The 101,472-nt window shown below is 41.6% G+C and overlaps 1 protein-coding gene and 1 long non-coding RNA gene across 2 annotated transcripts; both read left to right on the top strand.

Moving 5' to 3' along the window:
• The first annotated feature begins 22,976 nt into the window (after nt 1-22,976).
• LOC134800761 (rho guanine nucleotide exchange factor 18) lies at nt 22,977-93,523 on the top strand. The gene is made up of 34 exons (XM_063773309.1): nt 22,977-23,375; nt 24,269-24,330; nt 43,467-43,561; nt 45,068-45,188; nt 47,325-47,441; nt 47,982-48,090; nt 49,180-49,279; nt 50,078-50,232; nt 51,515-51,658; nt 52,230-52,296; nt 53,250-53,355; nt 53,972-54,045; nt 54,123-54,208; nt 57,865-57,921; nt 58,260-58,400; nt 60,350-60,446; nt 60,925-61,138; nt 61,875-61,993; nt 62,510-62,644; nt 62,851-63,005; nt 63,109-63,241; nt 63,561-63,718; nt 64,132-64,247; nt 72,163-72,276; nt 73,065-73,174; nt 73,814-73,976; nt 75,809-75,998; nt 76,518-76,681; nt 82,487-82,594; nt 83,276-83,368; nt 89,131-89,237; nt 89,851-89,949; nt 92,593-92,684; nt 93,376-93,523. Exons 2-34 carry the CDS (start codon nt 24,288-24,290, stop codon nt 93,521-93,523), a joined length of 3,930 nt encoding a protein of 1,309 aa, XP_063629379.1. The 5' UTR covers nt 22,977-23,375; nt 24,269-24,287.
• A 1,030-nt stretch (nt 93,524-94,553) lies between these two features.
• Nucleotides 94,554-96,245, top strand: LOC134802932 (uncharacterized). Its single transcript, XR_010145908.1, has 2 exons — nt 94,554-94,649; nt 94,809-96,245. It is a non-coding gene; the product is annotated as an uncharacterized LOC134802932 (long non-coding RNA).
• The last annotated feature ends 5,227 nt before the right edge of the window (nt 96,246-101,472 follow it).

The raw sequence follows: 101,472 nt of genomic DNA on the forward strand, positions 1-101,472 counted from the left end.
CGATAAAAGCTTGTACCAAAAATTAAATTTTTGGCAAAAACTTATTTAGAATCTTCCTTTTCACGCTACACTTTGCTTGTAAACTGTAATTATATAACACATTTAAATGTTTTCAGGTGCAAGCAGTGGGTCAAATTAATTGGGAACGAAGACCTGGTATATCTTCCCATAGAAAAGTTACATGAATTAAAATTTGAATGCGCAGACCATTTCGAAAAAAAATTTTTTAATAAAAAAAACAATCGACTTAAAAAGACTGCCATACCTTCAAAAAATTTAAAAGCTGACCCACTTCCTGATGAATTGCTGCTTAATTTTCCTTGTCATGTTTATTCGAAAAGGAACATTCCCACGAATCTTGAATCTCTGGCGATTGGTGACAATGAAGTTTATTCACTACCCCAAGTAGAAGCCATCGCTGGGCCTAGTAACTCGGGTAAGTTTTAAACCTTTATTTGACAGTTATAAGTAAGTAAGTAAGTAAATATTCTTTATTGCACCAATAATTATACATTTTACATACATGTAAAACTACAAAGAAATTTTAACGGAAAAATAGAACCCGGTAACAACAGGCGGTCTTATCGCTAAAAAGCGATCTCTTCCAGACAACCTTTGGGTAGCAAGAAATATAGAACTCAAACAAAAGTCAACAGGTAGTGCACGGAGCGAAATATGGAGACTATTAAACACAAACACACATATTACATACTACTTATATTAGTATTACAACAAAACCTAATACACAAATAAATATACAATATACATAATATATATTTATACTTACATATATACAATATATAAAATGGCAACTTAAGGCAGAGATAAAAAGTATACTAACTCTACCTACCTCTTTTAGATGAGATAGTAATTTTATTTATATTTTTACACTAATGTTTACAGAATCATTCATGCCTGGACAGCAGCTGCCATCTCAAGCCATGCCATTAAGAATGCTTGAAACTATTCCAATCGCTGATGAAACTCAGCTGAATTTTTCCAATAATGCTTATTCAAACATTGTTGATAAAAGGAATGACAATGAAGTTTCACTGCCTCAAGTAGAAGCTGTCGCTGGGCCTAGTAACTCAGGTAATTTTTAAACCTTTATTTGACAGTTATAACTTATACCTCTTTTGGATGAGTAAAGGATTTTTATTATATTTTTACACTTTTAATATTTGCAGACTCATTCATGCCTGGACAGCAGCTGCCATCTCAAGCCATGCCATTAAAAAAGCTTGAAGCTATTCCAATCACTGATGAAACTCAGCTGAATTTTTCCAATAATGCTTATTCAAACATTGTTGATAAAAGGAATGACAATGAAATTTCACTACCTCAAGTAGAAGCTATCGCTGGGCCTAGTAACTCGGGTAAGTTTTAGCTTGTATTTGACAGCTAAATCTCTTGAAACGTTTTCCATTAACATATATCTAAGGACGGGCCTTAGGGCACTATGAATGATGCTAGTGCTAGTTCAGCGGTGTGCCTCACGAATTATAGCCAATAGTGCAGTCTAACGCAACTAGTTGCAACCAATCGCGCGCGCTTGATGCGAACTCATCAACCAATCGCAGTTGGTTGATTGTTGACTGCACGATTGGCTCGCATTCGTGTCCGTGACACAGCTGTACTAGTAGCACATTCTTATTGCCCGTATTAAGGCCTATCCTACGTTTTCAGTAGAGTCTGGCTACTGAAATATTACACAAAGTTTTGGCGGGAAATTCATGTTGGTCTTCGTAAACTAAAAGAATAAGCGCACGTGGAAGAAGTTTAAATGTTTGAATAAATAAACAGCTTTTGTTCGCGTGCGTGATGCCGTCACGGTTTCTGGTATATCATATGATAGTAGAGATTTTGAAACGTGTGTAGCGTGTGTACAAGGTAAGGCAACTAGGGTCCCCTTTCCTAAGAAATCTCTCAACAGGGCTAAAGAGGTCCTGGGTTTAGTCGCTACCATCTCCCTCATTCAGCGGTGCGAGGTATTTCTTGCTTTTTATAGATGACTATTCTAGAAAGACGTTTGTGTACTTTATAACTAAAAAAGGTGAAGTATTTGATAGGTTCAAAGAGTTTAAAGCTTTAGTGGAGAACCAGACAGGTAAAAAGATAAAATCGCTACGTAGCGACAACGGAGGAGAATTCACAAGTTCTGCTTTTCAGGCGTATCTCAAGAGCAATGGCATCGTGCATCAAACCACTGTTCTTGGCTCCGCTGCTCAGAACGGGGTCGCTGAACGCGCGAACAGGACCGTGATGCAGGCTGCAAGATGCATGCTGCAAGATGCGGGCCTGAGCAACGAATTCTGGGCGGAGGCCGTTAACACGCGTCAAAAACCGCTGTCCTACGAAAGCTGTACTGGGGAGCACTCCTGAAGAAAAGTGGAGTGGGAAAAAGGTATCTCTAAGTCATTTACGTATCTTTGGTTCTGTGGCTTATGCGATGACTTTGAAGCGTTCAAAATTAGATCCGAAAGGCAAAAAGTACATTTTTGTTGGGTATTGTCAGCATACAAAGGGTTATAGACTCTTATAATAGTGACAGAAATATAATAATATGATATATTTTTAGAACCGGCTCCGAATGCCCTTTCATTTAATATCACACACGATTGGTTTCTGAACAATTTTTTTTTTCCATACAAAAAAAGATGACGTCATAACTCTTCTACTTTTTTTTTTCTTTTGGTGCTACGGGTCAAATTGATTCAAATGGTCTAAAGATAAATCGTACCGATTTTTATACCTTTAACACCATTTGCAGCTAATTCCCGAATTTCAGGCTGTACCGCTAACACTAGTAGTGAGTGGTAAATCATAAATCATTTATTTTTCGTAATAAATATTTTTAAATAAATATTTAATATATTTAAATAAATAAATATTATAGGACAATTTTACACAGATCGGCCTAGTCCCACAGTAAGCTCAATAAGGCTTGTGTTGTGGGTACTAGACGACGATATATATAATATACACATATATACAAATACTTATATACATAGAATACATCCATAACTCAGGAACAAATATTTGTGATGAATACACAAATAAATGCCCTTACCAGGATTCGAACCCGGGACCTCCTGCTTCGAAGGCAGGGTCACTACCGACTAGGCTAGGAGGCCGTTAAACTTATCATTGTTACTTTTGTATGTAAATAAACTTGTTTTACATACAAAAGTAACAATGATAAGGTTAGACATAGGTACATAATTACATATTATTTACCATGAAATGGGCTCGCCTCAGCATAATGCCGACCCGAGAGTCGGCGCTGGTCTTCCGGCGAGTCCATTTTTGTGGGCCACGATCACAGCTGTGGTACGTCTGATGATGCCAATTTGACATAAAATTCTCAGAGTACGAGCGATCGAACGAGTACGGTCACAATACATGATTCGTCTAGCTCAGGTGAATGTGATGATCCGGCCGATGCAACTTATATTCCAGAGGAGGAGAGTATGGATACTTCGGACAGTTCAACGGGTTCTCCACATTTTGGATTCCTAGCGGGCACGTCCGATCCAGATGCTCCACGGACTATACAAGAAGCACTGAGTGGTCCAGATGCTGACAATTGGAGGGAAGCAATGTCTTGTGAGTACAACTCATTATAAAAAAAAAATCATTTTATTTTTCTTCTCATTTTTTTTATACTTTTCGCGGAGGTACACCTACAAAAAAAATATGCATGAGTAGCCACTAATACCCACTACATACACATATAAAAATATTTGCATAAATCTTCGTCCGTCATGTCAAAAAAAACCTCCGCGAAAAGTATAAAAAAAACGAGAAGTAAAATAAAATGTTTTTTTTTTTTATAATGAAGTATAAGGACATGATGCAGGTTAAACATATCCATTTTGTAGTCTATTTTATTGTTGTCAAATATAATTTTGTTTGGTTTATCTAACTTGAACAGTTTCCAAAATATGACACTTTCAATGATACGCTGATTATTTTACATTATCCTGAATAACTCGAAAACAAAAGAAGATCGAGGACTGATATTAAGCATAGAGTGTTCTTAGGACCTGCCAGTACACCACCTGAAAGAATGACCAAATCCGTCGTTGGGGGCACTTCTTGTTCGCTTAGGCCCACTTGCACCATTCCACTAACCCGGGGTTAAGCGTTTAAACCGTTAACCTAGTGTCAAATTGTACGGGTAACCATGGCAACTCCAGGTTTAACCGGTTAACTTCAGGTTAGTGGAATGGTGCAAGTGGGCCTTAGCCTGCTAGACCACCGGTTCTTAACCTTTTTCCATCCACGGACCCCTAGGAAATGAAGCACAAATCCAAGGACCCTCGAATAAAAAAAAAACAGCATTACATTTCAGACCGGTGAGAATAGGTGAGACTGCGGCGGACCCCCGTACATATACTCGCGGACCCCCAGGGGTCCGCGGACCACAGGTTAAGAAACACTGTGCTAGACCCTTTGAAGCTTGTGGGTATGGTATGCTAGAAGTATCTTAGAATTATGATGATCGGTGAGCGAGCGAGTGAGTGAGTGAGTGTGTCAGTGTCGAAATTAAGGAACTTTAACGTACAATAATTCTTAAACTACAAGTTCAAATTGAATGTTTTTGAGATTACATGTACTTAAAGCATGTTAAGCCCTATATATGTCACTGAAAATTTAGGGTTCTAGCTTTAGCCAGCACAATATTACAGGACGTCGAAAATGGCCTAAATCGCCCAGATGGAAGAGTGTAAAGTGTTCGCCTACTCCCATGGAAACAAGACTTAAGTTACCTAGGGGCAATCAAAGAGATCATACCTATGATAATAGAGGTCTTGTAGGTTCTCTTATGTATATTGCTATCTGTACCCGACCAGACATCGCATACGCAGTTAGCTACTTGAGTCAATTTAATGAATCATTTACTTACAGAGACCAGCCAAAAAAAAAAGCAGCCAAAAGAGTCTTGCGCTACTTGAAAGGTACCTTGGATCTCCGTTTGACTTTTAAGAAAAGCAAGTAGCAGCTGGGTATCACCGGATATGCGGATGCAGACTGGGGCAATGACGACGTGGACCGCCGGTCGTACACGGGCTACGTCTTTAAAATAGGTGAGTCAGTAGTTACTTGGGAAAGTCGCAAGCAAAAAACAGTTAGCCTTAGCTCTACCGAAGCCGAATACTACTCTTTGTCAAATTCTTGTAAAGAGGGTTTGTTTATTAGTACATTTCTGAAAGAAATTATAAATAAAGAAATTGTACCGACAATTTTCAATGACAATCAGTCAGCGCTAAAATTGTGCAGAAGCTCTTTACATCATGCTAGGACCAAACATATCGATATACGGCATCATTTTATTAGAGAACTTGTAAATAGTAATAAGATTACTATTGAGTATCTGAATACTAATGATATGTTGGCAGATATACTGACAAAAGCGTTGTGTAAAGTTAAACACAGTAAGTTTGTGAGACAACTCACATTACTGTCATAGGTAAATGCATATAACTATGTATTATATGTAATAATTGTGTTCTTAATGTAATTACCATCAGGGTTTTGTTGGTTTAGTCAAACATGATAGTGATTACATGAAATTAAAAGACTCGTTTATTTTATAAACATTTATTGAATTACTATTCATAATGTGGATAACTGAACTTTGTTGATACGGTGTAGCGAAAGTTCAGTGCATATGTTTTTGTTAATTTACTTAATGTTATAATGAAGTGTAGGTCACTACTTTATTTTGTGTTTGTGTGTTTAAACAAGAGTGCTTTGGTTTAAGGGCCAGTGTTGGAAAGTGTCTTCGTAAACTAAAAGAATCTTGTTTTATAGGTAACTGCATAAACGCACGTGGAACAAGTCACAGAGTAAATAATAGTAAGGTTGAATTATCGAGAAGATGGAATTGCATTTGTAGTGGTTGTATGCTGATAGTACAAGAAAATAGAAAATTCAAATATAGAATGCCTGTAAACAAACAATACTACTACATATGCAATTCCACGCTCTCGATGATACGACTATACTAGGTACAGAAGACTCACTCTCTAACAAAACGCGTCTGTTACGATCAGCACAGATATGGCCGCTAGGTGGCGACAGCGCCACGCGCGGCTTATGGCTTTTCCCAAAATTGGGGCGGAACGGATGTACTTTTAGCTACCTGTAGCAAAGCGACGAAATCGCGGAGTGAGCCACGTCTGAACAAGTTTAAATGTTTGAATAAATATACAGCTTTTGTTCGCGTACGTGATGCCGTCACATTCATTTCGACCTTTCTGCTGAACAGCCTAAATTTGTAATCAGTGCCTATTTCCTCGACAATATACATCTTCATATGGACTTATCATAGTTTCCTTTACGCCCAGATTTAACAATTCAAAAGATCTTGGGCTGGTCACACTTTGTGTAGTAAGAATTAGTTTTGATACTAGAAAATATTTTTGATTTTCTGTGCACACATAAGGTACCTAAGGAAATAAATTAAATATACGTTGACGAGCACTCAAAGTCAGCGCACATAATTTCTACCACTATGTAAAGTACAGTCAACGACAAACACACATGTTTACGATCCAATGTTTTGATTTTATTGATATTTTCCAGAACTTCTAGTTTATCTGTTTCTTTACACACTTATCCTGTTTATGAGATTATGGTATTAATAAATTCACATACTTTAATCAAAGTTATAGGCAAATGTTAGAACTAGCACTTAAAGTATCAAAATATCTAGAGCACCAACCTACTAAATTTTTTACGCTTGTAAACATTGCAGTTTTTCGTTATACAACGCTTCACGTCGACTTCGCACATCATCGTAATTGTTTACGAGCTTAAATAGTAGTTTGCGGACCTCACTCGGTATAGTAATTATTAATATTATTTAAAATAAACCCCTTATAAACCGCAAACAATTTGAATGAATGACATAAATTGACAACTGACTTAGAGCTTTTTTTAAAATCATAGACAATTGGTGATACAACAAAGAAATATCTGTCAACAATATTTGGCTGGCAAGACTCTATTTAGATTATAATTATATGCTTTGAATATTTACAGAATCATATATGCTCGAGCAACAGCTGTCAGGTCAAAGATTAAGTCACAAAGAAATATCCCAATCACGTAAAAGGAACCGGTCACACAGTTCAGGTAAATAGAGTTAATAATGTTAATATACTTGGTCAAGCGAATCTTGTCAGTAGAAAAAGGCGGGAAACACAAATTTTCTATGGGCCGATAACCCTTCGTGCCTACATTTTTAAATTAACCGCCCTTTTCTACTGACAAGATTTGCTTGACCATCTATATATGATGCACCAGTCAGTCCAGTCACCTGCAATAATTTACGGGATGAATATAATAGGTCCTACTCAGCAACATTTAATATGGGACCAACCCCGAAATAGCGAAATATAATTGACGCTCCCATACAAAATATCAACAAAATGTTAAATTGGTATTTTCGTGTAAGCAATACATGTAGACAGCAAGACCTGCCGTAGTCGAGTAAAAATATTAAAATAATATAGGTAGACCCTTATTGGCCCAGGGCCTGGCACTAGAAATATTAGAAAAATGTAAAGTTACATACCAGTACAGTGAGCTGCGAAAATGCATGGAGAAATTATGAATGAATTCATTGATTAAGTCGCCATACACTTTTACGGATACAGTACTTCTTAATAATTATCAACATTGTACAATACATTATGGCCCTTTAAACTTTCGACATAAGTATGCACGTGTTGTGCCAATTACTGCACTATTATTTTTTTAATTTATATATTTACAGACCCACCCCCACCTGCATCAAGACAGTCGCATTTACTGGGTCATGATTATTGTAAAAAAAACAAGAGCAGCTTCCAATCACCTAAAACCTAAAAGAAAAAAGATATCTGCTTCAGGTAAACTCTGCTTGTGTTTCTGTTTTCTTTTGCGTTGTTTCCTTTTATTGAGGTGTGTAATAGTATTTGTATTGTATTGTCAAGTTTGAGTCCTGATGATGAGATCCATCAGGAATCGAATGGACTCCTTAATAATTGTATAAGTAGTAGCAAGTGTAATTGGTATAAAAACTGTAACCGTTCTTGTGATATTAATAATAAATAATAAATAAATAGGTATTGTGACTTTAGTATCACTTCAATAAATCAAGCATATATATATATGTTTAAAAAAACCGGCCAAGTGCGAGTCGGACTCGCATTTCTAGGGTTCCGTACATAAGTCCGACTCACGCTTGACTGCACATTTCTAATAGGTTTTCCTGCCATCTATAGGTAAAGAACTATTATGTATTTTTTTCAAAATTTTAGACCCAGTAGTTTCGGAGATAAAGGGGAGGGGAATGGTCAGTTTTTGGCTATTTTCGTAAATAACTTCGAACCTATGTATTTTAAAATTATTAAAAAAACATGTCCCTCTTTGGGTCACTAATTTACATATGTGTATCAAATTTCAACTTAATTGGTCCAGTAGTTTCCGAGAAAATAGGTTGTGACAGACGGACAGACAGACAGACGCACGAGTGATCCTATAAGGGTTCCGTTTTTTCCTTTTGAGGTACGGAACCCTAAAAACGTGGCATTTGATGAAGTGGAACTGCTGATGATGATCAGATTGAAATTCTTCAACGACGCCTAGTTCACGTTAGGTTTTTACTTTTTAGCAAACATCTTAGAGATGGTAACTCCTTATTACCAAATGTAATTAAATATTTTATTCATATTTACAGAGCCATCTACATCGAGACAGTCACATTTACTAGACCATGATTATTCTAAAAAAAAGAAGAGCATCCTCCAATCACCTAAAAGAAAAAAGTTATCTGCTAAAGGTAAACAGCACTGTGTATTTACATAAAGATTTCAAAATTAGAAGGATCCTTCCGTTGTTTTTCAGGGTTCCGCACCCAAAGGGTAAAAACGGAACCCTATTACTAAGACTCCTCTGTCCGTCTGGCACCAGACTATATCTCATGAACCGTGATAGCTAGACAGTTGAAATTTTCACAGATGATGTATTTCTGTTGCCGCTATAACAACAAATACTAATAAAAAATAAGTAATAAAACTAAAACCCGACTACTACTGCAAATCGTATGAAACAATATAGAATTCTTATCTAAAAATATAATACAGGAAATATAGTCCCCAATCCGCATTGGGCTAGCGTGGGGACTATAGCCCAAGCCCTCTCGATGAGAGGAGGCCTGTGCCCAGCATTGGGACGCTTATAGGCTGAAATTATTATTATTATATTATTATAATTTTTTAAATTAAAAAATACAACGTAATATAATTTACTATTTTCTTTATACATATATTTACAGAGATTCAAAGGATCGCCGTGGTCGTATGCCACGCGATTATAAACTTTAAGGTAACGTGGCATACGACCACGGCTATCCTCTGAATCTCTGTAAATTTATAAAAAAAATAGTAAATTATATTACATTATATTTTTTAATTTAAAAAATGATAACATTAATAATATTTCCTGTATGATATTCTCAGATGCAAATTATATCTTGTTTCATACTTTTTAGAGCGCGATTTGCAGTAGTAGTCGGCTAGTCGGGTTTTAGTTTTTGAATTAATTTTGGGGTCATGATTTCGTACTAATGACTATTTGAAGCCACTTTATATTACTTTTGCGAAGGCATCGTCAATACAGAAATGCACGCAGAGCGCCGCATATATCGGGCTACGCCCGACTCCTTTGGATTTGGAACGCGTACACCGCGCCACGTACGTTGGGCTACGCCCGACGCTTTTAGTATATGACGCTCATAGTACATAATATATATTAACGTTCGTGACTTTATAACCTCTAGAGGGCGCCGTGTTCAAATTGTTGTGACGTCATATAGCCTATAACCAGCGGACGACAGACGATTCGAATGACATATCGACATATCGTTTGTCAAATTATAATGAGTACTTTAGAAGTTATGAGGGAACAGATGAACATACATACATACGAGTACATACCCACATACATACCGGTCAAAATCATAACCCTCCTTTTGCGTTGCCGTAGTCGGGTAAAAAGTACAGAACCCTTGGTGGGCGAGTCCGACTCGCACTTGTCTATGTTTGTTACTCCATACGGTAAAGTGCGAGTCGGACGCGCGCACGACAGGTTCCGTACCATTACGGTAAAATAAGTGCGAGTCGGACTCGCGTTCCAAGGGTTCCGTATATTACACAATTTTTAACAATTTAATCAGTGCCGGATTAAGATATTTTGATGCCCTAAGCATTTCTAGGTGCCCCCTCTCCCTAGGGTCATCAAGATTACATTGATTTTTTGGTAAATTGAGAGAAGTTCATTGCCGCATTACAGCTGAGAATGGAATTCAGTCACATCATTTTATCACGAAAATTGACAGTGCCGCAGCAGTAATGTTGCAACAGAGTACCTAATGCTGTTGCAGTCGCCACCCGAATGTCACCTTTATCATAGCGTAGAAAGTAATAGAAACGCGAGCAAAGCGAGCGCGGAAATTTTTCGATATAAAAACGCAATATGATAGACAGTTGTACATTTTTACTTTTAGTATGGAAATCAGTCACATCATTTTATCACGGAAGTTGACAGTACTGCAGCAGTAACGTTGCAACAGAGTAATGTTGCTGCAGTCGCCACCCGAATGTCACCTTTATCATAATTATATCCTTATAAAGTAATTGAAAACGCGAGCGAAGCGAGCGCGAAAATTTTTCGATATAAAAACGCAATTTTAATTTTAGTCCCAACCAGGCGCGAATCCAGGATTTCATACAGAGAAGGGATGGGACAGTTTTCTATCAGCCTAGCTTCACATAGGGCTCGATATTTAAGGGTCTCAGCGAGGTTGTTTTCATGCATAAAATATGCAAGAAAGCAGAGAGCTTGGAATTGAATTGGCGAAGTGTGAGAAAGGCAGTAGGCCCAGCTGCGAAAGAGGAAAGCTTGGATTTGGATCCACGCCCAAGTGTAATTAAGGCAGAAGATCAACTTTGCCGTAAGGCAGAAGGCCTCGCATAAGACCTAACGCCGAACCGCAAAAGAGTGGGTTGAAATCGAATCTATGCATGTAATCACGACTCTTCTACTGCTACCGATTGTTTCCCAAAGAATTACGCGCCATTATTTTTGCAAATTAGCTTTTGGACAGCTAAAAAAATCGTGTGGTAAAAACGATGTGTCTGTCCCTAATTTTAAAATTTGTTCACCTTTTTCAACCTGGCATTTTGGTGCCCTCCCTGAACGTGGTGCCGTAAGCACGTGCTTGTTTTGCTTATTGGTTACAAAGTCTTTATTAATTCAACCATTAAAGTCGACGAGTACAAAAAACTTTAAGCTAGCTCTCAATTTAACATTTTTTTAAAACATTATTTTTAATTTGATCTTACAATTACTCGTAAGTAGGTAAGACCGTTAAATATTTAAAATGATTATCTTATCAGAAAATTATCACCAATTAATCTAAGAAAACTACTACTCTAAGTAATCCGGCACTGTTAACAATGTATTTTTTATGTGAAACGTGAGTGAAATCTCTTTAAAAAATCCGTAGGGGTCGGATTAAAAACTGTAATTAAGTCCGACTCACGCTTGACTGTACATTTCTAATAGGTTTTCCTGTCATCTATAGGTATAGACCTATTTTATGTATTTTTTTCAAAATTTTAGACCTAGTAGTTTCGGAGATAAGGGGGGGGGAATGGTCATTTTTTGCCTATTTTCTTGAATAACTTCTAAACTGTTGATTCGAAAATTATAAAAAAAAAATATTTGAAATCCTTACAATAAGCTCTTTCATTTGATATGTAACATGATATAGTTTGAAAAATTTTTTTTTTCATATTTTCATTTACCCCCCAAAAGTGGCCCCCATGTTTAAAATTCATTTGTTTACGTTACATGTCCGTATTCGGGTCACAAACTTACATATGTGTACCAAATTTCAACTTGATTGGTCCAGTAGTTCCGGAGAAAATCGGCTGTGACAGACGGACAGACAGACAGACAGACAGACAGACAGACAGACAGACAGACAGACGCACGAGTGATCCTATAAGGGTTCCGTTTTTTCCTTTTGAGGTACGGAACCCTAAAAATCACATTTGTTGTATGGGAGCGACACTTATATATTTATTTTATTCTGATTTTAGTACTTGTTGTTATAGCTTCAACAGAAATACACTGTGAAAACTTCAACTGTCTAGCTATCATGAGATACAGCCTCAACAGCGATTTTCTTTAACTTTTTATCTGCAAATAATTGGGCTATTTGTTGAAATTGAACTGCTCATGAAAACTAGAATGAATGAAACTCCTCTAAGGCAAAATATTTTTGAAAGTCTTGATGCACTATGGTTGAAAATAATTTAAATGGCATTTAAAATTATTGATTTCAATTTATATTTTATCAGAAATAAAGAAGTATTGTGGTATTATTATATTATGGAAAGGAACTATATGATCTTTATGTTTATGTTTTTCGTTGAAATAACTCGGTTAAATAAGGTATAAATTTTATTTTACAGATTTACAAGTGTCACCTCGAAAAAGAAAATTATTAAAAAAAAAATGATTTCTACAAGCAGAAAATATCAACATTGCGTGAAGGAAATGTAATGCCCCGCATAAAATCATTAGCTCTGAAGACCTTAATAACTGCGTATTTACGCAATAACCGTAGAAATGCGCGAGGAAAAAGATGGACCCCAATAGAAAAAGCATTGGCAATAGCGATTTACAAGAAATCTCCCAGGACATATCGTCATTTGTTACAACTGGTGGCCTTGCCCAGCATTAGGACATTACAAAGTCAACTTCAAAACATGGAATTAGAGCCGGGCATCAGCCCGACTATAATGAATCATTTAAAAAAGAAGGCGACAGCAATAACTGAAAAAGATAGGCTGGTCGCTTTACTTTTTGACGAGATTGCTTTGAAAAAGCGTCCGATTTTAAACACCAGATCAGATAAAGTTGAAGGATTTACGGATTTAGGAGAAACTCGATACAGAAGTGGCAGATCACGCCTGTTTTCATGGTACAAGGCTAACATAAAAAACTGAAGCAACCGATAGCCTACTATTTTGTTAAGGGGACGATATCAGTGCAAAACCTTGCTGGTATTATTAAAGACATAATAAAGGCACTTGTTGATATTGGTTACACGGTGGTTACCACAGTATGTGACCAAGGACCCACTAATATTGGCAGTTTGAATTTACTCAAAAGGTGGTGTGGCATCCCAACTACTACCAATTATTTCATATTGGATGATAAGAGAGTTTATATAATGTTTGATATTCCGCATTTACTGAAATCGGTAAGAAACAATTTTCATAATGGAGGAGAAATTGTAATAAACGGGAAAAAAGGAAAGTGGTCTCACCTGCGAGAAGTGGCGGAAAAAAATAAAAGTACCTTATATTTCAAAAAACTAACAGCCACGTGAATCCTACATTTCGGTCGAAAATGAAAGTAAAACTAGCTGCTTACGTGCTCAGTAATACCGTCGCTACTATTTTAAAACAGATGGCTGAGAAGCACGGTGATGATGATGTTGAGAAAGCTCAGGAAATCTCGGATACTGCCCATATCATAGAAGATCTTGATAGGCTTTTTGATTGCACAAATGGTCCCTCGTCCAGAAAAGACATTATCAAGGGCCGACGAGAGAATGTTTCCAAGAAAACTAACCAGGTCGAATTGTGGAGACATTATAAACAAGTCATGAGTACTATGTATTTCCTAAAGACTGATAGTTTTTTAAGACTGAAGAACATCCGATGCGTACAGGGATACATTACCTCCTTATCATCATTGGAAGACATTTGGAAGTATATTGAATCAAAAGGATTCAAGTACTTAAATCTTCGGCAGCTAAACCAAGATAGCTTAGAAAATCTTTTCGGAATGATTAGGCAACATTGTCCCACAAGTCGAAACCCAACGTGCCATCATTTCACAGCCGCCTTATTGACAAATTAAATCTTTGCGTATTAGTAGATTACATTTACCTCATATTTTGAAGCTGAAATCAAACCGATTCATGAGAGACATATTACTGAGAAAGCTGTCATGGTGATGCTGACGAAATGTGATAATATGCTATGGATATGTAATGATCACAAAGCTCGGGTTATTCCCACTAGTTACCACCAAGTTTTTACCAGTGGTAACTACTGGGAATTTTTTTCCCACCTTTTCCACTGGTAACTACTGGGAATAAAAAATCCCAGTAGTTACCACCAACTCGGGTTAGTGGTAACTACTGGGAATTTTTATTCCCAGTAGTTACCACCAAAACTTTGTTAGTGTTAAATACTATTAAAAACAGTAGATATGAATAGTATAAATAGAGTTATTTTGAATTACCTAATAAAATCACTTGAAAAATCATCTAAATGGATTATTAAATTTATCCTTAAGTACATATATCATAGTTTTTGTACTAGTACCGGTTAAACTGTTTCAATATTTTTGGTCACTTTTAAGGGAGTTTACTAAAACACTAATCGACTTATAATTATTTATTAAATTACTCTATATATTTATACTACACTATTTATAGTGTTTTTATTAGTATTTAACGCTAACAAAATTTTGGTGGTAACTACTGGGAATTTTTATTCCCAGTAGTTACCAGTGGTAAAAGGTGGGAAAAAAATTCCCAGTAGTTACCACTGGTAACAACTTGGTGGTAACTAGTGGGAATAACCCCAAAGCTCGTCTTCTCCGTGTACTGTTAGTTCGTCAGTCATCTTTTAATCCGAAACGAATGCCATATAGAGCAAATCTAGCTTTCTTTAAATCTGAAGAACCAACTGCTGACATTCAAAAGGTCACAGCAACAAGGTACATCAAAATAATAAAACAATAAAAACAGCTTGTCATGGATAAAGCCAATCACTTAGAGTTAGTCCATAAGTTCTGTCAAAAAGGTTTTTACTGATAAAAAGGTTATAGGTAGGTACCTACAGATTCCTTATTATTCGTACATATACGTATAATTGAAAAATTTATTAAAGGTGAATTCATTCCTATATATTTTTTCTACTCGTCGACTGTAATTCTTTAATTAAGGTTTCGTATACCAAACTGCAATTGGGTACTTTTAATGTACGGGTTCCCAACTCAACTATAATATTCATTTCGAAAAAAAAACATACCTCAAATTCATTATTTATTATGTGTTCCGTATTCTACGTCAGAGGTCTTCATTGAGAGAGTAACGCCTCCGGTGTCCGATAGATGCCGCTAGCGTCTATGTAGTCGCTCCGCCCCACGCCGTGACGTAGTTCCGCTTCCCCTCCCTGCGAACCGTCGTTGCTCGCTTTCCGCGACTCGCCGCCATGACATTGTTTCGTCGACCGTCTTGTCCGATGGTCCGCAAATTTTTTTGCGTACATTTTTGCAGCATGGTGCTTTAAAATTTCCGAACCAAAGCTTGTTCCATTAAATAGTAAGATATAGCAGAGATCGCTATTATTAGTCTTTTGGCGATCTCGCGATCGAAAGTGTTTTTCGATTCTACCCACTTTTTATTTTTATTTTTATGGCTAAATGAATTTTTACATACCATGCTGCTAAAATCGTTACCGTTAACAAGCCTGGGAGTACCTCGTGTTGTTAGTTGCGCATTGTAAATGCCTACTTTGACAGGCACGGTTCTCAGGCGGGTCGCGCATTTTCGAGATCGAAGTAGGAAGTGCGTCAGTAGTTTTTTATCAACAAGTGGTAACGTAAGTCGCTCCGCGTTCGGAGAGGAAACGTGCGGTCATCGTGCCTGCGGCGGCGGGTGCGGCGCCCGGGGCGGCGCGGAGGCGGACAGCCTGCGCGCGCTGCTGTTGGGTGCCGCGCTTCAATAGGACTGATAAGGAGGTTTGGATTGTCTCGAACCATCCGGTGAGCCAGTTTAATGATATTCTAGTTTTATTTGGCGTTCAGAAGCGACGCGGGGAAGCCCATGTCACGCCCCGCGCCGGCGCCGCCGACTTTCTTCTGCTGTCGTCCGAGGTGACTCCGAGACGCCGCGACGCTGCGGGACGGGGCCCGAGGTGTCGCGGTGCGGGCGCTTCCAGTCCGAGACTCCGAGAGAACACGCCCGCTCCTGTTGCTGCGGTCCGGCGCGGGTGGATTACACCTCTCGATCCCGTCCTGGCGCAAAGGTGAAGGCGGACCGCTCCTGCGTCCCGACTGCTCGAAGTGGAAGGAAGGTAAGTTACGTGGAAGCAGTGGAAACATTACAGTACAGCGGCGGTGCCGTTCGCCCGTCGGTTGCCGTCCGTCATAGCGTCGCTGGTGACCTACGCGCCGGTGGAGGCCACTACGATGACGCCGCCGAGGGCAACAGTGTCGCCGTGATGATGCGTACAACTACGAGCCAGCCGCCACGCGCATACTTCACCCCCCCCCCGAGCCAGCGGAGGACGCTACGATGGCGCTGCCCGCCCCACGCATCGGCGCCTCCCGTGCAGGTAACGTCCGTCATGTGCACCGGCGCCTATCGAGCTGGCCGCCACGATGGCGCCTCTCGCCTCACGTACCAGCGCCTCCCGAGCCGGCGGCGGCGGTCGCCACGATGGCGCCGCCCTCCTCACGGCTTTCGAGCTATTAGCTGCTACTATGGCGCCACCTGAACCTAGCGGAGACCGCCTCACGTACCGGTGCCTCCCGAGCTGGCCGCTACGATGGCGCCTCTCGCCTCACGCACCGGCGCCTCCCGAGCCGGCGGTGACGACCACCACGTTGGCGCCGCCCGCCACGATGGAGCCGCCCGCCTAACGCACCGGCGCCTCTCGAGCTGGCCGCCACTATGGCGCCTCTCGCCTCACACAAAAGCGCCTCCCGAGCCTGGCGGCGGCCGCCTCACGCACTGGTGCTTCCCGAGCTGGCCGCCACGATGGCGCCTCTCGCCTCACGCACCGGCGCCTTCCTAGCCGGCGGCGGCGGCCGCCACGGTGGTACCACCCGCCTCACGCGACAGCGCCTCTCGAGCGGGCCGCCATGATGGGTCCTCGCCTCACGCACCAGCGTCTCCTGAGCCAGTGGCGGCCGCCATGATAGCGCCGCCCGCCTCGCGCACCGGTGCCTCCCGAGCCGGCCGCCACGATGGCGCCTCTCGTCTTACGAACCGGCACCTCTCGAGCCGGCCACCACGAGGCGCCTCTCACCTAACGCACCGGCGCCTCCCGAGCGGCGGCGGTTGCCATGATGGCGCCGACAATCACGCCGATGCTGCCCACCGATGCTGCAACTACGACGATGTCGTCCCTTGCAATGGAGCCCATGTTCTGTTCGCAAGAATACCACCGCGAACTTACCCGTCGCCGATGCTGCCTACCAAGCTGACGCTGGCGCCACGGTATCAGTTTTGTCCTGTCCACATGATCCCATTGAGGTACGCAGGCGCCTATAGTTATGGTGCCACAGCACGAACAGACCGCTAAACTCTTGGTTTCGGTTAAGGATGGCGACGGCAGACAAGGTCGTTAGGAGCCTCGTCCTAGCGTGACTCGACTGCCCGGAGTTGAAAGCGGTAAGACATGTCGGTACCCAGAGGAAAATGCGTCGCGTCCCTGGGCTTCATAAAGGTGCTGGTCGACGAGGAGCCGTGCCGCTTCGGGGGTCCTACGACGTCTCGAGGCCAGCGAGCGATCCAACCGGAGAGCAGCTTTGCGACACGATCCTGTGCGACCGCTCACAACCGAGGTTGAAGGCATCGAAAAGGTCTGCAGTCCTCACATAATTATCTCTCTGCTGCCCGCGCTCTCCAGCTTAAGTTCCGTCTTACAAAGACGAACTCGTTCGCCAAGCCCCTAATAAACAAAATGGGACAAATAAACCCGCTGCGCCGGAACAAGCTTGAGTTTCCGGTGCTAAGAGAAAGGGGCCAGGAGGACTCCAGTAGTTTGCATCTGTCTGTCTTCGACTTTATCGAAACAGTTTTGTTACGCAAAGCGCCAAAATCGATTTTAGACTTGATTTCATCAGTTCGATTTCCTTAAAAGCATGCAGTACCATACCCCTATACTAGCTCAATATAGGCGTTTCTTCGGATAAAGCGAATTAGACCATCACGCTCCTAGACATCACGTGGGACACGCGGCACAGCACCCCGATTGAAAGTATTCTTTTTCGTGACATACAGGCCTGCCTTGCTGCCGAGTTTCTAGCAGGAATGAGACTCAATGCCTCCTGCTTAATAGTCGAAAATTCGCAAACTTTCGTTCATGGAGGAAGGTGACACCAGCAACACTTCTGACAGCTGCCGAAAACCTCGTGCCACTTCCCTCCTCATCTTATGCCTGCAGTCCGTTACAATCTCCAATAATGGTAGACAATGTATGAGGTAAGGCCCTTTCAGTGGAGAGTAATCGTTAACGGGCCGCATCTGCAGCGCTGACGACAGTAGTGTACTACAAACATACAACCGGACCGCTACAGTATACATAAAACGACGGCGACACTACATCCCCTCCGTCACCACGGCTGTCGCAAAAACTGCTGATGCCAGCAGATCGTCTACAAGTCGCGCTGGTTTCTTGCTACTTACCAGGTCGGTACAACTCCCGAGGGCGACGGTTTATCAAGAAGTCACTGCGCGCCAGAGGCGCAGCTGCGCCCAGAAGCCGCCGAGACTATCTTCGCCTGATAGGCGCCCTGTTAGCCAGCCTCCGCTTTCGAGAGCCCTCTCACTGTGCCACGGTATTTCTTAACAGACTCTTTGAACTGCTACCACGACGCGTTTGGCAGCTGCCGGTGATACGACTTGGCATGGATGTCTCCACCTCCCAGCCTAGTCTGTTTACTGTGACGGCGTGATGAGGAGAGAGCCTTCACGCAGCTGTGGTAAGCTTGCAATTTACTGGCGGTCCTAGTGAATACAACGTCAGACCGCCCTTCCTAACGAGTCAACGACCTTAAGAATCGAGGCGTAGCTCCTGTCAGATAGGACGCTCCAACACCGGGCTGGCGGGATCAGGAGTGAGTGCCTACTGGCGTGACTGGCGCATGCATACAACATGCCAAGGGCTAACGCTACGTAGCAAACGAGACGCAACTGTTAGTGTCTCACTAATATGGAAGAGTGATAAAGAGACAGAAAGAAACTCAAGTGATCGTCCGGGGGATACTCCCGGTACTGAGTTTGTATGGCGAGAACCGGGTATTCCCGGTTCCGGTACTGTGTTTATATAGAAAACCAGTACCGGGAGCACTCCTTAGATCGTCCCCTTGTTTAGGCCGCCTGTACGCCCACAATGTAGAAATGCGTGGTCTTCATGGTGCATCAAAATTAAGATATATTGCCAGGTACCTCTAATATCAAGTGAAGTAACGAGCTATCTCAGACATGTATTTCTATTGTCCATGTTAGCTTTCAGAACGACACTTGTTCATAAGCCTATCGGACACTATGCCTTCTTCCAAGGCTATTAATAGCGAGACCAGCGCCTCCCAAACCACCAACTTGGGACGCGAGAAATCTAATAAAAATTATTTGCCCTAACTTGAATAGCCCTACAACGTACCTATATAGAAGAGCTGCCGCACTTTTACTGTTAGCATCAGGCTGCAGGGTCAATGACCTTACTCTACTACTTTGTAGCCCGGGCAATTGCATAAATAACTTTCGCGCTATTATTTTGTGTTCGAAATTCGGCTCTAAACCAGATAACGTGTCTTACCGACTGGACTCTTAGAAGCTCCGGCATAAAGTATACTCGTAGACCCAGTAAGTAGGTAGTCTGGGTACGTCAATTTGTGAGAATTACACAAAATGTTAGGGGACGCTGCGCCTATTTCTTCCAGCCACAGTCTCATCCAAGCCGGCCTCACCTACAATTGCTTTCGATCCACGATGTACTTAATCACTAAATTGGCTGGAAAACTATCCAATTAGCTTAAGTTATATATATGTAAGCAACATGACTTTTTCTTTAGACGATTCTATCGCCGAGATTCTGCGGATCGGATGCGATTTCGAGTGAGAAATCTCTCAAACCAGTTTAACGTTAGATTGGAACCTGGGATTACAATTTAAATTCTCATTTTCCTGTAATGTATCATTATAATGAGTCACTGTGATTTCATGGGTTGCAATAAGGCGTATATATTTATTCTTTCTCTGAATTCTATGACAGTAGGTGTAGCCCTAACGCTTGCGCGCCCGCTGACTCGCCACCAGGAGATAATAAACAGGTCTCAATGAAGACCTCTGACGTAGAATACGGAACACATAATATAAAAATTTTACCTTCCAATAAAATTGTTATTATGTTTCCTTCTACGTCAGAGGTCTGAGTAATGCCTTCCTGGCAGGCTACTAGGCTACTTTTATGCCGACAATACTTCTCCTCAACAATGTCATGGCGGCGAGTCGCGGAAAGCGAGCAACGACGGTTCGCAGGGAGGGGAAGCGGAACTACGTCACGGCGTGGGGCGGAGCGACTACATAGACGCTAGCGGCATCTATCGGACACCGGAGGCGTTACTCTCTCAATGAAGACCTCTGACGTAGAAGGAAACATAATAACAATTTTATTGGAAGGTAAAATTTTTATATTTTAGGTTGTATAGTAGAAACAATTTAAGTTAGAAACGCGCATGATACACCATTAATATAGCAACATCCATAGACTACGAAAACCGCTTAGCGTTTCTTGTTAGTTTCCATAGGTTACGGTGGCAAAATCGAGAACAAAAACTGTCTAAAAATTGAATTTAACAAGGAGCAAGTACCAGGGCCTCATGAGTTACAAGAAGGTGTCGTTGGCCAACCCGCCGAGACGCGTACGTGTATGAAGGTATCGCAGCTGCTCGGAGGGTAACTTAGCTGTATACTTTTGGTTTGTTTAACTATATGATTCTACTAGTTTAAAGTGTTATTTTTGTTGAATCGTAGGAGTGCTCCGAGGAATTGTTCGGATTAATCCCTGCCGCTTCTTTTCGCCATCGCCCTACGCGACAACATTACCATCTTCATCACTTGGATGGTTGGCAGTCCTCAACTGTGCGTTTCTCCAGAAACTTCCTGCCTCGCACAGCCAAACTGTGGAATGAACTGTCGCCAGCGGTATTTCCGGACCGACACGACCTACAAACCTTCAAGAAAAGAGCGTACTCCCATCTTAAAGGCCGGCAACGCGCTTGCAACCCTTCTGGTGTTGCGGGTGTCCATGGGCGGCGGTAATCGCTTACCATCAGGTGATCCGTCTGCTCGTTTGCCTCCTATTTCATAAAAAAAATATATATATAATAGTGATACGAGTATAATCAATCTTTACAATCTCGTACCTCGCTTAGACAATTCTCTATTATATCACGATTGTATTGTACTATTAACGTAATTTTCTTTCGCAGTTTTGGAGCGCGCTGGTGGCCTAGTGGTAAAAGCGTGCGACTTTCAATCCAGACGTCGCGGGTTCAAACCCCAGCTCGTTCCAATGAGCTTTTAGGAACTTATGTACGAAATATCATTTGATATTTACCAGTCGCGGTGAAGGAAAACATCGTGAGGACACCGGACTATTTCCCATAAGGCCTAGTTTCCCCTCTGGGTTGGAAGGTCAGATGGCAGTTGCTTTCGTAAAAACTAGTGCCTACGCCAATTCTTGGACCCAAGGCTCCTATGAGCCGTGGCAATGTGCTGGGATAATGCGAGGAAGATGAATTCGCTTCCGCAGGTTTGCATAATTCGCACAAATTTCGTTTTATGATTATGACAGAGCGTTAGCGAAGGTCTCCAGTCAGATTTTCCGGATGTTCTCCTCTGCAGGTCGTATTTTTAATCGATTTTCGTGAAATTTTGTGAGCCGGTTTGGTAATTAAGTAGATTTTTTTTTCGTTACTAAGAACTAAGAAAATTATAGGTACTTAACCCTCCCTACCTTTGGTTACTAGAACTAGCGTAAGACAAAGACAGTATGATTCTCTCTGTCTATGTTTGAAATTTGACAGTCCCGTGCCAAATTATTAAAATAGGACATTCTATATCCAGTAGACTAGTTTATTAATTACCCGTTTACCCGTTGACTACTCGGAGGGATTTATTTTCAAAGTTTTTATTGTACATAAGAATCATTTTTTAATAATTATACGCAATAAAATTCGATTACATATTTTTATTTCATAATTCAAATTCAAAATGGCATATTTACAACGCGTTCGTACATTGAATCCTGAACGAAACAGGATTTTAAAATAGAATCTTGAGCGTAGTAAGGGATTCAAGTGTTTATGCCCAAGATGGAAATAATGTTGCTACCTATGGCACATACAACTTTTAACATCACCAATGAGGAAATTATTATATTCTAAAATATTATTTAACCTTAAAAAACATGCTCCTGCTTCTAGCAGGGAAGAATAGTGCCACTTTGATCCCTCCTAGCGAGAAAAACAAGCCCTTTTCACATCAACTATTCGAAAAAAGGGGTTTTTCTTCTCTGCTAGGAGGGATCAAAGAAACACTTTAGTTCTATAGGACGTTTATTTTTCTGCATATATTTTTAGCTTAAATCATACTTTCGAATTCATCGCTTCGTTCAGAATTCTATGTACGCCCTCGCCGTAAATAATATGTCATTTTGCTCCATCCTCCAAAATATTTCTGGTCCACATTTAAGTCCAACCATGTACCTATTAGTCCACTCAAAGAACACTTTAAATAACGTACGACTTAAATGTGGACTCGATCCTAACCTGAGTACGAAATTTGTTGACGAGGAGCCTATGTTTCAACCATACCCATTTTATCGATATCGATAAAATACGCAAGCGTGTAGGATACTACACTATGTAAGTCTGTTATGTTGGTACTATTGTTCTTTGACAGTTCTTTGTCGTACATGTTGGTAATGATTGGATAACCAAACATACACACAGACTAATCAAATCGCTAGTATGGAAGTCCCGTCTCTTAAAACGTAGTGATTATATTCTCTTTGATGTCACACGGGAAAGGTCATAGCCAAAATTTGTCGGCGTTGCCGTCGTCCTACCTGTCAAAGGTAGAAAAGTAGTCGACGGAAGTTTTAAAGTTATTTTACTACATTTCAACAAAGTTGTTTAGAATCTGTATTGTACTAAAGTGTTATTGAAGAATTGATATGTATATAATCCCAATCGGACTAATACTAGGCGCTTGTGCAAAAGGTGGTCTAAGTTGAATAACTGTTTCTGTTGTGTAGGTGGCTGTCCCGATGATGTGAAAGTGTATTTTCGCATAAAATTTAGATCCCATTGTTTAAATATTTCCTGGTAATTGTTGGGAAAAACATACGAGAGGCTTGTTGTGTAAGAATACAGTCGTTTTGCAATGTGAATGTTGTCGCGGAGTCGCAGTAGACATACCGTGGAAGTAAATTTTGGTGAGTTTTTGAATTGGTATATCGTGTGTTATTTTGTCTAACCCTTAGTCTAACCTATTAGTTTTTTTAGTTCTCCGTCTTCTTCAGCTTATATAAAATTGAAATTAGGTGTAAAACCTTAACAAAACACTTATTTGTATATATTTTTCAATGCTGTTTGTTATTAAACATAGGTACTCCTAAATTATTTAGATGTATACAGAGCTGAAAACAGTTTCATTAATTCCCATTGTTAGACACTTAAGAACGTCAAAAAATCTATTTGCTTGATAAACTATTCCGTGTCATGCAAGAAAAATTGTGTCATAGTTGATATCCTATAATGAATTAATATCATAATGGTGTTGCAATCAAATTGATCTAGATATTGACTAATAGTTACATAACAAATATAATGCAGCAATAAAGCAGTCAATTATATGCAATATGAAAGATGTTGTAAATTGAAAATATGTAGTAGAAATATAATATACTTAAAACTTTCAGTGCCAAGAATCCGATAGTCGGGTTCATTTTGTATTAGAAATAGGGGCTCTTGGCACTGAAAGTTTTAAGATAAAAAGACAAAGGCCTTCAGTGGCTGCGGCTTGATTTGAACCAGCATCTTTTAAGCTTCTACATTTTATATTTATAGTAGAATATCTGGTTTTTTGTTTTGTAGATAATAAATAAGTAATTAAAAGATAAATGTATCATTATATTATATCATAAAAAATTCACATATTATGTCATAAATAAAACAAATGTATGGTCATTGCGCTAGTTTCCGTCCAGCTCTAGTTTTCGTCCACTTCACAGAGTAGCAACTAATATATTTTATTTTTAATTTGCTACACACAGGCACACTTTTGTTTGTACTTATTTGTAGTTAGGAATTTTCTTTTTTATTACAGTTGCGAACAATCGGCAGCAATGGATGTGCCATCACAGGAGACTGTGGGGCTCTTGTCTTCAGGTAAATTTTATTCTATTTTAACTGTACTTACCGCAATAACAACTGGCAACTGAGGTCATAATGCCATCTCTTTCACTCTTGCTTGGTCTTAACAAGGGTAAAGGAGATAGCATTATGATATTAGCAGTTGCCAGTTTGTATTGTGGTAAATGGGTGTGTAATGATCCGTATAACAATTTTTGATATATTTTCAAAAGATATAACAACTTTGGATATAATTTCATGGTGTATAATCACTTAAGCGGTATAATGAACTTTTGATATAACAACAAAATAACTATTTTCATGGGGTATAATGCTTAATCGATATAAAAGCTATTCGATATAATGTTTACTGGATATAATGAATATTTGTTATAAGTATTTATGGTATAATGTATTCTAATGTATAAAAATAACGAAGCGAAACGTGTCGAGGATTTCCATTACTTAGTCCTAAAAAAAGTAAAGTAATAAATAAAGTCGGTTCTGGCGCTGTAGGGTCGCAGTTCTACCTAACACTCCTCCTCGCTTCGCTCGTCGTCATACCTAACTGAAACCTGCCTTAAGTTCGAATACGTAGGTTGTTATAATAGTAGTAAATATTACAAATTATACCAGTACTACATTATGCCAGCTGAGTGTTATATCGAACATAATTATATCACATATACATTATACGCTGTTAATGTTAGATTAGAAGTTGTTATATTACAAGTTCATTATACTTGACGATAGTTAAACTCTCTAAGAATATACCATGTATTGTTATAGCAAAAGTGCATTATGTCCCTCAATTGTTATATCGACTAAAAATATATCAAAAGTTGTTATATGGACCGTTACCCGCGGTAAATATAGGTAGGTTCCTCTTGCTTAGTTATCCTATTGAGGAGGAGGTATTGACCTATCCTCATTGATGAAGGATATGATTCTCCTGACATTATAACACAGACCACCTCAACTACGAGACTGAGCAGTTGAGCACATACGTCAATTGCAGTCACCACAAATAAGCGCTCCCGTACAAATTTAGTATGGGAGCGGGACCGCTTATTTCAGGTTTGCCCACAATTACGGTCAGTGCTCGAGCATTTTAATATATTTCCAAAAAGAAAGCTTTTGGGGTGTACCTGCGCTGCGCTATTAAAATATAAAATGGTAGAATAGAATACAAATCAGTTGTGCTGCTCTTATCTTAGCATTTTTTAAATTTTATTTTTTATTTTTAATGTCAAAATACATTTATTTACATAAAAGATATAAAGCAGTTTATATAATAGAAGGGTGTGTGAATTTGTTTAGAATGAAAATGCGAACGTGTATTTGACAACATTTATTATTTTAAATAAATCTAAAACAGGTACAAATTAGCACACAATTCTAGTAAACCATGACCGACCATTTATTAGAATCTTAACTCCATTGTATATTCCCAAAGCATTTGTAAGACCATATGGCAATGATACAGTTACTTGCCTAATAGATTCTACAGTTGTGCCGCGGTCGGTAACGAACCTTCTGGCTACGACAGAAGGTTCCAATTGGATTGTACAATGTTTTGAGATAATGCACGCTTAGGCATAGTATTGATAAATGAGGTATTTCGAGAATGTTAGCCTTGTGTCTTTTACTAGGCATAGAACAATATGGCTGGTATTTCTATTTAGATATTAGGTATTTATTCTCACACAATCTTACGGATTATCATTGCCGATTTTTGTATATAGTATCTTTCACACACAGATTATTTAATTACACAAACAAATGTAAAGACATGTAGGTCTTTCCGTGACCACAGCTGGTGCAACTTAGCTGAAACGTCGGAATTTAAGGTAAAAAAAATGAAATTATATCGCTGTAGACCCGTTTGTGTAATTATTAAATATGGGTACAAAACTAGGGAGTTTAAAGTGTTATATTACACAGATTTTTCCATGATTTCTCAATCTGGGCTATACACCATTCAAAATACCTTTTCCGTGAAAATCACCGCACAATCACCTCACCAACAAAGTATTAGGGCTATAAAGGCACATGGGTTTAAGTTTAGTGGTAGCCTCGTAGGACTATACATACCTACATACATACGAGGTACAGTTTGTAAAACAGTCGTTTGCCCTTAAGAGGACAAAGGCTTGACGTCATCGATTCTAGCTCGCGCCGGAAGCCTCGGGTCCGGAAATATCGAGTTACAATGCTGTGCGGGACCCGCCAGGTACCTCTACCTACCGAGTACCGATATGGAGCTTAATATATCTACCGGTGATAATATTTTCTCAAACATGCTCGGAAATGCCCGTATTTCGTTAGTAAATCGAAGGGGAAGTGCCCGATATTTATCCTTTCTATAAAGTAAAAGGGATGTAGGTAACTCTTAGGCATTTTCTGACGAGATAGTTGCCAGAGCGAAGCTTAAGCCCCTATAAGCTCAAGCCCTTGTCGAAGCTGAAGCTCAAGGCAGTAGCCTTCTCAGAAAATGCCTCTTTCCATCCCTCGGCAACAATGTACTATTTCATCACACTTGCTCATAATAGTTATTTGCGATACAAGTGCGGAAAGTAGGAAAAATCGACGACGCACTAGTGCGGAAAAGTAGCACCATATGTACGGTAAAGGCTAAATTAACACCTACATGATCGAATTTGCCACTTTATAGACCCCGTGCATGAACTATAGGGGGCAGCATAGGATCCGTCAGATTTTTGGCGCGAGGCGTAAATGTGTCGTTTATGCTTCCGATGTAGCCCACAAGATGGCAGAACCTACTATGCACAAGGAAACGTACCGACGAGAACGGTAGATGGTAGCACTTGCTTTGGCAATGTACATTAATATGTGCACATATGTTTCCGATTCAGGCCACAAGATGGCAGACTCTCCAACGCGCACGGTCCCTATTTATTTTTCTTATCTTTCGGGTCTTATGTCTATCTTATAAATTCATAATAATGCATTAACTTGAGAGTAGGGATCGTCCAGAAATCTTGTGATCATATTTGGCCTATTTTTGACCCCCCCTCCCCCTTGGTGATATTTGGTGATTTTAACGCAACTGAAAAACCACCCTAGTTCGTGTCGGACAACGCTTAATGTAGGGTTTCTTACATTAATTACGAAAAAACTGAATACGGTTCAACCAATGATGTTTATGATATTTTTGTTTTTTTGTGTCTTACGTAATAGGTAATGGAATGGCGCCTTGTCAGCATTTTGAGGAGGCATATTTCGTTTATATTCATCACATTACGTGATGCAATATGACATAGTGCAAACATAGTTAAGATCAAGGTAAAATGGATTATGCATGCTTTACATACGATGACTCAATGTTTATGTTTGCTGATTATGTTGTTATCAGACGCTACAGACAGTACGGATGAAATAATGACATGACCGGTTCTTTACGTAAAATTGATTATAGCATCTTAAGGCCCACCGTCCTACCTACCACACCCAATTCAATTAAAAAATAATTGCATTTCTTTTGTGTCATTCGGTTTCTAAACAAAAAAATTCAACCACATTTCGTAAAAAATAGAATCAATAGTGCAATTTCAAATTCAACGGTCAAAGGTCTCTTGTATGATGGTCAAATGATGGTGCTTAGGAGGATAGTCTAAGGGCCACTTGCACTATCCCACTAACCCGGGTTTTAGCGGTTAAACCGTTAACCCAGTGTTAAATGGCGCTATTTACAGATGAAGTCTATAGTCATTTGAATAATAAAAAGTACATAGGGGTGCTTTTTATTGATTTTAAAAAAGCCTCCGATACCCTGGACCACGAACAACTACTGCAGGCGATGGACGAGTGTGGGGTTCGTGGTCCGGTGTTGGAATGGTTCCGTACATATTTGTCTAAACGAACCCTGCGCGTCTCCGTGGACGGTGTCAGCGGTGACGAGGCAGAGGTGCGGACCGGGGTGCCGACCGGCTCGGTGTATGGCCCACTCGGGTACATAATGCATGTAAACAGCGTAACTAATGTTGTACGGAACTGTTCCACATACATGTATGCGGATGACACTTGCTTACTGTATGCCGATAAAAACCTTAACAACGTACAGACTTATATACAGCAGGACTTCGAAAATATACTTAAATGGTCTCACGATAACGGTATAATATTGAACACCGAAAAAACCAAATTTCTACTCATACAATCACCATATATAAAGCCAAGTCAGGAGCCTATTAAAATTATTGGTCATACGTACGATTGCTTACATATTGAGAAGCGTGACTGTAAATGTAAATTAATAGAAGTAGTTGATAAATTTAAATACCTAGGCCTAATTATAGATAAACACATTAATTGGAAAATACACATAGATATAGTATGTAATAGACTAAGATCTATACTGTGTAAAATTATTAGTTTAAAAAATATAGGTAATAATAAAATATTACGAATGTTATACCATGCACTGGCTGACGCTGTAATTGGATACGGCTTGATAGCTTATGGACGCACCTTTAAAACTTATTTGGACAAAATCTTAAACTTACAACTACGGTTATTAAAAAATATAATAGAGAAAAAACTAAAGCTAACTGTAGTAACGATTATACGGTCTTATTTAAGAAATTGAACATCCTGCCAGTGCATGATAAAGTTAAGTACTTAATAGCAACCGATCAATTTAATAATCCCGAATTTAAAACTCCGCGAGTATATACCCGAGCGCCAAGAGGGTTAAAGCGTCTTAAATACGTGGAGTCTACTGCTAGCAACTACTATGGTAAAAGAACGCGCAGCCATATCACACCGCGAATATTTAACAGTTTATCAATTATTGAAGACGAATGTGGTAGTAAAAATATATTTAAATCAAAAATTAAGAAGTTGCTAATAGGTACAATGCATGACTAAATAAATAGGATAGGTAAATATTATATAAAGACAGCTTATACTGTGTTCATATATTATCATTATGTATTAACCTTAGTAATGTAAGTTCGATTAAGGTACTAACGTTGAAAATGAGTGCATCATGTCGCCGTTAAACGTAAGTTTGGCGAACCTAATATAAGTTTAAAATGTACCACACTTTTCTGAAAAAAAAAAGAATAAAAAAAAAAATACTGGTAACCATGGTAACTTCATGTTTAACCGGTTAACCCCGGGTTAGTGACTGGTGCAAGAGGCCCTATGTGTGATAGAGGAGATGTAATCATGGTAACCAATTGCACAAAAAAATCACTTCACTCAGGTGATAAGAGATCTTACTAGTTCATCTTGTATCGTCGGTAACTGGAGTTGCCAGATGTCTTGAATTTTCCTAACATGGAGATATTTTGGCAATGTGGTAGAAAGGTGGCCGGAGTGGGACAGTGCCAGGTAGTTGTGGAATTGTCATCATCCTCTCACGTGCCTATGTATATATAGGTCACATTCCTAGGACAGGCAGCTCAATGCGGTTTGAGACTTGCAAAAATATGTCTAGGTGCAAGTAGACTTTTCCCCTAAGGCTTCTTCATGCCAGGAAGTTCGTTTCAGACTCAAAAAAAATTTACAGGACTTTTCAAGTTCCAGTATCAACGCGTAGTACGCTTACATGTAATGTAATGGACTTATAATGGTTCGTATGAGACGAGAGTAAAGTTAGCGATGGAAATATAACCATTCTAATCGCTTACAGAGAATGTGTTGATTAGGTACATTGGTGATCCTGGCTCTACCATCTGCAACATACGAGTTTCTCAGTTTGATCGTATGTTTAATTGATTATCTCACACGGAGAAAATACTGTTATGCAAACTCCTTCGATACTGCACTTACGAAAGACGATAAATTAACACATTCGACACCGCGTACCCGACTCTCGGGCACTCGTAAACTTTACTCAGATGCCGGCATACCCGCTAGTCGGGCAAGAGCTATAAACCTACACGCGACGCCGAAGTGCTCGACAGGCGGGCAAGCATTGCATCTTCACTACCTCAGGGCTGCCACTGCCACTAACAGAAAAAATTGTAAGTCTTCTGATTATTATGTGGTCGAAAAGTTGGTACAGTTGATTATTATATTTTATTACTTCACTTTGTATTTTTATTTACTTTACCTAATGCGATTACAAAATAAAAATTCTTATTAGTTGGTTACGTGAAATTGCATACACGGGTATGTATCAATAGGAGTTAGAATTAGGAGAAGAACAAAACGGGGAGCCTAAACAGATGAGACAGCAGATTTAATTTTATCCACGTACTTATACGAAAGTTACTTGGCACAGCCCTGAGCGTCCGCCGCTTGCCCGACTAGCGGGTTCGCGGCGTGCGGCATTGAGTTGCACGTCGTTGCCCGACTAGCGAGTACTGTCGGTTTCTGGGGTATTGTTTGAAATTTTGCCTGGTTGCGAAAGTGTTAAAACACCCTTTAGATGTGTGTAAAAAAAATAATGTAAGGGTCTCCCCAGATATATCGACGCGCATTCGGCAAAAGCCGATAGGAAAAAGCTTTATGTCCGCGCAATAAGAGCGAAGAAGTCGTCGTTTTGCTCGGCTCGCATCGGCCGGCGCCTGCCAATGCGCCGACGGCTTTTTCGCTCTTATTGCGCGGACATAAAGCTTTTTCCTATCGGCTTTTGCCGAATGCGCGTCGATATATCTGGGGAGACCCTAAGGAAAAAATGATGCGGTTATAGCCTGGCAATTATCACAAACGATTGCTGTACGATTTTTGGCCAAAAATCGTACGAAAAACTCGTGTCATGTCTGCTTACGTGCGCTTACGATGTCTAATCCTCTCCTATAGCTGCTACGGATCTCAAGGCTCAGATACACTATAGTGCCCGAGAATTCGCGCCTAGGCTAGGTAAGTTACCACAATACAGGGCCTGGAAGGCTTCCCGCGGATCGATCGGGCGCCTGCGCGCCGCTCGCGCCCCGTACAAGGCAAGGCTCGCAGCCCTGTCAAAATAATACTCGATTTTACCCTAATTTTCACCACACACGACACTCGCTGGCCGAAAAAAATATACTCCTCACAAATGAAGACATTTTAAATAGAATCAAATAAAAATTCAAACCGTGACGCATGTTTATTTTTACGTAAATTTATCGATTGTGTTTTTTTAAAGTGTTTTTTCTCGATGTGCGTGTTTCGTGCCGGTTTTGACGAAAATTGTGTGGTTGAAAATGTAGCGAGTTGAAGTCAAGGAGGTGAGTGCTACCGCTAGTACTTGTGGCTGCTTACTTGTTGCGCTAGCTTGTTACGTAATGCATTTTATTTCGGACCGCTGGGCTCGGGTTCTGGACCCTAGCCTAGGTATAGTAAATTATTGTTCCTCTAACTCATTTTATTAAAAAAAATTACAATAAATGTAGATGACCTAAAAATACACAGATAGACTGTGCACAGTGCGATCGGACATTTAAAACTAAGTTCGGTTTTGCGAGCCATATACGTGCTCATAAGAGGAATTTGTGAAGGTCGCCGTTGTCGGACACGACATGGAGGACTATATATATTTTATGCTATCAAAAAAATAATTAAATAATCAGTGCCTTACGGTGTTTGAGACAACTACTAAATATATAAAAATACCCTATATACTTGTTTCAATACTTTAATAGTTTTTCGGAACTTAAATATGTCCGATATATTATTTGATATTTACCAGTCGCTTTTCGGTGATGAAAAACATCGTGAGCATACCAACAGAAAACCAAGTTAGGGGCTGTCCATAAATTACGTCATCGATTTTTGACCCAACTCCCCTAAAATCATCCAAAAATCATGCTTCGAATGACCCCGTTTCCTCCTACGTCATGCTACCATCATCCGATGTCCAGACCCCCTCCCCTCTAATTTGAAATGACGTAATTTATGAATAGCCCCTAAGGAGCTATAGACACGTTTATGATCTATACTATACCGTAATGTCGATTATATTTCCATCGTCTTAAGGGCCTTAAGTTAAGGCCCACCCGGCCCACGGTCCTCCCTGTAGTACTAATTAATTACTTCAATGATTATACAACCATTTTCAATTGGAAGGACGTTGCATTTTTCGTTCGATTTTGTTACAAAAGAAAATACACCTACATATTTCCTAAAATTTTAATTTCTAATTCAATTATCGATATTTATATTCTGAAATGAAACTAGTGTTAAATAAGAGTTTGTAACATCAAGTGAAGTGTTGCGACTATGTTAATAGTTTTGCGCACTATTTAGGTCATGTCGCTATTCAACGTTTTGCTTTGAGACCGCTAAAGAGGTCTTTAAAAGGAAAGGTCTATTCAGTAAAGTTCTCGTTCTCAAACAGAGCTTCCGATATTTTTGTACCGTCTGCAATCGTACCGTAAAACGGGGTGAGTAGGTTTAGCGGGGAGAGGTGGGTTATGAATGGGGAGAGAAGGTTTGAGAGGGGGGTGAGAAGGGATTTTAAGGCTACTGCTACAAAAATAATGTATTCCAATTTAAAATGGAGCTATAGTAATACGCATAATCAAAAAAATCGATCCAACAATCTTCCAAAATCACCTTTGTATGAAAACCCCTCTCACCCCAAATACGAGGCACTACGGGGTGAGGTGGGTTTTCCTCTTTATCGTCAAAATATGAAATGGAACTACCCAAATTAAAATAAAAACTAAAATACAAACGTCCGGAACACTTATTATATACACCATTCAGTTTTCATATGTAAAAATAAATTGTTATCGAGGTTTGAATTTCAGTTTTGACCCTACTCACCCCATTTTACGGTATTAGTTTACCAACCCTGCATATATTTTGCATGTAGGTTGGTAAGCTAACAGTTTTGATGACTGTACATGCTGTTTTGTACATATGTATACTGAATCCCATTTTACGATATTTTTGCAAAAAAACTCAAAACTCTTTGATTTCTTGCATGGCTGCGGTAGGTAGATAGCATTTTTTAGCATCTATATTTTATTGAATACACCAAATTCCGGTTCCGAAAGATGGAAATATGTTTTACCCAAAAACAATTTTCAGCACACATGCTATCACTTGGGGTGAAACATTATATTTTGAGGAAGTATGTAGTTATTTTTAGGATACTAATTTTACCAAGTAGCGATGATAAAATTAGACTTTACTGTGCTGAAATTGGTTAGATAATCTATAGATACGTGACCTTGGGGAAAGACCAGAGATGCTTTAAATAAAAGTATTGTTCGATGTTGGTGCAATAAATAGCTGGGACCTGGGACGAATTACATACAAAGACTGTCAAAGACCAAGACAGGTTATGAATAGGTAGGTATGCCCTTTAGTATGTCTTACAGGCACAGGTTATATATGCATTTAGAAGATACCATTTTTTAGGGTTCCGTACCCAAAGGGTAAAAACGGTACCCTGTTACTAAGACTCCACTGTCCGTCTGTCTGTCACCAGGCTGTATCTCATGTTCCGTGATAGCTAGACAGTTGAAATATTCACAGATGATGTATTTCTGTTGCCGCTATAACAACAAATACTAAAAAGTACGGAACCCTCGGTGGGCGAGTCCGACTCGTACTTGGCCGGTTTTTCCATAGTAGTGACCATTTGTCTCTTAACGTGAGAAGCAGAAGTTGCTAAGCGGGCGAGGTGTTCAAAATTACCTTTGACACGCTCTTATTCTCTTAACGATAAAGTCGCGTCAAGATCATTTTTAAAGACCTCGCCCGCTTAGCAACTTCTTCTGCTGACTGTACAACTCATTAGTACCTATAAGTACATGGCTTTTACAGTGCGTCATTGTCATTATAATCGATCTAATCGCTAAACGATCTTGGCTGGTCTAATCAGTCAGTAACTATTCAACGTCTTAAACCATCATTAAACGAAGCGAATCAGCCTACGCGTCAAAAGTATCTACCATTCCCTAACAGCTTAAATGTATCAATACCTATGAAGAACAATTGGACTGTAACAGATACTTTTGAACGCGAAATGTAGAGATTTATATCTAGTTGGAAAAATACCAGTGGGTATATGATGGTCGTTCTTGTCTACGTGACAGCGTGATAAAACGGTGTCCGTCACTTTCTATCCCGCGGTGTTAAAAAGTGACAGTCATTTTATCACGTGGATAAAACCATCCATAATGGATGGCAGATACTTTTGGCGCGTTGTTTCATCCGGTACTAATGAGGCTGACTGTAACACAAAAGTAAAACAAAATCAGAAACAGATTTACAATCTTAATATAGTTATCAACAGCCGGTTTTAAGCGACAATGTGGTACCTTTTGATTGAGAACGTCACATTTATTCCTTTAAGTACTCCCTTAAAGGGGCGCCGGGTATATATTTTGTATAAGTACGTAGGTATCTAGAAGCGAGAACACGACCTACACATCCCTAGATCCGTCGAAATTCTCCCAGGTATTTGCGTTCAGGCTGTCATATATATAATATTACGTTCTTGTTACAAGGAACAGTCGAGCTGACAGGGGTTTCATACCCATGTTATACATACGATGTCGGAAATTTATGTCAATGCTCTCAAGGCGCAATAGGTGAGCTACCTGTATTCAATAGTTTTCGTTGAATTCTGCTTAGTTTCGACTTTTCGACACTACAGTGAAAAAACCCGTCAAGTCGGACTTTTGTCCTAAGATCCCTGTGTCGCCCAATTTATTTATATATTTTTTTAATAATAACAGCTGAGGCTTAGTACCAACGTTACTGTTTGTCATCCTTCGGGAATGGAGCCCTGACAAAAACATATGTATCACATAAATGTAATGGACTGGGGAAAAGTATATAGTATCACTACACCTTATAAAATAAAGTCCCCCGCTGCGTCTGTTTGTTTGTGTGTTTGCTCGCGATAAACTCAAAACTACTGAACGAATTTTCATGCGGTTTTCACCTATCAATAGAGTGATTACAATACTTACTAGGAGATTCCAAGCATAACTAATTGTGAAATAAATACAATTATAGTCTGGCAAATTCAATTAAAGTCAGTAAGAACCAGTAAAACTATAAGTAGTCCCACTCCCACAATATGATTCTCTCTGTCTATGTTTGAAGTGAGACAGTCAAGGCGCAAACTATACATTTAAATATTATACGCACGTTATAAGTATACCTATGCCTACCGGATATCCCATCCAGTACGCCACGTTGGTGGTTACTGAAGTAGATACCGATAAGCAACCCTCTGACGGAAGGGGATATTGGCAGGACGTCCCTATCGCATGCGGGATATTGCCAGCTATAGTCTTGTAAACCAACTTGTCAGTAGGGAAAGGCAACAAAGTTGAAAAATGTAGGATCGAAGGTTCAATCATCCGTACTATTTACCTACTTTATAATCTAGCATAAGGAGCATAACTTTCCAAGACGCCTAAAGGTATCGTTCGAATTCAGAGTACCGCAAATGCGCTATGCAGACTGCTGCAGCAATATTGCAGTGCGACATTAAGGTAAACGTACTGGTGCTCGACGCGGTCCCAGTACATGTCATCTTGAAACTTAAGTCATTGTCAATAGAGGTGACAGCAAGGTGTCATCTATTGGGCATTAGCATGTCGAGCACTAGTACGTTTACCTTACTACCGCTAATGTCATAATCGATGTTGCTGCCTGGAATTCACATTCACCTAAACATCATTCTTGACCCTTATCAAATCTGATCCGAAATATACAAACATACAATTTATGTATGTATATAAGTATGTGTATGTATCTATATGTATTTTTATTTTGTTTATTTTTATTTGCATGGTAATTTGTCTGTTTTCTATGTATTTAGTGATAGTGATAGGTTTCTTTCATTGCATTTGCAACAACTCTCTCTCTCTCTTCCTTCCTTGCTGTATTCGGCAATGGCGACTCCATCAACAATTCTTATCCCGATTATGAAATAAGAATAAGAATAAGAATAAGCCCTCAGACTACGGCAGCAATATTGCAGTGTGACATTACTACCGCAAATGTCATAATCGATGTTGCTGCCCGGAATTTTCACCTAAACATCATTCTTGACCCTTATCAAATCTGAACCGAAATATACAAACATATAATTTATGTATGTATACATATATAAGTATGTGCATATATAAGTATTTTTATTTTGTTTATTTTTATTTGCAAGGTAATTTGTCTGTTTTCTATGTATTTAGTGATAGGTTTCTTTCATTGCATTTGCAACACCTAGTGACATGTAAATTTATTAATTTCCCCTACCAAAGGTTGTCTGGAAGAGATCGCTTTTCAGCGATAAGATCGCCTGTTGTTTACCTCTGCTTGTATTTCTGTTTTCTTTTGTATTGTTTTCTTTTATTGAGGTGTGCAGTAAAGAGTATTTGTGTTGTATTATATCACTAATCACTATATCCTCTTTACACAAAAATTACCATAAAACCCCCATTCCCCTCACCTTGAGCGGACACGGACAATGTTCGAACATCCAAAATGCATAATGTAGGCCGGGCCGAGCGACCTACTTGCAGTGGGTCAAGGTTGCCCGGGATCAGTGCATTGGGACCCCTTCCGTGCTCCTGACGGCACAATACGTGTCAACTTGACGGTAAGGACGGTGGGAAAATAGGCTGTCTTAGATAAATGTTGATGTCTTATTTAGGCCAATTCGGTGAATATTTATCAACTAACTGTTGAAAAGAGAGAAAGGTGACCATTGACCATTAAATTATTAAAGACAGCCGTCGTCGGCGGATAATAACAAGATTAGAGATGGGCCGAACATGGACTTTACCAAATACGAATATTCGGCCGAACAGTTCATATCTTACGAACCGAATATTCGGCCGAATTATTTAGTGATGTATTAGGCATTTTAACCGAATAATTCGGCGTATACGAATATTGAAATTCTTGCCGAATACAGAATAATAACCGAATATTCGGTCCATTTCTTAACAAGATAAAAAATCTATTGGTACATCTACATACCTAGTTTCGCTGTCTACTTTGTCCCTAAATTGGTCAATTCCCCGATGGTGGGGCGGCATGAATATTTACATGCGGTCTTTACTTTGCTACATTTGGCATAATTAGGGCCGTGTTGTGCAGTTAATGGAACATTGGGGTTGGATGGATACACACGTTAGGACAGTCTACACTGTTAAAAATTATGTAATTTTACATGCAAAAAAATGACATCGTAAATTTTTACGAGAATTACGTAAAATGTCATATTTTTCCGTAAATTTCCCAGATTTTTCGGGAATTTTAAAGGATTATGTAATTTTTTTGCATGTAAAATTACATAATTTTTAACAGTGTAGGAATACGCTTACTTTTACCAGCTTATTAGTGGTATATTGTTGGTTACTAAATTGGTCAATTCCCCGATGGTTGGGCGGCATTAGTACATTATTGCAGAGGCTGGGAAACGGCAATTCGTCGGACGAAGTGAACCACCCTCAATATTATTATGCTATAGCTAAAACTCTAAGCTTTAAGTTAGGTTCTAAGTGGTTAGTTGAGTTTTCTAAAAACCCTGACACTCGCGAAGTCCCCCCGCAGTCGCAACGGAAAAACTTGACATGTCAAGGGTTTCCTGACGTATGGCAAGTTGGCAACCCTAGGTTAGGCGGACTCTATGCCTTCTTATGGCTCCTCTACACGATGGGCCAGCGCCGGCCACTCCAAGGGACGCATTTATGCGTTAGAGGGAGCAAGTGATATTGCTATCTCATTCTACCGCATTGCTGCGTCCCTTGGAGTGGCCGGCACTGACCCATCGTGTATTAGATGAGGCATTTCACAAATTAAACAAATTGAAATTTTAAGGAAAATATCCTCGTACGGCAAGAGAAGGGGATCTGGCACCTAAAAACGCGGTAAAAGCCACTTGTGGGATTAATGAGCCAATTAAATTCCGACCATGGTATAATAATATACTCCGCCTGGTACTCCATTCCCGTCTTTTCTAGGTCACCTAACTGACACGGGCCTACGTCATCATGCGACAGCGCTATATGATAATATGCGATAGCGCTATATATAGCGGCCATGTTGTTGTGACGTAGGCCCGTGTCACTCTGGGAATGGAAGACCATGTTTTATTAGACTATGATTCCGACAATAGCCTATTGTCCTCGCATTCGCACTTAACGGCTGTGAATTAGGAGTTGTGAGTGCATTTTGACACGTACTTTTGGGATATTGTGATAACTCGTTAACTGAGGCATTTTTTTAAAATTCCTCCTGTGAAAAGAAGCGGAGAGAGAGCGTTTCTATGTTATTTTTTATCGTCTCTTGGTTAGAAGTGGCAAGTGGCTGTCTGGACTTTTCAAATGTGAACACTGAACGTTTAGACGAAGAAAAACATGTCCACATTTAGAAGAGTCCAATAATTTGGATATACCTCTATTATTGTGAGTTAGAGAGGGATCATATTTAAATAGGTAATTTAGATATATATTTGACATATACCTACTTAATTACTTAATTATGTATATTTCCTACTTAATTTAACACATAGTACGATTACGCCTTAAATTGTTGATCCGTTTCAGATAATGACTTGAATTGTGACAACCCTAAATAGCCGTAAGGGATGGTGCCATACATTAGAAAGGGATAGCATGGTTCGTCCCTGAATAACTGTCAAACTTCGGTTTTGTAGGAAGTGTCCTTTCTGTACGGTAGTAGGTACTATTATTTTTTCTGTGCCTATATTGGCACAGAGTGGAGCACAAGTTGCACAAAGCTAAACGTTTAGTTGTATCAAGTTGACAAAGTTGCCAACTCTACCGGGGTTAGCTCAGATGACTGTTGCGATAATCCGCACACTGTTGCACGTTTGTTGTTTTCTATTGTTTGTTAATTTTCTTATCTTTATAAAGTGTTAATGTATCTTCTCTTTTGAATAGGTGAAAACTTGCAACGTAACGTATAACGGGTACCGTAAGAATGAAACATCTCGATTACAAAATAACTCTGATTCACTAAGGGTCACTTGCACCTTGCACCAAACCTTCTGTCACCCTTAAAGCGTTCGCTGAATTTTATTGTATGGAAAGTTTCATACTACACTGCTGATTAACGTTAATAAGTCCGTCAAAATGTGTCTGGTACAACTGGTCCTAACTCACACGTCAACGTACGAGTACGTTTGTCTGTCACATACAGTACAACAATTTGTTTTTATTTGTTCACGGATGAAATTTAACACGATGATTCCTGATGTTTTCGCGTTATTATAAATTAGCAAATAAATATATTAGGGAAAATTCAACCGCTTTGGGACTTGGGAGATTCGACCTTTAAAAAATCTGTCGAACTCATGATAAGTAGGAAGTAGGAGCCAAACATACCACAAGTAATGTTAAATCATGATCAGATTTTGAAGTTTGAATGTCTTTCTAGGGTATCGTCTTGGGTCGTCCCATTCGTTTTTCGTCAAGTTCTTAAATTAGTCCTAATTATTCTGCTTTCGTCACTCATTCTACATTGAAAGCCACCGACGATTGTGACGAATACCCTTTCTAGATCTACTAAGACGCCAGTAAACAAACCGTTAACAAAGTCCATCAAATCAAAACTAATAAATTCCTGTATTCCCACCAAAAGCGATTTTTTGCTATAAAATTACCACCATTAAAGCTAATATTACGTCATCATGTCGCGGCTTAGTAACCATAAACTAGTACATGCGCAAATAGTGATGTGCCATTCCCAAATTTCCCTTTCCCGGGTATCCCGATGGGAATATATCCGAAAATGTATTGTGTTGCATATGAAAAACGAAAATCACGTTTTTTTTTTTCATTTTAGGTAATTTTCCAGGGTTTTAATACTTATGACTTATGATGATGCCTGTAAAAAAAATATACGTGATGATTTAAACCAGAAATAACGAATAGCGAAATGCACGCAACTTCACGTATACTACCTATACAAAATATTACATATTTATAACAATGTTTAGTGTTGTTCCAAGGGTAATATATGTATAAGTAGAAAACCCGACAAAACCGTGCAAATATTTACACAAAATCGGATAGAGTAGAATCAAAATCACTCAGATAAACCCGTGAAATTAACGTCTCTACCAAATGAAATGAGGATTTGAAGAAATTAAAGCTCTGAGGAATAGGCTAATTAATATTCACAGAGGGATTAACATAACGTTAGAGTAGTACCTAACTAATTATTAATCAAGGCAACTTCCCAATGTTTCCGGAACCAACACATCACTAAAATGTTTATCGCACAAATGTTTATCGTAAACATTTTACGGCGCCTTAGTAAACGCGGGGTTACGACCAGATTAAGGGCTTTTTTAATGGAGGGTAGAGCAACAGGTCCCGGCCTTGATCTATTCCGTAGGTCTTATTTAAGGCCGGAAGGAGGGCTTTATTATGTTGGATTCCTTAATGTCTGCCGAGCAATGATTCTGCGTTGATCGCTTAATAAAAGGACCGAAAATAAAGACACCGTAGCTTTTTGTGTTTCCAAAGAGTAGAATGCTACTATTGTAGAGACAGACAGTATTTATTCCTCTATTATAACATTTGACTTTTTCATACATTGACGCTTTACTGCCTGCACGACCGCTGACCTATTTCACTTAAGAAATGTACGTTCCGTGTGAATAATCGCATTCTTCTTGAAGAAAACAATAACAAAACCGCTCAGAAACTAGATTAATCCTTACTTGCTTGTCGCCGATCGTCGGCATTAAAAGCAAAGTAGTTTACGACTATAAAATTTGCTAAAACATATCGTTTATAGAGCAAGAGAGCAGAAAATTCAAACAAACCAGTGTAATTTGTATTTTGTTAACGGCCTCCTAGCCTAGTCGGTACCGGGTTGTGTGTTTATCACGAATATTTGTTCCTGATTTATGGATGTTACCTATACATCTAAGTATATACAGGGTCATTTTAGGACCGTTAGCCATATTGTGCGAGGTTATTTGGTAGGTCATACTGAACAACTTTTTCTATGGGACCAATCCCGGAATCCCAAAAAAAAAATTTGGCCTTCCAATAGAAAACGTCGACATCCACTCGACCAAAATGTATGAAACGGCCAAAAAAATTTTTGTGATTTCGGAGTTGGTCCCATAGAAAAAGTATGGCCTACCCAAGTAACAATTTGTGGTACTATAGTGGTCAATAGAACGTTTCCTAAATACCACCTAAGGTCCTATAAAAGACCTAAGAAGGTTGTATAAAGCCGAAATGGCGCATCTTTAGTGCCATTCAGTGATATAGTAGACCTGTAGCAGTGTCAGCCGTGACGTTTTAGGTCTATAAAAGTGATGTAATGCATGACTCTTGTGCTAATTTGTTGTCAGAAACGCCATTATAGTGTTAATTTATACTATAGTAGCATTTGAGATTCCATTATAGTGCTTGTTTTATACTATAGTAGTATTTGAAATTCTATTATAGTGCTTTTTTATACTATTGTAGAATTCATAGTTCCTTTACTACTTGTTGTGTGTTTACTTCACAAAAACGGTACTAAGTAAAATGGTGATAAATAAAGACGTTATATTAATATGCGCCATTTAGATGTCGAATAATTCGGTCTTTAGTGCAAAAAGTATATGGGACGGAAGTTTTACCGTTAGAATAGTATTAGGTTAATGAGGAATTTTAAATGCCCCCTCGATTTATTTATGTTTTTAATAAAATAATTTAATAAAATATTATGATATTCACCATAGTTACTACTATACAGCCAAGAAGTAAATCCGACGCTTTTATAGGCTAACTATAGAACTTAGGACGAAATATTCACCGCCATCATGATTAAAATTAGGGTTCCAAAAGAATTTTGCTGTGACCCAGTTGCACCTACAAACTCTTTAGAAAGATATAGGATTTTTTTTTAATTTAGATGTAGTCATTACTGTTGTTTCCTTTTTCAATGAGATTGGTAAAAAAAATGTGCTAATAATGGATGTCGATAAATATCTAAACCGTCACGATTTTATGCTTGTATTAAATCATTGATGATAAATCTCACCTACAATCACTAATATCACTGGGGTCTTTTTTATCAATTCATTAAAATATAAAAATATTTTGTACGGAACCACATTATGTGGCTTAGGCCTGAACTTATATAAGCAAGATATAAGTAGCCATTACAGATCAAATTGATCATTTACAAGTAGTCGTTTTCTACCTTTATGTATCTAACTCGGTTTATAAAAGACATAAAAACTCAGCTATAACGCTGTTGTCTTTTAAAAGAAAAAACAAAACCACTATACAACAGTTTTGTGATATAAAAGAGTCATTGTGACGTTTACAGCGATGAGATATAATAGGGATTTAAAAACTACTAAAGCGCTTTTTAACGCTATAAATATGTCCCAAAAACGCTACTATAGAGCAAAACAGTTCTATAATAGTGTTCATATGACTACTAAAGTATTATGTACTATAGCAGTGATCTCTAAAGCCACTATATCCTATAATCGTTGTATAGTTGGGTTTTTGTCACTGTTTAAACACAAAACTATAGCGGCTTGCAGGGAACCTTAATAGCGCAAACTACTAAAGTATTATGTACTATAGCAGTGATCTCTAAAGCCACTATATCCTAAAATCGTTGTATAGTTGGGTTTTTCTCACTGTTAAAACACAAAACTATAGCGGCTTGCAGGGAACCTTAATAGCGCAAACTACTAAAGTATTATGTACTATAGCAGTCATCTCTAAAGCCACTATATCCTAAAATCGTTGTATAGTTGGGTTTTTGTCACTATTAAAACACAAAACTATAGCGGCTTGGCAGGGAACCTTAATAGCGCAAATTAGTTGCATAAAAGTGATTCCAAATACTATTATACAGTAATATTGCTGTATAGTGATTATATTTGAACCTGTTATAGTACACGCCTGTAACGGCTCTATAAAATGATGATGTAAACCTTTACATCAATTGCTTATAGAATATATTAGCTGTATAAGCCTATAGAGCAAAAAGGTGTTGCCAAGCGCTTTTATACGACAGGTGGTCATCTCTGAAACCTTAATACGACGTCTATACAAGCTTTTAGCGATAAAAACTAAAATTATAGGACTAAAATGTTACTTGGGTACCTAATCAACTCGCACAATATGGCTAACGGTCCAAAAATGACCCTGTATTTAGGTCATGGTACAAGCTTTGCTTAGTTTGGGTTGGGTGGGGTTGATCTGTGAAAGAATGTCCTCAAATATTTATTTTGTTTTTTATTTTTGTTACAGACGAGGGCGGCGCGGGCGGCAGCTCAGACTCGCCAGACAGCAGCGAGGACGAGGTCACCTCACACGTCCCGCCCGCCATGACTGCCCGCGCCCAGGTAGTAGTAAGTGACCCATCTGTACCCTACCCGGTGTCTTGTGTTCAGAACCATAACCCCTGTCCTGTCCTGGCCTGTCGTGCGCCCCGTTGATGAGCATGAGACTAACGCCACGGCGGCCGTGACCATACGTCACTGGCCAACTGCCGAAGTAGTGTGTGATCCTTTTAAGCCAACCCTTGAGTAGCCACTACAGTGAGTACGGACTGGTATCAAGCTTGTCACCAGCTAAGTACTGCGTATTACCTTCCACATTGCACGCAACTGAATGGAGAAGTTTTAAACCTATTGGCACATTCGGTAGGATGGTTGCTAATTACTTTTTATTTTCTATAAATATTTTATTTACTTGCATACGAGTATATGTTTAAATGTGAATTGATAAAATAATCATATTCAAATGTGTGACATCGTTTTGTATGATATGCCGTGTAACGTATACACGAAGCAAGCCGAAATAGATATAATAACCTTTTTTGCTTTTCAAATACGCGTACGTTTAAATTAGACATATCGAATTGTATCGGAGTAAAACGCCTTGGCATTGATGTTTGACATGCAGATATTGCAATAGGGTGTCATTCTGAATCCCTAACAACGTTTGTCCTAAAGTCACTTGCCCTAACTGGTTTGTCCTAATGGGCACATGCCCTAACAATCAATTGTCATAACGATTATTTTCCATAATGTAATGGTTAGCCTAAGACTCATTTGCCCTAAGCATTTGTACCATAACTATCAAGATCCCTAATGTTTTTTACCATATTCTTCGAAATCCCTAACAATGTTTGGCATAAAATAACATGTTCTAACTGTTTTGACCTAATGGCTATTACCCTAATGATCAATCGTCATAACAGTTACTTTTCCTATTGATCAATTATCATAACAATTACTTTCCATAATGAATGGTAACGAACTGTTGCCACAAAAGTGGGTTAGGTTAGGTTAGAACCGTGACCCTCGCAAAAACGAACTGCTGCCACAAAAGTGGGTTAGGTTAGGTTAGAACTGCGACCATTGTAAAAACGAAATGTTGCCACTAAAGTGGGTTAGGTTAGGTTAGAACTGTGATCCTCGCAAAAACGAACTGCTGCCACAAAAGTGGGTTAGGTTAGGTTAGAACTGCGACCATTGTAAAAACGAAACGCAATAGGGAAATCAAAATTAGGGCATACGAGTGTTAGGTCAAGCAACGATAGGCTAAGTGAAATTAGGTAATATGATGTTTAGGATATATAATTTTTAGGCCTAACAATAATTAGGCAAAAAAATAATTATGCTACATAACATTAGGATAAATACTCAATATGGAAAGTGTCATTAGGGAAAAAGATATTAGGACAAAAAAAAATCGCCCATTCGATAATAGGGAAACCAAAATTAGGGAATACGCGCGTTAGGACATCTGATCATTATGAATAACAATATTAGGGAATGCAAAGATAGGAGAAAAGATTTTAGGGATTCAGATATAGATCCATTGCAATATACATTTATGTGCAGGTGCCGACCATCAGCGTCACGCCGCACAGCCCGGGCGTGCTCGACGACAGTCTACAACAGCTACGCCAGCTTCATGCGGCCGTGCAACGTATGCGCGCCGCGCCGCTCCCGCTTATGGTAAGTGTGGCGTCTTTATATCAGTCGTCAAGGAGGCAATGCCGACCATCAACGTCACGCCGCACAGCCCGGGCGTGCTCGACGACAGCCTACAACAGCTACGCCAGCTCCATGCGGCCGTGCAACGTATGCGCGCCGCACCGCCCCCGCTTATGGTAAATGTGGCGTCTTTATATCAGTCGTCAAGGAGGCAATGCCGACCATCAACGTCACGCCGCACAGCCCAGGCGTGCTCGATGACAGCTTACAACAGCTACGCCAGCTCCATGCGGCCGTGCAACGTATGCGCGCCGCACCGCTCCCGCTTATGGTAAGTGTGGCGTCTTTATATCAGCAGCCAAGAAGGCAATGCTGACCATCAGCGTCACGCCCCACAGCCCGGGCGTGCTCGACGACAGCCTACAACAGCTACGCCAGCTCCATGCGGCCGTGCAACGTATGCGCGCCGCGCCGCTCCCGCTTATGGTAAGTGTGGCGTCTTTATATCAGCCGTCAAGGAGGCAATGCCGACCATCAGCGTCACGCCCCACAGCCCGGGCGTGCTCGACGACAGCCTACAACAGCTACGCCAGCTCCATGCGGCCGTGCAACGTATGCGCGCCGCGCCGCTCCCGCTTATGGTAAGTGTGGCGTCTTTATATCAGCTGCCAAGGAGGCAAAACTTTGAGCGTTTATCCTCATCTTCACCTCAGTTGCAATAATTTCGAGAAAGATCTTTATACTGGACCTCCCTGTTTTAGATCTGAAATGGCACCTTCTGTATAACATCGCCCACACTGTTAACTGTCCATCGGTGGACCTTATTACAATAGGAATAAAGTCCACCGATGGACAGTTAAAAGTGTTACTGTTTGTACTATTAGTTTTAAACCTCATTAGGAATGTAAACACAAATCTGGGTGTGCTTAACCGACCGCAACGATTGTTTTAGTCCACTGTAACCTTATTTAGCTTAATCTATAAACTATGGAAGCCTTATTAATGTCCACGGACATTTGTAAATGTATTTGGGGATACGTAACTGTAAACAATACATATTTACTTTGTTCCGTATATTATAGTCTAGTTGATTAAGATTAGCTATTCACTTCCAATTTCCTCGCGTATATATTTCAAACAATGAATCATTTATGAAATAAAACGGGAACGAAAACGTCTGATTAATTCACTCAGAACAAAAAACAAGCTTAATTGAATAAAAGCGGATGCAAGATGCTTTCCATTTTACCCCGTCTGTGAGAAATGAAATCAGTTTATGAATTCTCAAAGCTATTATTGGATTGCAACCCCTGTTTCCACCTCATTCGCCTTGCCACCCCTGACCTACTGGTACAGAACAAAACCTAATAATACATTGACGCTGATATCACTCGTACGTAATGCGTGCATATAACGAGTATTTTTAGTAGCATGAAAAATAACTTAAATAGTGTCTAAGGGAAGTTCATTATTTATTATTTATTTATAGAAGGAATTGCATTAGACTTACATTACTTACTTGAAACATATGCATTAGACTTATCAAGGTATCGTTATATAAGGAAGGTAAAGTAGCACCATATATGTACTGTAAATAGACTTACATTATTCCTCGCCATCAAGTCGTCTTGTATGTGAGTGCCATTAGGAAAGTGTCAGAACTGTTATGAAATCGGCATGAATATTTTGTTCCCGGTAATGGAAATATTGACAACAGCACACCACTATTACTCACTAATCGAAATATCTTTTTCACCACCCCAGCTCGGAAAGGCTTACATTGCACTTCAAAAACTGGTAGCAAAGTTGCATTTTATTCACATGTAAAACAAAGTAATCAAAAGCAAATTTTGAGTTGTTTTCTTATGTTTACTGGTAGAATTAACTTTTAAATGATGATTTTGGATGATAAATATTTAATAACATTCATTTGAATTTGATTTTGTTTAATATTTGCTTCGGGTTGGTGTGGTGAAAAATTTTGTGTTTCAATCGGGGGCAAATTTTGTTTAATCCTCCTGCTTTGAAACCCTCGCAACGCTCAAGATTCAATTTATCGGATTTTTGGAATCTTTCGCTTGCTCGGGTATCAATATTAGCACGAGCGGTTAAACAACAACTTTGCCCCCTTGTAAAACAAATAACTATTGTTAACAGCAAGCGGGCGGCATCAGTCGTCTCAGCACATCATGCCCGTCACTTTGCAAAGATGGCGGCGATCCAGACTGCTGCTCACCCACACACCTGGACTTGTACCCACACAGCCGTAAGGGCAGCGGTGAGTTTGAGTACACACCCTACGTTTATTTACCGAAGAAATATAGGCTTCCATAAATGATACAATACATGGTTTCCTGGTTCTTGTTGTTTCCCGGAATCTTCACCGCTTTATCTGTTCATCTTGTAAGAGATCTGAACTAGCTGAGAAAGAGAGTTTAGACCTATAGTGGGCGATGTAGGGGCTGAAAGTTTATTGTCTCCGACGAACGCAGTACCCGGCGATAAAGATTGCACATCGGAATTTCGGCTTCGTAGAGTGTTGTCTCTTTCTCTCTCGTTGTCTCCAATATTCCCTTTCTAAAGACCGATGTGCAATCTTTATCGCCGGGTACTGTACGCAGCAGAAAATGCCCCAAGAACGTGAACTCTAGTTAAAATTGCGGATTGGTTCAGGTTAGCGCACTACCAGTCGCTGTGGTGATCTTTGGGGAAACTTTTCTCCAGCAGTACATTAATTTAAAGACTAACTTCCATTGTTGGGAGAACCCAACAATGAGAGCCTTATGACATGTTGTATATGGAGTATTTGTTTGTCCAGGCGAGTCTCGCTCATGGGGCCTGTGGGACAGGCGGGAGGAGGGCCGGCGGAGCTCCTGGGCGGCGCTGGAGCCCAACGCGCGCCAGCCCGACGCTAGTCGCCAGCGCAGGTATGGACCTACCACTTCTAGAGAAAGTAGACTTCTCTCTTACATCTTACTGTGCAAAATATTGAGTGCGACTTATTTGAATATGCTCGGGTGTGACGTATGCACGGCAAGATATTTGCCCGAGTAAAATTCATTGCATTTTGGGTTAAAAGAAAAAAAAACATATCAATATTCTTTTATCAATATTTTGATAGACATCGCTTGTAGCATTAATGATAGAGATTGTTGACGTGAAAATCATTTACATAATCTCATTATCTAGGAGACAATCGCCTTAACTGTTGGGGTCAAATGTCAATTACTGTATGACGGGTGTGTGTCAACAAGAATGAATCGTTCAAAATAGGGAATGAGTTAAATATATATTAAAATTTAAGAATAATTCATTGCGCAAAAGTAACTATACATACTGCTTAGTCAATTTTTCAATCGAGTATTACTTTGTACATAATTTTTTCAAAACTACATTGCAATTCGAGTTTAAGTGTCTTATAAAATTATGGAACGGTATGGCAAGATTTATTTAAAAAAAGACTATCTGGCATTAAATTATTACGTTGACCGAAAAAACTACCAAGACATTAAAAACGCAGTGCAGTGCCTTAATAACATAATTTAACTGGAAACCTGAATTCCATCATACCAAAGATTTCTTGATTGTAGAATAGCTGTAAAATTTCATACAATTTCATGCCCCTAGTTTAACAGCTGAACTAAATAGTGCTTCAAGGCTCCATGTTTTGTGGAAACTGTAGCAGCAAGTTTTGTGAGCGACAGTACCGCATATTTCATGCGGCCATTATCATTGACAGCATCTTTGCAGATGAAAGTTGCTAAGTTGAGGAGGTAGTCTACAGCCTATATCGATTGCGGTGGCTGTATAATCCAATAGCCGATCGGCATTTCTTGCCGCATCGATCACAGACATATTTTGACTCTTGGTCCTCGGGGCCGTAAAGCGATGTATACTTACACTGTCTAATTCGAAGCACGAATTTGTCTGAATTATTTACACATCTACAATCCATAAATCTTTGATGATACTAATGGGAATGTGGAGTCTGTGTTGAACGCGGTAACACATTCCAGTACCCTTAACGGTCACAGCGCGTCGCTGTCATCCATGGAGTCGGAGGGCGAGCCCCGCGCGCGGCACTCCACGCACTCGCTCAACGACAACGACCTAGCCGTGAGTACCGATTTGTAACACATACTTAACTTAGGTTTATGCTTCCACCACGGAACGCACGCTCCAAGCGTCACGAGCGCGTACCACGGTCGCTCCAAGCGTCACGAGCGCGCGTCACCGACTGCCATACATTTGTAGCGGCAGCGTTGACGCTGCTTATGCTTTGAGCGTGCTTTTCGGGGCCTTTGGGTTGGTTCCCCAAAATGATGCCTCCATATGATGGTAATGCTTCAAAAAATAGTACCAATACTGTGATAGACCCATTTTTTTTATTGAAGAGTGATGTAAGTAATTGTGTTCTATTATACTGGTTTTTCTGTCCTTAATTCTCGTGCCGTAGCAATAATTCTTGCTGTCTTTGTATCATAATAACCTGTCATGTTTTCTTTTGTTATGATTATTTTTAACCAGTTTTTCAACGTAAAGTATTTAGTACATATTTTTTTGTTATTCAAGCTCCTATTTGATTCGAGTGACGAAAACCCTTTGGTTTGGTACTTGCATATGCTTGCTCCCGAGATCTAGTTCTACTATATGACCCTTTTTATTATGCACAATAAAGTGTTTACATTCATGTTTTTAATTCCTATTTCGTTAATGCTACGATTACCTAACCTGCATCTGAATGACCAGCGGGCGCAGCATGGTTCCATTTTTGTCGCCTGTCACTATGCACCTCATTTTCGCACTTACGTACTTGTTAGAACGTGACAGGAATGGTGATAAACGATAAAAATGCGTCCGTGCTACCGCCGCTGTGACGTGAAGCAGTCGATAAAAACATAGTTGTGAATGCAGAAAGACTTCGAGAAGGTGACGGCGGCGCTCCGCGCGGGCACTACCGTGGCGGAGGGCGCGCGGCTGGCGGCGCGGCTGCCGCTGCAGAAGTCCGTGTCCACGCCCAGCATCGTGGCCGCCGTGCAGCCCGCGCAGCCCCCACCCGCCAACAACATGTCAGTACCCGAAACAGTACACTTGTATGTCAACACCTACGGTGTATATACTTGTATAGTATGAATTTTCTCAAATTATTTTTACGCCTAAGACCCTAATCTGTTAAACAAAAGCCATTGTTTCTTTTGTGCCAGCGGTGGGCTCCCGTAAAAAGCGGCTGTATCGTGGTGGTTTTAAGGTTCAAATCTATGTAATAATATGAGCGCTCGCCTACATTGAGGTGGTCGATCGTTCTACATTATCAAAACATATTTCATGCAGATAGATAGTAAAGGTAAGCGGTGGTGGCTGAGTGGATATGACGTCCGACTTTCAATCCGGAGGTCGAGGGGTTCAAATCCTGGCTCGTACCAATGACTTTTTCGGAACTTATGTACGAAATATCATTTGATATTTACCACTAGCTTTTCGGTGAAGGAAAACATCGTGAGGAAACCTTCATACATCTACGAAGAAATTGAGAGGTTTATGTGAAGTCTCCAATCCGCATTGGGCTAGCGTGGGGACTATAACCCAAGCCCTCTCGCGCATGAGAGGAGACCTGTGCCTAGCAGTGGGACGTATATAGGCTGAATTATTATTCAATTTTAATATTTCTAGCAATATTTTTGTATTTTCTAAGTTTCATGTGCATGTGTGTTTACTTTTTAAACTTGGTTATGAATATTGTAGCCTAAAGGTGCTTCCACATCGCAGTAAATTTCTGTGGAGCAACACTGCAACACGGTAACATTAAGTAACTTACCTACTCGTAGTTACTTACTATTGCACAGTGCTGCTCTACAGTTACTCGGTTAAGTGTGGATGCACCTTAACAAAATATTTCTAATCAATAATTGTTTGTGCATGTCCAAACTATTCATGTTTTATTTTGTTCCGCACCGTTTTGCTTTGCTATGTCTTAGCACTGGAAGCCAGAATAAAACTGGCACTTGAATTTGCACTTATTTTTTTAACTGGCGTCATTGAACATTGTGTATGTTTTATTATTCACACTACACACACATACACTCGTACACAATGACGAGAGTTGTACAGTACCACCACAAATAATAAGTCGCAATGTTAATACCGCGTCAATACTATGTATTTTAAAACCCAGATAAAGCAGTGTACGTAACTGTACATAAATAGGCATTAAACACTTGTGTGATGTTTTTATGAAACGAGCTGAAAGCGAGTACCCACACTCGTATAATGCCTTTCGTTAAGTAGCACTAATACCGTTCGACGTTATTTTGTGGTCGTACTGTACGTAAGCGTTGTCTCACTCGATGTTAGCTTGTCTGGCGGCGGTGCGAGCGAGACGGAGAGCGACGAGGACGCGTCGGCGGCCACGGTCGGGGCAACAGCGCAGTTACCGGGGAGAAGAAACAACACACACCAAGAGCATTTGGGCTTGCATCGGTTGGCGTTCTTGGAACAGTGAGTGGACTTTAAAGTCTTAATGTTAAAGTTCATAATCGATTGACGCTAGAAACGGCACATCATGAAAATTTTGGCGGCTTTAAAGCAGTGAGTGAACTTTAACGACATAACATTAAGGTTGAATCTTGATTGTCGCTAGTAACCAGGTGCGTCAAGAACATATCGGCTTACAATAAGAGGCGTTCTTTGAGAAGTAAGTAGACCTTTAAGTCATAACATTAACCCTTTTAGTAGGAGATCCCCCATATAGCCGACCTTCACCAATCTGATTACAAAGAGGTTTGTATTACACACTTATACAATAATGAAAATTAGGTAAGTATAAAATGATTGAAAATTTAAATAAATTGCAATGTTTTTCTATTGGCATGTTAAAGCACAAGCTTTGCTATTGTTTTCGTTCGTTTTTCACACGTTTTTCCGATTTGTTTCTTTCTAGTGTGGCATGATTTTACTAGGAAAATTTATTTAACTCTCGATAAGGAATAGTCGGAAACATTTTTCTGACTAGTCGAAAATGCTTAAAAAAATGGTTTTGAATTTTTGTCATATGTTTTCTTTCCTACAGAGCGGCGTATGACCACCATGCAGAAAAGCGGCGGAAAAGAGGCAGTTTGTTTTTCAGAAAAAAGAAGGTAAGTTGTAATTTATCTTACACCAAACATTTGGTAATTACTCGTAAATGACGTGGTTAGCTTTTGTTTTATTTTAATGTAACATATTACACAGAAATGTGTTATATCGCAGACTTCACATTGTTTGTTTGTTTGTTTGTTTGTTTGAATAAATGGCTCATTGCACACGAGGACGTGTGACAGTCAGGATCGCCGTGTCGACGCCCCTGAACACTAGTTATATTGTTAGATTTGAATCATAATGACATTAAACACATTTTGAACATTAAACATTTTGAGTGACATGACATTAAAGCTCTCCAAAGGGTCTCTACATGTTGGATCTATATCCCCACGCAAGCCTATCAAAAAATCGGGATTTATAGGCCCGTGAAATCCTAAATGAAGTACATTACCTAGTAATTAACAACAAACATAATTGGTATTAAGTAAAATTAGTTCAAGTGCTCTGTAAGCGGGATATCAGCGAGATTGAGCTTGCTTATTGTGCTTGCCGCACCCTGCTGTGTCGATATGCCGTTGATAAAGGGGTGACACCATTACTCTATCTATACCAGAGATCTAAAAACGTTTACCCCCTTTATAACCGTTTGTCTTTATCTATCATATTGACTTATGTATTTGTAAAAAAGGGATAATAACATAATTTAACTAAATCAGGCCCGTAAAGTTTTATGAAGGGGGTAAGCCTTTGGCTCTCCTGCTTCCATTTCGCGCTCCGCAGTAACTCATCTCAACCACAGAATAAATAATAGTACTAGGTACAGAAGACTCGCTCTCTAACAAAACGCGTCTGTTACGATCAGGACAGATATGGCCGCCGACAGCGCCACGCGCGGCTTATGGTTAGCCACCAAAATTGGTGTGGAACGGATGTACTTTTAGCTACCTGTAGCAAAGCGACGAAATCGCGGAGTGAGCCACGCCTGTCTCAACTTGCTTCATGTCTGCAGGACAAATCGCGCAAGGCCGCTCACGCGTGGCAGGCGGCGACGTCGGCCGCCGACTGCGATTGGTGCGGCCGAGCTCTGACGGACAAGCCCGCCTTCTACTGCGAACGTGAGTATTGCATTTTGCCTTGGTCACTTTACACCACCACCATTTACTTTGCATTTATTTATTTTTTATTTGCTTTGGTTTTTACACCAGAGCAAGTGACGCCGCAACAGAAAACTGCGTCACGAAAATGATTTTTTAGTGTTTAGGATTTTAATTATTGTATATATATGTTAGTTTGTAAGGTATGTATCTATGGGCCTAAGTAGCCTGAAAATAAATGCTTTGATTGATTGATTGACTTTAGTAAACATCCCTTTGTTGACCTTATTCATTATAAGTAAGTAAGTAAGTAACATTTCAAACCGATGAGGGTTCCTGTAAAGCAGGGATGTCTGCTAGCGAAGTTTAAATGATTAACTTTTGGGTAATTTATGAAAAATAAAAAAAAATCTCCGAGAAGAGCGATAGCTTAGCTCTTTAGAAGGCACGGGCAGGTGTTCGGAATGATTACAAGGTCGAATCTTGCTCGAAGAGGTAAATTCTTCAATTCTTCTTTCAAATGTAAGGCCTGAAATCACCAATTCACCATACATAGAGTACAGTGTCACTTATACTACTGACAGTCGAAAGCGATCGTAATTTGAAACAGAAATCTAGAAAGTAATAATGTTTTCAGATTGCACCATGACTGTACACCAAAGCGTGTGTAAAGACTACATTGTTGAATGCAACAAACCAAAATCATCTAAGGTACGTACATCAAAACACCACCAACTGTTATACAATTTTCAATCTTATGGCAATTGAATAAGGTTCACATTTTACAGACCTCCGTCGGCAAATCGCTGAGCGCGGCAAGTGGTAAAAGTAGCAAGAGGAGTTCAGTGTCTAGCCAGTCACAAAACCCAAACAGGTATGTTAAAAAAGTTATCATTCTAAAATCAATCACATTTGAATTTACTATTCGAACTCGGTTCTAACACTGGCACATTAACTGTAAATAAAAAAATAAAATAATATTTAAAATACCTCTAGCCATTTGACAGGCGCGGAGGCCTAGGCGGTTTTGTGTAGAATATATTTTGCGGCTTTATTTTTTAATTGTGCAAGGACTTTGGCCACGAGCGAACAGCCAAGCGGGCGCCATTTTACGCTATGCATTATCAATTTTTTTGCGCGCAATAATGTGCAGGGTTTGTAATGTGACCATTGACAAAACTTGGGTACTATTTAAACAAAATATTATATCGATATAATATAAGTTATCTCTGTTGTCATGGAGGCCTATAAAAAGGACTGTATTTCTGTCATAACTGAGACTCTCAAACTGTTTTTATCACGTTTAACTTTTAAGAAGAATTCTTGTTTACTTGTTCTCAAGTTTTCTTGATGGCTTGGCTGATTTATTTGTATCAATGACACATGCAAAGAAATGTTCAGTTGCTGGGTAGTCGACACTGCAAGTGTCCGCCATGACAGTGATTTGATTATAAGAAGATACACAAGTATGTGACACTGTGATATATTTTATTAAAAATAATCTTCAGTATAACTATACACTCCTTCAATATATATACACTTATTTTATTTCGAATGCCTCGTTCCATTGCTAGTTTTCAGCCATTTTTGTATTGTTTTCAAACCTTCTTGTTAATTTTCTTTCGCTCAAATTTTGCTACTTTATGTTTTTCTATATGCTAGTTCTGTTTCTTTTTTATAATTAGTTGATTGTGTCGAACGTAATGTCTTCTTATAAAGAAAATCATTCAATTGTGGAAAAATTGAGGTGCCGTTAAATATATAAGACATACACATATTTCTCATTAATTAGCGTTTTTTTCCCAATGAAAACTAGTAAATTGGGTTTTTTACTTATGTCACTTCTGTTTTTCCACCCGCGTCGCTGTCAAACCAGCCCAAAGACGCGCAGTCATAAGAATACAGATATAGAATCGAAACAGCGCAAACGCCAATCGCCGGACACTGGAAAAGAGACCTTGCGATCCCTACCTACGGTTTCTATTCTTATGCGTGTGTTTATTTTCGCGGCACGCTAGCAAGAAGCAGTCGGGATGTTACTCGCCGTGGCGCCGCGTGGCTACAAAACTCGGCGTGCAGTAAGTGCGGGAATGCTGCGACATCGCGCTGTCTCTCTCTTACTCTCTCATCACACATGTCATGAGTCATCGTTTCGTTTCTCTCTTACTCGACTTCGGCGCGGTTACGTGATCCTGGTTGCGCGATTTGGTTTTGTTCGGTTATTTTGTTTTGTTAGATTTTTAGTTCTAGATGGTTTATTTTTCAAGGTGAAGTGTCAATGGTTTTTTTTTGTATCAATCAATGTTAGATTAGTTTGCTTTTTAATAAAATGTTGTTTTAAAACGCAAAATACAACATCTACTGTTCTCATCTTAGGAGTTCTAACATTAAAGTAGAAGACTAAGACAACTGGTGACAGAACATAAAATATCAACAAATCGATTTTAATAGTAGTTCATGCGACTGCTACAAATATAAATATTGATATGCATTAAAACTATTTAAAACACGAGTGTGAGTTTATGAAACGAGCTGAAAGCGAGTTTTATAAAACATCACGAGTTCTTTAATGCCTAATTATGTACAGTTACATACATTGCTTTATCTTCACCCATATTATAAGCTCTCTATGATGTGTTCAGGAACCGCATGTAACGGCCGCCTTGCGGCATTTGATCAAATGATCACACACCAAATAAAACGTCATCTCGACTGATACTAGAAATGAGATCAAATCAAAATACTTTGTTTTTGTAATCATAAAATCGATATTGATGTAATAATTATGCAATAACATTTTCACAGATAAGAAATTTGATCTTACCTAACAGTTTACCTTTATGCTGGCACGCATTTTTGTACGCATCATAGAGGGTTTCTGATATGTTTGTTGATAAAGCCAGTTATAATTTTAAATATTTTTGTTTACACATCAATACGCCGTCTCTCCATACACATTACAAGATCTTCTAGCTGGTTCGTCTCATCCACAAAGCCTTACTTGTGTATCTTTCTCTTGAGGTAGTTTCTGGTCGAAATTGTTGTCGTAGTTCGTTCTGATATTTTTGTTTCGATTTGTTTTCGCTGAGGATTTTAGGTTCAGTGTGTTCGGGGAGGGATGCTCAGGCAGATTTTATTTTTCAACATTACTAGTTATTTTATATTCATTCGTCACAATCTCATTGTTGCATAGAGGTTAATGAAATGTTATTTTTGAGTTTCTGTTATTGTTAAATCCTTATTATGTGAACTCTAATTAGTAAAGTGATTTGTGAAAACCTGATGACAGTCAGTTTGGACCAAAACCATTGTAAAGTAACCGTTACAACACTAGGAGAAAAGGACTTGTAGGTATGAATGTGTAAATCCCGTGATGTAAAGGGTCCTCTCTAAGGGTTGAATAAAGGTATAATAAAAATATTGTTCTGCCTGGACGTCCCTGATACAATTTCAGAATATCTGTTCCGTATTTATTAAGTACATGTATATAAATTTGATTACACTTTTTTTAACAAATCTGCATGAATTTCTTATTCAAACTGTGGAAGTGTTTTCTTTATACTGTCAATGGCTTCTTTATTATTATTTAGGCTTTGCAGAGCGTGTTTTGTGATTGGTTTGTTGATGAACTTACAACTTTGTCGAAGCTGGTAAACCATAACCTAATGTTTCACGTGTTGCGTCGGTTGAGATTGACCCCGTTTGCATTTGACTTCGTTCTCCATATGGCAACACAGAAATATGTACTTAAATTAGTTTATACAGGGCGGCCAAAAAATAACTACATTTCCGTTGCCAGGGAGGTTTTGGGATTATACTGAGCAACTTTTACTATGGGACCAACCCCGAGATCGCGAAAAAAAATTTGTCTGTTTCACACATTTTGGCTGGTCCATTTTCTATGGGAGGTTAAAATTTTTCTGCGATTCCGGGGTTGGTCCCATGGTAAAAGTTGCTCAGTATAATCCCAAAACCTCCCTGGCAACGGGAATGCAGTTATTTTTTGGCCACCCGCCACCCTGTATAATATTTCCATTTATGTACAGTCGACGTCAAAGATATGTTTACATTTTTCGCCTTATTACAAGGGAGTAAGGTGCAAAAGTGTAAATATATCTTTGACGTCGACTGTACGTGAATTTATAGAATTTTCAATTTACTAATACAGATCTACTTGGCGCGTAGACTTCCCAAAGTACATGTCGAGTGATTGCGGAATACCTTATTTAAAAAAAATGCTTATAGAGAAAAAAGGGACTTTAATAGTAATATTAATAATCTGCCTACTCAAACCTTGATAAAATAAGGATGTACCTCATATGGATAAGTTTCTAGCCTGCGGCGTAGTACGACAAAAGATCAGACATTTTATTGAGTAAATCTTTAACATAAAAATATCGCATTAAATTGTAACAAAATGTAGTGGAATAAATTTAATTAAAACATGTATGGTAAATATGGTTCCATTTTCTGTGTTGCCATATTCGTTAATGAATGCTAGAAAGAGACTAATCTCGCGTCTCGTTTCAGCACCGGCCACGTGTGCAATGACGACAAAGACTCCGACCACAAGCACGACCAAAGCAAGTAAGTTGTAATATATGTTTTTATAATATCAATATGTTTAATAAAGCAAGATTTTCATATACCAAAAATGATGGAATATTTTAGTAGTATAAAGATCAAATATTATTATTTTGTTTTATTTTTCCATAATACATTGGAATTGTATGAAAAACAGAGTGTATACTCGTTTTATCCTCATGCTTTTATCGATTCTCGTCAAGTCGTCTAGCGGCTTGGACCGAAAATTACCTTGAGAAAAAGGTTGAATGTTTTTTCGTTGGATAATCCTGGCTAGCTTACCTGCCTATCTACATTTATAATAAGCATTTCGCAACTGAGCATTACTATTTCATTTTCAGTGCATCAGACGACGCAGGAGCGTCAGAGTGGCCGGAGGCCTACCTTACACCCGATCTGTTGGGTGAAGAGGCAATTTTACTAGGCCTGGGTGCCTTAGAGCCCGACACTTGGGCAGCGGGCGCACCCAAGGGGCTGGCTAAGTGAGTATCAACTATTTGCTATGTTCCCGTCATGGCCGGCCAACTAAGAAACGTTAAATATCCTCCTAAGGCCTGGGCCTTATTTGTATGCCTGGGCATACAAATGAAAAATACAAAATTTGCCACAGAAATTTGAACCTAGTAGGAAATAGAGTCGATTTTACGTTGTTCAAAAACTGAACTAAACAAAGCAAAAGCGACTCTTTTCCAATCGAATATGATTTGAATTTAATTGAACTGAATAAGTACTATAGGTAGGAGCTTGGGCCTTAGGAGGTTATCACTAAATTATAGGTAAATTGCTGATAACAGGGCAATCGCATACGGCATAAATTAACTATGGGAGAAATCAACTAATTTCATTTATTCCAAGTAAAAACATGACTATGTAAATTATAAACAAATGCCATTTAAGACTTAAAAAGTGACTGATGCCCCCAGTGCTCAGGGCAGGGGAACATGATTCTTCAGCATACGCGCCATTATAAAACGGTTAACTCGAGAAATTTCGATCGATACCGCTGTGATCTGGGTGGCGTAGTGGTTATGGCATTAGGCGCGAATTCTGAAGTCGTGGTTTTGATTCCATCCCTGGGAACTGGAGGCCTTAATCACTTTTCTTTCGTACCTATATGACGTCTATTTCAGTTAACCATATAAATTGTGTGATTTCAAATCTAAATCTCGTGATATGGCTGTCACATGTAATCACTCCAATTATTCTTTTGTACAGCAGATCCCAACTTATTGCGTACAGTCCCACTGAATAACCTGACCACTAACCAAACAAAACTTGCGCACTCAACTATTTCAAATGCTCTATATTTAAACTTTTATGCACAGCCTCTACACGACAGGCTCATTTCCACATTATTACACCACAGTACTTAGAATTTCTATACATAGTACCTACACTCGTTAGCATTGCACTTAACTATATATCTGTATCTCATTTATTCACTTCATTGTGAGTGAAATCGACACAATCTCTTAATGCACTTTAACTACATCTAGGTACACAAATATTGTCTATCAGTAGTCGATTAGTTGATATCCTCTATAACTTGAAATAGATAACTTAATCTTGTTGTAATGTAAGCTGCTTTCAGGCATATTGAGTTTCGGTTCCAAGTTTTAATCAGTAGCACAACGTACAGTACACATTGTACTTATAACGTTTAAATTTGAAGCCAAGTGTCTGGAAATGACGGGGAACTTCTTGGACCCGTCGATTATACAAGCTGTTTATTAACTTTTAAGGGTATTAGAAATTATGCAATATTGAGCACTATCACTATGAAATAAACCTCAAAATCATCGTGAGAAAGAAATGTACTCCCTCAGCAAAAAGTTTTAAACTCTTAGCCATACTCTGTTAGTTGAATATATGTATTTTAATTTTTATTATAGGACCAAACTCTATACCGCGAAAAATTCACCGATGACAGTTTCAAATACGGCCGATTAGATTCCGATTTTTTTAATCAGTTTTTCGAGATTTTAGACTTGATCCCATAGTAAAAGTCGTTCAGTATTGACCTCGCCGAGTATGGCTATAGGACACAGCTTAAAAAACCGAAACGCTTAGAGCATTTAGTAACTGGAGATGTCATCGCTGTCATTTTCTTTACGAAACAGTCTGCCGATTTTTGCGGGGGAGGGGACGTCAAATGTATTGCTATTTCTACATGATTTGTACGTAACGTACAAATAGCAATGTCAGCCAATTGTGCAAGTTTTTCGGCAGAGGGGTAAGCTCTTAATGGGCACTCCAGTTATTAAATGCTCTAAGCCGAAACTCGACTTGCCTGTAAGCACCCCCGTTCTATTTCTTTACCCACTCGATTCTGTAGAGTAGTCGTAGTGCACCCGCTTCTTTCATTTCCTATTGCTTCGTAGAGCTGATGGCAACTACTGCGTAAAATTAGCATATTCACGTTCGCTTCCAGGGCCATCGGGGATCGGGAGACGAAGAGGCAGGAGCATATATACGAGCTGATATTGACTGAGAAGCACCATTGCCTTACGATAAGGCTGATGCAAAAGGTAACGTTTATGTGTAAGAACCCCCAACAAAGTGTACAATCTGGTCAACATCGCAGGAAATGGTCAAATGAGGACATGACTGACCGTTGTGAATATCGTTAGGGATAGGCTATGCCAGCAGTAAACAAGCTAACTGCACAGAAATAGCATGAAAATATTACGATTTTTTTAGCGACATTCTTACACAAATTGACTAAGTCCCACGGTAAGCTCAAGAAAGCTTGTGTTGTGGGTACTCAGACAACGATATATATAATATACAAATACTTAAATACATAGAAAACATCTATGACTCAGGAACAAATATAATATCTGTGATCAGCACACAAATAAATGCCCTTACCGGGATTCGAACCCAGACCAACTATACCTACTTTGTTACTATTACATTTTCTATAAAATTAAAGTGACCTCAGGGGTTTATCATCAGAAAGTGATCTGTTAAGTTAAACAAATCCTAACGAATATATTTTTGTAGATGTTCGCAGAAGGCATGCTCCGATTCCCCGGCATAAGCTCAGCTCAAGTATCCCGAATGTTCCCCTGCGTAGAAGAACTATGGACGTTACACGCGGCCCTACTATCCCGGCTACGAGCGAGGCAACGAGCGTCGGCGCAAATCGCTTCTGTAGCTGATATCCTAGCTGACACCTTCGCTGCTCCGGCCAGGCACCGACTAAAGGCTGCTTATGGTAAGATAAGCCTCATAACTTAGGTTTTATCTCTATGTATAGTTACTATGGACGTTACACGCGGCCTTACTGTCTCGGCTACGAGCGAGGCAACGAGCGTCGGCGCAGATAGCGTCGGTGGCTGATATACTGGCTGACACCTTCGCTGCTCCGGCCAGGCACCGACTAAAGGCTGCTTATGGTATAAAAACCTTAATATCTTAGGCGATGCCTATTATACGTAGAAGAACGAGGTAACATTGTTATCTTAACTATGACTGAGGCAGCGAGCGTCAGCGCAAATAGCTTCTGTGGCTGATATCCTGGCTGACACCTTCGCTGCGCCGGCCAGGCACTTGACTAAAGGCCGCTTACAGTAACAGCTTCTGCCCGTAACTCTGTACATTGCATCCGTGAATCAAGCGTACCGTACCTAGGCAATCAAATTACCACAGAGATAGTTCCAACACTTTGCACTGAAATTTAGTGTACTTGGTGTTTAATAAATAGTGATCTTGGTATCCGCTAGCTGAAGTGGTTGCACGGAGCGGGTGAGAATGTTAAAATAGTAAGATCCAGTTTAAAATAGTATGAGCCAGTCAGGCGGGGATGCTTGCGACGGATTTATTGTGCACTCGTTCCGTGCACCCGTGCCAGCTAGCCGACGCCCTATAGCCGCCGCCAAGTTAAAGAGCCACAATGTTCTATACAACAGAATCGGTGATCTGGTACACATTCAACTAAATTTATCCCTCAGGTGAATTCTGTTCCCGACATCGCGACGCCGTGGACGTGTTCAAGGAGTGCTGCGCGCGGGAGCCCCGGCTAGCGCGGTTCATACGCAAGTGCCAACAGAACCCTTTACTTAGGAAGAAGGTATGAAAACATACTCATATTTTACGATACATCATTTCTTATACTTTTCAGGTATTTTTTGACAACGCTTGGCCGTCTATTATACCCACATTATACCTAACACATTCAACAAATAATCCTAAGACTTAATTAGTTTATTGATTAAGTGTAAGGTATTTATACGAAAAAGAAATGAGTGTATACAACATGTGGTAGGTAACTGAATGTTCAACTTTTGATAACTAAAGTGATCGCATATGTCGAGGCGTACAGCGACATCTACTACGAAGCAAGAATTTGTCTTAAACTTTACACATCTTAGGGTGGTATTCCACCCATCCAATTTCTTTATCCAATGTGGGTTGCGTCTCACATTTTGCTTAATGAGAGAGTGAGATACAGTGACATTGGACAAACCTTTAAGACTCAATGAATTTTGGGTATTTTAGACGACATTATTAATGTTAGGCCATCGATAATGGATAACACATTCACATATTACGGACTTACTTAGTAATCAACAATTTTCTATGGCAGGGTGTCCCAGAGTGCGTGTTGTTCGTGGCACAGAGGCTCACCAAATATCCACTGCTACTGGAACCATTACTGAAGACGGCGGGAGATGATATTAACGAGAGAGAGCTCCTGCAGAAGGCGCTTTGTGGCGTTAAGGTAAACCTTTTTTTAATTTAATCTAGGCTAAGTAAAGGAAAATTGGAATTTACTGTCGTGCGAGGCTCAAAATCGCTGACTTGCGATTACGAATACGAGCCTGACGCTCTAAAAGTAGTTCAAGTTTAGTAATTTGGAAGTTGACGTTGCGTCGTACATATATCTTTGATAATGATATTTAATTACTTTGATTTATTTTGAAACAGGAAATTTTAGTAGACGTGGACAACCAAGTGGCAGCGAAAGAGCGAGAAGACAGAAAGCTGGAGATCTACCACCGAATCGACGCGAAGTCGTTCGCCAACTTCCGCGGGCGCAAGTTTAAGAAGAGCGACATACTGCAAGGGAACAGGATTCTTAAGTAAGCGCTGTTAGAGTTCAAATTAGAATAACGACTTCTACTGAACTAATTGAAACCTTGTATGTAAGTTAAATATTTTATTTTAAATGAGTATTTCTTTCAGGTTCGAAGGGGTAGCGACGTTAATGCAGGGTCGCAGCAAAATGCAGACGCTCCTAGTGATCGTACTGACTGATGTCCTGTTCTTTCTGCATGACAATAACAACAAATACACCTTCTTCACACCTGACAATAAGGTAATTGTTATAAATTTATAATTCATATGTTTCAGGCGAAAAATGATACCTGTCACATTACATTTCTCTCATTTCCACGTTGCACTCGACCAATGTCGCCAAACCATAAAAAATGAACTCAATTTATTTGGCCCTTGTAAGCAATGTTTTAATACCTCATACTAAAATGCCATTCTGAATGGCTAATTTATTACCCAATCATCTTACTTTTATAAGTACCTTTTATTGTACTAAAATGACATAGAGTCTATAATATCTACGCTGACTCTGCGCCAAGGATTACTCGTAGCTACGTATGAAATATTCGACTTTTTTACAGACTGGAGTGGTATCGCTAGTAAAACTGCTAGTTCGCGAGAAGGCAGGCGCCGAGGGTCGGGGGCTGTACCTGATCTGCAGCGGGCCCGCCGAGCCCGAGATGTTCGAGCTGCGGGTACACCGGCCCAAGGACATCCATGCGTGGATACACAATATCAGGTGCGTGCGTATTAGAACCGGTTGTACAAAAGTTTGCTTGTGGGTCTGCTAGTATTCGGGCTGGGCAACAGTCCAGGCGAGCCTGAACACAAGTAACAATGAATCTATACTCTGGCACGGCAACCTTGTCAGTGGCAAATTTAAAAAACGTAAGCGCGAATAGTTGACTGTGCATAGAAAATTTGATGTTCTGGCCTTTTTCTACAGACAAGTTGGCTGTATTTCAGTATAAAATGTACTACACCGAGGTGTTTGACTTCGCTGTGCTCGTTCAACGATAATGCTATATAATATTTAAAACTTTTGAACACATACTAACGCACATTTATAGACGGGTCTATCGCGAATTTATTTTGTTACCTTTATTTACCGACGTCTCTACACAGGTTTCACTCTAATGCTATATTGCCCAGGTTGGCGGTATCGCAGTGCCCGTCGGAGGTGGAGGACACGGAGGGCGCGCACGCGTCCGCCGAGGAGCGCCAGCGCGCGCTCGACGCCCGCCACGAGAGCATAAGACTGATCACTGGTGAGTGCGATACGTAGCTTTATTACATGGGGAATAAGGTTCAAAATTATTTGAGCTAAATTAGGGACTTATGCAAATGCAAACTAACAAAGCATTCAGGGTTCAGTTGGAAATAAAGTTCCACTTTTAATGGCCTATGAGTGCACAAGCGCTCTTACGGCTCGGCCACGACATTGCGCGACTGGTGGTGGCGGCGGCGGCAATCATAGGTTGGATCGAGACACAGCGATCGGACCTTTCGTTCCCACCATGGTTGCCGTCGCCTCCACCGCCGGTCACGCAAAGTCGTGGCCGAGCCGTTACGTAGCTTCATTTTGGGAAAAATAGTACGAATTGAAATGGCCGAGAGAGTTGTCTTTAAACAGTTAAAAAAAGTTTTTATTCCCAGAGGTCATATGCAATTATTTCATTGATTACTGATGAGTCCATCGCAGAATATGTAAAGTACTTAGACCTCGCCATCTGTAAATTAATTTACAAGAATTTCCTTCAAACCGTGATACCTCCTCCTACCTGGATTACCTGGAGATAATGCATTTAATGCCTCTTTATAGTTAAAACAGTCTTAATTTCGTTTATATATTTCTACCATTGACTTATATTTTACTTCGTTAATACGGGCCTTTGAATTCGAACCAATCGTGCAGTCTAACGTCACAACGCAATTGGTAGATGAGTTCGCATCACGCGCGCGATTGGTGTATTAGACTGCACGATTGGCTCAAATTCGTGAGTGACACCACTGAACTGGCACCATTCTTAGTAGGTACAGTGCCCGTAAGGCCCGTTTTTACGAAGTAATATAAAAATTTTACCTTCCAATAAAATTGATATTATGTTTCCTGAGACGTCCGAGGTGTTTATTGAGAGAGTTACGCCGCAGTCGGCCGATAGATGCCGCTAGCGTCTATGTAGTCGCTCCGCCTGACGCCGTGACGTAGATTCCGCTTCCCCACCTGCAAACAGAGCTGCACGCGCGCCTCGCTTCGCCGCCATTACATTGTTGAGGAGAAGTACCGTCGGTATAAAACGGGCTACCAGGAAGACATTACTTTCACCTCGGACGTCTCAGGAAACATAATATCAATTTTATTGGAAGGTAAAATTTTTATATTATGTGTTCCGTTCTACGTCCGAGGTGTTTATTGAGACCTGTTTATTATCTCCTGGTGGCGAATCAGCGGGCGCGCGAGCGATAGGGCTACACTTACTGGCTAGGAAAATAATACATACGCATAGTATTTGTAACATACATATGTAATCGCAGTAACTCAATATAATTATGTATTATAGGTAATTGGTAAATAATGTAACCCTAGGTTAGAATCAAACTTTAAATAAATTTGACAGAGACTTCTCAGTTGAGTTCGCGTCCGATCCGCGGATATCCCGGTGGTAGAAACGTCTAAAGGTAGATTCGTTTTGCCAATTAGCTTTAGCTAAAATATCATTGATTGGATATTTTTCCAGCCAGTTTAAGGATGATACCGCGGATCGAAAGCTACCCGGAGTTGATTCAATACCAGCCTCTGCTAAGAGACGTTTAAGCCAACCTCCAATCATCGTGGGCGAGGCAGGCTTGGATGGGGCTCTGGTTGATACAAATAAGTTAGAGCAGTGTTCCCTGACATTTTCTGTAATTTTAATAAGTTGACGTATCCAGAATACTGGGCTTATATTCTGTTCCGGTGCTTCTAGTAGAGTCCAATCAGACTGTTGATAAGACCCATTATCAGATTTAGAGCCGAATTTTGGACGCAAAGTAATAGATTGAAGGTTATCTATGTAATATTCCCCGCTAGAGTGTAGCAGGGTAAGGTCGTGGACCCTGCGACCCGATGCTAGTAGTAAAAGAGCGGCAGTTCTTCTAGATACGTCGTACAAGCTATTCAAGTCAGGACTAGTATTTTTAAGGTATTTTATTAGATGTCTCGCGTCCCAAACTGGTGGTTTAGGAGGCGGTGGTCTCGCTACCGATATTGCTTTTAAAATATTCTTAATCAGGGCGTTTGAGGAAAGCTTAGAGTCCGATAATGGTTCACACACAGCACTTATAACGGATTTATGAACTAGTATCGTCCGGTAAGCTAACTTATCTGTTAAAAATAGATGTGCGAGATACCTTGCTACATCATTGGGCGGAGGTACCTGGCAGTTGATCTGGTTTTTGGTACACCACGATGACCATTTTTTCCATATGGGTGTATAAGTTTTTATTGTAGAAGCACGCCAATGGGACATCAGTAGGTTTTTCTCCTGGTCCGACCAGCCCGGTGTCACAGCATCCCACCCGAAAGGAGCCAGGCCTCGATGCTTAAGTCGTTGACTTGTGGAGGAGGGCGGTTCGTCGATGTGTCTACTAGGACCGTCCGAAGATTGTGGACTTTCAATGGTCGCTTGACAGCTCTCTTCTTTAGGTCTGGTCTCCAGAAAGGTCTGTTCCACTTGGGTGCTATCACGATGAACAGGCCCGACGCGGTGTTGAGGTGATGTAGAACGCGAGGCAGGAGGCTGGGAGGTGGAAATATCCACGCCAGGTCGTAGTGCCAGTAGTTGCTGAATGCGTCGTGATAGCAGGCGTTCGAGTCGAGCGAATCGATTGAAACATACCGTGGCACGACGTGAGCGCTCTCGGAGGCGAAGAGGTCGATGGACGGGGTACCCCAGCGCGCGAAGATTTTCTCCGTGGCTTCTGGGCGCAGGTGCCATTCGGTTACGAAGTGTCCCCTTGACAGTCCGTCGGCCTCGGGGTTGTACCGACCTGGTAGGTAGTAAGGGGCCAGATTGACCCGTAGGCGGTCCGCTAGCGTTAGAAGTTTTCGCGTCAGCTGTAGGAGAGGAAGAGACTTGGTCCCGCCTTCGTTTTTTATGTATGCTACAACGGTCCGGTTGTCCGTCTGTAGCACCACCCGGGAATTCCTTAAGTTTTGGCTTTCTATTGACAGCGCAGCGAATACTGCGTATAGCTCTTTGAGGTTGCTGTGCCAATTCTTCTGTTGGTGGCTCCACGGACCGCATAACGGCTTTCCGTTGACGACTGCTCCCCACTGGTGGTCCGATGCGTCCGTGACTATAAAGTTCGTCGTTCTTACCTCCTCGTGAATGTGGGTCTGTTGAGTTGCGTTGTCGATCCACCATTGGAGATCCTGCCGAACTGCAGGCGGAAGACGAGGAGGGAGGTGACACGGGGCTTTCCGTAGCTGTCCGAGATATTGTTGGAGACTGCGACAGTGTAGCCTTCCTCTGTGGACCACGAAGTTCGCGAAGTTGAGACGGCCCAGGATACGTTGGGTCTTCTTCACCGTGAGCGACTCGGCAGCAAGACAGGCCTGCAGGTCGCGACGCAGAGCGCTTACTTTCTTTGCTGGCAGAGACCGGGAGTTGAATCGCGTGTTCCACGTGATGCCTAGGAACTCTATGATCTGAGTGGGTATCATGACGGACTTCTGGTAATTTATTTGCCAGCCCAAATTTATTAGGGTTGATTTGGCAATCAATACCTGCTCTAGAAGGGATTTCTTCGACTGGTTCGCTATTAGGAAATCGTCTAGGTAGACTACTACGCGAAGGCCACACGATCTCAGGAAGTGCGCTATCCAATTTGATAAGGTCGCGAATATTTTCGGAGCTACAGATATTCCGAACGGGAGACATGTCATCTGCATCAGCCGACCTTGATAGCTTATACGAAGGAAGCATCTGTGTTGATCTAGAATAGGGACATGGTAGTATGCTTGGCTCAAGTCGAATTTGGCTAACCAGTCTCCGGTTTGTAGAAAGTTGTGCATGTGACAATGATTGAATAGTCTGAAGTGGGACGTTCTCATATACTGGTTCAGGGATTTTAGATTGAAAATAGTTCTTACTTTTCCGTTGCTCTTCCGCAGCAGGAAGAGGGGTGAAATGTAGCTGGGGGTGAGCGGAGCATGCTCTAGGACCCCCTCCCGGGTCATGTTTTCTATCTCTTCTGTCATTTGAGGAGATTCCGGAGTGCGAAACTTGTGAAGGACATCTAGTGTAGGTAAAATCAACGGGGGTTTTTTGATAAATGGGATTCGTACCGATGAAATCAAATCTAGAATTATATTCGGAGCTTTTAATTTTCTCCAACTGTTTCGGAAGTGTTGCAAACAACCAGCTGAAAATTCTCGGAAGTCATCTCCTGCGACGAGTGTCGCGGCGTCTCGAGCTATCTCCTCCCGACCCCTTCCTTTTAGACCCGGAGTCTCGAGCTTTTTTATGCGCGGCGGGCTTTTTGTCCGATTTTTGTTTATTAGCAGTGCGGCGAAAGGCCTTGTCTTTGGGGGACGGAGCCTGAGCAGGGGAGCGCTGGCGAGCGAAGGAGTTATGCGAGGGTTGTTTTCCCACCTTATCGATGCCACCGATCTTCTGCACGTATGCTGACAGCTTCTCCGGATTGAAGATGTATTCGTATGTAGGAGGGATCTTGTCTATGTCTTCTCTTACGTATTTATCCTTGATCGATCGCAGTAAATCAAACCTTCGCTCCGCTATGGCTTCGGCTCGCTTCCCGGAGACTATTTGTAAGATATCGTGAGAGATTACCTTGTAATTTGATTCATTGTCGAATAGGTCTTTGAGTTTATTATAGAGTGCGCCGGGCGATCCAGATTCCGGCGTGCCAGACCACTCGATTAAATTTTGTAGAGCCTCGTTGAGCGCTTCATTTTGCGCGATTACCGCATTGGAGAGCGCCGCGAAGCTTCGCTCCGATTGGGTCGCACGCGAGCCTCGCGAAGTCGAGGGACCCTCAAATCGACGCAGCTCCTCGTTGATCAACACCTCGGTGAAGCCCGGGGACGCTATGTACTTCTTCTGAGTGTCCGCGTAACGTACCGCTTTCCATTCTGGGCAGTCGAGGCGCGATAGAGCACAGCTCCTCGCGAGCCGTTCCGCATTCGCCTTGGCAACGAGGGGCTCCTTGATCGAGACCGAGAGATCAGCGATCTGCTCGTGTTGTGTCGCAGCTACCGGCACGGGCGCGCGCGCGCCAATCGGGACCACGCGGACCGGGAGCGCCGGCATCGTGCCGCGCGGGACCGCGGCCGGCGGCGGCGCGGAGGACAGGATCAGCGTAGTCGCCGGCGTCGTCATGGTGGACGGTAGCATATAAGTCAGCGGCGGCGTAGCCGCGGACTGAGCGTGGGTGGTAGGTGGCGCCATCGTAGCGGTAGACACCGTCGCGGCTGGCGGTGCCGTCGTGGCGGCCGTCACCGTGGGAGGCGCCGGGCCCGGCGCGGCCGGCGTCGGCGGCGCCACGGGCGGGGGCGGTATTCCTTTACTAGACTCGAACACTTGGGTGGCTAAAATGTCATTGAGCTGGCTCACCAGTTGGTTCGAAAGGAATTCAAACCTCCTTTCCAGTCCCGAGGTCGTTGACCGCCGCGAAGCGCTGCTGGGAGCGCGGCTCCGCTCGCGCCGCCGCGCGGGCTCCGCCGCCCGCGTGCCGGAGCGCCAGCTCCGGCTGCGCGCACGTCGGTAGTCCTCCTCCGAGCTGGACCCCGAGCGCCGCGCTCGCTGCTGCCGGCGCGATGACCTCGAAGCGCGATCTCTCTCCTCGGACGCGGAGCGACTTGCGTTACCGCTCATCATGAAAATATTTAACTGTATTAGAAAACACTAGTTAAAAACTGGCGCATTTCCTACTTTAATCTCGGAAATGCGAGTAGATTTACGTAAAAACTGACTAACGGTAACAATTTAAGCAGTCATGGAAAATTTCGTAAAAAAAAAGTGGGTAGATTTGAAAAACGTTGTTCAAAGTTTCCGTTCACAAGATCGCTAAAAGGACTAAAAGGAGCCTCTGGTGAAATAAAACATATTTAGAACGAACAGGTTTTGGATCGGAAATTTTTAACTAAATGTTTATAAAATTTAACGAATCCGAACGTTGTAGGCCACTTTAGATAAACGAATAACTTGAACGGAAGTTCTAATAACCACTATAGATAGATAGAAATTAAATGAATTAACTTTTCACGTAACCATGCTGCAAAAAAATACCAACGAATTATACGGACCTTCGGCTAAGACGGTCGACGCAACAATGAAATGGCGGCGAAGCGAGGCGCGCGTGCAGCTCTGTTTGCAGGTGGGGAAGCGGAATCTACGTCACGGCGTCAGGCGGAGCGACTACATAGACGCTAGCGGCATCTATCGGCCGACTGCGGCGTAACTCTCTCAATAAACACCTCGGACGTAGAACGGAACACATAATATATAAGTCAATGATTTCAACTTTGTATTTAATACGATATGCGATTTTGTAACTATTCTTCATTGTATACCTAACAGTAGACGTAGTTTTCCGACAATGTAGAATAGCAATTAGTTTTTGAATTTCACTGCTTACGTATACATTTTATTGGACAGATGAGACTCCATGGTGGCAAATAGAAGGTGATTTAAAAAATCTAGATGGTTGCATGAATGCATGACAGATGTACAGATCTTCCTCTCAGTACCTCCATATAAGATTTCTCTTATTAATTGAACACGTCAAATTAAGTAGGTATTAAAAGTAACAAGTTAGTTGGACCAAGCTAAGTAGGCAGCGATTTTGATAGCACAGACTGTGCATGTGTTATTTTAATAGTCATAATTTCAATTTCGAGTTTGTCGTTTCAAATAACACTTGCACAGTCTGTGCTATCAAAATCGCTGCAGACTTAGCTTGGTCTAACTCTAGAAACATCGTGTTTAACCTTGAGACGACTGTTAATCTTCTGTTCTAGCGTTTCCTGGCCTAGCGCCAGGGTCCGCTTTCCTGCTCAGTCTTAATATGCCATAAAATTATATATAGTTAGGTCATTTATAAACAGTTGTTTATCTCTGCGAAATATTCTTTTCATACAATTGTACTTAAGAGTCCTAAATGAAAAGAAATATGTTTGACTAAGTACATGATAAAAAAAGAACAATGCTTATACGGAGGTACATCTACCTATATTCTGTTTTAGTTTATTTAATACTATTTTCGTTCGAAATAGCATTGTAAAACAGATGTATTATATTAGAACCTCATTTTAGATAGTATGTACAAGGTATGTCTTAGAGTATTAGAAACCAAATAGATAATATGATTTATTACCAAATACATTTTTGAGCCGTGGTATTGTCTGAGTAGCTATATCGTTTATTGTATATTCAAAGTTATGTGTAACTTTTAAATTCCATTTCCTGCTTGTTAAATGTGGATAAAATTTGAAACAAAGTACATATCTGCAGAAATATATATATATAATAGATACTGAAATATTACTTAGGAAATAATTCTTTGAATTTGTAGTCCTGAATACCTGATAGATTCACCATCATATTTCTAGCATAGTTTATATGTAAAATTATTACGTTATGTGCAATTTATTATTAAGTAACTTATTACGTTATATGCAATACAAAAATGTAATAGTTTTTTTGTGGTATGAGTGTTCCGCTTCCAAACTTACTGAAAATCTAACGAATGTTAGAAGGCAAGTCGTACATGCTAAAATTTAATTTAATGTCTGGCTAAAATCAAATGCTACACCTTTAAATAATCAAGCAGTTTTAGTACATAATTTATTTATTTTTAATAAAATATATTCGCTTATTAATATTCACACAAAATAACTAGATATTGGTTTCTTTGTCTATGCTAAGGCTTAAATTATTTAATCCTAATTATTTTCTCGTTGAAAACGGCAGCAGAAATGTGTCTTTCCATCAGAGAAGGGTCCTTACGCTTCATGTGCAATGAGGACCTTTCTATCAGAATTTCTGTTGGAATTTCAGATAATAAGGACCTTATTGCAGCACAAGGACTTGAATCATAAGGCTCCTTCTGTTATGGAAAGTCACAAATGTATTTGTTTTTTGTTTTGTATATGTGACATCGCATGTTTTGTGCCAACAGAGGCGTTGCGTGTGAAGGATAGAGAGCACGCGACACTGCTAGAAGAGAAAATGGCACTGCACATGAAAATGGTGGGACATACGGGCACCTCGATGTTAGACGTACCCAGCACAGGTCAGTACTTCAGCATATTCGTCAATATAGGTTTGGTTCTCCCTTTTCCATGCATAGTACGATATATCGACCACAAACGCGCCAATAGAATTTCAACTTTAGCATTCCGATTTAAGGTTCAAATTAGATTGCACTTTCGGGAAATGTGACTTGCCTTCAAATTAATCATCAAAGCCGGATTAATTGGAATACATTTGGATTTTTTGGGAAAACCTTGTAGATTGGTGCGGCCTGGAAAAGGGTTAAATGAGGAAATTAATTCTAAGGTTAGCTCATAAGAAGGCTGCTAATTTTTGGATGCCACGGGTGACCAAAGGGCTGGCTGGTACTTCGCCCAGATAATAAGCATCGTCAGTCAACGGGGCAATGCGGCCAGCCTTTTGGGCACACTGTCCGCTAGCGGCGGGTTAGAGGGTATTTTTGATTTGTAAGTTTTTGTTTTGTATATGTACTTTAAGGGTAAGTACATCGACGAATCCCTGACGAATGAGATTTACCATTGTATTGTTATCTGAAGAAGCCTGTAGCTGATCACGAATTTGTGTTCATCTGAACAAGGCTGCGTTACGGCTCATAATTACTTTCTAATTGTAATATACTATTTATTCCTTCGGTAACTTATTACCGATTATTATAATAAAAAAAAAAAAAAATACAACAATATTTTTCGTTAATACGAGATCTTATTTCCACAAAAAAATACAATTCATATAAGCATGTCACAGACTTTTTCCAACCAAGCTACAACGAGGTAGTCTACTGTTTCTGATTTACCGTTTGCTTCACAGGTGTGAACACAGTATTTCCAGGGGGCTTGGTGTTCCCCGACTATGTGCGGCTCGCAGCCCCACAACCTGACACGCACGCGCTATGGCAGGAGGTGTGCCGCGTCGTCAAGGTAAAAAAACAACGGGTTGCACTCCGGGAGTGCCGGCAGAAGTGAAAACTCAATGACATTGTAACAGTTTTTCGATCAGGTCACGTGTCCGTTTTACGAATTTTCAATCTGTCGAATCAGTCGGTCAGGTGACCTGTCGCGAGTTTAACATTTTTTCCCCATCACAAAAAGTGCACAGCGCCGCTAAAGAAGTTTTCACTTCAAAAATTTTGCATTTCGTTTACCTTAGTACCTATTTCCATACGCCCTACTATCTTAGGTCTATCTTTCGAATCCGGTATATTACGTCAGACGAAACATTAGGTTGAATTATCACATTTATAATTAAATTATAGGTTATGCCTCTATGCGACGAGGTAGTTGATTCCTATGTGTAATCTTATATCAACCTGCATGTACTATCTTACGCAAATAAATAAATTATGAATTATTATGAATTATGAATTATATAGGTAAGTGCTGAATCTCTTTACGCTTACTATTTCTAAGGCCCTAACCTCTTTATGATCTCCTTGCACACATTTTAAACCAATTAAAGTTGGCCTGATATAACGCACGACCTTTCGTTCGTTATGCACAATATATTTTTCTGTATTTCGAACATTATTATGCTAAATGAATGCTATATCTGCCAAACAGGACGCGCTGGAAGCATCGAGCGGCGCTTGGAGCGGTAGCAGCGCTTTAGGCCGAAGTACGAGCTCGGCGGGCGAGAGACATTCGTGCGCCTACGAGAGCCCCGCGTTACCGAGACGGGCGGATACCTTCGCCGGTTTCGATGCCACCACGAACCGACACAGAGGTAAGATATCTGTCTTACAAGTGTCTGAGCAGGACGGCAATCGGAGCGGGATCTGTCCGTAATTCTTTAGGATGAAGTACGAGCTCGAAGACATTCGTGCGCCTACGAGAGCCCCGCATTACCGAGACGGGCGGATACGGTACACAGAGGTAAGAGACGGCTATATCTGTGTTACAAGTGTCTGGGCAGGATGGCGATCAGAGCGGGAAGGCTTAGGTCAAAGTACTTCAGCGGGCGAACGACAATCGTGCGTCTACTTCAAAGAGATGGAGGATGGTCACAGATTAAAAAAGGAATAGTTATTACACTACACACAACCGTCCACAAAACGACGCTGATCGACCACTCCACAAGGTGGGGTGCGACCCGACACAGCCTCCGCAGCTGGAAAGCGGAAGAGGCCCCTCACACCCTCCCAATAAGGGGGTGTCGAAAGAAGATACTAAAGAATAGTTATTAAGCAAGATAAGAGCTGAATTAAGAGAGTGAAAGGGCTCAGCTAAGACGAGAGGCAGATAGGCGAGGACACTAAAAAGTATATTGATGGGGAAAAAGTAAAGAGCTCGGGTCTTTTTCACTTCTTCGTGTGGTACAGTTGCCATCAGATATATCGGAGCGGCCAAGGTGGTCGCAAATATCTGAACACGCCTCTATTGTCAAGGCGGGTGTCATTCTGAATCCCTAACAACGTTTGTCCTAAAGTCACTTGCCCTAACTGGTTTGTCCTAATGGGCACATGCTCTAACGATCAATTGTCATAACGATTATTTTCCATAATGTAATGGTTAACCTAAGACTCATTTGTCCTAAGCATTTGTACCATAACTATCAAGATCCCTAATGTTTTTTACCATATTCTTCGAAATCCCTAACAATGTTTGGCATAAAATAACATGCTCTAACTGTTTTGACCTAATGGCTATTGCCCTAATGATCAATTGTCATAACAGTTACTTTTCCTATTGATCAATTATCATAAAAATTACTTTCCATAATGAATGGTAACGAACTGTTGCCACAAAAATGGGTTAGATTAGGTTAGAACTGTGACCCTCGCAAAAACGAACTGCTGCCACAAAAGTGGGTTAGGTTAGGTTAGAACTGCGATCCTTGCAAAAACGAACTGTTGCCACAAAAGTGGGTTAGGTTAGGTTAGAACTGTGATCCTCGTAAAAACGAACTGCTGCCACAAAAGTGGGTTAGGTTAGGTTAGAACTGCGATCCTTGCAAAAACGAACTGTTGCCACAAAAGTGGGTTAGGTTAGGTTAGAACTGTGATCCTCGCAAAAACGAACTGCTGCCACAAAAGTGGGTTAGGTTAGGTTAGAACTGCGACCATTGTAAAAACGAAACGAATTAGGGAAATCAAAATTAGGGCATACGAGTGTTAGGTCAAGCAACGATAGGCTAAGTTAAATTAGGTAACATGATGGTTAGGATATATAATTTTTAGGCCTAACAATAATTAGGCAAAAAGAGAATTATGCTACATAACATTAGGATAAATACTCAATATGGAAAGTGCCATTAGGGAAAAACATATTAGGACAAAAAAAAATCGGCCATTCGATAATAGGGAAACCAAAATTAGAGTATACGAGTGTTAGGACAACTGATCATTATGAGAAACAATATTAGGGAATGCAAAGATAGGAGAAAAGACTTTAGGGATTCAGATATAGATCCGTCAAGGCGAGTGCTTGTTCAGATATTGTGAACGCCTTGGCCGCTCCGATATAACGACTGTACTATGTAACGTTGCATATTTTGTTGTGTTGCTCCATGCCAGGAATCCAGTCATTGAACACACAATAACACTTGTATTACTACAGGCGTCAACCTCCGGTTATCAACGGACACGCCAGAAGAGGTCGAAGGCGAGACGGAACCACACGAGCCCCACGAAGTTCACGACAGACCACGCGTCTACGAACAGACGGGCGGTGATAGCGCGCTCAAACTGCAGCACGCTGTATACACGCTCACCTGCATCGTGTGGCAGCAGCTCACCACTATACACAGGTACCTACTGAAGACGGTAAACCAGACCGAACCACACGAGTCGCATAACATGCCACGTGTGCAATCACACCAACACTTAACCCTTTGAACGCCTCGCACGGCTATGAACTTTGTTAGAATGTATTAAGGTTGATATTGGGCTGTAGGTAGTTCATTAACTTTGTCAACGATGAAACATGTAGAATAGCGACGACAGGTCTCTTAAACTGCTATAAACGAATAAATATTAAGTACTGAATAATATAGAAATGATAAAAAGTATCAAGATTCCTCCTTGCAATCAAAGAGTGGCCTGCTACAGATTCTTTGAAATTACCGCTTTTTGCAGGTTCATCTTTCATTAGCCAGACTCTAATGATATAAATATTTTCATAGAGCGAGCTACTTTGTGCAATAATTCCTTCGCGAGGCGGCTCGTTCTATGTGAACAGTCGCATAATATTTTCCTTGTAGCATACATCTCAAGCGTATGGTTTGTCACCTATCTGTGTACTGTAGTGAGCTTGCATCGTATTTCAGCCTGGAAGCGCAGGTGATGGCGTGGCGGGCGGCGCCGGGCGGGGGCGGGGCGCGCGGGCACGAGGCGCAGCTGGAGGAGCTGCGGCACCTGCAGGCGCGCCTCACGGCCGACCGCGCCGCCTGGGAGCACTCCCGGGCGCAGGACCACGCCAACATCGCCGACGGTACGCTCACAACCTTATATCTACCAACACGAGGCGCAGCTGGAGGAGCTGCGGCACCTGCAGGCGCGCCTCACGGCCGACCGCGCCGCCTGGGAGCACTCCCGGGCGCAGGACCACGCCAACATCGCCGACGGTACGCTCACAACCTTATATCTACCAACACGAGGCGCAGCTGGAGGAGCTGCGGCACCTGCAGGCGCGCCTCACGGCCGACCGCGCCGCCTGGGAGCACTCCCGGGCGCAGGACCACGCCAACATCGCCGACGGTACGCTCACAACCTTATATCTACCAACACGAGGCGCAGCTGGAGGAGCTGCGGCACCTGCAGGCGCGCCTCACGGCCGACCGCGCCGCCTGGGAGCACTCCCGGGCGCAGGACCACGCCAACATCGCCGACGGTACGCTCACAACCTTATATCTACCAACACGAGGCGCAGCTGGAGGAGCTGCGGCACCTGCAGGCGCGCCTCACGGCCGACCGCGCCGCCTGGGAGCACTCCCGGGCGCAGGACCACGCCAACATCGCCGACGGTACGCTCACAACCTTATATCTACCAACACGAGGCGCAGCTGGAGGAGCTGCGGCACCTGCAGGCGCGCCTCACGGCCGACCGCGCCGCCTGGGAGCACTCCCGGGCGCAGGACCACGCCAACATCGCCGACGGTACGCTCACAACCTTATATCTACCAACACGAGGCGCAGCTGGAGGAGCTGCGGCACCTGCAGGCGCGCCTCACGGCCGACCGCGCCGCCTGGGAGCACTCCCGGGCGCAGGACCACGCCAACATCGCCGACGGTACGCTCACAACCTTATATCTACCAACACGAGGCGCAGCTGGAGGAGCTGCGGCACCTGCAGGCGCGCCTCACGGCCGACCGCGCCGCCTGGGAGCACTCCCGGGCGCAGGACCACGCCAACATCGCCGACGGTACGCTCACAACCTTATATCTACCAACACGAGGCGCAGCTGGAGGAGCTGCGGCACCTGCAGGCGCGCCTCACGGCCGACCGCGCCGCCTGGGAGCACTCCCGGGCGCAGGACCACGCCAACATCGCCGACGGTACGCTCACAACCTTATATCTACCAACACGAGGCGCAGCTGGAGGAGCTGCGGCACCTGCAGGCGCGCCTCACGGCCGACCGCGCCGCCTGGGAGCACTCCCGGGCGCAGGACCACGCCAACATCGCCGACGGTACGCTCACAACCTTATATCTACCAACACGAGGCGCAGCTGGAGGAGCTGCGGCACCTGCAGGCGCGCCTCACGGCCGACCGCGCCGCCTGGGAGCACTCCCGGGCGCAGGACCACGCCAACATCGCCGACGGTACGCTCACAACCTTATATCTACCAACACGAGGCGCAGCTGGAGGAGCTGCGGCACCTGCAGGCGCGCCTCACGGCCGACCGCGCCGCCTGGGAGCACTCCCGGGCGCAGGACCACGCCAACATCGCCGACGGTACGCTCACAACCTTATATCTACCAACACGAGGCGCAGCTGGAGGAGCTGCGGCACCTGCAGGCGCGCCTCACGGCCGACCGCGCCGCCTGGGAGCACTCCCGGGCGCAGGACCACGCCAACATCGCCGACGGTACGCTCACAACCTTATATCTACCAACACGAGGCGCAGCTGGAGGAGCTGCGGCACCTGCAGGCGCGCCTCACGGCCGACCGCGCCGCCTGGGAGCACTCCCGGGCGCAGGACCACGCCAACATCGCCGACGGTACGCTCACAACCTTATATCTACCAACACGAGGCGCAGCTGGAGGAGCTGCGGCACCTGCAGGCGCGCCTCACGGCCGACCGCGCCGCCTGGGAGCACTCCCGGGCGCAGGACCACGCCAACATCGCCGACGGTACGCTCACAACCTTATATCTACCAACACGAGGCGCAGCTGGAGGAGCTGCGGCACCTGCAGGCGCGCCTCACGGCCGACCGCGCCGCCTGGGAGCACTCCCGGGCGCAGGACCACGCCAACATCGCCGACGGTACGCTCACAACCTTATATCTACCAACACGAGGCGCAGCTGGAGGAGCTGCGGCACCTGCAGGCGCGCCTCACGGCCGACCGCGCCGCCTGGGAGCACTCCCGGGCGCAGGACCACGCCAACATTGCCGACGGTACGCTCACAACCTTATATCTACCAACACGAGGCGCAGCTGGAGGAGCTGCGGCACCTGCAGGCGCGCCTCACGGCCGACCGCGCCGCCTGGGAGCACTCCCGGGCGCAGGACCACGCCAACATCGCCGACGGTACGCTCACAACCTTATATCTACCAACACGAGGCGCAGCTGGAGGAGCTGCGGCACCTGCAGGCGCGCCTCACGGCCGACCGCGCCGCCTGGGAGCACTCCCGGGCGCAGGACCACGCCAACATCGCCGACGGTACGCTCACAACCTTATATCTACCAACACGAGGCGCAGCTGGAGGAGCTGCGGCACCTGCAGGCGCGCCTCACGGCCGACCGCGCCGCCTGGGAGCACTCCCGGGCGCAGGACCACGCCAACATCGCCGACGGTACGCTCACAACCTTATATCTACCAACACGAGGCGCAGCTGGAGGAGCTGCGGCACCTGCAGGCGCGCCTCACGGCCGACTGCGCCGCCTGGGAGCACTCCCGGGCGCAGGACCACGCCAACATCGCCGACGGTACGCTCACAACCTTATATCTACCAACACGAGGCGCAGCTGGAGGAGCTGCGGCACCTGCAGGCGCGCCTCACGGCCGACCGCGCCGCCTGGGAGCACTCCCGGGCGCAGGACCACGCCAACATCGCCGACGGTACGCTCACAACCTTATATCTACCAACACGAGGCGCAGCTGGAGGAGCTGCGGCACCTGCAGGCGCGCCTCACGGCCGACCGCGCCGCCTGGGAGCACTCCCGGGCGCAGGACCACGCCAACATCGCCGACGGTACGCTCACAACCTTATATCTACCAACACGAGGCGCAGCTGGAGGAGCTGCGGCACCTGCAGGCGCGCCTCACGGCCGACCGCGCCGCCTGGGAGCACTCCCGGGCGCAGGACCACGCCAACATCGCCGACGGTACGCTCACAACCTTATATCTACCAACACGAGGCGCAGCTGGAGGAGCTGCGGCACCTGCAGGCGCGCCTCACGGCCGACCGCGCCGCCTGGGAGCACTCCCGGGCGCAGGACCACGCCAACATCGCCGACGGTACGCTCACAACCTTATATCTACCAACACGAGGCGCAGCTGGAGGAGCTGCGGCACCTGCAGGCGCGCCTCACGGCCGACCGCGCCGCCTGGGAGCACTCCCGGGCGCAGGACCACGCCAACATCGCCGACGGTACGCTCACAACCTTATATCTACCAACACGAGGCGCAGCTGGAGGAGCTGCGGCACCTGCAGGCGCGCCTCACGGCCGACCGCGCCGCCTGGGAGCACTCCCGGGCGCAGGACCACGCCAACATCGCCGACGGTACGCTCACAACCTTATATCTACCAACACGAGGCGCAGCTGGAGGAGCTGCGGCACCTGCAGGCGCGCCTCACGGCCGACCGCGCCGCCTGGGAGCACTCCCGGGCGCAGGACCACGCCAACATCGCCGACGGTACGCTCACAACCTTATATCTACCAACACGTGGCGCAGCTGGAGGAGCTGCGGCACCTGCAGGCGCGCCTCACGGCCGACCGCGCCGCCTGGGAGCACTCCCGGGCGCAGGACCACGCCAACATCGCCGACGGTACGCTCACAACCTTATATCTACCAATACATTCATTTTACATGTCAGTACGAGTTGTGCCTTAATTTTTTTTTAATATTAAGGAGACTGCACTCCTTAATTATTTTTTAATGTTTTTAGTGTGAATATTCGATTTTAGTGATGCTTTATGCTTAAATAATTAATTATTTTATCTTATTTTTTGGCATGTTTAGAGAAAAGCACTATCTATGCCTTGGCTCGGCAGGAATACCAATTCGTGGATAACGTGGATTTGTCTTCTTTGTCGGACGATGCAAAGCAGAGGTGTTGCGAACGCCACCTTTTATTTGTATAAAATCTCAATGCATTCCTATCCCTATAAGACAGGTTTACCTAGTTTAGGGCTCAGGACGGGTCCCCTATCTTTGGCATACTTTTTTTTGTAATAATTCTATTGTGCATAATAACTTTAGGCATAATATACTGTTAGCATAAACTCACTTGGCACTGGATTGTTGCGCATACGTACTCTACGCATAATTTTTATTGATCGAAGTATCTTTTGGCATAAATTTAATGTCCGAATCGAGACCTGGTATCTGTTTCATTTCGCATAATTTTATTTGTAATAATTTATTTTTGCATAATTCGCCATTAAGCATAAAGAACTACAAGCATAAAATGTTATGGCCTAGAAATGTTTTGCATACTTGCAAGAATCATATACGAGTAATATGTTGTATGCCTAATATTTTTTGGCGGAAATTAATTCGCCGAATGTTTCCCAATTCGCAACTATTATTTTCTCATAATTTCATTTCTGGCAGCAGTTTGTTTTCTTGGGGTCGCAGTTCTAACCTAAACCTAACTTACTTTTTAGGCAACAGTTTGTTTTCGTGGGTTCGCAGTTCTAACCTAACCTAACCCACTTTTCTGGCAACAATTTGTTTTCGTGGGGTCGCAGTTCTAACCTAACCTAACCCACTTTTCTGGCAACAGTTCGTTTTTTTGAGGGTCGCAGTTCTAACCTAACCTAACCTACTTTTCAGACAACAGTTTGTTTTCGTGGGGTCGCAGTTCTAACCTAACCTAACCCACTTTTCTGGCAACAGATTTTATACAATCTGACGCTTTCTTTAATTTTAACAATCGTCGAAAAACATTCTGCCAAATGTAGCTTATGACAGACGCGTTTTAGGTCATACAAGTTATACCAAATAGAAAGAATCTAAATACGTTTTCTTCGATGTAAATATTCGCCTAAACCCTATTATGCTAAACAGATTATGAAAATCACATTTCGGACATTTAAACAAACGCAAAATGAAATTATTCGTATCAAAATTCGGCCATGATAATAGTAGTCTATTTAAGATTCGGACTTGCAAACATTCGGGCTATTGCATATTATGCAAACTGAAGCTTTCTGCAAATTTAACATTCGTCGAAAAACATTTGGGTCATTCCATAATAAACGCTACCAAGGGTTCAAAAATGAAAATTAGTTTAAGAAGTCAACACTAACCTATATTTCCATAGAAAACATACCAAACCATCATGTCAGAAAAAAAAACCGAAAAAAATCAATTTTTACATGTTTTTCATGTACTTGATCGCAACGTTTAAATGATAGGCGTAAAACTAATTTTATACAGCGATATTGGCAAGACTAATTAAAAAGAAAGTAAAGTTTCTGCCAAATATGTTATGCCAGATGCGTTTCGGGTCACAGAAGTTATGCCAAATAGACGGAACCCGAGCGCTCCACATACCCTGTATCGCAGCCAATTAGAAGCACCTAAATCTAAACCACCTTTTTTACTGTTCAATTTCGCTAATTCACTCTCTCATTTGCCTCCATACCAATAACACACCGGCGATGGTAATCGCTTACCATCAGGCGATTCGTCTGCTCGTTTGCCTATAAAAAATGTACTTTTAATACGCACTTAAAATGGCAGGAAACCGAAAGTAAACCAACACTTCAGAAGTGGTTTTCCATGAGCATTGACCCCTTTAACGCCACGGCATGCACGAGGGTTGATATTGAACTGAAGCCGTGCGCGTTAGAGGACGTTTTTGATGGTCAAAAGGTTAATAAGTGTTATTTCTTGTAACAGAAAAGCGGCAGCTTCAAGCAGCGCGAGAAGAGTTACTAGAACAACAGAAGGACGTCGAACAGCAACGGGAGAGGCTCTTCAGGCGTCTCGAGAGACTGCAGCAACACGGTATGCGTCTCTTTCACTCGTTACGTTTGTGAATGTAGCTTTCCTACTCGCACACTTACTGGCTAACGTTAAGGAATGGAATTCTGTACATATTAGTGTATTACTACACTAGGAAATGTGCACCTCGTAAATTCTAATAAAGTAGAAAACACACACTCACATACTCATAGTTATATCTTCAGACTTCAGAGTACCTACTGAAGATACAAATATGGATATTAGACATATAGTGTATTCACAGACGCAAAGATATCACTTTTTACACCACACGCACCGCTACAACAGCTACAAGCAACGTTTAACTATATTTCGTTCAACGTTATTATTTATAACTCGTGTTTTATCAAATAAACGATTATCTTATCTTATCTTATCTTAATGTATTTCGGACTTTTTGCACTTAATTTTAGAAACCGAAGAAATTCAACTTCCTAAACAATTTCCTTTTCTAAACTATTCGTTCCCATTGCAATTTTTTCTTGTATGGTCCTTAAAAGCTTAGTAATGAAAACATTCCACTTTTAAAGTCATATAGAACTCCCACTTCTCAAAACCTTTGACGTCCCAATCCTCATGTTACATAGTACTAAAAACCACTTGTGAACTCACAAATTAAGTCTAATATTTATCCACGTACCCACGTAGTTCGACCGGTGGTGGTGACGTCACTGTGTGTTTCAGGCGGCTCGCAGGAGGAGATCGCGAGTGTTGGCACGTTGTCACCCGACTCTAGTGTCAGCGATACCACGAGGAGAAAAGAACCTAAGTGGCGAAGTGAGTACTATCTAGTGCGAAGTAAGATGATCAAAAGAAAACAAATACACAGCCCAAAAGAGGCACAGTATAACACAAAAGTTAATGATTCTTAAGCATAAAATGTAAGTAGTGTTATGTAGGCAACTATTGGCCCATAGATAATAAATACCTTAAAACTAGCATACATATTATTATAAATTATATCTTAAAACTAAAAACACACAATTATGACTACGATGCAGTTCGCAACCCCGCAGTGCCAGGGAGCCGGCCGCGGAACCGCCGGAACTTGACACTCTTCGGCCAAAACTCCTCCTTGGTGAAGGTCGCTAGGTGTTCAGTCGGAACGCTCAGCACAAAAGAATTAAAATTCACAATGTGTCGAGATTCTTATGAGCTTATAAGCTTACGCAGTGTCAGTAAGGCTTCGGACGCCCAACTGGTCTTCTCTAAATATTTTAAATCGTATTATGTGTTCCGTTCCACGTCGGATATCTTCATTGAGAGAGCAACGCGATCGTTGACCGATAGATGCCGCTAGCGTCTATGTAGTCGCTCCGCCCCACGCCGTGACGTAGTTCCGCTTCCTCCCTGCCAACCATTGCTCGCTTCACGCTGCTCGCCGCCACCATGTCATTGTTTCGTCGACCGTCTGACCGATGGTCCGCAATTTTTTTTTTTTTGCGTATATTTTTGCAGCATGGTGCTTTAACATTTCCGATCCAAAGCTCGGTCGATTAAATAGTGAGATATAGCAGAGATCGCTACTATTAGTCTTTTGGCGGTCTCGCGATCGAAGTCATCGAACGGTGCTTTTCGATTCTACCCACTTTTTTCTTGCTAAATTAATTTTCACATTCCATGCTGCTAAAATCGTTACCGTTAACTCGCATTTTCGAGATCGAAGTAGGAAGTGCGTCAGTGGTTTTCGTTAACAAGTGGTAACGCAAGTCGCTCCGCATCGGAGAGGGAACGTGCGGTCATCGTGCCGGCGGCGGCGGGGGCGGCGCCCGGGCGGCGCGGAGGCGGACAGCCTGCGCGCGCCGCTGTCGGGTGCCGCGCTTCGCCGATAAGGAGGTTTGGATTGTCTCGAACCATCCGGTGAGCCGGTTTAATGATATTCTAGTTTTATTGGCGTTCAGAAGTTACTTCGACACTAAAAGACGGTTCTCGGGCAGGTCGTATTAACCTGGGAGTACCTCGTGTCGTTAGTTGCGACGCGACAGGGGCTCAGGGGAGGTCGGCCACCGCGCGCCGGCGCCGTCGACTTCCTTCTGCTGTCGTCCAAGGTGACCCCGAGACGCCGCGACGCTGCGGGCCGGAGCCCGAGGTGTCGCGGTGCGGGGTCCGCGGGACGCCCACTCCTGTTGCGGACGCTTCCAGTCTGCGAGAGCAGTCGCGGTGCGAATGCTTCCAGTCCGCGAGAGCAGTCGCGGTGCGGACGCTTCCAGTCCGCGCCCGCTCCTGTTGCTGCAGTCGCGGTGCGAACGCTTCCAGTCCGCGAGAGCACGCCCGCTCCTGTTGCTGCAGTCGCGGTGCGGACGCTAGTCCGCGGGACTCCGAGAGACGTCACACGCCCGCTCCTGTGGCTGCGGGCGCTTCCAGTCCGCGGGACTCCGAGAGACGTCACACGCCCGCTCCTGTGGCTGCGGGCGCTTCCAGTCCGCGGGACTCCGAGAGACGTCACACGCCCGCTCCTGTGGCTGCGGGCGCTTCCAGTCCGCGGGACTCCGAGAGACGTCACACGCCCGCTCCTGTTGCTGCGCTTCTGCGTCCCGACTGCTCGAGTGGAAGGAAGGTAAGTTACGTGGAAGCAGAAACGCATCGCCGCGTTGGCTGCCGTCCGTCATGACGTCGCTGGTGACCTACGCGCCGGTGGTGGCCACCACGATGGCGCCGCCGAGGGCAGCAGTGTCGCCGTGATGATAAGTGCTACGAGCCAGCCATCGGCCCGGCGCCTATCGAGCTGGCCGCCACGACGGCGCCTCTCGCCTCACGCACCTGAGCCTGGCTACGGTGACCGACGCACCAGTGCCTCCCGAGCTGGCCGCCACAATGGCGCCTCTCGCATCACGCACCGACGCCTTCCAAGCCGGCGGCGGCGGCCGCCACAACGGCGCCGCCCGCCACGATGGCACCACCGCCTTGCGCACTTGCGCCTCGATCTGGCCGCCACGATGGCGCCTCTCGCCTCACACCAGTGCCTCCCGAGCCAGGCGGCGGCCGCCTCACGCACCGGTGCCTCCCGAGCTGGCCGCCACGATGGCGCGTCTCGCCTCACGCACCGGCGCCTCCCGAACCGGCGGCGGGGGCCGCCACGATGGAGCCGCCCGCCTTACGCGACAGCGCCTCTAGAGCGGGCCGCCACGACGGGTCCTCGCCTCACGCACCAGCTCCTCCCGAACCAGTGGCGGCCGCCATGATAGCGCCGCCCGGCCTCACGCACCGGTGCCTCCCGAGCCGGCCGCCACGATGGCGCCTCTAGCTTCACGCACCGGCGCCTCCTGAGCGGCGGCGGTTGCCATGATGGCACCGACAATCACGTCGATGCTGTCCACCGATGCTGCAACCACGACGATCCTCCCTTGCAATGGCGCCCATGTTCTGTTCGCAAGAATACCACCGCGAACTTACCTGCCGCCGATCAGTTTTGTCCTGTTCACATGGTCCCATTGAGGTACGCAGGCGCCTATAGCTATGGTGCCACAGCACGAACAGACCGCTAAGCTCTTGTTTTCGGTTAAGGAATCCTCCGGCGACGGCAGAAAAGGTCGTAAGGAGCTTCGTCCTGCGTGGCTCGACTGCCCGGAGTTGAAAGCGGTAAGATATGTCGATACTCAGAGGAAAATACGTCGCGTTCCCGGGCTTCATAAAGGTGCTGATCGACGAGGAGCCGTGCCGCTTCGAGGTTCCTACGACTTCTCGAGGCCATGGAGTGATCCAACCGGAGAACATCTAGCGACAAGGCCCTGTGCGACCGCTCAAAACCGAGGTGAAAGGCATCGAAAAGGTCTGCAGACTTCACAAAATTATCTTTGCTTGCCCGCGCTCTCCAGCTTAAGTTCCGTCTTACAAAGTCTTTCTCGTGCGCCAAGCCCATAATAAACAAAATGGGATAAATAAACCCGCTGCGCCTGAACAAGCTTGAGTTTCCGGTGCTAAGGGGCCAGGAGGACTCCAACAGTTTACATCTGTCTGTCTTCGACTTTATCGAAACAGTTTTGTTACGCAAGCGCCAAAATCGATTTTAGACTTGATTTCATTAGTTCGATTTCCTTAAAAGCATGCGACCATACCCCTATACTAGCTCGATATAGGGTGTTTTTTCGGATAAAGCGAATTAAACTATCACGCTCCTAGACATCACGTGGGACACGCGACACAACACCCCGATTGAAAGTTTTTTTTTTTCGCGACATACAGGCCTGCCTTGCTGCCGAGTTTCTCGCAGAAATGAGACTCAACGCCTCCTGTTCAGTCTCAAACTCGCAAACTTTAGTTCATGGAGGAAGGTGACACCTTCGCAGTCCTCAGCAACACGAAGCCTCGCGCCACTTCCTCCCTCATCTTATGCAAGCAGTCCGTTACAATCTCCAATATTGGTAGACAATGTACGAGGTAAGACCCTTTCAGTGAAGAGTAACCGTTAACGGGCCACATCTGCAGCGCTGACGACAGAAGTGTAAACATACAACCGCACCACTACAGTATACATAAAACGACGGCGACACTACATCCCCTCCGTTACCACGGCTGTCGCAAAAACTGCTGATGCCAGCAGATCGTCTACAAGTCGCGCTGGTTCCTTACTACTTACCAGGTCGGTACAACCCCCGAGGGCGACGGTTTATCAAGAAGTCACTACGCGCCCGAGTGGCAGCTACGCCCAGAAGCCGCCGAGACTATCTTCGCCTGATAGGCGCCTTGTTGGCCAGCCTCCGCTTTCGAGAGTCTTCGCACTATGTCACGGTATTTCTTAACATACTCTGAACTGCTACCACGTCGCGTCTGGCAGCTGCCGGTGATACGACTTGGTATGGATGTCTCCACCTGCCAGCCTAATCTGTTTACTGTGACGGCGTGATAAGGAGAGCCTTCACGCAGCTGTGGTAAGCTTGCAATTTACTGGCGGTCCTGTGAACACAGCATCAGACCGCCCTCTCTTACGAGTCAACGACCTTAAGAATGAGGCGTAGCTCCTGTCAGATAGGACGCTCCAATACCGAGCTGGCGAGATCAGGAGTGACGTCCGCTGTGATGTACCTACTGGCGTGACTGGCGCATGAATGCAACATGCCAAGGGCTAACGCTACGTAGCGAACGAGACGCAACTGTCACTGTCTCACTAATATGGAGGAACCTGGTATTCCCGGTTCCGGTACTATGTTTGTATTGAAAACCAGTAACGGGAGCACTCCCTAGATCGTCCCCTTCTCTAGGCCGCCTGTACACCCACAATGTAGAAATGGTCTTCATGGTGCATCAAAAATAAGATCGACTGCCAGGTACCTCTAATACCCAGTGAAGTAGCGAGCTATCTCAGACATCTATTTCTATTGTCCATGTTAGCTTTCAGAATGATACTTGTTCATAAGCCTGTAACAAGTGCTGTATGTGAACCACTATCGGACACTATGCCTTCTTCCAACGCCATTAATAGCGAGACCAGCGCCTCCCAAACCACTAGCTTGGGACGCGAGAAATCTACTTGCCCTAATTTGAATAGCCCTACAACGTTAGGTACGTTAGAAGAAGTACGATAGAAGAGCTGCCGCACATTTGCTGTTGGCATCAGACCGCAGGGTCAATGACCTTAGTCTACTACACTGTAGCCCGGGTAATTGCATAGTTAATTTTCACGCTATTATTTTGTGTCCGAAATTCGGCTCTAAACCAGAAAACGTGTCTTACCGACTTGACACTTAGAAGCTCCGGAATAATGTATAGACCCAGTAAGTAGGTAGTCTAGGTACGTCAGCTTGCGAGAATTACACAAATGTTAGGGGACACTGCGCTTATTTATTTCAGCCACAGTCTCATCTAAGCCGGCCTCGCCTACGATTGCTTTCGATCCACGATGTACTCAATAACTATATTGGCTGGAAAACTATCCACTTAGCGATATTTTGGCTTAAGTTAATTGGGATCATGACTCGCCGAGATTCTGCGGTTCGGATGCGATTTCGAATGAGAAATCTCTCAAACCAGTTTAACGTCAGATTCGAACCTGGGATTACAATTTAAATTCTCAATTTCCTGTAATGCATCATTATAACGAGTCACTGTGATTTCATGGGTTGCAATATGGCGTATATATTTATTCTTTCTCTGAGTTCTATGACAGTAGGTGTAGCCCTAACGCTTGCGCGCCCGCTGACTCGCCACCAGGAGATAATAAACAGGTCTCAATGAAGATATCCGACGTGGAACGGAACACATAATATAAAAATTTTACCTTCCAATAAAATTGGTATTATGTTTCCTTCCACGTCGGATATCTGAGTAATGCCTTCCTGGCAGGCTACTAGGCTACTTTTATGCCGACGGTACTTCTCCTCAACAATGACATGGTGGCGGCGAGCAGCGTGAAGCGAGCAATGGTTGGCAGGGAGGAAGCGGAACTACGTCACGGCGTGGGGCGGAGCGACTACATAGACGCTAGCGGCATCTATCGGTCAACGATCGCGTTGCTCTCTCAATGAAGATATCCGACGTGGAAGGAAACATAATACCAATTTTATTGGAAGGTAAAATTTTTATATTATTTTTCTGTTCTGCAGACAGTCGCGGCTCGACAGGGTCGGAGGGTGCGCCGCCGCCGCGAGCCCTGCCTCCCCCGCAGCTCCTATCGGCGCAGAACGAAAGTCGCGCCACCGCTGCCATCTCCGTAAGTTTCTACAACCATACTCGTACCTCGTAAGACCTACCATAGAAAGTTTTCCAATTTTTTATTTGAACCTTGTTCTATAAGTAACTTGGAATGAATTGAAACAAAAGAAATGCTTCTTTATTTTTTTCATGAAAGGTTCAAATTAGATTGCAACGAATATGTACATTTTAATGTACATTTAGACTCACGAAGATAATTATATCCAGAAAGAGGGATCAATCTGTGAACAAATGGACTCTGTATCATATTTATAAACTAAAACGTTTATTGGATTTGAGAAATAATACATTACATTAGTATGTCCCAAACGTACATACAGTGATTTTGAATTTTCGTGTATAATACAAAAAAATGGTAGCAATAAAATTAAACATAATTTGAGATTTCCTCTTAATCCTTAACCGTAATGTATTAAATATATTAAGAACGTATTTTAAGTCGCTAAACACTCGACATGTTTCACTCCGTACCGAGGAGTGTCATCAGGAGCTTGCGTTTACGGTGACGGACCGGCGCAGACTGCGGGCCGCAATACTTAACCGTAATCCTCTATATGGCCGATATATCCTCCTATTTTATTTTTTCTTTCTACATGTGTCTTTCCTTCCAGCAAATGGTGATAAAACAGCAGTTACCACTAAAGCTAGCTAGTGGCAAGTCACAGCAGCCGCCGCCCGGTTACCACCGCCTACACGAGTCCCCGAGCGAGGTAATTTGGACTTTATTACTAAGTTGTTAGAATTTGAAATAGTACATTTGTATGCGCAAATTAGTTAGGACTCAGAATAAGTTTGTTTCATGTGATGTTTGTTGTCTTATTCCACTTGATTTTTCGTTTTTATATTACAAAATGAAAAATCATAAAAAAAATTACTGAGTGTATTAAAAAATAAAACAATTATTGTTATTTAACACAAGTTAAGTATTTTATCCCAAATATCTTAATGTCTCAAATAGGGTAAAACACCTATTATTGCTTCTCATCAAAAAGCTCAGGCGGCCTAGCCAAGGTGACAATCGCTTGCGCTTCGCCATCGAATCGCTTAATGTTTCTTTATCAATCTTCCATATTTCTTATTTATTGTCTTTGTGACAGTGACAGTTATGTTTCGATCGCTACGCAGTGTTAGCGATTGGTCTGTTGTCTACGGGGCCAGGTTAGTAAAAGAAAGCAGAGTTCAAAAGTTACAATTGCACAAAATACGATTGGTATTTTGGAGGCCAATATATCGGTGTTATATCCTACTAATTTATTTCAATTGATTCTCTTACCCCTGTATTATCTTTATCCTGTACAAAACAGATCAAATGGTTGGTTTTCAGGAATTCGAGTATCCAAACGTATTTTAACATCAAAGTTTGTTTTGTAAGTACGTTATTGGTGTCGAGACTGTCGAGTACTAGCTGTGTCTTCCAAATTCACTGTTGTATAGAATACACCCCTCTGCCCTTTCGAGATACCCGAATAATTGTAGAAATTATAAAAAAAAAATATTTAAATTAATTTATTTACCGTATTATAAATCAATTCAAACTGAGTAAGTATAAAGTAAACGAACTATTTTACTATTCAATGTTTTAGAATGAATTTTATCCTACGAAATATGTACTACTATTTTGTATTAATTTCTTTCTTGCTCACTCCTAAAGAAAATTAAAGAGTGAAAACATTTCCTTCTACCTCTATTTCTCTCTCACTTTTACTGTCATTTTGTAAAAATAAGTATATTGTATGTATCTGTAAATTATTTTTAATTCTGTACAATTTATTCGGGTCCATAAAGAAATGTAATTGGCTTTAGTATTTGCACTGCGATTGGCTGTTAGTTACAAAAAACATCTTAGAATCATGTTAATAGGCGCCATTTCCCCATTTCCGCAAAAACCGTATTGAAAGTGATAAAAATAAATTCAATAACAATGCCAAAATGGGTCACTTTAGAGCAGCGGTCGGCAACCTGCGGCCCGCGGGCCGCATGCGGCTCGTGAAACTGTCACTTGCGGCCTGCGAGCCTCCCTGGCTATGTAATATTGACAAACGACAATGTCTGATAAAGTCATAAATATTAACAAAGTGCGGCCCGCGTCAACTTACTCATCGTTAACTACTATGTGGCCCTTGGCTGTTAAAAGGTTGCCGACCGCTGCTTTAGAGAAGCCTATAAACAGTGGCTCGATTTAAATACGTTTTTGTGTATTTATCATGTAAAATAATAACTAAAATTATAGGATCGACCGCGCTGCTGCTAAAGACACACCGGCTGCGAGTGCGTACGGATCTGTATATTATAATGCGCAAGTGCACGAGCACGTCTCCGCACACGTTACGCATCCGGTGTGCACACGCCTTTAAAGACGTTGACGTGCCGCACCGTCACGTCTCTGCGTATAAGTTGGGTTCCAGTGTGGTCGGCCCTTCAAACAAAACATTTGGCCCCTGTTAATATGGATCTAAGACTTCGCGTAGATAGGTGTATATTTACAACCATTTCGTCTGTTCAGCTTTTAATGTCATAGGTAGCAGAGGGCCTATCGCCAACGTCGGAAAATTGAAAATTGTTAGCTGTATCGCTTGAGTATGCAAGAGAGATGACGATTATTAATTTTTCGATGTCGGCGGTAGGCCCTTAGGTATATTTCTTCTGGAATGCACAGATAAGTCTGAAATCAAATAAATCTTGCTGGACAAATGCTTCATATATTATACAAGAAGTGAATGTGGTTTAAATTTTTTTAAATCAAATTTTGAAAACCCTCCGCTAGGCACCCTTTATATTATTTATTTTAAACTTTATAACAAATAAAGTACAAATAGCGGACTTAATGCCTAAAGGCATTCTCTACATATAGGTATTATATACAATACATATGTGCAAACAATAAGAAAATCCATATCTTTATTTTGAAGTCTGTTAAACATAACGTCCCCAATCAACAAGATGCCGCGGCAAGCCGTCAAATGTGGCTTTCCATCAAAGGGTCCTTAATATGGTTCATGTGCGTAAGGATCTTTCCATTAGAAAATGGTCCTTATGCACATTGGAGCACAAGGACTATTTTCTGATGGAATGGTTTTTATGCGCATGAAGCATAAAGACCCTTATCTAATGGAAAGCCACAAATATAATTAAACACTATTGGCGTTATTCATAAATGCGTTATTAGCCTGAATTAGCTATGAATCGTTTGTCTTTATCTGTCATTTTGACTTGTGTATTTGTAAGAATGGAATAAAACTTAATTTAATTAAATCAGGACCGTAAAGATTTATGAATAAGGGGGTTAATGTATAGCTCAAAATTTACCACCATTTGATCTAGTTCAGTATGGACTCAGTTCGCTATGTTTCCAGCATTCGACGGGGCTCGTGATACACCACACGCGCACCGGCAGCTCGCCCGCCCCGTTACCTACACAACCGCCGCTCAATAATAAGGCTACCAGGTACCACAATCAATTATTTTCATTTCTCATGCTCTGAAAGAGGGGCATTGTTGTTCTAAAAGGTGTGCAGAAAATGATACGTTTCTGCACTAGAGCATTTTAGGTTCGAAGTACGATCTTTTTTTTTACGATAAGCAATTGAAATTTGGGTTTAAATGGATTTGTTATACAATTTCAATTCTGATATTCGACTTCCCATTCCATAAATAACGATACTTTTGCTTAAATTGTTAATTGAAAGTACCCTAAAAAATACTATAAAAATTTATACTTAGTCATTTTAAAAAACACATGCATTTTACTTTCCTCGTATTCGAAATGAAAAGTAGAGTGTTTAACTCGGGTGAAAGGCATTATTTCATCCCTTGGTTAACAATCTACTATTTTTCACTTCTCGTGCTCGTAAAGTTGCGGGTAAGCGGCAGAAAGTTGCTTATTATGTATGTTCGAGAGCATAAAGTAAAATCATTTATTACGACCCTTATACTCGGTTTTCCTAGGGTAGCGGTGCCGTTATATAGCGGCCGTCTCCATACAAAATAATACGGCTAAATAAGGACGAGTAGTATTTAGTATGGAGACGGCCGCTATATGACGGCACCGCTACCCTAAGAAACCGGAGCTTTACTGACTTATCAGCAATAAAGTCCAAAATCTGGCACACAAACTGCAATTAATCATATAATTTCAGAACAAACACATACCCCAAGCTGCCGGACAAGTTCCGCGTGCGCACGCCGGACGCTCACTCGGCGCCGGCGGGCGGCGGGGGTGCGGGGGGTGCGGGTAGTGCGGGGGGTAGCGCGGGCGCGGGGGAGGAGGAGGTGATCTACTTCTGACCCCCGCGCGCGCCGCCGCCGCCGCACGCGCGGCGCTCCTGAGACTGCCGCCTGTCCTAACTGCCGGGGACCAGCCGAGACGTTCATTACTGGTAATGCCCCATTCAACATTGAACGGCGAGTCGACTTACAAAAGATACTAAAGATGTGTTAAGTCTTCGAAAAAATCGCGTTTGACGGAATAGGCTTTACGTTTAATGAACGTTTTTAGGTACATATTACGTTTACTTGGTACTTACAGTCTTGGTACTTTCAGACGATGTGGCGATGTCTCGACTTCAACTTTTACCATACAAAACGCACCTTAACTTTTCTTAACATAACTTGCAAAACCGTTTAAAAAATGAGTGTATTGCAAAATACGATGCCAAGCGGTTAAGAGACTCGAGACATAATTAATTGCTATAAAATTATTTATTAATATTCATAAAGGTGTAATCTAGATCTCTAAAGGCACTGCCACGTACTTGATTTTAACACTTATCTCAACTCTCTTACATTTATTTATAGTACCTCGGTAAGTTATGGACACCCGACTCTTTAATACATGCCCAAACGACACACACACCCGTACTTACATTAAATCTAAGTGACATAAACACTGTTACCGACAACACATCCCTACATTCAACATATGCTTTTTACCTCCAAAAAAGCTGAAGGTCACAAGTAAGGTCAATACTCGTAAGTGTAGCTGGCCCTCACACCTGGGCCTGTGTATAAACTCGCAATAAACACTCATAAATGTGCCGGTTTACACATTGATTAGTGTTTATTGCAAGTTTATACATTTATTACTAAACGCAATTAGTAAGTAACAAATGTATAAACTCGCAATAAACACTAATAAATGTGCCGGTTTACACATTGATTAGTGTTTATTGCAAGTTTATACATTTGTTACTAAACGCGAGTAGTAAGTAACAAATGTATAAACTCGTAATAAACACTGATAAATGTGCCGGTTTACACATTGATTAGTGTTTATTGCAAGTTTATACATTTATTACTAAACGCAATTAGTAAGTAACAAATGTATAAACTCGCAATAAACACTGATAAATGTGCCGGTTTACACATTGATTAGTGTTTATTGCAAGTTTATACATTTGTTACTGTAATGTAGGTACATACAAATACATTAATAAGCGCTTGACAGCGCGGGTAGATCTAAGACTCATTCTTGCAATATATGTAGATTCCTAACGGTTGTGTTTCCTTGTGCTCCCGCTAATATAAATATCCCGAGGGATTTACTGGATACTTTACAGTTACTAAACGCGAGTAGTAAGTAACAAATGTATAAACTCGCAATAAATACTAATCAATGTGTAAACAGACCCAGGTGTGAGGGCCAGCTACACTTACCAGTATTGACCTTAAATAAAAAGGTATTATGTGACAACACAATTGTGACTTACGCGTGTCACAGTGTAATAATACATTCCCCCCGTTATGATTCTATAATTATTTTAATGAACTTAATATTACGCTTTAAACTATTTTTGTATTATATATAAGTAAATTTTAATCACCGTTACGTACTTACAGGGGCCATCGTACTTATTTTATTTGAAACAAATATCAAATCACTCGAAAAGTACAAACTTTAAATTGAACATTCCATAAAGTGATCTCTATTTTATTACTTCATATTAATTTAATAAACAGTATTTTAAAGGCAGCTCTCATGAGAAATATAACTTTAAAGTATAATAAGACACGAGCTTCACCCCTACATTAGAAAGCAGTTATTTGCCATAAGTCAATCTAATATCAATTTTATGACATTACAATAGGAGTCATTATACAATAGCGAGGCGGGCGATTATATTTAAGATATCAAAAACCTATGCTAGTAGCCAAATGACTACGAATACGGTCTATAGTGAATATAAAGTTGTTACACTAGATGTTTTGGAAACTTGAAATCTTGTTGTTGACATATACATTAAACATTCGAGTTAGAGTAGAGGTTTGAGAGTTACGACAACTCAATCGGGACGCCTTTTGGTACATGGTGACATGACATTACTGTGTCCAATAATGCCCCAAAAGGCCGCTGAAGCTCTGTTTTCCTAGGATAGCGGTGCATATAGCGGCCGTCTCCATACAAAACAATACGGCTAAATATGGATAAGTAGTATTTTGTATGGAGATAGCCACTATGAAACCAGAGCTTAACTTTACCTCCTAAGGCCCAGCCGTACAAAAAACAAAGAATATTTGCCAGTGAAATTTGAACCTATAGTGTAGTAAATAAAGTTGATTTAGGTTTGAGCGAAAATAAACCGAAACAAAACAGATGCAACTCTTTCCGATTGAAAATGATTTCATCGAACTTAAAGTACTTTAAATACGACTGTGAGCATTACAAGGTTTTTGAAACAGATAAGACACTCATATGGTATTCATGTTTTCGTTGCTACTTCAATGTAAGAAATTACACCTTTGTTTTACGTATATAATTTTATATACTTTAACTAAAAACGTGCCTAAAATGTAAGACTTTGTTTATGATTATTGGCTTTTAGAAATCTCCTTGTACCAAAAATGGCGTCTCGATCAAAACTATGTTATAGCGTAAACTGTTGTTATGACACATTTTTATAAGATTCCTGACTAACACTTGTTACTCGGCAAAGCGCGTTGTAGTTATAAATATGTATAGTCTTCAAACCTACAACAGAGAGGTTTAAAACTGTTCTAACTTTTAATATAAGTATAACTGAAGAAAATATATAACTATGAATAAATGTACCTATTTCAAAAAATCTCTATTTGTCCCAATAGTGATACGGATTATTACATTTGTATTTGTTTTGACACTTGCAATGTTTCGACATATAAGTGTTAAAAAACTACAATCCGACCACTGTTCTGACAAAAATCTTCAGCGACACTTTTATTGTTAAAATTTGAAGTACCAGTTAATAAAAAAACACTTTTTTACTAAATAGCACACTGTTTTAAAAACTACTTATATTTTAAATTGTTGACATACTGTTTTTAACTTTACACTTTTCGGAATAAGCTTATAACTGTATACTGTCAGTGTACATAGCATGTTGAACGTTTATATAATAAAGTGTTATAGTCTCCATTGTCAAATGTACTCTATATCTGTGAGAATACGGTTCGTAATTGTATGGTCGGACGAGTGATAATTGTAGCATAAATGTCGTGAGTGATAACAGTCATCATTATCGGTATTATGTTCTACATACGTTTATTCGCAGCCATATTTCTTTAGACTGTTCATTTTAGAAAACCTTTACTGAACTTTTATCTAACTTTTGAATATTTAATATTTAAAACTTTCGCGTTTTGAACACATATTAAACTGACATTTATGGACAGGTCTAACGCGATTTTTTTTTATTACCTTTATTTACCGACGTTTCGACACAGGTTTCACTGGTCGTGATCGCGGCCAACAGCTTGAATATTTCATCACACATAAATTATCAGTAAGTAACTATATTTTAATCCATATTGACGAGAATTTATTTTTATTCAGAAAGTATCTGAGGTAACCTTAATAGACTAATCCATAATGACTATTGGCATTATTCATAAACGCGTTACTGGCCTGAATTAGCTATGAATCGTTTGTCTTTATCTGTGATTTTGACTTATGTATTTGTAAGAACGGGATAAAACATAATTTAACTAAATCAGGCCCGTAAACTTTTATGAATAACGGGGTAGGAATATACCTGTATATGGAAAAGTTTACCTACTTCTGATATTTTTATTTTTAACTTGTACATAATTTAAGTGAATGAACGGCATTCAGGTTAATATAATAATATGTGTTCTATACTACTATGGAAAAGTTAGATAATCGCTCTTATAGGTGAAGAAGTGTTCCAAACTAGTCACCACAAGTATAAATGACAGGCAATAGGAAAGTGGGTCTAATGCTAACATGAGGCAGCTCAGATACTCATTTAACTTAAGATTCTTATGATACAGACACATAATATAAAATTAAATTTGAATTACTCTGCGAAATCATGCATTAGAAAATCAGAAGCTATTTTACAACTTTGTAGCAAAGTCTATTGCAAACCTACAAAATATTGTGCGTGAATGGAGCAACAACTTGCTATGCCAAAAATTATCACATGCCAAATTTTCACGGTCACGTTTCACTGCACTATATTATATTGTAATTTTTACTGATGTTTGAGAGCGATATTCAACTTGTGGCACGGTAACAGCGTTTTCATCGTATAATACAAGGCGATTGAGTACTGTAAACCACATAACTATAGTCTAAAATCTCCTAAGTATGGTCCAAAATTAACTCTAATATCTTGGTTTAGGTGTGACAATTATATGAATAGGTGGGTCCACACAAAACGAGCCGCCTCGCGAGGATATTGCCGCGCGAAGCAGCTTGGTCTGTGTAGACGTGCCTCGGCGAGGCAAACGCATTATGCCTCGGGCGAGGTACGTTACGTGTCCACCAACTGAAGTGCTTCGCCCGGCGATTACCTCGTGAAGCGGCTCGTTATGTGTGGACCCGACTAATTACTTAGTTCTGAGGCAAAACAGTTTCATACATGGCGGAAAACACAAAAATATTACTGGTTACTTAATTAATTGTTGAACTTATAGACCGTAGTGGTAGTATTGCACTATTGTTGTGTGATTTTGTGGTACCTACTATGCCTAATACGACGCAATATTAACGATCTCTTCACATGGTTTTATAGTTAGATGCAATAACAGAATGCTCCGAAGCGCTGTAATTCGTGCCACCTAAAACTTTCTGCGCACTCAAATTGTTTAATGAACTCAACACTATATTTACAAGAACTCGTGAGACTTAGTAACTATTTTTTGTGCATTTACTGTAATCCATTTTACTATTTAGTCTTTAGAAATGGTGATATTTAAAACTACTATTTTCTTGTTTAGGATACCTTTTCATACTGTGTATTGTGTATATATATTGACGTTGATGTTGGACATAATGTAAGTGTATCATAAATTATACCGAATGAATGAAATTAGGTATCTATTGTGAATGAGCATTTTAATTGCAATAATATTTTACATGAATTCATGTTTAAAAGTCTAATAATGTCATGGCAATCTTTGTATTAGTATATAAATATTAAATAATAATCGGGTTAAGAATAGATTGGTTCGTCGGCAGCTAGGCAGGGCTTGGAATATACATGTTTTTAGTTGTTTGTAGAGTGTTGTTATTATATATCATTGTCCATATTATTTTCTGTACCAATTTATTGACTTGTCAATCTGCTTGAGTCGAGTTGCGCACGAGTTAGACCTACGCCTTTCTAGTTCGTACTGTGCGAAAAGACGCGAGAAGTCACCTCGCGGGACTGACTTGACACTTAGTCATGCTAACGTAACAGCACTGTATGTATATAATTTTTAATTTAATGATATTTCTCGTGAAATTCAGCACCAATGTTACAAGTATTTTCATTCAACTAACGGTACTTTATGCCGTATGACGGGGGCAATGATTCTAAATATAATTACAGCTGTACTTAATGTATAAGTTATCTCTAGTAGTTGGTAGCAAGCCCCGCGGCTAGGTGTTCCGATCCGAGAACATCATGACAATAATATATAATGTTCTATTTTTCTGATCGTTCGACGCAAGTGCCAGCTCATGTAGGATGTTAACTTTAATGAAGTATTTTATGCACTTTCGATATTCTTTTCGGCCATTGTTTCCTTAAATATTTCACAAATATCATATGCAATCTACCTAGCAATATCACCAACAATATTTCTTGTTCGACATAAATGTTGCTATCTAAAGATTATTACAAGCAATGGCCAGATAATGCATTTAATGTTATTGTTCCTTATAGAATGTAAAGTTTTATTCCTTGGGTATTTTTGCTAATATAGATCTAAGCATAATATTGCATTTAACTTATTGAACTCCTCTGAGGGTTGATTGTAATCAGAATAAAAATATTTTCATATTCTACAATAAAGTGATAACGGATAAATTATTTATTTAACACTTCACTTTAAAAATTCATATAGGTAATATACTTATGAATTGTATAAAAAAAAACTTTAGTTTTCTAAATACACTCATTACAAACCGCAAAATTGTTAAAAATACTATAGGTACTTACATAATTTTTGTTTAATTACTACTAAACTACCTTTTTTGTTATAAACGGTCCTTAAAGAAAGCCTGGAAAAATGCCTGTTATGATTTTGCTCCTTGCAATGCTAGCAATAGGGAGCAACTAAAATCTACAGCAAAAAATATGTAATATTCACCAGTTACATATGTGACCTAGTTCTCAGCGGGTATCGTCCGTGCCTTCTAAAGTAACGTTGCGTGGTTTCAGCTACCTAATATATGTACGTTCCTCTAATCATTTACTATTCATAGTGCATTTACATTGAGAGGAACAATATTACGCGTGTCACTGACATGGTAACTACTATCAAAATTATAATTTTAAATCATTGTAATACATGAACTAAACCGTATAATTTCCACAAAATACATTGTATGGTTAAATTGTGAATAAAACTGAAATGTGCACAACATATAAACAGAGGTCGCAAAGCACAATGATAATTAATTATTTACGTTAAAGTTACGGTGAAGAAATGGAACTTACCACATTAAACCTATTACTCGTTTCATTGTTTTTGTGCTATGATCTTTGTATATATCGTCTGAACACTAGTTTTAATGAAGAACCTGCTTCGCGAAGCAATTTCCTCGTGAGGCGGTTTATTCTGTAGTACTATTGTCGGTGACAGCGCAGTTTTGTTTATCAAATGGACGAAAAGTTAGATCAAATTGCTGTACCAGCACCTTGTTAAGGATACCACCTATACCACCTTGTTAAGGATAGTTTTAGCAGGGGCAGCTCTTGGCCGTAGCTCTAACTAAGTTATTTCGTGGCAATATTTAACAATAAGCTTTAAACAAATTACTTTACTCCTTGGATCCCTCCAGTTTTCGTTGTAATAACGACAATACAGCGATGTATTGCTCAATGTTATGCTCATTTACTTCGTCTAGTATTGATATTAAATTTAATTGTATGTGTATACGTTTCGTTGGTCACTTGCGAGTGATGTTAGTATATTTTGTCAACTTTCTGTGACGATTCGCGGACCACGTCCGCTTTGTATTTAGAATAGATGAATGAATAAACATTTACTTAGAATCATCCCGACTTTTATTTTGCTGGTATTCTTCTAATTAATACCTTCCTCTGCTTCATCCAACTTACAACCGACGGTACCTCGAATGTCCGGATATTCTGAATGAATTTACAACGACTGCTTTATGTCAACAAATAATTTTTTTAAATGAAATAAGAGGATGGGAGTAAGTCCACACAAGATGACTCCTCGCGGTGTATTCCCATTTGTCCCCCGCCATACATGAGGCGGGGACAGATGGGAATGATTTATATGAATGCACCTATTCCCATCTGTGCCCGGCGGGGACAAATGGAAACCCCCTCCCATCAATCAGAACACCCTCGCGAGTAAATTTCCGTGCGTGCGTTTGCCTCTTCCCAGACCAACGTTTCACGAGGCAATTTCCTCGCGAGGCGGCTGGTTCCTGACTCTCACTCTATGTGGGCTATGCTATTTTAAAGACAATATTAAACAAAAAAAGTTAAATATTTAATTCTTATAAAAACAATTAGACATAATCTCGACTCTTCATTTAGGTAGGTTTTTAAAAGAAATAAACAAAACCTAAAAATGTTCACGCAAATATTAGTAACATTTTGACCACGTGGTTTTGTTTGTTTAGATTATTTTAATAACATACCGAGAAGATAGATATATAATTTTGAAACAATGTACTATGGCTGATATTAGCTCATACCAATTTCTAGGTGTACCTAGTGCAACTCTGCAACTATAAAAATTTAATATAGCAAGCAAACCCTAAGCGGGTTAGC

The sequence above is a fragment of the Cydia splendana genome, chromosome 2, assembly GCF_910591565.1.
Source record: "Cydia splendana chromosome 2, ilCydSple1.2, whole genome shotgun sequence".
Lineage (NCBI taxonomy): Eukaryota > Metazoa > Arthropoda > Insecta > Lepidoptera > Tortricidae > Cydia > Cydia splendana.

Coding starts and splice junctions, on each gene's coding strand:
- LOC134800761 (XM_063773309.1), top strand. CDS start 24,288: ATGGATGTGCCATCACAGGAGACTGTGGGGCTCTTGTCTTCAG. Junction 24,331..43,466: donor TGTGGGGCTCTTGTCTTCAG/GTAAATTTTATT, acceptor TTTTTGTTACAG/ACGAGGGCGGCGCGGGCGGC. Junction 43,562..45,067: donor CCATGACTGCCCGCGCCCAG/GTAGTAGTAAGT, acceptor ATTTATGTGCAG/GTGCCGACCATCAGCGTCAC.